This window comes from Balaenoptera physalus (assembly GCF_965194825.1).
Source record: "Balaenoptera physalus genome assembly, chromosome: 10".
NCBI classification, from domain to species: Eukaryota; Metazoa; Chordata; class Mammalia; order Artiodactyla; family Balaenopteridae; genus Balaenoptera; species Balaenoptera physalus.
This window is the reverse complement of record NC_138889.1, coordinates 111638451-111780084: the sequence shown is the minus strand read 5'-3', so window position 1 is coordinate 111780084 and position 141634 is coordinate 111638451. Positions and strand designations below refer to the sequence as shown.

The 141634-nt window shown below is 50.8% G+C and overlaps 4 protein-coding genes and 1 long non-coding RNA gene across 14 annotated transcripts in view; 3 read left to right on the top strand and 2 right to left on the bottom strand.

Annotated features, from left to right (window-relative positions):
• Positions 1 to 20951: 20951 nt before the first annotated feature.
• Positions 20952 to 26677, top strand: LOC309636515 (mas-related G-protein coupled receptor member E-like). Its single transcript, XM_082409693.1, is given in 3 exon segments — positions 20952 to 21878; positions 22248 to 25667; positions 25669 to 26677. Coding segments are annotated over 2 exon segments (948 nt in total). The 5' UTR covers positions 20952 to 21878; positions 22248 to 25418; the 3' UTR covers positions 26368 to 26677.
• A 3565-nt stretch (positions 26678 to 30242) lies between these two features.
• NADSYN1 (NAD synthetase 1) lies at positions 30243 to 67445 on the bottom strand. 8 transcript variants are annotated; one of them, XM_082409668.1, is made up of 21 exons: positions 63748 to 63967; positions 62612 to 62672; positions 60729 to 60845; positions 56546 to 56599; positions 56006 to 56095; positions 46871 to 46922; positions 43850 to 43938; positions 43557 to 43674; positions 42710 to 42841; positions 39671 to 39745; positions 38695 to 38870; positions 38222 to 38270; positions 37654 to 37756; positions 37043 to 37211; positions 36026 to 36161; positions 35232 to 35338; positions 33597 to 33728; positions 33152 to 33221; positions 32476 to 32604; positions 31674 to 31850; positions 30243 to 30478 (listed from the first exon to the last, which is right to left on the bottom strand). In XM_082409668.1, exons 1-21 carry the CDS (start codon positions 63830 to 63832, stop codon positions 30428 to 30430), a joined length of 2172 nt encoding a protein of 723 aa, XP_082265794.1. In that variant the 5' UTR covers positions 63833 to 63967; the 3' UTR covers positions 30243 to 30427. The 8 variants fall into 8 exon arrangements, 6 of the variants coding, with proteins under 6 accessions (XP_082265794.1, XP_082265792.1, XP_082265793.1 ...); XM_082409666.1 differs by having other exon boundaries at positions 38695 to 38819; positions 63748 to 63943; XM_082409667.1 differs by lacking the exon at positions 56006 to 56095 and having other exon boundaries at positions 63748 to 63943.
• A 169-nt stretch (positions 67446 to 67614) lies between these two features.
• Positions 67615 to 86361, top strand: DHCR7 (7-dehydrocholesterol reductase). Of its 3 annotated transcripts, none has more exons than XM_082409678.1 (9): positions 67615 to 67747; positions 72763 to 72892; positions 75270 to 75373; positions 75938 to 76160; positions 77643 to 77733; positions 78494 to 78707; positions 80579 to 80783; positions 81389 to 81520; positions 84289 to 86361. In XM_082409678.1, the coding sequence occupies exons 2-9, from the start codon at positions 72866 to 72868 to the stop codon at positions 84751 to 84753; spliced, it is 1461 nt and encodes a 486-aa protein (XP_082265804.1). In that variant the 5' UTR covers positions 67615 to 67747; positions 72763 to 72865; the 3' UTR covers positions 84754 to 86361. The 3 variants fall into 3 exon arrangements, with proteins under 3 accessions (XP_082265804.1, XP_082265806.1, XP_082265805.1); XM_082409680.1 differs by lacking the exon at positions 67615 to 67747 and adding an exon at positions 67864 to 68015 and having other exon boundaries at positions 72763 to 72878; XM_082409679.1 differs by lacking the exon at positions 67615 to 67747 and adding an exon at positions 67864 to 68015.
• Positions 86362 to 106978: 20617 nt separating this feature from the next.
• On the top strand, positions 106979 to 119855 carry LOC309668087 (uncharacterized protein). The gene is given in 5 exon segments (XM_082477376.1): positions 106979 to 109867; positions 109870 to 109886; positions 112974 to 113102; positions 115724 to 115834; positions 116537 to 119855. Coding segments are annotated over 5 exon segments (546 nt in total). The 5' UTR covers positions 106979 to 109773; the 3' UTR covers positions 116732 to 119855.
• Positions 119856 to 140669: 20814 nt separating this feature from the next.
• Positions 140670 to 141634, bottom strand: part of LOC309668338 — a 14178-nt gene continuing 13213 nt past the window's right edge. Inside the window, exon 3 of the long non-coding RNA XR_014268194.1 lies at positions 140670 to 141634. This exon is cut by the window's right edge and continues 1387 nt beyond it. This is a non-coding gene — a long non-coding RNA (uncharacterized lncRNA).

Below are 141634 nucleotides of genomic sequence, written 5' to 3'. Positions count from 1 at the left end.
CTCTTCCTCCGGGGAGAGGTGGGGCAGCGCCTGAGGCACAGAGAGGGTGAGCGACAGCCTGGGGTCACACAGCAAGTTAGGGGCACCAGGAGTTCAGCCCCATCTTCCTGTATTCTAGTGTCATCCTCCATCTCCTTGGGTATCCAGCTCCCTCCCAGCACCCAGCCCAGCACAGCACAGCCCTGCTCATCCCTGCTTTGCACCCCCCTGCCCCCCTCCCCAACCCAGCACAGGTTTGCTCACCCCTCCCCTGCCTGGCTCTGCCCAACAGAACAGAATGCCTGCAGCATTGCAGGAGCAACAGCTGACAAGCCTTTTTTTGGAAGCTGGGTTGGGAGAGCTGCAGGTCCCCAACGTACAGGTGACTCCTGGGTGGTGGGGGGGGGGCTGGGGAGGAGGGCAGTGGGATGCAGGTGACTCCTGGGGGGCTGGGGAGGAGGGCAGTGGGATTCAGGTGACTCCTGGGGGGCTGGGAGGAGGGCAGTGGGATGCAGGTGACTCCTGGGGGGGCTGGGAGGAGGGCAGTGGGATACAGGTGGCTCCTGGGGGGCTGGGGAAGAGGGCAAAGGGATGCAGGTGACTCCTGGGGGGCTGGGGAGGAGGGCAGTGGGATTCAGGTGACTCCTGGGGGGCTGGGAGGAGGGCAGTGGGATGCAGGTGACTCCTGGGGGGCTGGGGAGGAGGGCAGTGGGATGCAGGTGACTCCTGGGGGGGCTGGGAGGAGGGCAGTGGGATTCAGGTGACTCCTGGGGGGCTGGGAGGAGGGCAGTGGGATGCAGGGTACTCCTGGGGGGACTGGGAGTAGGGCAGTGGGATGCAGGTGGCTCCTGGGGGGCTGGGGAGGAGGGCAGTGGGATGCAGGTGACTCCTGGGGGGGCTGGGAGGAGGGCAGTGGGATTCAGGTGACTCCTGGGGGGGCTGGGAGGAGGGCAGTGGGATACAGGTGGCTCCTGGGGGGCTGGGGAAGAGGGCAAAGGGATGCAGGTGACTCCTGGGGGGCTGGGGAGGAGGGCAGTGGGATGCAGGTGGCTCCTGGGGGGCTGGGAGGAGGGCAGTGGGATGCAGGTGACTCCTGGGGGGGCTGGGAGGAGGGCAGTGGGATACAGGTGGCTCCTCGGGGGCTGGGGAGGAGGGCAGTGGGATGCAGGTGACTCCTGGGGGGGCTGGGAGGAGGGCAGTGGGATGCAGGGGATTCCTGGGGGGGCTGGGAGGAGGGCAGTGGGACAGACACTGGGCTGTGTTGGTAGTGCCATCCCTGGCCCTCAGCTGGTCTCTGCCATCGAGATGCCAGCCTCTCCTTAACATACTCAGCTCTGTGGCTGGCCCTGAGTGCCCCATGAGCTGCAGGATTCAGGGCGTGGGGAGAGAGGGCTCAGAGGGGCGGCCTGGGCAGCTAGAGCGGCCCCTCCTGCCTCTGCCTTGCGCGGTCTTATAAACATGACCCTCGGGCCCCTCCATTGCCCCAGCATATCACGTGGAGGTGGAGGCTGGATACCCTGCAGGTCCATGGCCTGCGTTTTGCTGATACACCCACCACCTGCCAGGCAAGTCCCTCAACCTCTCTGGCTGCAAAGTGGCCTCTCGAGACCCAGGACAGGTTCCAGTCAAGGTGGGGCTCTGCGAGCTGCCCCGCCCTCAGCCTCCAGACCCTGGTCCGTGCTGGGACCCCAGGGGAAGATCTTCTGGTGGATGCTGGTGCAGCGGGGGGCGGGGGGGGGGGTGCTCCAGGCTGGTCTGCAGGATCCCTGGCATCACAGGAGCAGGGGTGGGCAGCCCATGCCCTACCCAGCCCCACGACAACTCGACTCCCAGACAGACACGAGGCAGCACTGTCCCTCCTCAGAGATGCTCGTCCTGTCCATTTTCAGGTGTCACAGTCACAAAGTGGGGTATGGGACCATCACTGACATCACCCTCCCAAGGGAGGGGGTGCAGCCCGAGCAGGTTTGAGGGGCTGGGGTCGGACCACTGCTCCCGGGCTGGACCAGAGCAGAGCAGCCATGTCCGTGTCCAAGCTCACACGAACCATCAGAATCTTGCAGGTTATCCAAGGCTTTCCCTGGGACCCAGATCTTTTTGTGACCCGGTGAAAATTTGATCTGTTCTTCAAGTATCAGTTCCTCCCTCCCTCCCTCCTCTCACATCCCCTCTCCAATCTCTTCTATTCAGTGTTTACCAAGCACCTAGCAGGCCTGGGCCCAATACAGGCAGTACCAAGTGAGAAACACAGCTCCTGACCCCCATGCTCACCCGAGCTTGCCAACAGGTACATATACCTGCAGAGGAGGCTGGTTTCAGGGTACAATTTAGAGACTGCTGAGGTCAAATCAGGGGAACTTGGGGACCTGTCCGATGGAGGAGGCTGAGTGTGCATGGGGCTGGGGAGGGAGCGAGGAGCGTGGAGGTGGGTGTAGGGCAGGCTGCGAGCTGAGACGTGGAGCATGGAGGAGGTGAGGGCTGGCTCTCTTCCTCCTGCTTTCCTCTGTCCTTGGTAGGGAGCTGGGGATGCCTTGAGGAGGAGGTGGAGGAGTGATGGTGATGATGATGGTGGTGGTGATGATGATGGTGATGATGGTGGTGGTGATGATGATGGTGATGGTGATGTTGGTGGTGATGGTGGTAGTGATGATGGTGCTGGTGATGGTGATGGTGATGATGACAATGGTGGTGGTGGTGATGGTGATGTTGGTGGTGATGATGGTGATGGTGATAATGGTGGTGGTGGTGATGGCAGTGATGATGGTGATGATGGTGATGGTGGTGGCGATGATGGTAATGGTGATGATGATGGTGGTGGTGATGATGGTGATGTTGGTGGTGATGATGGTGATGTTGGTGGTGATGATGGTGCTGGTGCTGGTGATGATGATAATGGTGGTGGTGATGGTGATGGTGATGATGGTGATGTTGGTGGTGATGATGGTGATGGTGACGGTGATGACGATAATGGTGGTGATGATGGTGATGGTGATGATGGTGATGGTGGTGATGGTGATGGTGCTGGTGACAGTGATGATGATAATGGTGGTGGTGGTGGTGATGATGGTGATGATGGTGATGGTGGTGGCGATGATGGTGATGGTGGTGGTGATGATGGTGATGGTGATGATGATAATGGTGGTGGTGGTGATGGTGATGGTGATGATGGTGATGTTGGTGGTGATGATGGTGATGGTGGTGGCGATGATGGCGATGGTGATGATGCTAATGGTGGTGATGATGGTGGTGGTGATGATGATGACATAATAAAACAATAGAAACGAGTGCTGTGCCAGGCACCTGACATGAGGGGGCATCTCTGACCCTGGGCTCTCCTGGAGGCCTAGTGGGTCCCCCACTTCCCCTCAGCCTGACAGTGGGGGCCATATGTAACCTCGAAAACCTGCTCTCTCCACTCCACATTTTCTGGCCCGCCCTGGTCCCTGCCCTGCCCTGGGAGCCAATCTCCACTCTGCTGTTTCCCTCTCTAATTTGGCAAATCAGTTTATCCCCCTTTACCCCCAAAGTGTGATGTAAGGGTGGAATTTCAGGCCCTGTGGGGAAGGTGGAGGCAATATTTTGGAGCAGGGAGTTAACCCCATCCTCAGATCCTCTCCAGAAAGGCTGCCCTGTGAGGGGTTGGCCTTCACTCTGCACACAGGTGCTGACAGGTCTCCTACTGAGATGGTAATGAGGAGGACGCCTGCCAGGCCGGCCTTGCTGGCTGCACCGGGGACCTCTCCATCTGTCTGCTCCCGGCTCCCTGGTCTCTCTGTCGAGACGGGGCCTGGCACCCTGCGGGAAGCCGCCAAATGTCCTTCATCAGCGTCACTGCAACCACCTCCTCTCCGCCTGCAGCCCATCCTTCCAGGCCATTAGCCTGGCGCAGGCCACCTGCCGCCCCCTTGCTGGAGGGTGCGCGCGCCTGTCTGCAGGAGGGTGGGCTGGGGGCCGGGGACACCATCTCTCACGGGCCTGCGCCCACCCCGCCCGCAGGCCCTGCGGGGCTGAGACACGAGGGTCCTCATCGCGGCTCCCAGGGCCTGGGCTCCAGCGTCACAGATGTGCCCACACACCTGTCAGAGGAGGCCCGGCTCTGCTGCGGCCCAGCTGGGGGACCGGGGGCAGCCCCCCTCTGCCTGGGCCTCCGTCTCTCCATCAGCAGAATGACGGGGTCCCATCTGGGTGGGGGGAGGGGGGAATCTTACCCTTGCAGGAGGTTCAATGACACACACGTTTTGTTGCACATTATACACAAAAGAATGTTCTTTGCGTCCACAAGGAAACGAGCTCCCTCCCATTTTTCTCAAAACAGGGGGCTCCCTGGGTCTGTCTTTCCCCACATTTCACTAAAAACAGGAACAAAAAGACTCATTCACTTTCCTCTTCAACCTAGGAAACAACAGTGTGATGCAGCGGTGTGGCCTGGTCTCAGGGTGACAGTGGAGAAGGGGACTCCAGGAGGCTGGCCCCTCCCCACCCCTCCCTTGTGGGCCGGGGGCAATGTGGGTGAGGTTTGCCAGTCTCTGACATTTAGGAGAGGCCAGAAATCTGGATTTTGATGAGAAATTTCCCAATTGTTAAGTGCTGGAAACTAATTCAGACTTAACCCTTGTGAATGCCAGCAAAGGTACCTGACCTCAGGCTCTTGGGTCCCCAGTGGCTGACCTCTGGCCCAGGGATGACCTCTGAGGGCCTGCCCTGTGTGGTGTCTGATGAGCTCTCAGGCCAAGCAGGGTCCTGATGCCCACTAGAGGTGCAGGCCCATCTGAGGCTGTAAAGCATCCTTGTCAGCAGCTCCACACTGTGAGTTTGGTCTGTTCTCAAAGCCCCCGCCTTGGCACCTGGGGCTGCTAGAGGGTGATCATGCAGACAGACGGGCCCCCGGAGGCTCTGGCTGGCAAAGGTCAGCCTGCAAGTGGGATGTCAGGGCACTGCACGAGGGCAGAGAGGGAGGGAAGGCAGGCTGAGGGCCTCCCTGGACTTCAGAGCAGTTTTCCTGGAGGTCCAGGAAGCATCCATTCACTCTGCAAACTCTCACCCACTGTGGCCTGCAGGCTGAGGGGGGCACAGAGCTGAGGGCTGCAGACTCCACCCCTGAAGGGACAAAGGCCCTGCTGGGAGGGGTGATGACAGCCCCGGGAGACCCCTTCTCTGGGAGAAGTGTATGCTCACCCACAAGCGTCCCATGGGAGGAAGAAACAGACGCTGCAGCCGTGTTTAGTCTATTGCTTAGTCCAGCTGATTCACCCATAAGTCATAGGCCCGGGTCCTGCCCCTTTTCATTCTTCTGACCATAACCAGCTCCTCTGAACGAGATTCATACATTGAAGCTCTGACCCCCAGTGGGATGGTATTGGGAGGTAGGCCTTTGGGAGGTGATTAGGTCATGGGGGTGGGGCCCTGTGATGGGATTAGTGTCCTTATAAGAAGGGGCAGGGAGAGACATCTCTCTCTGCTGTGTGAGGACAGAGAGAAGGCACCATCTGCAAACCAGGAAGAGGGCTCTCACCCTCGCCCTACCATGTCAGCACCTTGATCTTGGACTTCCAGCCTCCAGACTGTGAAAAATGCATTTCTGTTATATAAGCCGCCCGGTCTGGGGTGTTCTTGTTATGGCCGTCTGAACCTACAGAGACACTAACATCGCTGGAGGCTTGATTTATGCCAAACCTCATGTAACGTGCTCTCTGTGCAGTGAGTCACCTCATTTAATCCTCATGCAGCCCCAGGAGATGGGTATGGGCCCCCAACCCTCGGGGACATACACGTTTTGGAATTCAGAATTATCCTTATTCTTTTCATTCAAAAAAATGCGTACAATGAGAGAGCTGGCAGAGTAGCTGAAATCAGACGAACCCTACTGCTTTCAATAATCAGAAACTCTGGAAAAAACAAAAAGCAACTGTAGGGCTTCCCTGGTGGTGCAGTGGTTAAGAATCCACCTGTCAATGCAGGGGATATGGGTTTGATCCTTGGGCTGGGAAGATCCCACATGCCACAGAGCAACTAAGCCCGTGCACGACAACTACTGAGCCCACGCACCACAACTACTGAGCCCGCGCGCCTAGAGCCCATGCTCTGCAACAAGAGAAGACCCCGCTCGCCGCGACTAGGGAAAAGCCCACGTGCAGCAACGAAGACCCAATGCAGCCAAAAATTAAAATAAATAAAATAAATAAATTTAAAACAAAAAAACCAAAAAAGCAACTGTAGGAAGACACAGGAGAGTAGATAAATGCAGGCAGAAATTGGAGGGACGCAATCTGGATTAGTTTCTTTTCACTGCTCTGACAAATGAGCACGAACTTGGTGGCTTAAAGGAACAGAACTTCTTACAATTTTAAGGCAATTAATTAATTAATAACTTTATTATGAATTATGGAGCCTATAGTTCTGGAGGGTAGAAGTCTAAAATGCTGGGCTGTACTCATCTGTGGGCTCCAGGGGGAATCTCTTCCTGCCTTTTCCAGCTTCTAGGGGCACCTGTGTTCCTTGGCCTGTGGTCCCCTCCTCCATCCTCACAGCCACTGGTGTAGCATCTTCTCTTTCTCTGACTCTGCTTCCCCGTGTCTTCCTTCTGCTTGCTATACCTTCTCTGGTCTTCCTGTCTCCCTTTTATAAGGACCCTTCTAATTACATTGGGCCTACCCGGACAATCCAGGGCAATCTCCTCACCTCAAGATGTTTCATTTAATAACACCTGCAAAGTCCCTTTTGTCATACAAGGAAACACTCACAGGTCGCATGGATTAGGGCATGGATATTTTTAGGGGGCATTTTCAGCATACCACAAGCACAGGTATTTATAGGTGTTGTGTTTTTTTGATGGGCTGATCCTTTTATCATCCAAAAAAATGTCCTGGTTTATCTCTAGTAACAATTTTTTACTTAAAGTCTGTCTTGTCTGGTATTAGTGTAACCACCCCTGCTCTCTTTTGGTTATTGTTTGCATTTTATATCATTTTACATTTAGACTATTTGTGCCTTTGAATCTAAAGTGTGTCTCTTGTAGGCAGCTTATAGTCGTATCATTCAAAAAAAAAAATCTGTCTGGCAACCTACGCTTTCATATGGAGTGTTTTTATTACAAAGGGTGTAGACATCTTTGGGGTCATTTTTCAGCCTACCACATGGTTCTGGGTGGAAGGAGACAAATTGGTGAGCTCCACATCTATCCAGCTTTTCTCCGGTGGTACGTTGGAGATTGGGGGCAAGCAGAAAGTGGTTAGTCTTACTGAGATGGAAGACAGAGCTTGGAATTTGGGGCTGCCAGAAGGACTGGAAATTGAAGGAGAAAATCCCAGAACAGAGAGATACACAGAGAGGAGAGCGCCCCCAAATCTGTGTGCAAATACCCCTCAAATCCTTGGGAGCTCCCACTGGATTAAAAAAAAAATACTACCCAATAATATGCTGTTTACAAGAGACACACTTCAAATATAAAGATGCAGATAGATTGAAAGAAAAGAATGAAAAAATATGACATGTAAGCAATAATCGCAAGATAGCCAGTGCAGCTAGCTATTACCTTCGAATAAAGTAGACCTCAAGGCATGGACAATCACCAGAGACAAAGAGGAAGATTTCATGATTGTATTAGTAATCTATTGCTTCATAACTAAGTACTCTAAAATTTAGTAACTTAAAACAATAAACTTTTATTATCTCATAGCTTCTGTAAGTCAAGAATTGGGGAGTGACCTATCTGGGGTAGTTCTGGCTCAGGGTCTTGCAATCAAGATTTTGATCACAGCTGCGTTCATCTGATGTCTTGACTGGGGCTGGAGGGTCCACCTCCAAGATGGCTCATTCACATTTAGGCTAAATTCAAATGGTGAAGTGGAAAAATTCCCTGAAAAATGAGACTTTCTAAAACTGATGCAAGAAGAAAAAGAGAATCTGGGTAGCCCTGTATTTTTTAAAGAAACTGAAATTGTATTTTACACTCCTTCCACAAAAGATGGTTTATCTGGTGGAAGAGTACTGGTCTTTTCCAAATTCTTACAGAGTAAGAGGGGATAACTGGTACTCCAAACTGACAAGGGCATTATGAGAAAATAAGCTAGAGACCAGCATCTCCCATGAATGTAACTGCAAACACCATTATCAAAAGATTAGCAAATCAAATCCATCAGTGTATAAAAAGGATAATTAATCTACTATGGCCAAGCAAGGTTTACCCAAGGACTACAAAGTCAGCACTGGAAAATGAATCAATGTAATTCACCAAACTAACAGACCAAAGGAGAAAAACCATATGTCATCTTAATAAGTGAAGAAAAAGATTTGATAATGTTCAATACCCATGCATGATTAAAAAAAAACCCCAACTCTCAGAAAACTAGGAATAGATGGAAATTATATCAATATGATAAAGGGCATATACAAAAAGCCTACATGTAACATCATATTTAATGGTGAAATATTGAACACTTTTCCCTGTAAGACTGGGAATAAGGCAGGGATGCCCATTTTTACCATTTCTTTATTTTTTTTTTTAAGATTTATTTTTTTTTATGTGGACCATTTTTAAAGTCTTTATTGAATTTGTTACAATATTGCTCCTGTTTTATGTTTTGGTTTTTTGGCCCCAAGGCATGTGGGATCTTAGCTCCCGACCAGGGATAGAACCTGCATCCCCTGCATTGGAAGGTGAAGTCTTAACCACTGGGCCACCAGGGGAGCCCCCATTTTTACCATTTCTATTCAACATTGTATGGGAGGTCTTAGCCAGTGCAATAAAGGAAGAAAAGGAAATAAAAGGAAGTAGTAAAATGATCTTTATTTGCAAATGACATGTTTGTGTACATAGTACACAAACTAAGTAGACTTCAAAAAGACTATTAGAACTAACTTAGTAAGTTGGCAGGAGAGTTATTCAATCCTATAAAAAGTCAAGATCAAACAACTAGAAAATGAAGTTAAAAGATAATTTTGCATAGCATCAAGAAACCTCAAATACCTAGGGGTAAACTTTCCAAAATATGAACAAGATACCTATGCTGAAAACTACAAAAAATACCTGACAGAAGTCAAAGACTGAAATAAATGGGGGTTAAACATGCTTATTAACGGAAAAACTCCATACTGTTAAGATGTCAGCTCCCCATGAATTTTTTATAGAATAACTGAATAGATTCAACGCAATCCGAGTCAAATTTTAGTAGATTTTTGAAAAAATTGTCAAGCTGATTCTAAAATTTATATAGAAATGCAAATCTTGAAGAAGAAATAAAAAATTGTAGGACTTAGACCACCTGACTTCATGATATACTTTAATGCTGGTAATTAAGACAGTGTGATGCTGGTATAAGGACAGACAAACAGACCAACCAGAAATAGTTGGGTCCAGAAATAGACCCACCACATACAATCAACTGATTTAAAGTACAGGCGTCCAAGTTATTTATGGGAAAAGGGAAGTCTTTTCAACAAATGTTAAGAGAATGACTGGTTAGCTACATGGAAAAAAATTAAAAGAAAACAAAAACCACCTGAAACTTGACCTCTGTTTCACACCATCTACATTTAAAAAATTTATTTATTTATTTATTTATTTATTTGGCTGCATTGAGTCTTTGTTGCTGCACATGGGCTTTCTCTAGTTGCAGTGAGCGGGGGCTACTCTTCGTTGTGGCGTGTGGGCTTCTCATTACAGTGGCTTCTCTTGTGGAGCACGGGCTCTAGGCGCGCAGGCTTCAGTAGTTGCAGCACACGGTCTCAGTAGTTGCAGCACACGGGCTCAGTAGTTGTGGCACACGGGCCCTAGGGTGCTTGGGCTTCTGTAGTTGTGGTGTGTGGGCTCAGTAGTTGTGGCGCATGGGCTTCCATTGCAGTGGCTTCTCTTGTTGCGGAGCACAGGCTCTAGGCGCATGGGCTTCAGTAGTTGTGGCACGTGGGCTCAGTAGTTGTGGTGCATGGGCTTAGCTGCTCCGCAGCATGTGGGATCTTCCCAGACCAGGGCTTGAACCCATGTCCCCTGCACTGGCAGGCAGATTCTTACCCACTGTGGCACCCGGGAAGTCCACACCATCTACATTTTATTTGTGATGAATCACAGGAAAGACAGACCCAGGAGGAAGGTCACATGTGTGTCTCATTCCCCGTGCACACCGGGGGTGTCCTCTGTCCCGTGTTGGTGCACACCTGTTCCCATCCCGGGGTCCAGCTGCCACAGCCTCCTCTGGGGACCCCCGTCTTTCTTTTCTTCTCAGCAAGTGCCCGTGTTTGGGGCCTTTCAGACTGTCCCCAGCTGATGGCAGTCCTTTCCTTACACTACTTTGTAAGGCTCAGCGCAGACACCCCCTCCTCCAGGAAGCCTCCTCTGCTTTCTGAGTGGGGGACATGAGACTCTCCTTCTTCTGTGCTTCCCTAACACTAAGGTGACGTGATGATTTGTCACCCACACTGGGACACATGTGGGTAAAAAGGGGCAGGTAATGATTGTCAAGGGCGAGTCGGGACAGAAGGTGCCTCCCTAAGCCTCTTCACACGCCGTCCTTGGATTGTGTCGATGTGTCTGCCCCTTCTCCAGATGCTGAGCTCCTTGGGGACCGGGGCCACGCCATGGCGTGACCCTCCCTCCCTCCCTCGAGCTACCCCCTGGTGCCTGGCCCCAAGTTGGCTCCGTTGGGGTTTGCTGGCTGAAAGGGGAGAGTGTGGCCGAGAGTAGGTGACAGGCTGTGGTGGCTGGATTCTGCCGTGAGAGCAGGTCCCCTCCCTTCTCCACCCCCCTCTCAGGCGTCGGGTCAGTAGTCAGGCCTCTGCTGGCCTGGAAGGTCCCAGGACCCAGGACCGACCTGGTCTGGATCCATTCGGTGGCGTTCCATTTCGGCCATACCCTTGATTCACTTGACCCCATCGTTCACGCCATCACCCGTTCACCCAACCACCGGTCCATCCATCCCACAAATACCTGTCAGGCCCCTCCGCCCGGGCCTCCGGTTCTCAGCCCAGGGAGACAGCTCTCCCCAGGAGCCCACCTTCCAGTGAGACACACGGACGCTAACAGGGGTGCCAACGTGAGCGCAGGAAATGCAGTGCGCGGTGGGTGGGAGGCCGCTCTGGGCAAGGGGGTCCCCTTGGGTGCTCAGCCAGGGCAGGTGAGCGCCAGAGGAGCGGAGGGCAGGGCGCCCGCTGCCAAGAAGCTCCCGGTGTCACAGAACAGACCGACCCAAGGACGGGTCCTGATGGCCGAGCAGGATGTGCCAGGAGCAGTGACACCGGCTGGCAGCGTAGGGGGTGTGCGGAGGTGAGGGTGGGCTGGGGCCATCTGGAGGACTGCCCAGAGCCGGCGGCGGATACGGGGGAAGCAACGCGGTTGTCCCTGAAGGTCGGGACGGGCCCCAGCACTGTCCACCCTCTGCCAGCCTGGCTGCCTGCCTCCCGCCTCTGCATCCCGGGAAGGAGATGCTGTTCCCTCTCCCTTTGCAGACACAGCTCCCCGCTCTCAGGTGACTCGCTGGAGGTCACCAAGCTGGAGAGGTGCCAGCGGGATGGGAGCCCAGCCCTGCGACAGCCCCGTCCCTCCAGGTGGCCGTCACTTCTCCAGGACTGGGAACACACTGGCTCTTTGGGCCCAGGCTGGTGCCCGTTCGCCCCAGCAGCGGGTTCCGGGGCCAGAGGTCCCGCACTCCCCATCTGTCTAGACTGGGCTGTTTATCACGCGCCCCAGACACTGCCAGCTGACCGTCTGTCCCCAGTGGCAGCACACAGATGGATGGCCCCTCAGGGGGGCCTCACAGCTATTTCCTGGGGCTGGGAGGGCGGGGCTGATGCTGGGGCCCCTCTGAAGCTGCCCCCACCCTCATCCCGTTCCCAGGCGTTCCAGGAAGGAGGCCACGCCCCTCCTTGGGGTCCAGCAGGAAGTGGTCCCACGCATGGATGGCCCCTCCGCACCCTACCCCCCAAAGCCAAGGCTGGGGTCCTCACCCACCTTCCTGAACCTGCCGAGCGGGATGGCCTTTAGGCTGCCAGAGCCCTGGCCTCCCTGGGCTGGAAGCCTCCAGTCCTAAGGGCAGTCTGGGGAGAGCAGGCAGGGCGACCAGGACTGGCCAGAGCCTTGTCCCTCCCAGGGAAGGATGGACAACCTGCAGAGGTGTCTCCGGGTTGGGGGGCTATAGGTAAGTCTTTCTTCTTTCCATTTCTTAATGTTCTCTGAAGTTCCTATAATGAGCAACACACACGTTTTCTAGTGAAAAAAGGACTTTTTAAAACAATTCTCCTGGAGTTATAAAATGCTTTATTGTAACAGGTTTCCTGTAGCATATATAGAATGTTTTCGTTTTGGTAAAAATTGAAATTTCTGTGGATCTCTATTAGAAAAATAAACACAGCTGGAGTGTTCTATGCCCAAAATGTCTCCCTCTAGGTCCAAAGAGTTTTGGTGATTTATCTTTTCAATATTTTCCGTAGGACTTGAAAGTCTTAACAATGACTATGAACTGTCATTAAAAAAAAATCATCAGAGGGCTTCCCTGGTGGTGTAGTGGTTGAGAATCCGCCTGCCAATGCAGGGGACACGGGTTTGAGCCCTGGTCCGGGAAGATCCCACATGCCGTGGAGCAACTAAGCCCATGCGCCACAACTACTGAGCCTGCACTCTAGAGCCCATGAGCCACAACTACTGAGCCCATGTGCCACATCTATTGAAGGCTGCGTGCCTAGAGCCCGTGCTCTGCAGCAAGAGAAGCCACTGCAGTGAGAAGCCCGCGCACCCCAATGAAGAGTAACCCCCGCTCGCCACAGCTAGAGAAACCCCACGGGCAGCAACGAAGACCCAACTCAGCCAAAAATAAAAATAAATAAATTTATTTTAAAAAAAATCAGAAACACATAAAATGATTTGTTTTTTGAAGGCTAAAAGGATCGGCTTCAGTTCCCTCTCTCCCTCCCTCCCTCCCTTCCTTCCTTCCCAAGGGAAGCCCTGGGGTGTGGGAGGAGGGTCGTGCAAACGCTGGCTGGGCAGGGTCTGCAAGGAGTGGGCAGGGATGGGCGGGGGTGATGGGTGAGCAAAGGATTCCTGGAAGGAGGGGAAGTCGGAGATGGACGTTGGGGGCAAGAGCACCCTGCAGGCAGCAGGGGTCCAGGACCCCCGTTCCGGGCGACAGGGCTGGAAGGGGCAGGGGAGGGCCCAGCTGGCGCCCGGCTCTGCAGTGACCCTGCTTTGGCTGGCACACTTTTGGGTGCGTTTGGTGAGGAAGCGACGCCATCTGGTGGCCCCTGGGGAGACTGCTGGGCAGGGGTCACCTGGGCGCTGGGAGCCTGTGGGTGAGGCAGGGGGAGAACTCCGTAGCGGAAGGATCACGGCACGGCCTCAGCGAGGACAGGCCCCGCCCAGCTCACCACGTGGCCAGGTCTGGCCCTTGATGGGATTCTCGCCACCCCAGCTCTGCAGGTTACCCCTCCCAGTGCTGTCCTGCAAAGCTGGCTGAGCCCGGGTCACAAACCTGCAGGCAGCGATGGCCCCCCCGTCCATGCCAACGTGTTCCTGTCCAGGAGTCTGGTATCTGGAGACTTTGGAAAATTCAACATCTTAAAAGAATAAATCAGTCATGCTAAAACCTTCAGCTGATGGACAGCTTGGCAGTAACAGTTAACCCGGCCAGGTCTGTCTGTCCTCTTGGAGCCGGGAGGAAGCACGTGGGGGGGTCTGTGCGGCTGTAAAAGACTGGCTGCTGGCGGCCTCACATAGTAACAGGGTACAGGCTGGACCGCAAGAAGCTACTGGTACGCAGTGGTTTTTTTTTTTTTTTTAAAGATTTATTGATTTATTGATTGATTGATTGCTATGTTGGGTCTTCATTTCTGTGCTAGGGCTTTCTCTAGTTGCGGCAAGCAGGGGCCACTCTTCATCGTGGTGCACGGGCCTCTCACTATCACGGCCTCTCTTGTTGCGGAGCACAGGCTCCAGACGCGCAGGCTCAGTAGTTGTGGCTCACGGGCCTAGTTGCTCCGCGGCATGTGGGATCTTCCCAGACCAGGGCTCGAACCCGTGTCCCCTGCATTGGCAGGCAGATTCTCAACCACTGCGCCACCAGGGAAGCCCCACAGTGGTTTTTGATCTACAGAGGCGGCAATTTCACGTGGTTCGATCTGTTCACCAGCACAGCGCTGGGCACCTGGTGGCCTCAGGAGTGATCAAGAGGCCACTGTCCTCACAACAGACCTCAGCAGAGGCCGCCCAGGCTGGCCTGGCCAATTTCCTAATCACACCCACGGCAGGGGCATGGGGCCTCCAAGATGTTCACCGCAGGCAAAGAGGAGGCACGTGCTTTTCACAGCTCAGCACAACCTCTGCGGCCAGAGCAACCCCACGGGGGAGGCGGAGGGCATGGGAAGGGGCTGCCAGCACTGGGCAGAGAGCGGTGAAGCCCTCGCCCTGGATGTTTGGAGCCCCTTGGAGGGCATCCCAGACAAGGAAGAAAGGGGTGGCCCCAGCTTATCTTCCAGGGGGCTAGTTATTCTGCTTGGGGCTGACCCCTGGTTCTGGGGGGTGTCGGCTGAGAGTGAGGAGACATCCAGGGTTTGGTCCACGTCAGAGCGGACGTGTAGGGCTGTGGGGCGCAGAGCTGTAGGACCAGGAGAAAGAGGATGATCTGACGGCTTGTGATGTTGGCTGTGGCTGTCGCGGTCGGCGGGGTCTCCAGAATTCTCTTATATCCTCTGGAATGTTCCCCCTCGTCAGCTGCTCCTCTGTCTCTGGTATTTTACTCTATATTTCATGTTTAGGAAAAATTCAAGCACCAGTAAGCACGTGGGAGAGGTAGACGGAGAATCGTGTGAACAGGTGTGGGGTGGGGTGAGGGTCCGTGCTGTGTGGGTTCTAAGAAGTCCCACTCGGGGCCGGCTGTCTAGAGAAGGGTGTTAAGGGAAAGGCTTGAGAACCTCTTGGCAGAAAAGCAGCTAGGCAGCAGTTCCTGATTTGGCCTCTAGGTGGCAGTAGACCAACTTTGAGAACAAGAACGAAACTAAGCCCATATTCTGCAAGGGCCCCAGGGCCACACATGTGCCCCAGAAAGAGGTTTTCCACATGGAAGAAAGTTAGTGGAGGAGAGTAAAAGGGCTCACGGGTGCCTAAATGGAAGATAGCATTTCGTCTCCCCTTCTTCCCCACGTCTAGACACCTAGTACAGATGAGCATGCCTGCCGTCTTGAAACCTTGTTCTCTTGTGATTTCCACGAGGCCATCCCGGTTTTCCTGCTGCGGAAGAGGCTACTCTTGATGCTTGTTTCCTTCATAAGAAATAAATAACATACCTAAGTGGGGACCCTTGTCCACCTTGACCCAGAGTACATGATTTTTCCAGAATACCACATGTGGAGGCCTTAGTCAAAGGCATGGTCACTGTGGCCTGTGAATCACTTCTGGTGCCAGGAAGGATGAGACAACAAAAAGGAGAGGGTGGATGGGAAGAGGATATGGGTGGGGAGAGGCCAAGGAGGTGTCCTTCACTGATGCTCTGTCCTGCATTAGAGACTCAGACGTGCCAGGGGTGCTTCAGGTGATTGATGTTGAAGCCATTTGATCCTCCCAGCGGGCCTACAAGTGCCTTCATTTCTCAGATGAGGACGCAGAGTCAGAGGTGTTAGGTGACCTGACCAAGGTGTCAGGTTTGAGGAACTTGGGGGCTGATCAAGAAGAACGATATGGCCATGAGCTGGCAGTGGTGCACAGTGAGCTTTACCAGGGTGCACGCTGCCAGGTTTCACTGGGGAAGTCCCCCACAGCACAAGGCCTTCCCGAAGCTACAGCACAGGGCCACCACCTGGAGGGCGATGAGAGCAGGGTAGCTGCTGGGGTAGAGGGGAATTGCAGAGGGCTTGTGGGTCCAGGTGACATCACTCAGCAGTATGGCAGGAGCCTCTGGGTCAGAGAGCACCACAGGGAGCTGTGGCTTGAGGTGTGTCATAGCTGGATGTCTGTCTTCTCTATGGCTCGAAGATGATGGGTGCAGTTTTGGATATACAGGCAGGTTCTAACTGGCTTAAAATCTGCTTATTTGGGCTCTAAGGGAAGTAAGTCAGAAAGAGAAAGACAAATACCCTATTATACCACTTAATGTGGAATCTACAATATGACACAAATGAACTTATCTATGAAACAGAAACAGAATCACAAACATAGGGAACAGACTGTTGGTTGCCAAGGGGGAGGGGGTTGGAGGAGGGATGGGGTGGGAGGTTGGGGTTAACAGATGTCAGCTTTTATATATAGAATGGATAAACAGCAAGGTCTTACCGTATAGCACAGAGAACTATATTCAATATCCTATGATAAACCAAAATGGAAAAGACTATTAAAATAAAGAATGTATATGTATAACTGAATCACTTTGCTGTACAGCAGAAATTAACACAACGTTGTAAATCAGCTGTACTTCAATTAAAAAAAACCAATTTGTTGTGTAAAACTGAGTTTGGTGCTGGTGGGCTTGTAGCTAATGGGTCCTGGGCTGCAGTGAAGAAGTAAAGAACGTGGGGCTAGTATACAGAGGGCATCTTCGACTCGCTTATGTAACACCAAGCTCATCCAGCTGGTAGAGGGGAGGCTGGGGCTTGAGCCCATGTGCTCAGCAGCCACGTGGTATTGCCTCCCTCTGCCCAACTGGATATGACGTCCTTTTGGCCCAGGCACATGTGTGTCCCTGCTTCTCACATATCAGCCCCCTCACTGCTGATTGGGATTCTAGATTCCAGGTAGGAAATGGGGCTGGGACTTAGGTGGAGGGAGGGTATGTCTGAAGTAACCCTCCCAAGATCTTATCTTTTTTTAAAAAATCTTTATTTATTTATTTATTTATTTATGGCTGCCTTGGGTCTTTGTTGCTGCACGCGGGCTTTCTCTAGTTGCAGTGAGCAGGGGCCACTCTTCGTTGCGGTGCATGGGCTTCTTATTGAGGTGGCTTCTCTTGTTGCAGAGCACGGGCTCTAGGCGTGCGGGCTTCAGTAGTTGTGGCTCACGGGCTCTAGAGCCCAGACTCAGTAGTTGTGGCGCTCAGGCTTAGTTGTTCCACGACATGGATTCCACCATTTTTAACCATCTAAAAGTTTTAAAACTTTGCATATGTAAATGCCTCACTCTTAACAGTCTCTGGTAGGGGATATTAATATTTAGCCATCCATACATTTATTATAAACACTTTTATTCAGTATATCGTATTTACAGTAAATGATGTGAGTTTAAGTTTATATGTTGTATAATTTGGTTTGTTTTAGTTTGTTAAAGATAAGAAAAAACCAATGCTCACAAAAGTGTACAGTATAGTCCTTACACCTCTGAGATTATCAGGGTCAACAGGTAAGAACTAGTTGCATTTATTTTCACATGATTATAAAATCACTGCACTTTCATGGTCTGCAGGAATCACATGAAAAACATGCTCAGCTGAATTTGGAGGGAAACATATCACTGAAGCTGCAAAGCATGGTTATTAGGACCTCTAGCCCTAGATTCAGACCACCTTGGGGAGACCCTGACTCTATACTTGCTTAACTGAGAAACCTTAATCATCCTGTGCCTCTATATTATCACCCCTAAAATAAGGATAAGAGTTCCTTGGAGTTCATTGAACTTCTTGGTTACGTAGGTGTTTTTAATATATTTTAGAAGTTTTCAGTCTTTATTTCTTTGAATATTTTTTTCTGCTCTTTTCTCTCTCTCCTCTCTGGCACTCCCATTATGCATATTTTGATGTGTTTAATGATGTCCCACATTCTTCTGAGACTCTTTGTTTTTGTTCATTCTTTCCCCCTTTTTTCTTTGGATTATATATTTGCTGTCAATCTGTCTTAAAGTTTGCTAAATCCTTCTTGTGACAGTTCGAATCTCTTGTCGGGTCCCTGTAGTGAATTTTTCATTTCAGTTATTGTATTTTCAACTCCAGAATTTCTATTTGGTTCTTTTTAAAAATCATTCTGTCTCTCTCTTTTTCTTTAATTTTATTGAAGTATAGTTGATTTACAATGTTGCGTTAATGTCTACTATATAGCAAAGTGACTCAGTTATACATATATACTGTTTTTCATATTCTTTCCCATTATGGTTTATCACAGGATATTGAATAATAGTTTCCTGTGCTATACAATAAGACCTTGTTGTTTATCCATCCTGTATATAATAGTTTCATTTCTATTCCTTTATTGATTTTTCTCTATTTGATGAGACACTGTCATCACACCTTTCTTTCCTTCTGTAGGTATGGTTTCTATTAGTTCTTTGAATATATTTATAGTGGTTACTTTGAAGGCTTTGCCTGTTAAATTCAACATCTGGGCAATCTGACAGGCAGTTTCTGTTGCCTGCTTTTCTCTTCCCCCAATGTATGGGTTATACTTTCACATTTCTTTTGCATGTCTTGTAATTTTTTTTTTTGTTCAAAACTGGTCATTTTAGATAAATATTGTAGAAATTTGGGTACTGTTTCCCCTCCTATGTAGTTGTGAGAATCTGCTTACTTTGCTTAAAATTTCCTCATTTGTTTGTAAACACTGACGATATCTCTGTTCCCACTCTGCTAACCACACCACTTACTTTAACTGCTTACTTGACTTGTAGAGTTGACATTGATGAATACCAGCTGGAGACAAGTCAGTAAAAGAATTCTGGTGCTCCCCACTTTCTAATGATACAGTAACTCATTAGCTTAAAGATTTAGCTGCAACGTGAAAATTGAGTTAAAATACTCTCTTCGCGTATATTTTTAAAAATCTACAGATATTTCTGAACTTCTAGAATTTGTCTGGTAGCAACAGCAACTAATTATTGAAGAAGGTCTCTTATATGAATGCTTGGCAACAAACAAAAGTGCTGAAATGTTCAAAATGTTGAATAATTTTTAAAATATAGTTTCATGGTTTCTTTTGGAACAACTTTGTTGAGATTTTCACTGATGGATGCAAAAGCAATGGTGGTAAAACAGCTGGTGACTTAGCTCAAATCAAGGCAGTGGTAACAAGTGTAATAGTACTATTGTATTCTTTCCCATCATCATGGCCTCACAGCAATTTTTGAAAAAAAACACCTTCACCCAGGAATGTCCTTGATCCTTGATGAAACAGTAAAAACTCTTAATTTTATGAAATATAGACTCTTGAGTACATGACTTTTTAATATTTTATGTGACTAAATAGGAAACATATAATCTAAATATATAATAAATTTATAAATATATATTATAAATATATGTCACCTTTGCCATATATCAAAGTATGATGGTTTTCTCAGGCTATACCACTGCAATTGTTTGAGCTGAGAACTAAACTAGCTTCTTTATTCTGTTGATCACCATTTTTACTTGAAAGAATGATTGATTGACCAACTGTGGTTATTCAGACTAGAAGATCTGGAAGAAATTTTCTCAAAATGAACAAAGTGAGCTAGTCATTTCAAGGAAAAAACTGGAAGTTTTTATTGCCAATGATACCATTTGGGCTTTCAAGAAAAAATTAGAATCCTGAAAAACATATATCTGTTACATTGAGTGTAATGGCTTCCCAATAATTAAAGAGTTTTCTGATGAGATTCGTGGTGATATTAAAAATGTAATAGATAGATAGATAGATAGACAGGGTATATAATTAAATGTGTCCACATTTGAAAGATCTGCATAACTCAGTGAACCAATATTTTCCAAATGACTAATACTTGATGTTACAAAATCACAAGTGTAAAAGTTTCAATCAAAGTGCAACTTAGATCAATGGATTTTAACATAACACAGTATGAAAAGTTTATTGATATGGTTTCAGATTCCACATTACAGCTAACCTTGAAGAAACTACCACTTGTTAAGTTTTGGCAGAATTTCAAGGAAGCATATTTCGAATTTCACAGAAGGGTCCTGAAATGGCTATCAAACTACTCTTACGTTTTCCTACAGCATATCTATGTGTGGTCATATTTTCTTCATATACTTCAACCAAAATAACATTATGCAAAAGATTGAATGCAGAAGCAGATATGAGACTCCTACTGTCTTCCCATGAAAAGATTTGCATAATGTGTAAAACAATGCCACTCTTCTCACTGAGATTTTTTTATTTAAAAAAAATCTATATTTTTCATTAAAAATATACTACTCATGGTAAAATGACATGGGCTTATTATTTTTATTTTAAAATGACTTTATGAAATAAATTAATTTTTCAGTTTTATTTTAAGATGGTAGACATCAACAGATATAAATGACGTAAACAAATGCTCTTTGAGGTCTTAAGATCAAAATGTTTGAGAATCTCTGTTACAGAGTTTTAAAAGATTTGGAAAGGAAGGGACATGGGTGCCTTTTTCATTTACTGTATCCAGTTGAGGGAGAGGCTTGAGCTGGTTGACACAAGGACCCCAAGCAGTGGAAATGAAACTGTATTTCGGGCAGACACGATCAATGTACTTGCCTATGACCAGGAGGAAACATGCATTCATTTCTCTTTTCTCATTGGGTTTCTCTAATTATTGATCCTGGAAGGCATGAGACTGAAAAGACCACACCAGTTCCCCATCACTGGAAAAGTATCTCATGCAACTGAAAGTAAAACTAAACATAGTGGGGAAAAAAATCCTTCTGGTGGGAATTTGGAAGGTGTGATAAACGATTTCTGGATCTGTTTATCCCTGGGAAGCTTAGGAGCCTGAGCTGGATCATGGTGACTCCACAGCAGAGGGTGTGATTTGAGACTTTCCTTTTTTAAAAAATAAATTTATTTATTTACTAATTATTTATTTATTTTTGGCTGCATTGGGTCTTCGTTGCTGTGCACAGGCTTTCTCTAGTTGCGGCGAGCGGGGGCTACTCTTCGTTGTGGTGCGCAGGCTTCTCATTGCGGTGGCTTCTCTTGTTGCAGAGCGTGGGCTCTAGGCATGAGGGCTCAGTAGTTGTGGCTCGCGGGCTCTAGAGCGCAGGCTCAGTAGTTATGGCACATGGGCTCAGTTGTTCCACGGCATGTGGGATCTTCCCAGACCAGGGCTCGAACCCGTGTCCCCTGCATTGGCAGGCTGATTCTTAACCACTGTGCCACCAGGGAAGTCCCTGATTTGAGACTTTCATCATTTATTTCTGACGTTCTCCAGGGGGCTTGGCCAGAGCTATCCTGTCTCTCCATCCTCACCATTCTGCTGTCTCTCCCCAAGGGCTGGAGGTCATCCTGTCCACAATTAGACGTGGTTTCTGGAAAGAACATGGCTCAGGTCTTGAGGTGGAATATATTCAGCGGTTCCCACCCAACCCCACTGATGCCCCCCTGGAAGCGTTGATCTAGAAGCAGGAGTGACTGGTGTCTAGGACATCTGTGTGGTGGGTGAATGCAGGGGATACATGAGAGGTTGAGACTTTGAAAGAGATTAAAGGACAGAGCATCTGGGAAGGTCAGGATGTGAGCTGAGGAGGAAGATCCCGAACAGGATGGCCCTGGAGGGACATTCTACCAGGCATGACCCTTGCATAATGCTTAGCCACCAAAACATACCAGATAGTTCACAGTCTCAAACATCACCGAGATGATGGATGCCAGGTGTTACGGGTGTGTTCTAGTGCACCGCAAATGTGCAATTGAGGCTTGTTTCAGAGAAAAAGTCACAGGAAGAGAGTGATTCTGAGAACATCGAGGTAGAAGCTGAATGTGAGGATGAGGCAACACAGGAGGAAATGCAGAGGACACACACATGATCTTGAGATATTCTCCTGAGATGACGCTTGGACTCTGATTGGCCAGTGACCCCACACAGGAAATAACAAGGGACCCTGAACCAACTTGATAACACTCAGAGCTCCACTCTCCTCAGGAGCTCCTGAGGGTGGCTCGGTGGTCCAAGGACAGAAAGGATGTCTCCATGATCAGACATCTAGAGAAGGTCCTTCCTACCCTCGCAGACCAATTCCTGGCCTGGACCAGCATCAAAGGTAAGATGGAGTTGTCCGCCTCCTACTCCTTTACTGCATTTCCCCCAGGGCGTTAAGCTTGTGTCTGGTCTGGAGCCCAGAGCATCTGTGGCTTCTCAGGTTCCTCTTGCCTACTGTTTCTACCATGTCTTCCTTGACCCGCCATTGCTTTGTAGTTCAGCCAACCTCTGTCTCCCTGCCCACTGGGCATCAGTCTGATGTCTCGATGGGAAATATCGATGCCTAGGTCATGCCTGTCTGGAAAATTCTCCAGTGGGGTTCCCCCCATTTTAGCCACCTCTTGTTTGCTCTCTTCCCTGCCTACCCTACCCCACCCCAGCATTCTCATCCAATTACTTTATGGAGGGACTTATGCCATTTTTGCATTAGGACTACACGGCGTGGAGAGACAAGTACCTTAAACCAGGAAAGTCTGCAATGGAACAGCTACCGAAGCCAGCAGTCACAGGGCTCCTTATAGAAGCAGCCTAGGACCAAGGGCGAGCCTACCACAGCAAAGATGGCCTTGGTGTCCTGACTATCCTTCAGATCAAAGCAGCTAACCAGCCCCAGGGAGCAGGTTCCTTCTGAAGACAGTGCCCCAGGATATTTTGGTGAGCAAAGTAAACGTTATCCTTGATGACATCAATCTCATAGTGATCTATCCTCCATTTCGTTAGAATATTGTTACTAGTGCATTATGGATCTACAATCTAAAACCCTCTAAAGTACGCTAAATCCTTCATGCTACTAATGTATTTCATTAATTCAAACTTCCAAGGAATTGCTACTGTACTACTGATCCCCCTCTGCTTCTGTTACTTTATTTTATTTTAACCATGCCACACAGTGTGTGGGATCTTAGTTCCCCGACCAGGGATGGAACCCGCACCCCTGCATTGGAAGCACAGAGTCTTAACCACTGGACCACCAGGGAAGTCCCCCCCGCCCCGCTACTTCTGAGTCTTGCTCTTAGCTCCTCAGACAACACTCTCTGTTGTTTTCTTCCTCTGTACCCTCTCCTTTTCTGTGTGCTTCTGATGGTCCTTCTTCATCTACGCATTGGATGTAAATAGATGGTACATCTTCCCCAGCCCGCCCCTTTCCTCCCTGCAATGTCATCCTCTTCAGTGGCTTCAGCTATCACTTACATCAACGATGTTTGCTAAATCCACACCTCCAGACCACAGCTCTCTTCCAAAATCCCGACTGTCTGGACATCTTCACCTGGGTGTTCCACAAACAAGCCCAAATCAACATAAGTTAAAATGAATTACTTATCTTTTCACACTTCCTTCCTTGAAATGTGCTTTAAAAAACTAAAAATAAAATTTTAAAATTTCTTTTATTGAAGTATCATTGATTTACAATGTTGCGTTAGTTTCTGGGGTACAGCAAAGTGATTCAGTTATACATACGTATATATATTCTTTTTCAGATACTTCCCATTATAGGTTATTACAAGATTAATAACCTATAATTATTAATCTTGGATAATTAGTTCCCTGGATATAGTTCCCTATGCTATACAGTAGGTCCTTGTTGTTTATCTATTTTTTATACAGTAGCGTGCATCTACTATATATAGTACAAAGACCAAGTACATCACACAAAGGCACTCGTTAATTAGTGGGAGGGGCAGGAATCCAACCCAAACAGCCTGACCCCAGAGTGCCCCTGATGCCCTCCAGTGATTCCACATTTCATATCTAGGGGACTGGGTTTTGTGCGGCAATGTAATTTGTAGGAATAAGGAAGCGCAGTGGAGAGCACACGTTTGGGGGGTGGTGTTATACGTGGTGTTATTAGTCGGCAGTTTGATGAGCAAGTCAGGGCTGAAGAGAGATGGAGGCTGAAGAGGTGTGTTTGGGAACCGAGTGGTCCACAGAACACCATGTGAATGGGTGAGATCAGATTCAAGGGCGTCGTTTAACTACAACAGAACAGAATGCCGAGAAACGTGACCTGGAAAACGTCAGCATCCAGGGGATGAGAAAAGGAGAAGAGCTGAATTGGTCTGAGTAAAAGATAAGGAGAAGCTGGCAACAAGGGATGAGAAAGGGAAGAAGCGTGAAACCCAAAGGGCAGAAAGGACCTCTCGGAACCTGAGCCCAACCACGGAACGAGCGACCTTATGTAACAGTTTCCTATGGCTGCTGTAGCAAATCACCACAAATTTATGACCTTACAATTATGGAGGTCCAAAACCCAAAATGGGTCTCACTGGGCTAAAATCAAGGTGTGGACAGGGCTATATTCCTTCCCAGGGCTTCAAGGGAGAAGCTGTTCCCTGGTCATTTTTCACCTTCTGGAGGGGTCTGCACCCTTGGCTGGTGGCCTCTACTGTGCTCTTCAAAGCCAACCATCACATCACCCCTCCCCTGCTTCCCGCTTCACATCTCCTTCTCTGACTCTCCTCCTCTGCCTCCTTTTTATAAGGACCCTTGTGATTACATGTGGGGCCCACCTGAATGACCCAGGATAATCTGCCTATTTTAAGTTCAGCTGGTTAGCAGTCTTAATTCCATGTGCCATCTTCATCCCCTCTCTCCTACCTCAGTCGTCATAGACTCTGGGGATTAGGACATGGGTGTCTTTGAGAGGAGCCATCCTTCTGTCCAACAGTCACTGAGACATGAGAACCCACAGTCCTAGGAGCCCACAGAGCACCTTCAGGCGGCTGACCCGCTTTTCGGAGTCATTAGCACCGGATGGTATTGAAGCAGATGGAGTAGATGAGATATCCTAGGGACTCAGGCACAGCTCGCCCTACAGATATCAGTGCATCTGGGCTGCCACCTGGACCTAAGTAAGGAGGTAGACCAGATGCCTACACCCACCTTTACATCATCGACGTCCTCTCCCCTGCATCCCAAACTGCTCTTCAGGTCCTAACCATACTAAGAGGTCTACCCTGAGTGCACAAGCTCCCACAAGACTCTGGACCTTCTTCAAGTGGTTTCTCTGCATTGGGTATCATCTTTCTTGGTAACGTCTACCATGTCTTCAAGGGTCAACTCCCCCCTGAGTACTAGAGCTCCAGTTGCACCGTCCTGTAAGTGGTTGTTCCCCTGGGTTCCTTGGGGGCAGAAACCAGGTCTCCCCAACTTCCCCCACCCTGTGCTCTGCTCAGCGCCTAAGCTGGAGGGGACATCCGGCAAATCAGTTTGTTGAGTACAGAGATGAATGAATGAGCTGTACTGATGCCCAAGGGGCCCAGCTCAAGAGGATGAAGCTGAGCTCTTATCTCATCTTCTAGGGAGAGACAAGAACCACAGTAACGACCTGGACTTGGTTCATTTGTGGCCGGGCTTGGGGGTGGGAAATAGAAGGAAGGGGAAGAGAAAGAGACAAACTGAGGGAAGAAGGGGGGCAAGGAGGGAAGGAGGAGGAGAGAGACGAGAAGAGAGAGACAGGGAGAGTGGGGAGGAGCAAGAGCCCACCTTACTTGCCTGAGGTTCTGTATTTCCGTCTCTGACTCCCCCCACACATCCCAGGAGTGCCGGGAATCATGGATCAGAAGAACCCAGCAGAGTCCTGCTGAGCTCGGATCTCCTCACCATGGACCAGGACCGCAAGACACGCAATCGTTCCAGCATTGACGCCACAGCGCTGGCTCCAAGATCAGAGAACACTGACCACATGATCTTCCGGTCCATCACTGTGGTTGTGGCCCTTTGTGGGTTGGTGGGAAATGGAATAGTAATCTCGTTTGTCCATCTGTCCACCAAGAAAAATGCCTTCTTCATCTACAGTCTCAATCTGGCCGTCGAGGATTTCATGAACCTTTGTTTCCAGACTGTATTCTCTTGTCTGCCAAATCCTGAAGCTTTTCCTTCACTATTCCTTTCATCTGCATGACACCTTTACGGTCCTGAGGTTCTTCTTCTACTTCACTGGCCTGGGCATCATGACCGCCATCAGCTTCCAGCTCTGTCTGTCCTCCTTCTTCCCTACTTGGTATCGGTGTCGTTGCCCCAAGCACCTGTCAGGCAACGTGAGCGCCCTGCTCTGGATTCTGATCTTTTCGGTTAATATACTGAGAGGTCATGCCTGTGGTCAGTTATTCATCCCAAGGACAAAGTTCTGTCCCGCAACGACGACCGCCTCCACCGTGTGGGTCCTCCTCCCATTCTCCATCCTGGGCATGTCCAGCCTGTTGTTGCTCTTCCGAGCCCAGGCGAGCTCCCAGCAACACTGGCCCAGGAAGCTCTACCTGGTCCTTCTGCTGTTGGTCCTGGGCTTCGTTCTCTTCGGGCTGCCCCTCTGCATCGTCAGCTGCCTCGTAGCTGACATGAAACGTCACACTCTCAGCGACGTCTGCATCCACCTGTCCTGCACCAACAGCACTGCTAACCTTGCTATTGACTTCTTCATTGGGGGCCTTCAGAGACAGCGGCTGAAGGAGCCCCTCAAGGTGGTCCTCCAAAGGGCCCTGGGTGAGGAAACAGAGGATGGTGAGGATGGGAAGGCGCCCCTAACTGGCAAGGTGGAGAGGGTGGACCTCTGAAGGATGGGGGGCTCCCAGTGGATCTGTGTCCCTGGGGCATGGTCCCTACCATCTCCTGGTGGTAACCATGCCTCGCTGCCAGTGGGACGGAGCTCCCCAAGTCAGCACCCCCAAATAGTTCCCTTCCCAGCCTCCTCTTTGTGAAAAACGAGAATGAATAGCCAGAAGCAGAATTTTTTGTGTGTATGTATATGAAACCAAATGCACACATTTGAGCCTTTTGAAACCTGTTAAATTAACCTTCAGAAAGTTTGTGAAGCCACACTCACCAACCTCAGAAAGTCGATTTTAACCTCTGACTTACTGTTAAAATTCTGCTCATTTTCAGTTTTGGATAACAAATGCTGCTAAATTCCTTTTGGATGTAGGCTGGTCCTTGGAAATGACGCACCCTTGTCTTCGCCCATTTTTCCAGCATGTTCTAGGGTCTGAATACAGTGTTTTATTTTTTTTCTTCCTTGACTTTTAATGGATTGACCTCGTGGGATGTACTATCATCTCTCTCAAAACTCTCTCCTTTTGTCTTTAGAATTCCAGCGAAATAAAGATTTGTTGACCAATGCTGTCTGGGGGAGGGGTGGGCAACGTCCAGTTGGGTGCGGGTTCGGCTGCGTCAGTAGCTCATGCTGCAGTGACACTCAGGTCTCCGTGTGGTCCCCCAGGCTGCTTTGATTGTTGAGTGAAATGTTTCAGCCAAAGCTTGTACGACCGTCCAACCGAGAGCAAGGTGCTGGTGAGTCTTTGCTCTCAGGAGCAACCCCAGGAGATTCCGAGTTAGCTCTGGGTTTGACATGAGGCTTCACTGCCCTCTCCAGGAGCTGGGGTGGGTGGGCTTGTCTATGTTTGGGTCTCAGAAAAGAGCCAGGACCCCACACGACAAGCTGGAGCTGCAGACAGGAACCCATAGCTCCTCATTAGCCAAGCTCTGGTGACTATCTTTTAACTGGGGGGACACTACCCTATAGCTGGGGGGACACTTCCTATAGCTGGGGGACACTACCTTATAAATGGGGGACCCTACCCTATACCTGGATGACCAGCGGCCAGGGTCCTGGGGTCCCTGAGTGAAGGAGGCCCTTGCAGGACAATGTTCAGGACCCTGCCACTGACCCCACGACTGGCCGTCCTCAGTGTCCCCGCCCCCTCCATCTCCCTTCCCTGGAGCAGAAGCCCCCCACCCCACTCCCAGCACACGTGGTGCAGGAGCCGCGGCCTCAGGAGGGCATGCGTGGCTGGGGAGGGGGGCGGCAGACAGGAGGATGTCTCCTCCCCAGGGTGTCAGCAAGGTGCACGTTCCCCCGGGGGACACCTGTGGGGTGCCGACACCTGCACCGAGGGGCCTGGCCGTCACCCTGGGTGACAGCCATCCCAGAAGGTGACAGCAGTGTGTGAGCTGTCACCCCTCGGCTGCAGAACCCACGGCCACGTCCTCTTGAGCTCATCCGTGTCACCACCCACGAGGGCCAAACGCTGGGATGAGACCCACAGGGTCAGGGAGGGCTGCCCGCACGGGATGCACCCATCCACTCGCCGGCCGTCCCCAAAACTGTCCGTAAGTTAGGGAAATACTCATCAGCGTACCTGGGCCACATCGGCTCGAAGAATAGCTTTTACTGCTGTTTGGTTTTCTTTCCAGATTCTCCCGAAGGTGAAGGACTGAATTCTCCTTGAAGCGTAAACTTTTCCCTTGTTTTAGGAGAAACACCTTCATGGGGGTCTCAGTACGTACGTGTGGGCTGCTGTAACAAAATATTGATGCCACAGACCTGGTGACACATAAACAAAAGGGCACTGCTCACAGCTCTGGAGGCTGGAAGTCAAGGCCAGGTGTGGGCAGGGTCGGGGAAGGGGCCTCTTCTGGGCTGGGTCGGAGACTTCTCGCTGGGTCCTCACGTGGCACAGGGGCCGGGGGCTGCCTGGGGCCTCTATTATATGGACAGCAATCCCATTCATGGGGCTCCACCCTCAGGCCCTCATGACCTCCCAGAGGCCACACCCCCTGACAGCATCGCATGGGGGTGTTAGGATTTCCCATATGAATTCTGGGGGGATGCGAACATTCAGACCGTAGCATTGGGATTGGGCTCCACAAGGCCAAGAGTCTCTTCTGGAAGACAAGTCGGAGATGGTAAGCAGGATGTGGCTTCGCATCGTGGTGTAAAAGGCTGTCTTTACGTCGAGTGACTTTACATCACAGAAAAGTGGCCCTCGGTGGGGTGAGGGAGAAGGGGTTATTCTGTCCCCGAGCCTGCGGGAGGGGCTCTGGATTCTGGGGGTGGGAGATACAAAGATGGCGGCAGCCTTCGGGGAAAGAGGGCAGTGTGCCCTTGTTCCCTTCCCTCTGCCCAAGCCTGGAGTCTTATTAATACGTCCCTGGGTGTTGCTGTCACTGTGGGAAGTTGAGGAACGTTCTGTGCATGTGCTTTGCAGGCCCAGGGCCTGCGGTAGCATTGCCAAGAAACGTGGACTTAGATCCAAGGAGCCATCGTCCAGAGCCTGGGCCCGGGCCAGGGCCTGAGGGTGTGTGCAGTGGCCGTTCCTGTTTGTAGAACTCACCATCTATTTTTCCTAATTCTGATAACACCCCGTGGTCCTCTTTGGAGGACCTCGGGGCAGTAGCTAACTGGTTCAGAAATGGGCATATGACCCAACTGAGCTAACCCAGGGCCTGTACTGAAGAAACGGGGAAGGCACATGTGCTAATCTCCTGCTGGATCTGAACTTGGGAGCTTGCAAGACTGGAGTCACAAGAGGAAGCCAGCACACAGAGACAGGGTCAGGGGAAGAGAGAAACAAGTTCCAATGACATGGCACAAACCCTGGGTCCAGCCAGGCCTGAAGCTGTCACTCCCCCGGACTGCTCAGCACGTCAATCAATAAATTCCTTTCCTTGTTCACCAGGTTCTTTTCTTGGGTAAGGCTTTTGGTAACACACACGCAGAAAGTCCAAGCTGATGCAGTTTGTAAATATTCCTGGGGATCCTTAGGAATTCCTGGTGTTCCAGCAGAATGGGGGCTGAGCTGTGTTGCTCGGGCCCAAGGCTGGACCTTCCACAAGGTCCGCAACCAGAGCCCAGCTCTCTCCTCCCGCCCACACTGGAACTGTCCCACTTAACCTGGGTGCTGACCCAGGACGGTGAGACCGAAATGGGAGGGGGAGGCTGGCAAGGACGGCAGGCAGCTGGCCCCCCAGGGGGGTCTTTCCTTAGGGCAGCACATGGCGGGGGGCAGGAATGGTGACCGCACAGCCTGCCCCGAGAGCATGTGAAGCCTTCCCTGGTGGCACAGGATGGAGGCAAATCTACATCCCTGCAAGTTTAGGTCCTCGGAATGACAATGACGGTGACCAGGAAACAGAAATCAGGGAAATGGGCCAGTTTATAGTGAGAAGAGTCATACACAAGGACAGAGGAAGAAAAGGAGAAAGGGCTGCTTTGCAAAACTACAAAGATTGCAAGGGTGGGTGATGGGTGGGGACAGTCATTCTAGAACCACCCTCCACCCCCCAGGGCCTCCTCCATCCCCGCCTGGAAAATCCTCCTTCAGCTCAGGTGACACTCAGGAGATGCTGCACAAGGGCCAGAGGGGCTGGGGAAAGCGCTCGCTTCAAGAAGAGGGCTTATATATAGTAGTTTGTGTATGTCCATCCCAATACCTGCTGTACAGCACAGGGAACGCTACTCAGACTCTGTAATGCCCTCTATGGGAAAAGAATCTAAAAGAAAGCGGATATATGTATACATATAGCTGATTCACTTTGCCTTACAGCAGAAACTAACACAACATTGTAAATCAACTATACGCCAATAAAAATTAATTTAAAAATTAATTTTTTTAAATTAATTTTTTAATTTAAAAAAGAAAGAAGAAGAGGGTTTAAAATCGCATCCTCTTGTATTTCAGCCTTTTTTAAAGAAACTAGGCTGAAAAGATCCCTCTCCTCGAAACATGTCAGACGGGGCTTGTGGACACGCCAGCCGTTCCCGCTCACAGCCACCAGCAAGGCAGACGTGCAACGCGCATCCTCGCGGGAGGGGAGCCCTCTGTGCAGGACCCGGGCTCAGTCCACGCCGTCCAGGTCCTGACGCTGTCTTCTCTCCAGCTGGAGGACCTAGAAGAGAAGATGCAGCGTCACCACGAGGACCTGAACGGCTAGGCCGTCACAATGCACCGATTCACCCGAAAGAGGGTCACGGTCACGGGACTGAAAAAGCAGGTCCTCCGACAGCATCTTCAGTGATGAGATGTGGGTGGATCCGGAGTCCGGAAGGATGTGCCTTGGCCCGGGCACGGGGGTCACTGCTGGGCTAGAAGACTCCAGGTGAGTTCCATCTTTACCCACATGTGTTTTTCTCCATTTGAGGGTCTCTGCACACCCTCTGAGCCCCAGGCCTGAGGTGAGGGAACCCACTGCTGAGTGTGTACTGGTGGAAGCGAGGCCCCACGGCTGACTAATACTTGGCAGGGGGAGAAGGCTGTGCTGTGCACCACGGGGCGTTCTAGCGGCATCCCTGGACTCTGCCCACTAGATGTGGCAGCAGAGCCCCCACCCCAGGTATGAGAACCAAAAATGTCTCCAGACATCGCCTGACGGCCCCTGCACGAGGGCCACGGCCACGGCCGTGCGGTGTTGCTTGCGTCCCATCTCAGTTTGCCCATCATCTCCTCATGGCTGCTCCCCGCTCCCCACGGCTAGCGCCGGCCGCTGCGCTCATTCTTTTACAAGTTCATCACTAAAGGGATATTGCCTGTAAGCTTAAATTACACATAATGGCTCATCTCTGGGAACCCTGCCTCCCAGGTCATGAACATTAAGCTAAAACACCTTTGTTTAGCTCACAGGAAACATCCTGACCAGGCCCACCTATGATTGGCTGCAGGGAGGAAGAAAAAAACACATCCCCTCTGGAGCCAGGACATGTTTGACTAGTCCCTCCCCTTTTAGTATAAAAGAAGCCTGAATTCTCAGGCAAGATGGTTCTACTATTAGGTAATTAGGGGAAAAGAGGAAAAACAGATGGTTTAGAAGATGTGAAGCCAGTTGGATAGCCTAGTAGTGTAGAAATCACGGTGACTGGTACCACACCTGACACAGTGTCGTAGCCCCTAATTTTAGCATCCTCAGCACAGCCAAAAATAGCTCATGCTCTGGTTGACTTGAAACCTACTTGAAACCTTTGCAGAAAGAAGGACGCTAAAAAATGCCACCGTACATATTAAAAAGCTTCTCAGTCCTCAATGGAAATGAGCTGATATTCCCTCAACAGACATTTAACAGGGAGAAAAACCATTTTTGCCTGATTTACCTGAGTTTCTATGCAGCGGAACTGCCAAGGCCAGCGGGTGTTGTACAGAAACGGCCGCAGATCGAACCTGTTGTCGTCTGGGCTGTAGCTCTCGGCGTGATACGCGGGGGTCAGTGTGGTCATTTTGTGTCTATTCATGGAATACTTCGAGAAAAACCGCTTCACTTTGTCGGCCACCTGGGAGGCGAGGGATGCACAGGGCCTGATGCTGGCAAAGCCGGAAGGACCCCAGGCTGGTGTTCCCGGCAGCACCGCCCCGGGCTGTGCCAGCTGACAGCACCCGCCCCCTGCAACGCGGCTGCCTTTGAACCCCCCGAAGGCAGGAGTGGACCGGTGCCACTGCTCGGGCTGGGGAAGCGGGATGAGCTTTGAAGACGCGGGCTCCTGACTCCAGCACCGCGGAAGCTGCATCAGGAGACCTGGTCAGGGGTCCCGGGAAGATGTATCTCATGAGGCTTCCAGGCCGTTCTGCAGGGACCACTCCGTCTGTGGGCTTCAGCCCTAAGGAGCCTGACAACTCGCAGAAAAGCAGCGCTATTCCAACCTCAGAGTCTGCCCTCTGCCCCCCAAAGAGGAGGAGGAGCTAGCTGGTTAGGATGGGGTCCAGCCCCACTCAGACGGACTCAGCCAGGGCAGAAGGAAGGCCCGGGCTGCTGAGAGCCGGAAACTGGGCCGTAGCTCCTTAGACAGAGCGAGTGTTCTCATTTTAAGGTCACACCGCGGCCACCTGCTCCTGTGGGTCAAATCCACCCACCAGATGACCTTACCTGCCGACCCCCTGAGGACACTGCACATGGCTTACCTGTCTGGGGGTGCAGACGTCCTTCCACATGTAGAGGAGTTTGCAGAACATGCTGTAGGGCCCCATCTTGGCGATCTTCCGGAGCCTCCCGTAGACCGACAGCTCCGCGTAGGTCACTCCCATGTCTTCCTGGGGACAAAAGAGATGCGTCTCACGAGTGACAGCAAGTCAGCGCTGGGGGACAGGTTAAAACTTCTGCTGGAGAAGTTTTTTTTTGTTTGTTTTTTTTTTAAACTGTCAATTTACTTTTCTACTCAATTCAGTATCAGTGATATACAAAAGATATAAACAGATTACCATATTTATAGGAAGACACACAGAACAATTACCAAGGAATAAACCCAGCAAAGTAACAAATTGTTGCTTATCCACGTCCACTCAACTATACAAGTTTTTTAAAATTCTAGCACAGTGTCCCAGTTCTCTAGGAAAAAAGTTACATGGAGATGGAACCGAGGCCCCCGCCCCACTCGCCTCATCACCTCCCTCCCGGCCCCAACCTCGAGGGACCTGAGTTGAACACTGGAGGCCAGCAGTGGATGACACTGAGCCCGGGGCTCCCAGGCCGGGAACCCAGCGATGGAGCATGGCTTGTTGGGGCAGAAAGGAGGCCAGGAAGGAACCCAGAAGCAGGGAGGTGGGGAAAGAAGCACAGTGACAAAGCCACCGCCGTTACCTCGTCAGTCTGGGACACCCGTCCATGGGCCAAGGGCTCCAGCTCGGCAGTGGCCGGCGCTACCAGGATGCTGTGGCCAAGACACACAGAGGTCAGTGACAACACCTGCGTGTTAACAGATGCCATGAAAGCACCAGGCGCTGCTCAGCCCGAAGATGGAGGGATACACAGACCTCCCGGCCTTAAGACAGCGGGAGAAAGGTGGTGAGGGGCAGAGGGAAGCAGCGGCTGCCTGACCTGACCAGAGCCAGGGCAGCACCGACGGGAAGGAAGGGGGGGGCCTGGTCCCGGGACTCCAAGCGCCCCTGTAGGGCAGAACTCTTTCCATCAGGAGATGGGAGCTATGGAAGGTGGCTGAGGGGGGCGAGGGTGGCCCGGGGCTGTGCTGAGATGCATACACGGTGGCTCAGGGGCCACAGCTGGGGCCTCGTGGGCGCACACGCACCTCTGCAGGGCGGGAAGCTTGAAGCGCTCCATGCAGAGCTGGACGAAGGCTCTCAGGTCCGTCTTGCTGATCCCGCCTATGGGGTTGACGTCTGCGCTGGAGCAGTCGTACTTGGTCAGGTAGCCGAGGAGGCTGCAGCAGGAGAAAGAACACGCAGTGTCCACGCAGCAGACCCGAGGGGCTGCAGATTCCACGAAGCTGGGGGCCTGGCCATCCAGCCCCTGGGCATCCGAAGACTCGCTTCTTCCAGGGCCCTGGGGCCAGAGCTTGGCAGATTCAAGGGTCTTGGAGAAGCCTGATGTGCTGGGGCAGATTGGGGAAGGGGCAGAGGCTACGGACAGCCGAGGAGGAGTATCCAGCAAGCCAGACGAGGCGTCTGGGCCGAGAAGCAGCTTGGGGACTGAGCAGCCACCTGGAAGCGGCCCGTCTGGGAGGGGAGGGCTGGGGCCAGCGGAGCGGGGAGCTGAGGGGCGGAGGTCCTTGAGAGGGAGGGGCAGGACCTCAGTGCACACGGACGCCGAGCCGACAGAAGCAGGGCCACCTCCCCACTGCTAGACACCTCCTGTGGTGGGCAGAGTGGCCCCCAGAGTGCCCACATCCTAATACCCGGAACCTGTATACATACACATACAGGGAGAAAGGAACTCCGCAGATGAGACGAGGCTGAGGACCCTGGGATGGGTGATTCCCTTGGATTATGGGGTGGGCCCTAAATGCAATCACAAGGGTCCTTAAACGTGGAAGAGAGAAGTGGTGGGAGGGGGGCGTCAGTCAGTGGGAGCTGTGGCCACAGGAAAGGCACAGAGAATCTGCACCATTGGCTCTGCAGACAGAGGAAGGGGCCACACGCCAAAGGACGCAGGCGCCCCTAGGAGCTGGAAAAGGTGAGAAACAGCTTCTCTCTTGGAGCCTCCAGAAGGAACCGGCCCTGTGCCACCTTGACTTTGGCCCAGTGAGATCCGTGTTGAACCCCTATCCTACCGAACTGTAAGATAATTCATTTGCGTCTTGAAGCCACCGACTTTGTGCCCACTTGTCACCTCAACCCCATGACACTCACCCCTTCGATGCGTCCGTCCCTCTCCAGCCCACCACCACCGCTACCATATTCTCGCTGGACCACTGGATGACCACAGCTCTCCACCCGCATCCCAAGCTCCCCCCCTCCAAGGCCATTGCTGACCTGTGCTGTGGGTACTGTTTGGCCTTTGTCCCACCTGCACTCACACGGCTGACCTCTCCCCACTTTTCAAGAGAAAGACCAACCACTCAGTCCTCCAGGCTCCCACGAGGGTGCAAAGCCGGGGTGTAAGACCCCCTGGGTCCCAGACAGGGGGGATTAAAACCTGTGCTGCCCTGAGCGGGGCTCCTTCAAGCAACCCCGAGGTGGGTGTAACATCACTCCCTGTCCCGTTAAACGGATGGCTGACGGTAGGAACAGGGTCCGGTCTGTGGGCAAGGGCCGGGATTTACAGGCCAGAAGAGATGACCGTTTTCACCTGACCCCTGTGCCTCTTCCCCCCTCGGCTGCTCTCAAAGGTGCATCAGGAGCTAAGGCAAAGCGCGGGAGACACAGACCTGGCCGGAGTGGCCGTGGGTCAACCAGGGGACTCATCCAGAGCAAGGGCCACACACCTCTCATCCACGTTGGCAGATCCAAGCACGAGAAGCCTGCCGGGGGCGCCCCGGGACCAGAGGCTCAGCTGAGCGAAGAGGTAGGCAATGACCATCCTCACGCGCGCCTGGACCGCAGGAGGGGAACGTCATCTGCGCGGGGCGGGGGTGGGGGACGTGCACGCGAACACTGCCTCCCTGCCGCCCGGGGCAGGGGCTCTCCCAGCAGCCTCAGGAGGACGGGAAAGTTTAAGTGATGCCGGAGCTTCCAGCGTCCAGAGGGTCCGGGAGCCCGTGGTCCCCGCACCCGCGCCGTGGGCTCCTGCGCTCCGCCACACAGATGGAATGACCAAAGCCCGAGGCCGCGGTGAGACAGGGCTGCAAAGCCAGCGGGGGAGGCCGCGGTCCCTCCTGTCACTCCCTGCACTGCTGGGCAAGGCCACCCGCACCCGCAGAAAGGGGACAGAGAGACAGGACAGACCCAGGCAGCTGTAGCCCAGGCCCCCTCTTTCCCTCCACGGACCACGCAGGGTCCAGCTCCCCTGCAGCCGCCTGGAAGGTGGGGCTGCGTCTGAGCCGTCCCCCAAAGACGCAGAAAACGTACGCACTTGCACACACACCCCCACGTTCACAGACCCTCACGCTGATGCGCACACTCTCACGCACACGCACGCACACACACGCAGACCCCCATCCTCGTCACGAGGCCGCACACTCAGGGTCTCTCAGGCAGGCTGCCGACCCCGGTGCCGGCTGTCCCCCGGGGTTCCCTGCGGCCCCCGAGTGGGGACAACGGCCCCATCTGGGAGGCACACCTGTACGTTCTGCAGGGCCAGGCTCTCCCGGCTGCTTCCTCCGTGAGCTGCAAACACAGGGCTTTTACCCGTCACCAGGCTGAAGATGCCCATGACGGCCTTCACGGCTGGGTCGATGTTGAGACCGATGTGGCGGCTGGGAAGAGAAAGGGAAGGTGTGCAGACAGTAAAACAGAAACACAGAACACAGAATTTACCATTTTCAAGTGCCCCATTCAGCAGCAGTGAGTACACCGACGACGTCACCTCTAGTTCCAGAACTTTCCATCAGCCCAGAAGGAAACCCTGTGCCCACGAGCGGTCTTTCCCCACCCCCTCCTCTTCCAGCCCCCGAGGACAACTGACCCACTCTCTGTCTCTGTGGATCCGCCTATTCTGGACATTTCAAAGAAATGGAATCACACAGTATCTGTCCTTTTGTGACTGGCTTCTTTCACTCAGGATGTTTTCCAGGTTCATCCACGTTGTAGCCTGTGTCAGCGCGTCATTCCTTTCTAAGGCTGAATACCATCCCCTTGTATGAACAGACCACCTTTTGGCTACCTATTCAACCGTCGATGGACATTTGAGTCGTTCTGGCTGTTGTGAATACGCTGTCACGGACACAGATGTGTAAATATTTGTTCACGTCCCTGCTTTCACTTCCTTTGGGCATCTCCCTGGGAGAACTGCTGGGCGGGGACAGCTTTTAGCTGAGCTCCGCATACAGAATGGGCAGCCTCTTGTTTTTCCCTTGGAGGCAGAATAAATGGAACATTCTGGATGGAGCCGAGTCTCCCTGTGTGGAAAGGTGCCCTCTCTCCACCTTCCTCAGGCACAGAGGCCGCCAGGTGGAAGGGGGCAGAGGGCGGGTCACGCTCCCGCGAGGGGCGAGGGCTGCCTGTGCTCCCAGCTGGAGGGGGGTGAGGAGGGGACCTGCTTGCCTCCGGGGTGCTCAATGACCCACAAACGTGGCCCTGGGTGCAGCTTCCCGCCGTCACCGCCACCTGGCCGTGCCCGACAACCCTGACCAGCTACCTTCCGATCTGCTGGGCGAGATCTCCGGCTCTGCTGCAAGTCTCCCGGGAGGAGTTCTCGCTGGCCATGTAGCAGGTGGTCAGGACGCGGCCGCAGAGCTCCCGGGGGTCCTGGGGGGTGTAGCTGGTCTGGTTCACAATGGTCCGGACGTCGGCCAGCACTTCCTGATCTGAAAACCACCGGACAGAAGCGCACGTGCCGTGTGCCAGGTGCCTGCACCATTTAATCCCTTCTCCACCGCCCCGTAACCTCGCCAGATCAGCCCCGCGATGCCCGTTTCTCGGCTGCGGACACTGAGGGAATGGCCGATGTCACCGCACAGAGTGACAGGATGTGAACCTTGGTTTGCCCGACCCCACGGCCCCTGTTCTTTCCTTGGGGCCACACTGCCGACACACGGCAGCGACAGGCACCTGTGGCTTGAAGGACACAGCCACGTGGGCCCTGGAAGGGACTTTAACGGCCTTGCTGTCCCCAGGCCCTGGGACTTGGGTGCGACGCTGTGACATCTGAATACGACCTCCACCACGATGCCCAGGACCTGGGTTTTCCCTCTGCTTCTCCCGCAGGCTGACCCCCCGGAACCTGCTCGGGCCCCAGACGTCACCTACTTCCGTGCTTCACAGCCTCGCAGACCTGGTGGCACATGGAGTAGACGAGACAGGCGGTGGCCCCGCTGTCCACCCCGCCACTCAGGGGCAGGAAGAACCCCGCCTGGAACGGGCCGACCAGACGGGGGTGTGAGCAGCGCCTCTGGGACGCAATGCGCCCCCAGATGAGCCCGGCTCCCCCTGCAAAAATGAGCGCCCACAAAATACTCTCCCTGGGGGAGGGGAAAAGATGCCCTGCACGTTCCAGGACGGACTTTCTAGAAGGCAAAGGGGCCTCCACTGTGGAGGGCCTAAGGCTGGGTCTCCACGGTGAACTACAGACACGCACGATCACGAAACTGGCAGCGGGCGGGGAGTCTCGTAAGTCAGTGTCATCAGACGGGACCCCAAAGACGGAGCCAAAGCTCAGTGGGACCTTTGGGCTCTGGCTAGTGTAGCCGAGGCTCCCGACTGAAGCAGAGCCAAGGAACGCTTGCATTAAAAAAAAAGTCACCAGCCAGCCGCAGGATCAAACGCAAACCAACCGGTAGAAGGAGCAGAGGGGGGTGGTGAGACACTGACGCCTTACCTGTTGGCTACGTCTTAAAAAATCCCAGAGCCAGCATGCAGGTCCGAGGCTGGGGAATGATGGGAAGCATTAGGACGGGGAGCTGCTGACCTGGTCCACAGCTCACCTGGGGGCAGGTGCCAAGGTGGGCGCAGCGCCCGTGAGAGCCGCCAGCACGACGCCCGGGTCTCTGTTTTAAGCACTTCGTGTGAATGATCTCATTTGAAATCTCAAAACAGCCCCAGGGGGCAGGTGCTATCATTGGCCCCGTTGTGAAATGGCACAGGAAGGCAAGAACAGCATCTCTGTGCCCAAGGGCCCAGGGCAAGGAGCGGCAGGGCTGGGCATGGGCCAGGGGGTCCGGCTGCAGCGTCAAGTGCAGGCTCTGGAGACCAGGACACGCTGGCCCCGCAGCGCCACCTGGCGGTGCAGCGGGGGATGGGGGGGTGCCCGGGGGACAACAGGACCCCCCTCCAGCATCCCAAGGGCCCCACCTGATCTCCTCGGCGGGACTGTGGTATTTCCACTCAACGGGCTCAGAGAGAGGCTCCAGCAGGTCCTCGTGGCAGGACAGGGCGAAGTCCACCTTCACACGGGGGTAGGGGCTCACCTTGCTGGCCTGGGAAGGACACCCCCTCAGCGCTGGTACCCATACAGGCCCCTGGGATGACTGCAGCCAGTGGGGGGGAACACAGCTCAGAACCCCACTGGGGACCCTTCACGGCCACCAGGACGGCCAGAACAGAGGTGGATGTAGCAAACGCTGGCAGGGATGTGGGGAACCCAGAGCCCTTGCACAGCGCTGGGGGGACGTGAGATGCAGCAGTGGCTGAGGACAGCCTGGCAGGGCCTCCTACAGTTAAACAGGGAGCCACCACAGGACCCTGCAGTCCCCAGGTACATAACAAAGGACACGCAGACACGTCCACACAGACACCCGGGCATATGTCCACAGCAGCACGATTCATCACAGACAGAGCGGAAATGGTCCAGACGTGCATTGACAGATGAATGGACAAACAGCACGTTGTCTATCCATCAGTGGAATGTTATTCAGCCATAAAAAGCAATAAAGCACTAACACACGCTACAGCATGGATGAACCACAAACATTATTCTCAGCGAAAAAAGTCAGACGCAAAAGGCCACATGTGATATGATTCCATTTCTATGAAACATCCAGAATTGGCAAATCCATAGAGACAATGCAGACTGATGGTTGCCGGGGGCCCTGGGGGAGGTGAATGGGGAGTAGCAGCTCATGGGTCCGGGTTTCTTTTGGGCGATAAGAATGTTTTGACACTGATTGTGGTGACGCTGCTTGACTCCACGAATAAACTAAAAACCACTGAAACATGTGCCGAAATCAGTGAATTGTGTGGTAAGGGAATGACATCTCAATAAAGCTGTTATTAAAAAAAATTCTGGGTCTTTGATGCGCATCCCATGTGTGTGTCTATGAGCACTTACCGCCAGGTTTCGAGATGAAATCTCTGCCCTGTAGCTTCTGACGTCCTCCAAATCCAACGTGGCAGTGAGGACTTCCTGGAGAAGGGAGTTTCAAAGAGAAATCGTGATTTCTTGTTTTGTTTTTTTCACTCACACGTCTAATTTGTTTTCATAGGTGTGCCAAATGGCACCCGATGAGTTATGCCTTCTAAGGCAGGGACTGGGGGTCCAGGGAGAGGGGACAGCCAGTGGTGCTGCAGACCCAAAGCCCTTTCCTCTTGTCGTTGCCACAAGAACTTCCATTGAATTGCCGGTGATTCGTTAATCACAGCACAGGACACAATCCTGTCAATAAATGTCTGCTGGGGCTTCTGAGAAAGCTTCTTAAAAAGACACATGAGGAGCAACGGCTCCTTTTCTGCCTTTGAATGGGGCTGCATGAAGATGGCATGGCTGGAGCTCCTGCAGCCATCCTGTGACCAAGAGGCAACTGAAAATGAAACCCACACAGCAGAAGGCCCAGATGGAGAGTGACAGAGGGGTGGAGCTAGAGCCCCGGCAGTCATCACGTCGGGTCCTGGCCTGGACATGCTTCCTGTGTTCTAGGAGGTGATGCTTCATTGCCTTTGAACCCAGATGAGATGGGGGTTCTGCCACTTGCAACAAATTACAGAAAAGGGAAAAGTTTTAACTCATAGACGTTATTCCTTCCCTTATGGAGAAAAAAAACACTCATCAAATTATATTATGAGGACATTGTCTCATACACAAAGGTGCAGGACAGCAAGAACTGCTTCTGGGCACCACTGGGGGACACAGGGTGGCTGGGCCCCCGCTCCTGCCGCTGGGCTGGGGACAGCTACCTGTGTCAACAGTGGGCCTAACCCAAGCTGGAAACGCCCGTGAAGAGACAGAGAAAAAGGAGCTGCCGCGTCCTTCGGTTCTCCTGTCATTTCCCAAGTGATGGGTCACTGAAGCCGCCAGGCTGCCTTGACAAAGCCACAGAAAGTGAGAAGACGCCAGAGGAGTGAACCCTTCCTGAGAAGGAGGCTCCAGTCCACTTTCCCCAGAACTAGGTTAGCTTTGAACAAAGGCTCGATCGAGGCTGTGAGAAGCATGTGCCCTCGAGAAGGTCAGCTGACCACGGAGGAGATGGCAGAACAGAAGGGCACTGCCCTGGCCCCAGGGCAGTGATGGCACCTCCATCCCGAACACTCAGGCAAAATCAGAGAATTCTGGCTCAAAAGCCCCCTCCAGGGGGTGGGAGACAATGGTCCCCAGGTTTTTGTATGGTGAAGAATCACTGTGTGCTTGCTGAAATGGGGGTTCCTGGGGGGGCCTGGACGGGGTCCAGAACGTGCAGTGACCTGCACGTCTGCTCATCCTGGAGCAGGTGACTCCCCAACACCCCTGCCAGTCAATCCTGCCACCAGGTGCCTGTGGCTCTGACGTTTGGCTGAGTGTTTTGGCCAAACCGACCTGCACTGAAGCATGTTTGGAGCAGATGAACACCTAGCCGTCTGCATGGACTTCATCTTCCCCTCCAAAGCCCTTCCGTCTTTAACATGGTTAATACTGAACAATAGGATGCCTTTGGGGACGCAGCCACTTGGAAAGCAAGGTCTGGGGGACCACGATCAGGAGAACTTTTGCAGGGAGACGGAGCGTTCCCGCTGCCGGCGCCCAGACTGCCAAACCTCGGGCTTCCCTCCGGGCGAGAAAACACCGTGGGATTCTTTTCAAAGTTCCATTCCTCGGTCCATTTTGAAACCGAAGTTTGGTTTCATAACCAATTCCTTGCCAACAGCCCCAAGGAGACTGCGGAAGGCATGAAACATCACCTCGTCTGCGGGGATGCCAAGGAGGTGAAGCAACAGAAGTTACAACAGAGGGTCCTGTAGACTTTCTTATTCTGTGACACCGCTTGCCTTGCTCCGGCAGAGCAATCCCCGGAGACTTTTTTTTTTTGCTACCACCTGCCTCTGTGAATGAGCATTTCCAACACTTGTTTCCAAAAAAACCCAAGTTGGATCCAAAGACAAGATGCGCGATGCCATATGAAGCCTGTACTGACCGTCTGAGGCCAGTAAAAGTGACCCTTCTCAGCAGCACTGAAAGTTACGTTGTGTTGTGTCTGCAGAATTGGAATCTATTCCCATTTTTCTGGCAGTGACAGCCATTTTCCTTCTTGGGTGCTTAAAAAAAAAAAAAAAAACCGACAGGGAGAGCCACACAATTCTCTACAAGCACCTTTTCATCTCGTCTTACTCTCTCTGTAAAGGAAACTAATGTCCAATCACATGGGAAAGCTCTGCACCCACGTTAGTATGTGTTTTCAGAAGCAGAGGGTGTGCAGTTTTCATATTTGTGGCTCCAGTGAGGTTACAACCCCGTTGGGGGGACGTGCCCCCCGTGCCCCCAGCTGGTCATCAGCCCAGTGAGACCGGGGTGCCCCCCAGAACGAGGAGGGTGGGGGGTCTCCAATGCTGCTTCCAGAACCCGCGGGGCAGGGCCCACAGGGAACGTGTGCTGCCTTGACCTCTGGGGAAAACCCCCTAATGGCCCACCTGCAAGCCCCCTCCTGGCTCCGCCCCCACGGACGGGCTCCGCTCTCATCACGGGGACCAGGCGTGGTGTCTGCTCATTCCCGAGGACTGGCTCCAGTTCCCCGCCAGCCCCGGCTATGGGATTCTTCAAACAAGCCCATCACGTCCTCCCGGGAACCAGGGGTCACCCCTTGTCACTACAAAGCCCGCCCCTCCTGCAGCTCCTGGCCTCTCCCTCGGCTCCAAGTGCAGCCTCGGGGGGGACCCTGCAGGGCACGTGGGGCTGATAAACTGCCAGGGATCCCATCCGTCCAGCGTGCTGTGCGGGCGGTCCCCGTAACCTCGGGGTGAGAACCCCTCCCCCACCAAGGAGGTGAAGAGGGAGCAATCAAAACCAGCAGGACCCACCACGGGGGCCATGTCAGACCCCCACCCCCCCCGTCATGGGGGAGAACAGAGAACACAGCCCCTGAACCAGAGACCCTCCCGCCATCGCACGCGGGCTGGTTCGTACCACGTCGTCCAGAGAGAACTGGGATCCCTGGGCAAAGATGCTGCCGTTCATGGCTATCAGGGCACAGCCGTCGTAGTACAGCCGGTCCCCGTCACAGCCCTTCTGATTGGCCAGCAAGTATATCCCGCCGTTCTGGAAAATGCAGGGGACAGCAATGGTCAACTGTGGTCCGTCACCTTCACCCTATTCTGGCCCAAACGCATGAAGCTTCAGACCCCCCCCGCGACTGTGTCGTAATTAGCCCCCCACCCCAGCAAGAAATGTGCGCCTCCAGGGAATGCCCGCAGCTATGATGCTCTCGGCCTTCCAACTACCCTTCAAGGAAGGCGCTGTCACCTCCACCAGACAGGAGGAGAGATGCAGCTTCAGAGAAGACAAACCCCCCAGGTCACGAAGCCGAGATTCCGTCCCAGGAAAGAGCAAACACGGCCCCTGGTGTCACGCTACCAGCAAGAGGGGCAAACTCGTGGGCGTTCCCCATGCCTTGCTGTGGTGCCAACGGGCATCCTGGTTCCCGGTCACCATGTCACTTGTCCTGAGACCAGTATGACGGTCAAGAGCCCAGGAACCGGATGGCTGGCGTGTGAGCCCAGGGGCCGCCTGACCGCCACGTACCGAGTGTCCTGCTCCAAAGAGCAGAGGTGTCAACAGCACCTGGTCCGTAGGGCGGTTTTGAGGGTTAAGTGAGGTCAGGCAAGTGGGGCCCGGGAAGCGGAGTCACGCACACCAACGGCTGCGGCTGTAACCAGAGGCACTGAGCGCCCTCACGCTCAGGCCCCGCCCAGCGCTGGGCGCCGGGGTCGCAAGTGTGAGACAGACACGCTCCAGCATCCCCGCCGCCACCTACCTTGGTGGTGGCCATGGTCACCAGGTCCACCCTGGCGTGGGCTTTGCGCAGCACGTGGTGGCTGCCTGAGGCGTTGGTGAAGATCTCCACGCCGTCCAGGCCCATGTCCACGTGTGGGCTGTGGGCAGAGGAGGGCAAAGGAAAGAGACCGGTGTCCCCAACCCACCCTCCCAGCCCCGCAGCTCCCAGGGCGTCTCCCCGGCCCCAGGCCGTGACGCCAGGAAGGCTGCAAACCCCCCCGTCCTCCGGGGCCCAGCGAGGATGGGATGGACGGCGCGGAGGGCAAGGCTGACCTGCGGGGTGTCCAGAGCTCCTCGCAGACCTCACTCCCGATGCAGGTGTCCCGGGTGGAGAGGACAGCGTCCCCAAAGGGCACGGTCTCCTGGGTCGGGAGACCAGAGCGCTTGAGACCCCTTGGCCATCCCATCTGGGCCATGTACTGAACCAGGACGCCAGATGTCACGCATGAGACTTGCATGAAGGCCACGGTTTTGTTTCAAGTGCTAATGAATCCTTCCTCGACCCGGAGCATTCCCAGCCCAGGGGCCAGCAGACATCTCCTCCGCTGACCCAAGGGCCTCAGTCACACCTGGGAGCCGAGCTCTGAGCTGCCACGAGCTTGACTGTGGCTGCAACTAATTGTGACTCGGTCCCTGAAGTTTCCACGGGCCCAGATGGCCAGCAGCGTCAGCGTCCGCTGGATGCTCTTTTGACGTCATCCATGCTCCCGGGGGTCCCATCCCCAGGTCAGAAACGAACGGACTGAGCTCTTACAAAGTTCACGCCAGCCAACGGGTCACCCAGCTCCTGAACGGCAGGGCTGGGGCGGGACGCAGGTCCCTGTGTCTCTAGGAGCTACGTTCGTGACCCCTGAGGGGTGGGAGCTTCCAGGGCAGGGACGGAGCTGCCCCCGAGGCTGCCACACAGGTCTGAGCAGTCACTGACGTGAGCAAGTGCTGACAGGGTCACCCGGGCGTGGGGCCCACCTTGGCCTCCTCTCTCGGGGACCAAGTTTCAGCTGCGCTGCCATTTCACTCAGCCAAGAAATCATCCCCGCGGGCCTGGACCACATCCCAGCACTCTTGGTTGCGTCCCCTGACGTGTGTGTTAGTGAGTTCAACTCCCTTTATGACCAAGGGCAAGAACCGAGGGGCAGGCCTGGCGTTTTCTGTTCTGATGCTTCCTGCCACGGACACAGCCCTCACCCAGGAGCCCGAGCTGGCCGTCCCGGGACCACTGCACACCCTGCAATGGGTGCCTCGCATTCCTTACCACAGGGGTAGGGCTGGAATCCTGACCCCATCTTCCTGTGACAAGACCAGGGCTCGGGGCAACGGGGTGATAAACAAAGCATGCAGGGGGGGGGGGTCTCAGAGACGGGTCCCTGACCTGAATTACCCAGGTTACAGCAGTTACGGGGCTGGCTTTGCCCTCTTTCTTGAAAACTCCCCTGAACTTTGATCCACTCGCACCCAGGGCCAATTTCTGCAACTTGCTCTCAACCAGTGACAACAAGCCCCATCCTTCCACCTGCAGGCGGCCCCCAGATTGGTCTAGGGGGGGTCACTTGGTATGTTTTTTAGGATATCAAAGGGTCCTAGAAGAATGCAATGGAGGATTTCTCGCAGCAGAGGGATTGCTGCTGAAATGTTTGTTTCACTCACACACACACACACACACACACACACACACACACACACACTGTGTTCTGGATCACGATGAACTTTAATTGTTCCCATTGCTGCAATTCACGGTCAGAAAAGTTTCCAGGTCACATGGGAGGCGACCAGACCTGGCTGAGAGCCCCTGTCCCCAACCTCAGCTGTGCCCACCCCTGACTGCCTGCGGGGGGCACCAACCCAAGCTGGCCCCTCGGACATCCTCTCTTAGGGATCAGAACCGGTGCCAGTGACTTAATCTGGCTCCCGAACAGAGCTGATCTTGGCCCAAGGGCCAGGGAAGTGAGAGGCAGGCGGAGACCCCTGGCATAAAGAGGAAATGGGTCTGGGGGCTGGTGGGATCGGGGAGAAGGGGACTCCTGCCCCACCCCCTCCCCAGATCCATCCCCGAGGTCCAGATGTGTCCCTGCCAACCTGCTCCACTGGGGAGGTTCAGTGTGTCCCCGTGAGCCACCTTGAGTGCAACAGTGAGGGGTGCAGAGAATCGGGTGTCATGGGCTAAACTGTGTCCCCCAAATTCATATGCGGAAGCCCTAAGCCCCAGCACCTCAGATGTGGCTGTGTTTGGGGACTGGGGTCTTTAAAGAGGTGATGAAGGTAAAATGAGGTCACTAGGGTGGGGCCCTAATCCCATAGGACTGGGGTCCTTATAAGAAGAGGAGGTCAGGACACAGACACACACAGAGGGACGACCCTGTGAGGACACAGGGAGAAGACGGCCGTCTACACGCCGAGGAGAGAGGCCTCGGGAGGAACCGGCCCTGCCCACACCTGGGTCTGGGATTCCAGCCTCCAGGACTGGAGACAGTGAATGTCTGTTGTTTAAGCCACCCAGGCTGTGGTGCTTGGTTATGGTGGCCTGAACAAACTGATACACTTGGCAACCAGAATGGAAACTCAAGCAGGAGCCAGAGAAATCAGGCCCCCCCCGAAACACCCCCTCTGTGCCCCTGGCTCTCAACGCCCCGCAGGAAGTGGACAGCACCGGGTCCCAGCTGTCCCACCTCAGCAGCTTCCAGGACGAAGGGGATGGGCGAGGCCCCCGGATAAGGCTGCAAAGTCAAAGCTCTTCAGGCCTGGCCAGCCAGGTGCAAAAGACAAGACAAGCCAAGACAAGACAGATTTCTGATGCTGAGTTTTCACAGAATGAACAGGCGGCCAAGGAAAGGCCTTCATGAGTTTTATAACTAGAAACCCTCCACACTCGGCTTCTTGGGCAGTCCCTAAGCCCGAGCCCCAGCCCAGCAGGGAACAGCCGGCCGGCCGAGGTGGGGCAGGAGCTCCCTCCCCCAGGCTCCCCTGAGCCCTCTACCCCGCTGTGTGAGCCAGAGGAGAAGGCAGGAAAAGGACAGGCATCACACAGGGGAAAGGAGACGCCCCCCCCATGCTCCCGGGACCCTCCCCACCCCCCCCATGCTCCCGGGACCCTCCCCCCCCCATGCTCCCGGGCCCCTCCCCACCCCCCCCATGCTCCCGGGACCCTCCCCACTTGTTACAGACATCACCCCTTTGTCTGTGCTCCTTACACGGGCCATGGTGATGCCTGTTACTTTGACCCGAAGGGTCCTGCCCCCACGGCCCACCCCAGAGTGACGTCTGACCGAGAACGGGTTTTCTTCTCCGAGACTCACTCACCTGCTTTGTCAGGTCCTGTATCATCCGGGGGAGAAAATATTCCTCTGTTTGCCTGGAAAGGAAACCACCACAGATGTGAGGAGGACCATCTCGGGAAATATGCAGAACGGCACCCAAACGTAAAGCGAAACTCAAAAATGAGAGCTTGGAACTGATGAGCTGGCAAAGGGACTGTCAATTTAAGGTAAAAAGGAAAGTATACGGCGACTCGATGAGGCTCCCAGGCCGCATGACCGCGAGATGCTTGGTGCTCTCCTAACATTGGCCTGGCTTCCCCACACTTTTGTAACTGACCAGGACACCATGGGGGCCTTCCTGGGACAGGCCTTCCCCCACAGCCTCTGCCTTAGCTCCTCTCTGAAGTACCCAGATAACAGTATTTGATGCACATTTCCTGAGTTGTTTTACAGATGTGAACATCCCCCTACCACCAGCACCAAATGGAAGAACTCCTCGATGACCATGAACACATAGACCCAGGCCTCCTGGAGCCTAAGGACTGATCATATTAACCCCTGTGACACCACCCTGCTGCCTCACCGTCAGCCAGTCAGAGAATTGTGCACAAGCTGATCACGTACCCTGCAAGATCCTCCTCTCCTGGCCTTTAAAAATGCTTCACCAAAACCCTTCGGGGAGTTTGAGGCTTCTCAGGGCCTGGGCCACCTCGTCTCCTTGCATGGCCCTGCAAAAAACCTTTCTCTGCTCCCGACTCTGACATTTCAGTTTGTTTGGCCTCACTGTGCATCGGGCACACGAACTTGCGTTAACACTTTCATGCACGGCATCTGAGAGGCACGTCACGGGGATTATCTGAAAAGAAGTCATATTTCCCCACGGAGAAATCCAGGTGGAATTCCTGATCAAAGTTCCTGAATCAAAATGATCACACTGCATGAACCCAACATACGGTGACAAACCGATATCATCACTGAAGTAATAAAATAACGTTCCAAATTGTATGAGCTGGACAGAGAGTTTAATACACAACTTTAGTACAAGCCATCCCACGGTCTACACTAAAAGGTAGAATTTGAACAACAGACGGTTTCCAAATCTGACCTCAAATAGGCTGTTACCAGATGCACCATTAAGACATGTAATTAACTAGATTTCTTTTTGCTTTCTTAGAATTCACAAGAACCTTCTGGGAGATTTTAGCGGCTTTTCCTTAAGTAAATTTTAAAAGCAGAGAAATTGAGAGGACAACGCTGTTTCTCCCTCACTAGTGAAGGGAACAGAGACTGTAGACGTCCTCTGACCCCCGAGCTGCCTTAGCATCCCATAATGAGCGCTCAGTTCACCGTCGGTAGGCTTGTTGATGGCGATGCTGCTGCATCACAATTTGTTTTACAGGGAAGAGATGCCCCAGGGTTTCTCCCTTCACCGTCGCCTCTCCCCTCAATTTGCACGAAGATCCATTCAGAACCAGACGCAGGCAAGCCCACCAGGGAACGATGCAGGTTCACCTTTGCTCCTCCCCACCCCCTGCTCCAAAGCCAACCTACACCTGGCGGATGGCTCTTGAGGTTTGCACGGTTCATTAAAGAGCCAAAGTATCAACAATAAACCCTCCGGATCGGCAGTGAGTCATTCCAAGCTGGCTTCACGCTGGCCCGACCCATCTTTCCAGCTGCCTCCACACCTGAACTCCTCCTGCTCTGCATAGCTCCTCTGATGGGATGTTCTTCTTCCTCAGCAAACATCCCCTGGAGAAACCCTAGCAGCATATTTCTGCCGAGAAACCACTTCTGGCCATGCTAATTTCAAGTCTTTTCTGGCCTCCTGGGAGCTACAAGAGCCCCCTCGACACCCCCACCCCCCGACACCCGCGTCTTGCTGGGCTCAGATTTGGGGCATCCACCTAAGAATCTAATGAAAATGAACCTAGATTCTTAAGTTCTCTGCAGTCAAGAACTGGGCCTTTTTTCCGTTTTCCTACAAAAGCCTGAAATAGCATCTTGAAGATGTGATGGACTCATTACTAAAGCAGGGACACAGTGACATAACCATTTTATTGTCACCATTTTGGCACAACTCCCGAAGGGTAAAAACTCTGTTTTGTATTTTAACTGTACCAAAATGAAAGCTTCTGGTTCCGGCTCAATATCCACTGCCACCCTTTCTACAGGCATCATTAAATGAGTGATGGTCTGAAAGGATTCAACATTTCAACATTAGAAATGGAGAAAAAGAAAAGTGAACTAGAGATCTATACTGGGATAGAATTAGAGACAACAGAAGTCAATGCAAGATCACAAAGGTAATCAGACAGTAGAAGATAAAAACCGAGCTCAAAACTAAGAAAATAATTTGACAAATTAAAACATTTGAAGATATGAAAACATATTAGGTGCATCAAAGAACAGAACAGATAGGGAACCCTTGGGTACTGTTGGTGGGAATGTAAATTGGTGCAGCCACTGTGGAAAACAGTATGGATGTTCCTCAAAAAACTAAAAATAGAGCTACCGTATGATCCAGCAATCCCAATCTCGGGCATATATCTGAAGAAAACAAAGACATAATTTGAAAAGTTAAATGCACCCCAATGTTCATAGCAGCACATTTACAATAGCCAAGATATGGAAGCAACCTGTGTCCATTAATAGATGAATGGATAAAGAAGATGTGATACATATACACAATGGAATACTACTCAGCCATAAAAAGGAATGAAATTTTACCATTTGCAACATTATGGATGGACTTGGAGGGCATTATGCTTAGTGAAATAAGTCACATAGAGAAAGATAAACACTGTATGATATCACTTATATGTGGAATCTAAAAAATAAAACTAGTGAATATAACAAAAAAGAAACAGACTCACAGATATAGAGAACAAACTAGTGGTTACCAGTGGAAGAGGGAAGCTTGTTTCAGAAGCTGATCACAAGGAATCTCTCCTTGGATGAAAATCAGAGGCCCCATGACCTGCAACCAGGGATTATACATACTAAAAAAGTCATCATTTAAAGGACTCTCTCTCCAACTTAGGTGAAAGGACCCTTATCAGGTATTCATAAGTAGCTCAAGCACAGTGAAACAAGGGAACTGACTCTTGAGTTCATATTTCCCACTTACGAGGGGTCTCTGCATCAGACTGGTCTACAGAAAGGACTGCCGACCCAAACAACACCCACCCCAGGATGAGAAGAAGACAGCAGTGGTAGACAGCTGACCCAAGAATCTGGACCAGACCCATTCTACTAATTCAATTTACTGTTTACCAAATATTTGTCTCCCCTATCAACATTAAAGTTATTGTTTTACTTGTAACCATACCTTTGCCCCCAAAGTTCGGATGGAAAGAAAATTCTCTAGTGAAGTTGTCACAGAGTATAAGTACTCGTGACATGTACCACTGCTTGCTTTAAGTCTACTGCTAAAAGCACATGTAAAGTGTTTCTGTGACAATTCAGTATAATTGATAAAATGTATAGCCTATAAAAGGTTTCCTTGCTAGCATACTTCTGTGCTTGTTCACTGAGTCTGATTAGTTTCCCCAACGTGGATAACTAGGCATATATATTTGTTTATATCTATATCAAGCTGGCCTAGCACCGAGTGATATGATGGACCCATGGCAGGCAGCAACCACCCTGGCATCGAGGGACAAATATTTTGATCATAAATGCTTTCTATCAAAAGATCTGCAATCAAAAGAGGAAAATGGGGGCTTCCCTGGTGGCGCAGTGGTTGAGAATCTGCCTGCCAACGCAGGGGACATGGGTTCGAGTCCTGGTCTGGGAAGATCCCACATGCCACGGAGCGACTAGGCCCGTGACCCACAGTTGCTGAGCCTGCGCGTCTGGAGCCTGTGCTCCGCAACAAGAGAGGCCGCGACAGTGAGAGGCCTGTGCACTGCGATGAAGAGTGGCCCCCGCTTGCCGCAACTAGAGAAAGCCCTCGCACAGAAACGAAGACCCAACACAGCCAAAAATAAATAAATAAATAAAATTTAAAAAAAAAATTTAAAAAGAGGAAAATGATGGAGGAAATTTTCACATGTTGAGGTATGGGGAAGTCATTCTGGCTTATACATGATTTAACTTAAACTTTATACTAACCAGAATGACCTGTTTTGTGGCCTATCAAACATGCATTGTACATCTGCTTTAACCACTGAGGAAAAGAGTAGATTCAAAAATCAAAATAGAGTAACTGTGGTTCAGGCATCCAAAATAGAGCTGGATGGCCATTGTGGGTGTGGTTTCAGACATGCTCCAGTATTACTGAGAACTTGAATTTTCTGAACTGTATCAGACTCAAGGACACCACCAGCTGTCCTCAAAACAGTATCTGCTAGCTGCCAATTGCAAACTTGTGTCCTCAAGGTCTCCTCTTGTAACTATGAAATCTTTTACTTTAGGAATAGCAGCAAATGAGACAGCTCAAGCCATAGCCTCCCAGCAGAGGGCTCTAGATTCTTTAGCCAGAAGGCTACTAGACAATAAAATTGCTTTAGATTATATTTTAACAGAAAAAGGGGGCATGTATGTAGTGGCCAATAGTTCCTGTTATGTATGTATTAATATCACATCAGAAGTTAAAACCTATTTAGATAAAATCAGACAAAAGGCAGCTTGGCTCCAACGAATGTCATCCCCAAAACCTGGATTTGATCTCTTAAGAAATATATTCTCATGGATCCCAGCAAGAATAAGGTCTATGTTTGAGGGACTGGTTAAACTAGGTATTATCGTTTTGTGTTTGCTATGATTTATAACCCTTTTTGTCATAACTCTCTACTTGCTGTTTGTCTTGTATCCTTAAGCCCAAAGTCTTGGCCTCATCTTGGGATTTGTGAGTATTTGCAATCAAATTCGAAACAGTTTCATTCCTCAAAACTTTGTTAGGCCTACATCCCTCTTCAGTAGGAAGCAGCCAGAGCGGTCATGGCCCCCTTTCCTCAAGATTGAGGAATGATTAAAAGGCAGAGGGACTGAAACCATACCCCCTAGAGTTAACAGAGTTAACAGAAACTGATGGCTAAAAGGAATTCTTGAGCTTGTCTTGCAGAGCAGCAGATTGGGGAACAGCTTGTTAAAACCCCTTTGCTTGTAAACCGCCTTTACTGATGTAGCTCACTTTAGTTATTTTTTTCTTTCTTTTTTTCCTCTCTTTAATTGAATACGTTCCCAGCTTCACGTAGCCCAGTTGTTTTACAAGAACGTGGAGGTTGGCTCATTGGTTACCAGGGAAACCAGCAAAGGGGCATGTCCCTTACTGCCCCTTTGATAAACTGTCATAGTGGAGATAGTTCTGATCTAAAGATTAGAACAGTCGTCACTAGCTGGGGCCGGGGGGCAAGTATGTAGGCATTTACTGATTAGGCTCTATGACTAAGAGGGAAGGTGAGTCAGGTGAGTGGGGTGTAGGTGAGGCGGGGACTGGTCCAGCAGGGATGTACAGAGAGCCAAGAGAGCAGCCATCTTGGGTGGCCTGACTGCACAGCTGCAAACCTCAGCATCTCAGCATTTGGTTTGCTGCATGTTGGACAAATGGATGTGTCCACAGTAACAGACTTGTGACTGGCATCTGAAGTAGGGTGGGGGGCAGTTCAGTGGGGCTGAGCCCTGAACCTGTGGGGTCAGACACTACCTCCAGGTAGACAGTATCAGCACTGCGTTCATTGCCTGGTGGTGGTAGAATTGTAGAAAGCTACTGGATGCTGAGTTCCAGCAAATGAGTGACTGACAGGGGAAGACAGTCATCCAGGAGGCTGAGCAAACCCAGGAGGGGAGAGAAGTCCCAGAGACCTGTGACAGGGAGGGGCTGCCGGCTGTGCAGCCAGCCTGGGGGAAAATGAGCAGACTGGGGCAGGAAGTGCCTGTCTGTCTGTGGGAGGAGTGTTGGGCGAGAACAGAGATTGAAAGCAAAGGAACTTGACACTGGTCGACTCCAAGCAGGAGAAATGAGCGAAGAAACACGGATTCAGAACACAATCTGCAGCTCAGTTGTGAACGTAGATATCGGCCGATCGTGAAACACTGAGCTGTGACTGGTTAGAGAGAAACAGCAAGCCCAAAATGGAGTCATCTGCCCCAAGACAGGAAACCAAGACTTAACTGCAGTTTCAACCTTTAAGAACAGTCAGTCTGACAGGTCCTGATCACACTGGGGAGGCAGGCTCTGCACGATGAAGACCCTGCTGTTACTATTCACAAGAGCCAAGACATGGAAACAACCTAAATGTCCATCGACAGATGAATGGATAAAGAAGATGTAGTATATATATATGCAATGGAGTATTACTCAGCCCTAAAAAAGAACGAAATAATGCCATTTGCAACAACATGGATGGACCTAGAGATGATCATACTAAGTGAAGTAAGTCAGACAGAGAGAGACAAATACCATATGATATCACTTATATGTGGAATCTAAAATATGACACAAATGAACTTATCTACGAAAGAGAAACAGACTCACAGACATACAGAACAGACTTGTGGTTGCCAAGGGGGAGGAGGGGTGGGGGAGGGAAGGATTGGGATTTGGGATTAGCAAATTAGACTATTACATACAGAATGGATAAACAACAAGGTCCTACTATATAGCACAGGGAACTATATTCAATATCCTGTGATAAACCATAATGGAAAAGAGTATTTTAAAAATGTATATATATATACATATAACTGAATCACTTTGCTGTACAGCAGATATTAACACAACATTGTAAATCAACTATACATCAATTAAAAAAAAAAAAAAGACCCTGCTGTTCCCTCCGTATCAAAGAGGAGGGCCTGGCCTGAAACTATCCTAACCTTTCTCTCGCTAATACCTTCTTGTCCTGTCCTTCTGCCTATAAATACCTTCCATTGTGTACAGCCCCTTCTATTTACTAGTGGGAGGCTGCCCAGTACCTGAATCATTGAATAAAGCCAATTAGATCATCAAATCACTCAGATGAATATTTGTTTTTTTAAACAAACTTAACCAGAAAACTGTGAAGTGCCCATGTTAGGAAGAGGAGGTCAGAGAGACTAACGGTGAGGGCTGAACTGTGTGCCAAATCCTGTCCTTCCAGAGCAGGAGGCCACGAAATGGCAACGTCTGCACATGAGTTAGAAATATCAAGGCGGAACCCAGAGGCTACAGGAGAAAGGAGAAAAATGGAAAATGGAAATGGACAGCTATGGGGAGCAGGGCTCGGAGACAGGGCAGATTGGGGGGGGTTTGCGTATTTCTTTTTTGTTATCAATCTTATAGACTTATTTATGAATTACAAACCCATATTATTATATAAAACAGCAAACTATTTGTACTATGTATAAAGAACAAACCACTGGACGAATCTCAAAAGCATCATGTTAAGCTAAAGAAATCGGTTACAAAGGAATGTACATGGTGTGACTCCATTTGTATGAAATCTAAGAAAGGAGAAGACTAACCTTGGGGGCATCAGCTGGAAAGGGGCAGGGGTGCCACGGACATGGCTCTATCTTCTTTAGGGTGTGATTGCACGAATGCACACAATTGTCAAAAAAGAAAGCTCCTAAAATCTGCATATTTTATTGCATGTTATTTATACCTCACTAAAAAAGTGTAAAAGTGAACACTATTTGATACAACATTCCCAATTGTAAAGAGAAATTTTGTCATATTACTACTTGATACTACATGACTTTTATAATATTTAAAGCATTCAGAGCACAGAAAAAAAATTTTTTTAATTTTAACTAACATAATACTGGCATATAAATTTAGATAAGAGAGGGAAATCCTGAATAGATACTAGCAAATGGAAACAAAGTTTAACATACCACATCCATTTGGAGCTTATAAAGACATGCAAAGACTTACCATGTTCATCTCAACATATGCTAAGAAGAAATCTGATAAATTCAACAACCATTCTCAATTAATTTTAAATCCCCAAAGTAAAAGTAACTAAGGATGGATATAAATCTGAAACCAAATCAGAAACAGGAAGAGCTTTCCAAGTCAAGTTGGGAAAAAGACAAAAATGCCTGTTATCAAAGACATTTGTTCTAGAAATGATCTAGAATATTGTTCTAGAAACGCTGGCCAAGAAAAGTAGTTTTGAAAATGAACTGAGGGATGTAAATATTAGAAAGAAGTAAAATTAGTTTTCTATTATATAATTTCTACTTGAAAAAAAAAAAACAAACTAAGAAAATCAATAGAATAACTACTAGACCCAATAAGAGAATGTAGTAAGGTGGCCAATTACAAAAGCAACACACAAGATCTCAAGTTTTCCTACATAAAAATATTAACCACTTGGGCTTCCCTGGTGGCACAGTGGTTGAGAGTCTGCCTGCCAATGCAGGGGACACGGGTTCGAGCCCTGGTCTGGGAGGATCCCACATGCCGCGGAGCAACTGGGCCCATGAGCCACAACTACTGAGCCTGCCCGTCTGGAGCCTGTGCTCCGCTACAAGAGAGGCCGCGATAGTGAGAGGCCTGCGCGCCGTAATGAAGAGTGGCCCCCGCTTGCCGCAACTAGAGAAAGCCCTCGCACAGAAACGAAGACCCAACACAGCCAAAAATAAATAAATAAATAAATAAATAAATAAATAAATAAATACATTTATTAAAAAAAAAAATTAACCACTTAAAAATATCACGTTAAAGATTCCATTTGTAATAGCAGCAACAAAAAATAGACAGGAATAACTATAAGAAGAACATAGGGCAGGGGTTCTCAACTGGGCATGATTCTGTCCCCAGGGGACACTTGGCAATGTCTGGAGACATTTTAAATTGTCACAAATGGACGTGTCCCTCAGGTGGAGGCCAGGGATGCAGCTATACACCTTTCCGTGCACAGGACAGACCCCCCACGACAAGAATGAGCCAGCCCAAAGCAACGGGGCTGGAGCTGGGAAACCCTGATATACAGGATCAGACGTATAATGATGGATGACGGGTGACTGACGATTGAGAGTTTCATGTGGTCTGTGATAAGTGGGTTATAAATTAATCAGCAGTGTCAAAGCAGCCATATCTAAGTGACAGGTACTGTGGGGCAGGGACTTCGCCCGGAATTCGTGTCTCTCTCCCCCACGACCTGCACAAGCTACGCACAGGAAGATGCTTCATAAGCATCCAAGAAGCGGTCACAAACCAGCTCCTGCGCGTCGGGCAGTGACTCACCGACTCCTGGACCACGGGGTAAACCAGCGCAGCTCTCGGTAGTTGCCTTCATTGGCCAAGGCCATTTTGGGTCTGATGAGAAGGATCTTCCTACAGGCAGGGGGACAAGGCCACTCCCGAGATGAACACGCCCCATGACAAGGAGCAGCCGCCGGTCCGTCCGCCCCGACAGTCGATGGGGACAGGGCAGCTAAGACCCGGCAGGGGGGCACTTGCAGCTGATGTCCAGGGTCTGCGAGGGGACATGACAAGGCCTCTCCCCCTGGACTGACCTCCCAGCAATGGGGCCATGTGTCCCCAAACCCCACCCTGTGGTCTCTCTCTTTCTAATACCTGAAGGTGTCAGTGGTGGCAGAGACCAGGAGCAGTGCCACTTGAGTCACCTGCCTGGTACACCAGCCCCCACTAAGGTAGTTCCAGAAGAAGCCTCCCTGCACACGGCCCCCGGGGACCATGCCCCAGGGCACTGGCACGAGTGCCCGCAGGCCCCTAGAGCTCAGGGGAGACAGGCAGGTCACTCTGCTCCCGGCGGTCACCTACCTGTTGAGAAATATCACCCTGCAGTTGTAGCGGACGTTTCGGTGCATTATGGGCCTGCGGAGAGAGGGGACGCACACACTTGTTGGCAAAGAGCAGAGTTATGCGTCTGTTTCGACAAGAAGCTTCTCCGTCCTTTATGAGAATCAGAAGGTTCCCCTGCGGCTTTCTCAAACCAAAGTTAACAACAAACCCAAGTGTTTCTGCCACAGCGTAGGCTCTAAATGGGAGAGAGTCTTCTAAATAGAGCACCAAGTCCCTCCCTACTCAGGGCTCTTCCTCTCCTCCTGGAAGGTTCTCGGGCCTTCCAGTGGCTCCCTCCCTCCCTTTCTCACATCCCTGCTGTCACATCACCTCTTCATCCCCTGCTGGCCTCAGGCATTAGCCCCCGTGCCTCCCCAATTCTCCCTCCCAGCACCTCTCCTGACCCGAACACCCCTTCCCCAGAATGCAGGCTGCAGGGCAGGGGCAACGGGTCTGAGGGGCTGGGGCTGGGGTGGGGGGTGGTAGGCGCTGAGCAGATCTGCTCACCCCTCTGTCTGGACCCTTTTCAGGATAGACATTGTGTTTTACATCTCCTCCTGGACCACCTGGTAGCTTCCTCCTCTGCAGGGGAGGGGACCAAAGCTCCAGAGGCTGGGGTGCTCTGCTGGCCACTGGCTGGGGCAGAGCTGGGCCAAGACGGGGCAGAGCTGGGGCAGAGCTAGGCGGAACTGAGCAGAAATGGGGCAGAGCTGGGGCAGAGCTAGGCGGAGCTGGGCAGAAATGGGGCAGAGCTGGAGCAGAGATGGGGCAGAGCTGGGGCAGAGCTTGGGGCAGAGCTGGGCAGAGCTGGGGCAGAGCTGGGAAGAGTTGGGCAGAGCTGGAGCAGAGATGGGGCAGAGCTGGGGCAGAGCTAGGCGGAACTGAGCAGAAATGGGGCAGAGCTGGGGCAGAGCTAGGTGGAGCTGGGCAGAAATGGGGCAGAGATGGGGCAGAGCTGGGGCAGAGCTAGGCGGAACTGAGCAGAAATGGGGCAGAGCTGGAGCAGAGATGGGGCAGAGCTGGGCAGAGCTGGGGCAGAGCTGGGAAGAGTTGGACAGAGCTGGGGCACAGCTGGGCAGAGCTGGGCAGAGATGGCAGAGAAGGCAGAGCTGGGCAGAGCCCAGGTGTTGGAGCCCAGCTCAGGGTGAGAGCGCAGGAGCTCAGGGCAGAAGCCATCAGGCACCAGGGGAGGATGGCCTTAAGGGGTACCTAAGATGACAGATTGTCAGATAAAACTAATAAGACAAATAAATAAATGCCCTGGGACATGAGTAAACAAAGCAGTGATGCAAGAGGAAATAAAACCAACCATTAATAGTGTGGGCTATCAAGTCAGGTGGCCAGGTTCCAATCCCGCTTTGCACTGGCTAAATCCCGCTACCCTGGGCTCCTCCTCCCAGAGGGACTGAAGGACAGGATGTAGGCAGGGGTGTCCCCAGTTGTGGCCACGGCACACGGATGCCACCAGCAAGAACTCCCACCGCTGTGGTTTCTAATCCTCCCCGGGCCAAACCAAAACCTGCCTGTGTTCACATTTATACAAAAATGTGTTCAAGGCAGGAGGTAAACTTATATTTTAAACAAAACAGAGACCCTCAGTGAATATCCGATTTCCAATTGGAGTAAGCCTCTTGAACAAAAACAAAAACAAACAAAAAGCACTACAAGGAAAATTGAAGGCTCAAAACATAAAGTTAAATAGCAAACAACATACAAGTAAAAGTATTTTTATCATATGTGGGAATGGGTTGATATTTTTCACATATGAAGAACTCTTAAAATAAATTAGACACAGACACTTCAATTGTAGGCTAAAGAACAAGTGTCACAAATGGCCAAAAAACAAAGAGAGTTCAACTTCTTTAGTCATGAAAACAAATAAATAAGATCTTTTTTTAAAAAAAAATTATTGCACATTTTAAGATTCTATTTTGTTTCTTTAAGTTTTCTTTATTTTGAGCTAGCCCTTTGTGATCAGCGCTAAGGATAACACGCCTTCAAAAATAGGGCAGGAAGGAGGCTCAGCACCTTTTTCCTGGAAGATAATTTGTAAAGACAATTTCAGACGGAGAATATCAATGACATCATGGTATGACGGTTGTTTTCTTCAGTGGTGCTTACAGATCCAGATAAATGCTGGATTTCCAAAGAAAAATATCTTTAAATATGATTATTAACACTTTGAGGGCAAAAAGCAGAAAAATTATAATCGGGTTACAAGTTCAAGGCCAGCAGAGGAAAGTGGAACAAAGAAAACACACAAAAGACAACAGGAAAAACAAAAAAGAAAAAAACATGATGACTAGGACATTTAATAAAGTGGCCAGAATCAGTCCATGTGGTGGGCTGCGTAAAGGCCCCCAATGATGTCCCCATCCCGATTCCTAGGACGTGTGAGCATGTCACCTCATGTGGCAAAGGGTACCTTGCCGATATAACAAAGTTACAGACCCTGAGATGGGAGATTATCCTGGACTCTCTGGGGCCCTCATCATAACCACAAGGGTCCTTCTGTGAGGGAGGAGGGACAGTTGGAGGGCACGTGGCAGTGGAAGCAGGGGTTGCAGTGATATGATCGCTGGCTTTGAAGAGGGAGGGAGGGGGAGGGGCCACGAGCCAAGGGATGCGGGCGGGCCTTCCAAGCTGGACTCTTCCAAGGAAACCAATTCTCCCCCAACAGCCTCCAGAAGCCCAGCCCTGCTGACCTGTTTCAGACTTCTGACCTCCACACCCACAAGACAACAGATTTGTGTGGTTCTGTGTGTCGCATCTGTGGTACTCTGTCACACAGCAGCAAAAGAGGAAACAAACATGGTCCATGTATCAAGAATGATAGTAAATGCGAACAAACTGGGTTAAAAATCTCATCTGTTCACTGCTTAAAAGAGACCCTACTACACAGATGTCACAGCGGGTTGAAAAGGAAGTGCAGAACACGTGCAGGGCCGAGGAAAAGAAAGCAAATTCGGCTACTTTCACACCACATAACACAGAATGAAGGATGCAAACAGAAACAAAATAAAGGCCCACCAGTGGGCTCTGGTTACACAAAGCACATCACAGACACACTCAAGAATAGTCCTAGGCCAGAGCCCTACCCACGTGACCTGCACCTGTGGAAACTATACCCTATGGACCTACAGGCAGACCTCGTTTTATTGCACTTTGCTTTACTGTGCTTTGCAGGTATTGCATTTTTTTTTTTTTAATTGAAGGTCTGTGGCAACCCTGCATTGAGCAAGTGTATTGGCGCCATTTTTCCAACAGCTTTTCCTCACTTCCAGTCTCTGTGTCACATTTTGGTAATTCTCGCAATATTTCAAACTCTCCACCAGGAAAAAGATTACAACTCCCTGAAGGTTCAGATGATGGTTAGCATTTTTTATCAATAAAGTATTTTTTAAGTAACATAAGTACGTATATGTTTAGACATAATATTGCACACTTAATAGACTACAGTATAATGTAAATGTAACTTTTATATACAGTGGGAAACCAAAAACTTTGTGACTCACTTTATTGCTATATTTGGCTTTACTGCAGTGGTCTGGAACCAAACGTGCAAGGTCTCCAAGGTCTGCCTGTAGACGACGTGGGCCTACAGCTATGGAACCTACACCATATACATCTATACTTATGGAACCTGCATCTATGGAACCTACACCATACAGACCTACACCTATGGAACCTACACCTATGGACCTATACCACATGGACCTATACCATATGGAGGAACCTACACCTATGGAACCTACAGCTATGAAAGCTACATTTATATACCTACACCTTCTGGAACCATATGGTCAGCATGTCGATATGGAGTGATGGGGAACCACCCCAAGACTTACCGTTAAGTAAAGAAAGAGCTATACATGTGAAAGGGAGACCCTGTGCTCTCAGCTGTGCAAAGTATGTTCCCACATGCACAGTAGCATCTGGAAGAACATACAAAAAAAATCTCCCAAGAGCTGCCTCCGCTGGGGGAGTTAGGTACCTGCAGGGCTAGGGAGGGAACAAACCCCACTTCTCTACAAGAGGCCTTCCGTATCTTTGAAATGTGCAGATTCCACCTCCCTGACGTTAGGATGGCTCCAGACATACGACGCCCTTGAACTTGCCTCTTTCCAAGCTTGCCTTTCCCCATGCTCACGCCGGCACTTACATTCCCACATCACAGATGATATCCTGAGTGACTGGAGACTCCAGAAGGGCAGCCAGGACCTGGAGCGAATGCAGGAGGGTGTCCGACTCGTAATAATGATCCCAACATCCGTAGCCACTGCAGGGAGGGAGCAGAGCAGTGAGCCCCTGAGACACACCGGGTGGGCCCGGGGGCAGGGGTGGGGCAGGGGCCTAGGGGCCTAGCGAGTCAGAACGTGCAGGGGTGCAGCCCAGGCCTTGGTATCTTTATAAAGCCTCCCAGGAGATTCTATTGTGCAGCCAGACTTAGAATCACTGCTACAAAAAAAACCCAAAAAACGATGCTTTTTATTGGAAATTCATGGACTGGGCCCCACCCACTTCTCACAGTTGTCAGTTACAATGAGAAATTCTCTCTCATGTCACAAAGTGTCTGCTCTTGGATTTTTTTTTTTAACCTTCAATGTAGCCCCAATCCCACTAATCTACAAGAAAAGGATGCGAAAGAAACAAAGCTGGACCCAGAGAAAAACATTCCTCAGGCAAAGGGACCATGAATAATCATTCGAATGCCACTCACACAGCTACTCCTGAGTTTCTTGCTATAGATACTGAAGCTTGTAGTGGGCTGAATAGTGTCCCCCAAAAAGATGTGTCCACGTCCTAACCTCCAGAACCTGTGGATGTGACCTCATTTGGAAAAAGTGTCTTTAGAGATGTAAGTGAAGGATCTGGAGATGAGATGACCCTGGCACTAAATCCAGTGACAAGTGTCCTTACATGAGACAGAAGGAAGAAAAGCCATGGAGAAGAGATGGGGCTGGGGCTGGAGGGGTGCGGCCACAAGACAAAGAACTGGGAACCAGAAGCCTGAAGAGGCAGGAAGGACCATCCCCTGGAGCCTTGGAGGAAGCAGGGCCCTTCTGACACCTTGATTTTGGACTTCGGGCCTCCTGAACTGTGAGAGAGTAAATTCCTGCCGTTTTAAACCATCCAGTTTGTGAAACTTTGTTACAGCAGCCCCAGAAAAAACTAATACAATGCTCAATGAGGTCCTAACAGGGGAAGTGGGTTGAGAGTAATTTCTCAGTCTGGGAGTCCCAGTAACGAAATGTACAGAATTTGTAAAGTACTATTTTATTTTCTTTTATTTATTTTACTATTTTATTTTATCTTATTTCACTTCATTTTATCTTATTTCCACACCGCATGGCTTGTGGGATTTTAGTTCCCCAACCAGGGATGGAACCCCTGACCCTCGGCAGTGACCGCGTGAAGTACTAACCGCTGGACCGCCAGGGAATTCTCTGTAAACCACTTTTAAATCTTCACAAGGTCCTTCCCACTACGCATGGCCCGGAAGTGACGTTGCAAACGCCGAGCAAACTTTGCACACATGAACACAAACCCCCAAACTGGCCTTTGCCATCTTTAATGCCTTGAAAAGCATTCCTCTCGGCCTCTGGTTCTGATAAGGGGGAGAGCCTGATTCTTAGATGAAAACGGGGTCCAGACCTGGGATGTCCTTTCCTCTCCAAGGACAGACTCCTGCCTCAGGGGTTGTCACTTCCTTACCTCCCAGGCCACATGTGATACCAAACACCAATGCAATGCCAGACGTCCAGCCAGCTTTGACATCAGCCCCGGACTGGGAAATGTCAGCCTCTCTACGAGCTCCTGTGTTACCCGACATAGGAATCTGGGATCACCCAGCCTTGCTGGGCCCGCTCTTGTTCAAGGGTGCCAAGCAAGCACACTCACGGGCTTCTGATGGTCTCCTAAATGGGCCTGCATGTCCGCAGTTCTCAATGCCCGCCGCCTCCTTCCTTGCCCTTTCGGCTGAGGGGAGCTGATATAGACGCCTCTACCTGCCCACCCTGGGGTGTCTGTGTGTTCTGCTCTCACCATATTTCCAGTTCTGGTCCAAGCCTGTATCTTGCTCCTTTGTGTTTGGCAATTTCAATACCTACATGTACAGAGAGAGAGAAAGAGGGGCAATTTCAGCACCTACAACTGGTCCAAAGGCAGATCCAACCCTCTGCTGCCATAGGTGTCGTAAAAAACCAAAGGGCATCTCCCAGACCCTGCTGACACCTGCAGGAAATGAGACACAGGCAGGGCCTGCAGGGCTGACCCTCAGCACCAAGGAGGAGGAGGGCAGGGGCGGGGGCGGGTCACACACTGGTAGTTTATTAACCAGCAGATGCAGAAGACCCTGTGTAGGGAGAAGGCAGGACCCAGAGGCACCAGCAGCAGGAACCAACCGCCTCTGGGTTTGAACAGCAGGCCGGGGAGGAAAGGCTGGCCAAGTGGAGACTCAGCTCTGGCCACCGAGACTGCCTCTCTTCACTCCAGCTAGATTTGCTCTGAGCTCTGATGAGATGAAAGCAGGTTGAGATTGAAAAAAAACAAAAAGGATGAAGGTCCGAGGCACATGGCTGATAAGATGCCCTCACCTGAATCATTCTGTTTTTACTGCGGTTGGCAACCCTGCTGCAGTAACTAGCTGAGGGCAGTCAGTCTGAGGTGGCCGAGCCTGTAGGGTTGCCCAGGGCAGCCCCACTTCAGGTGTAGATGTCAACAGTGCAAACTTGCGCTTTCAAAGGTGAGCTGGTGCAAGTGACAACTGTATGGGGACCCCCGTCACACACACACAACGACCACACCTAGTCTCTAAGCTGGGGGGCTCACCCCTATTCCACTTCCCTCTTTGGGTCGGTTTCAGCTCTAGAAATGTCACAGGCGACCCCAAAGATATTTGAGGACAGGTTCACCCCAGCCCTCCCATCTCCACCTCCACGGCCAGACTTTTCTTACCACGTGTACATACCACGTGTCCCCAGGCAGTGTAACCCACTCCGCACCCCCATTCATGAGGAGGACACAGGCGGGCACAGGCGTGGTCATAAGATAGCTTATCTTATCTGTCCCCATGCCAACGGCTGCGAGTTTCTCCAGAGCAAGGCTGCGTGTGCGTCACAGCAAGCCTGGCGGCCAGAAAGGATCTTCGCCCCTCTGCCCCACGCCGCCCCTAGACTCACTCTTTAAAATCCTTTGCAAATTGCCCTCGAAGTCCAGGGCCCACTGGTTGAGCGCGCAGGTGGCCACGGTCACCTTCCGGCCCATCCTGGCTGCAGTCGCCTGGGCAAAAGGCCGGCCGGACAGTGGGTCTCTCTGTCCTAGGGAGACAGGCGGCGGCGTCTTGTGTCCTTCCGGGTTGCCCCGTCCCGCCAGGCCCTGCAGGGAGAGGACCGCAGAGCCCCAGCGTCAGGCCCCGCCCAGATCTCCCCGCCCTCGCCCCGCCCACTCCCCGCCCACGCCCTCGCCCCGCCCAGCCCGCGGAGCTCCCCGCCGCGCCTGCGCAAGAGGGAGGCCCGCGGAGCCGCGAGTGCTTGGCAAAGGGGCAAGTGCGCTACCCCAGCCCGCGCCGCCTCGACTCTGACCGGGCAGGTGGGACGGTCGCCAAGTCCTGGAGCGCAGGTGGAGAGGGGCCGGCCCGCCCGCGTGCCCGCATCCCTCTATTTAATTCCATACCTCCCCGCAAACTGCATCTTAATACGCTTGTGCAACTTTATTTTCCCCCGTGATATTAATTACGTTCTTTTGGTTATTTCTGCGTTTGTCACTGCATTGTAGGAATAAAGCCCACTTTATCCGTTCATAACGGGCGGGCATTTAAGTTAGCAGCGTTGTGCCAGCACACACGCGCACTGCTATTTTCATTCCTGTAATGCATCCCCTGTGAGGGCAACTAGTTTCTCTCTGCCTACCGTTGCCAGTTTCCGCCGGAGCGGCACTTAACCTGTGCCTCGCCAGGCGTAGGATATGCATATGTGCAACTTTACTAAATGTTACCCAATTTCCTCTCTGAAGCATTTGAACCTATTCACTACCAGCAGTTTTTCAGGTTTTGTTTTCACATTTCACCCTTTAGTCCCCTTAGGGTAGGAATTCATTTTTTTCCCCTTGTGAATAAGTAGCTGGCTGACCATCGTTGATGGAATAGGCCATCCTTTTCTACTGGTTTGCAATGCTGCCTCTGCCATACATACTGTACACGTTTTCACATTTCAGACAAACTTGTATCCTGTTTATAAAGTAATGCTTGTTCATGAGCTTCAATTTGGAAATGTCAGAAAACCACAAAAATGTTTATATGTTCATTCATTTAATCCTCACTTTGACCCTTTGGGGCAGTTTTCATTGCTAGAAATACCTCAGTTCTTTCCAGTACGCTCAAATATCTCCTGCCAACCATGGCTAATTCTAGGCCTTGGCCAGGGAAGGAGCAAATCCTCCAATGTCTGGTTGGAGCAGAAAATAAGGATGTTCTCCAAAAATGATGGGAACATGTTATTTGAAAAGAAAGAATCAGTTTGGAAGGGTTCCCACTGGCCAAGTATGGGACAGTATGGGAACTTCAAAAAAAAGTAAATGACAGTACAGGATCGTAACTCAATGACCAAAAAATCTATTAGTCCATACTGACAAAAAATTAAGTAAGAGAGGGAAATTCTTTACAGAAAAATGCCAACTAATAAATATTGAAAGGATGAGGAAGTTAGAAGATCACCCTTTTTGCATCAAGACGTTTGGTTCAGGCAAGAGCCATCATTAAATGCTAGATAATTGGACCGAGGGTTATTTGCGAGCAGTGTATTTACAGTCTCAAAGTATCACGCCACAGCTTACTCGTTAATCATGAAAGGAAAAATGGAGACTTTTGGCAGATACCACCTGAACCAGACGATCAAACTTACCATCAACAAAGGGACAAAGTGACATCGTGTTGCCTCCTGCTATGACACATGAAGATGAGACATCTGGGTAGTATATCATCCTGCCCCACAATGTGTAACCTAAAAGCAAGGACAAGGAAAACAGCCAAACCAAATCAAGAGACTTGCTGTGAAAAGCCAGCCTTGACTCTTCAAAATTGTCAAGGACGGAAAAGAAACAATAAAACAAAATAGAAAGCACTGCTGGGGCAGTGGTCTAGATTAAGGGAGACTGACGAGCTAAATGCACAGTGTGGTTCCCCGACTGGATCCTGGGTTTTTTTAAATGAGCAATAAACATGATTGGGACAATTGGAGGAAGCTGAATATGGATAATATATTAGACAATAGCATTGAAGGGATGTTAAATTTCCAGCGTGTGGTCATTCTATTTTGGTAAAGTAGAAGAATGTCCTTGTTTTTAGGAGATGGATACTGAAATATTCAGGAGGGAGGTATCATCTGTAGCTAATTAGTGGTTCGGGGGTGGGGGGGAAAGGAGGGGATACACACACCTACAGAGCTAGAGAGAGAGAGAAATTAAATGTGGCAAACTGTTGACGGCTGCTGAATCTAGGTATGTGGGTGTTCACTTTACTATTTATTCAACTGGTTTGCATGTTGGACATTTTCAAAATAAAAAACTACAGGGGAAAAAAATGTCTCCGTGAGGGACACAGAGACGGCCATCCAGATTCCTCTGCCAGTAAGCCGACGCCCCAGATGTTGGAAGTTGGGGTGAGCAGCAGACACCTTCAGCTGCCCTCCCCTCCAGGGGCTGCCTGGGTTGCACAGCTGCCCAACCCAAGGTCATGCCCTTGCAAGGGCAGGGGTATATGAAGGAGGCTTGGCCATTCCTGCTGTCCACAGAAATAATCAATAAACCAAACTATAAGAGGAATAGAAGAGTTTTATTTGAGGCAAACTGAGGATTAGAGCCCAGGAGACGCTGATTCAAGAAGCGATTAAAACGACAAAATGGGAGAGGCTTCTAAAGGCGAAACCCCCCCAAAATGAGAAAAGTTGTTTGTCAAGAATCGAAATTGCAGTTGGCAAGAAGTAAGAGTGCTTGTTAAGCAAGGATTGGTTGGGGTCCAACATGGTTGCATAGTTACAAGAGGAGACCTTGAGCCTTTCAAGGTTACGGCTGGCAGCCAGCAGCTATTGTTCTGAGAACAGCTGGTGGTGTCCTTGTGGCTGGCACAGTTCAGAAAATTCAGGTTCTCAGTGATGTAGGAACATGCCAGAAACCATGTCCCAATGGCCACCAAGATCCATTTCAAATGCCTGAACCACAGTCACTCCCTTTTGAGTTTTTAAACGCATTCTCTTCTTTAATGGTTAAAGCAGATGTACACCGCACGTTTAATAGGCCACAAGCAGGCTGTTTTGGTGAGCCTGAAGTTCAGGTTGAGCCACGTACAAGCCGGAATGACTCCCGCACACCTCGACCTGTGAACATTTCTCTTATCACTGCCCAGGGGACAACTGTGAGGGTCTCTCTTATTAGGGGGCTTCCCCACGTGGTTGACCTAAGCTGCGGGCTCGCATCCCCACTCAACTTCTCTCTCCGCCCAGCTCTGCACACTGTGAGCCCCCCCTAAACTCCACCTCCCGCTCCCTTCCCGGGGAAGGCCTGTGATGGCCTCCTAGCCGCGGGCTCTCCCTGACACCCCTGAATAAAACTGCTACCCACACACCCTGCTTTGAGCTTCCCCACACCACTTTCCACCATCTGACACCCTATATGCCTACCTGATTGTTTATTGATTACGCACCACCACTACCGCGCGTGCGCCCCAAGAGCAGGGATTCTGGTCTGTTTTGTGGGTTGCTGTGGACCCGGCAATCTGTACACCAGAGGCTCAGCGTGGGCTGCGCGCCTTTGAAGCCCCATTGGCAGAAGAGGAAACTGAGGCTGGGGAGCTAGGCCGCTTGCCCACGACCACCGGTGGGGACGAACCCCCTCCCCCAGCCCCCCAGCCTGGGCGGGGCTCCCCGGCCCTTAGGGAGGCTGTGCGCAGGGCGGACCCTCAGCCGTCAATCTCGCGCCCCGCGGCTGCCGAGTGGAGCGCGCGGTGGCCCGGAGTCAGCTCAGGGGGTGGGGCGCGGCGCCGCGGCCAATCGCGGGGCGCGAGGGCGCCGGGCCTCACAGGGCCCGTCTCCGATTGGTCATCTGCCATTACGCCACATCCTGGGGCGACCGGCTTGGAGCGCACGGGTAGTAGCGGGTGCGGAGCCGTGCGCGGAGACTGGCGCTCAGGTAAGCGGGCCAGCTGCGCAAGTGTGAGACGCGCGCAGGGGAGCGGGGGGCGAGCAGATCCGTGGGCGTGCGCAGGTCAGGGCTGGGATGGGTGCGTGCAGGAGCGTGGAGGGGGGCTAGTGCTCTGGCGAGGAGGAGATGCGTGCTCAGGTGGGCAGAGGCCGGAGATCTAGGGGCGCAGGTTGGCCACCCGAAGACGGCCTTTCGGAGATGCTCCGTCCCCCGGTGGTCGGGAGATCCCGGGGGAGCCGGGGCGGGGCGGAGCCAGGTGGGTGCTTCCTGGGCCGGGTGGGCCGGTTCCTTCCTCGGGTGCCCCGCGTGAGCGGATGCAGTTTTGTGTTGAGGAAACGCGGATAATTTGTCTTTGCTCACCGAGAAGGTGGGAGCAGGTAGCAGGAGACTCTGAATTGCTTTCCTAGGAATAGATTAATGGGGTGGGGGGAGGGGGGGTCGATGCACGGCGGGCAGGGCAGGGAGTGCTCACAAAAGACCAAACGCGCCCTCTTTTCTTTTCCAGCCTTCCCGACTAACTTAAATAATGATGTATTGCCTCTTTGCTGGACATTTTATAATTTTATGAAAAAAGGTTTTTAAGGGTAGGAATTGCTCTGGTGAGATTCCCGACAAAAGGTAAAGAAAGGAGACAGGAAAGTTGGAAATGAGGAATCGTGTTTATCAAAAGTGGTGTGTGAGACCTCTCATTTACTGGGTGTTTCCTGAGTGTCCGGCACTGGGCTGAGTGCTTTGACCTTAATTCTCAGAACAACCTGTGTACTTGACATCGCCCCCATCTTACAGATGAGGAGACTGAGGCTCCCGAGAGGTGAAGTGACATGTAGAGTCATGTACTTAGCGGCAGAGCCGGGGTTCAAACCCAGAGATACTGGCGACATGACTTTGGTTTTGGGGGAAGAGCCCTATCGGCAATGCTTGCATTTAGTTGGGGGGTGGGGGTGGGGATGAGAAGCTGAGAAGCTTGGGGTTTGCAGAGGCCAGGTGGTGGTTGAGCAGCCCCAGGCACCCTGAAGGTCCCGAGGAAGGCGGCGGGATCAGGCCTGAGGAGGATGGAGTTACCCCACATGCAGGACACTCGCCACTCAAAAACCAGGACGGTTTGCCAGGCAGAAACCCAGAAACAACCATGCACAATTAATTCTTGGAAAACTTCCCACAAAATCCTTTTATGTAACTGCTGCTAAAAATAAAAAGTGGCAGATTTATGCAGCAGATCTACCTATTTATGTAGCAGATCTACCTAGTAGAAAGCTGCTTTCTAAGATCAGAGAAAGTCAAGAAGCGAACTTAGAAAAGAATTTAGAGGTAAACAAATCTTGGGGGAAAAAAAGGAGGGAGAGTGGGTGTGTATCGTGTGACAAGTAGCTCGTGAGACAATCCGGAGAATATGCAGCAAAATTTAGTGACTCCAGGGGCTGGATTGAGGGGATTTGTTGTCTGACTTTCAAACTTATGTTGCAGTGATGGTGTTACAGTGAGCGTATATTTTGCAACTTTCAAAAAACAGAAACCCTGTATCTGCAGTCAAAGCTGCAGTTTACCCTTTCGAATTAGAGGTCGGTGTTTCTGAAATTTCCTTCCAGGGCTCACACGTATTTCTGGAGGCCTCAGAAGTGCCCCAGGAGCGGGTTGCCGTGCCCCAGCCAGGACCTCAACCCTCCCCAGGGAAGCCAGGCCAGAGCTGTCCAGTGCCAAGCACTGGAAAGAGCCAAGAGCAGCCTCTGCATTTGGCAGTTGAGGCTTGTGAATTGCATGTGCCAGTTGAGGGAGTGACCGCACCATCGGCAGAGGGCCGGGGGATACAAAAAAGCTTCAGGTAAACCCAAGAATGACCCCCGAAATCACTCCCCTATGCCTTGAGAGCAGATGACCTCTCTGACCCCGGAGAGAGCCACAGATGTTCCCAGAATTGTGGATCTAAGGACTCCAAGAGCTGTTACAACAACTCATTTCATCGTTGTTAAATTATTTTATTATACAAGTGTCCGCTAGAAAAACTAGGAAAAGGGTGGAGAAAAAGCCCACGTGGATATCCCACACTACTGAGGGTTTTGGTATACGGCTTTTTGAATAGCTTTTTAGTGATAGACCGTCTTGCAGCTTGCCCTTGTGCTGTAACATACCAGGGAACTTTTTTCCATGTTAAGCTCATTCTTTTTAACAGTTGCTGAGTATTCCACTGTACCGGTGTGTCAGTGTTTCTCGCACCTGTGGGTTTACACAGCCATCTCTATGTGTCCCAGGATAAAGTCGTACAAGTAAATGCTGGGTCAACCTGAAGGTCTACCTGGCCTCTGAAACTGTTCTCCCACCAGGAGAGCAGCTGCCCAACTCTCACTGGTTCTGAATTGTATCATTCCTTTTAGTCCAAGTTGGGGCATGTCTGTATTTTTCAGTGTCTACCACTCCTTGGACTAACAGATTTCCAAAACAGAACCCCTGCTGTTCCGATAGCATTCCAACTAAATGTTTCTGTATGTATGTTAGGATAGTACCCAGCACAGCACTCAGAAAGATTGGCTATTGTCATCACTACTCTGAATTTTACTCTACAGCCTCCCAAGTGTGTCACAGAGGGTGGCGTGCCCACAGACCCAGCTCCGTTCCTGTAGGTCTGTGCTAGCAACTTGCTCCACTTTCCTCGCCTCAACCCCCTCATCTGTAAAATGGGCCTAATGACGGCAACTCTCCAGGATTGGGGTGGGAATTCTATGAGCTAATGGGTGCTTGGAGCTTGGTAGGTGCTCCATAAATAGTCGCCACCTGTGATAGGTTGTATCATCCAATATCTCACGTCCTTTGAATACCATGCTGCCTCCCCATCAGGAGTCAGAGCCTGCTTCCCCTCCCCTTGAAAGCTGGTGGGCTTGTGACTCAGCATAGCCAGATGAATGTGCTGGGCTGACACGGGGCAGAAAAGGCAGCTTGGGCACCTCTTCCCACTGCCTTGAGTCCGCCATGCTGGGAGGAAGCCCAAGCTAGCCCACACCAAGTGAGCACGTGATGAACCGCTGCTCCGGGACACCCCAGGCCATAGCTACTTAGCCAGCCTCCCCAGATGCCCAACCCACAGGAACAATGAAAGAGGATGAAAGACTTTGTTTTGTTTTGGCCGCACCCCTCAGCTTGTGGGATCTTAGTTCCCCGACTGGGGATTGAACCTGTGCCCTTAGCAGTGAAAACATGGAGTCCTAACCGCTGGACCGCCAGGGAAGTCCCGAAAGATTGTTGTTTTAAACCACTACGTTGAGGAGTGATGGCTTGTGCAGTGGGTAACAGAACCATCTGGGGTTGGGCCTTGCAGGCGCATCCCCTTTAGACCTCTGCCAGGCCAAACTTCACCCCGATGCCCTGCGTGAGCCCCGCTGAGCCTTCCTGAGGCCTGGGTGGTGCTGGTGGCGGTGTCGGCAGTAGCCGACTCTCTGGGGCGGACTCTGATGGGGCTTGGGTGGGGCCCTGAGCTCTTGGCCCCGTGACTTCATTTACCTGACAGCGTAAGTTACTTTGCGGATGAGGAAACCAAGCCTAGCGGAGAACTTGCAGCCTTGAGGGTGACATCTGGGCCTCCTGGGGGTTCGCCATGCCATCCCATCCCTGCCATGGTCCTGGGTCTCTGATGCGTCTCCAAATAGCAAACCCTCAAGATGCCGAAAGAACTGCCACGGGGCTTAAGCCTTCTGTTGTGTGGGCCCCGAGCTGTCGCTGGTGATGTTCTCAGCTATAGAACATTGGAGGCACTCACCCGGACTGCTTTGCTGTGAGGAGCCCACAGACGTCTCCCCCGCCGGGGCCATGTAGCGGCCAGACTGGCCCTTGAGGTTCTTATTATGATTGCAGGACGCCTTCGGCAAAAACCATCATGGAACGTTGAGGAACGAGATTTATTGCTCACAGGTCCTGTGGGTACATGCAGCCAGATTGTGCGTAGAAAGAGGGTGCGGGTGTGGGGCTGGGCTCTGCCTTTATGAGGGCGTGAGGGCGGGGTGTCTAGGGTTTCACAGGGTCACTCTTTATTGGTGAATTTAACGCATAGGAACAGGAATTAGGGTGTGGGAAGGGAGCAGGGCGGTTACTCAAGCTGTCAGTCGCTAGGTTACCCCGGACTTCCTGAATGAGGGCCCTTCGTGGGTTGGGGGGCGCCTTGGTCCTTATCTGGTGGTTCTGCTGGTGGCTGTGTGTTTATTCAAGATGGATGGCTTTTGAAATGGGCGCTTACTGTCAGGCACTTACACTGCATCATCCCAAACCCTCAGGAGAAACGTCCCTTTGTCTTTGGCCTGTGGAACTCAAAATCTGGTCCACGGAGCTGACCAGGGTGCCAGAAAGCCCCCAGGCATTTCCCTGGCTCCTTCCTGGGTGTGGACACGAAACCTCCTTAATCCAGCTTTAACAACAAGCGCAGAACCTCGTGTGTGTTTGTGTGTGTGTGGGGACTTTGATGCCCCAAGACACTCAGGAAGGTCACGGGTCCAGTAAGTCTGCTGAGAACCAGCCTCCGAGCCCAGATTACTGTCAGTGATGTCCTGTATTCTTGGGATCTCACTGGCTCCTAGAACAACGTGCGGTGGGATTGTGCAAGCTCTAGCGGGGCTTGATCCGGGTCGATGGCACAAATGGCTTGTAGAAACAGTTCAGAGGCACGTGCGCTGCCTGGTGTGAGTCTGCAAAGAAGGCAGCTTTGGCTTATTGCTGTTCACCAGCTGTGTGTCTGCCGTGTTAAGGCTCATCTGCAAGACAACTCCTCCATGAAGCCCTCCATCCAGCTCTGCCCGTTGTTAATCGGTGCTTACTCTTTGGCAGACAGTGTGGGTGCTAGGCAGAGAAGCTGCGTGATAAGATTGCCTTATCCTGGGGGAGCCCCACTCATGGGGCCTCTTGTGCTTTTGAACCCCTGGGCGCTGAGCTTGTGCCTTTCACTTGGTTCCAACGGTGGGCCTCGAGAAAATATCATTTGGGTCCTTATCTCCCTGTGTCTCCCTGTCTCTTCGTGTCCCCTGCAGGACTTTGTTCAGCGGGTTGAAAAGGATCAAGCAGGCCTTGTGGAGCGTGGGAATCTAGCGACTTGAAAGGGGGCAGTTCAAGAAGGAAAATCTGCATTCTGCCATGAAACCGCTTGGTAAGAGGCTGGAGGTAAGCCCATCTCAGCACTGCTGCCCCTGGGCAAAGGCAGTGACTTTTCAGCTTTGGAAAAGTAAAGGCAGCTGGTCCATCAGCTCTCGGTATCAATTCTTGTCTGATTCTTAGCAAAAAAATAAATTACATCCAGAATACCACCCTGTGCCCTATTTTCAGCCATCTGCTGCCAAGGATGTTACTTACACCTTTATTAAAAATTTAGTGCTTATGACAGAGAGGTGAATGAACGCTATTATAAGCTCAGAATAATTATTTGGGCTTGTTTTAATCCCTAGAAGATATGCTTCTTCCTTTTGGCTTTCCACATTTAGTTCTCAGCCTATACATTTCTGGCCCTTTTGCAATTTTCCAGCATGTTAGATCAGAGTAGCTGCTATGTACCAGGCTCGGTATTCTGTGTTTTGGGACTGTAAAGATGGGTGGTCCCCGCCCATAAAGAACTCTTCAACCTGCCTTGTACATCATAGATGCTCCATAAACTAACCTGTGTAAATTAAATTAAGTGATGTGGCTGCAGTTTTCATTATTGGAAAATTGTAAATGAATATACAGTTGTATTAAAGTAATTAATTCATGTTCGCATTTAGAATAAAATCAGTGTTAAGAGGCTTATATATAAAACGAACAGTTCCGTAACTCATAGTCTCACTTCCCAGAAGCAAATACTTTTCATTCTCTTAGCTACTTTTGTGTTGTTTTTACCTGCTTCTATCTAAACGATTTCCTTTCAGCACTCCCAACTTTACACGTTTCCTTCTGTACATCTAGTAGTCAGTCAATAATCAGAGTTTACATGGTTCTGGCAAAGTTATTATTACTTACTGTTAAGCCAAGTAATGTACTATCATTACGGTTTGGGTTTTTTTCCCCCTTTTGTATGGCTTTTTAATCTTTCTGGAGTTAATGGTTGCCTCACTTTTTCCATATACTCAGGTTTCTATGTATCTATCACTGATTTTTTTCCTGCATGTTTTAACTGAGCCACCATACATATCAATAATTTTTCTACACACTGTAGCGCAACAAAATGTGTCATTTCCATTCCTCCCTCACCCCTGTAGCCGTCCATCTTGTGCCAGTGTGGACTGGTTACTGTCTGGTCCACTGCACAGCTGTTATCTTGGGACTTCCTCTTGTCCTTTCACTGGGCATTTCTTTAGCAGCTTTCTTGGATCCTGTGTCTTCTCTGAATAATAGTTAACCTGGGAATAGAATTGTAGGTTGAAAAAAGTTTCCGTCAGAATTTTAAGATTTCCACCCCTGTTTTCTAGAATCCAGCTTGCTGCTAGCATGATTCTTAATCCTGGATTTTTTCTGAAAACTTTTAAGATCATCTTTTTTTTAATGCCTGATATTTTGAACCTTGACAATTGTGAACTTGTTCTAGACGTGGGGATGTCACTGCTTCCCCCATATTATGACCACTGGTTGGCTTGTATGTTGGTACAAGATGAGTGGCTATGGGTGGGAGAGAGGAATGGAAATGATAAATTGTGTTGGAGTGTGTGGAAAAATTATTAATATGTATGATAGCTCTGTTAGAGCATTCAGAAAAAAAAATTAGTGATAGATGCATAGAAACCTTAGCAAATGGAAAAAGTGAGGCAACCATTAACTCCAGGAAAAATAAAAAGTCATATACTGAGGAGGGGACATTTTATATGAGACCTGAATGAGGAGACCTGTAAAGTGTGTTCTAAGCTGAGAAGTAGCAGGTGTCATGAACAAGATAGACCACATTTAAGGATCGGTAGGGAAATCTAGAAAAATGGTACAGATGAACCAGTTTGCAAAGCAGAAATAGGGACACAGATGTAGAGAACAAACGTACAGACACCAAGGGGGGAAAGTGGCGGGGGAGGTGGGGGTAGTGGTGGTGGTGTGATGAACTGGGAGATTGGGATTGACATGTATACACTAATATGTATAAAGTAGATAACTAATAAGAACCTGCTTATAAAAATTAAATAAATAAAATTAAAAAAAAAAAAGGATCTGTAGAGACCTCCTTGGGCCTGGAGCAGAGGGCATGAAGGGAGAGTGGGGAGGAGGGGAGGCAGGAGCACATTGTGGGAGGGTTCTGAGCCACAGGTGTCCGGGTTCACGTAGTAAGAAGGATGTTCTGCTGTCGTTGGAAAATGAATTGAGACAAGCAAGAGCAGAAGTAGGGCCATGTGGGAGGTTATTGCGGGTTCCAGGAGTGAGTCTAAGATGCACTGATCTCTTCCCTGCCTGGAATCTCCCATCCAGGACAAAGATAAAGAGTAGGTGAATGAAGGAGACCAGCCCTGTGGGGCCTGTGAACAGTGGCAGGGAGGTGCAGTGTCCGTTTGTCACGGGACGATCTGAACGGGGTGTCACCTTCCCTCAGGGCCCAATGGCTGCAAAACCGCAGTCCAACGATCCCCAAACCAAGAGTCCTGGCAACATCACCTTCGGCAAGGCTGCGACCCAGGGGCAGTGGGGCCGTGCCTGGTAAGGCTCTCACCCATCTTCCCAGCTAGAAAGTAAAGTGGGATCTCAGTGAGAGGTTGCCAGCCTTTGGGATTTCGTGAACCTATTAAAAAAATTCTTTTTATCAGCAAGACCGTCATTAGTAGCAGTTTCCCCTTTTAGAGAGTGAGGAATTACAAGAAGAAGAAACTAAAAACTGATTCCAAGGACAGCTGGTGCCCTCGTACCGCCCTCACTGTGTAGCACATGGGGGTCATGGTTGTCGAGCCATAGGGTGCTGGGGACTTGGTGAATGTCCCCCGTGGCCCGGAATGGGAAGCCTCTGGCCAGCTGGGTTGTGAAAGCCCTTCTGCCTTTCGTGTCCTGGGCCCTGGGCTCTCTGGGGGTGCCCACGGGTCTGTCGGCCTTCAGACTGCTTGCAGTGGAGCATGCAGGTGGGGTGCCCTCCCCAGGCAGTGGGGGCCTTTGCACTGCCTTCTCTCGGGAAGTGCTGGTGGGTTTGCACGTGGAGCAGAGCATCCCGTGCGTCGGGTCAGAGGGTCAGGAGGGCGCCACGTGACCTCCTGCCGTCCGTCTGCCCCCCAGGGAGGTGGACTGGTTTTCCTTGGCCAGCGTCATCTTCCTGCTGCTGTTTGCACCCTTCATCGTGTACTATTTCATCATGGCCTGCGACCAGTACAGCTGCTCCCTGACGGCCCCCTTGGCGGACATCGCCACCGGGCGGGCTCGACTCTCGGACATCTGGGCCAGGACGCCACCTGTGACGACGAAAGCGGCCCAGATCTACGCGGCGTGGGTCACGTTCCAGGTCAGCCCTCCCGGCCGCCGGCCGCCGTGGGCGGGGCTCTGCCTGTGCAAGAGCATCCCCTCCCGCCGGGATAGTCCTGGCCCCTGGTCAGGGGTGGGGTCCTGGCTCACACCGGCATCCTCGTGCCCGGGACCCAGCAGGGGATCACCTGCAGCCTGACGGACTTAGCTTTGTCTTCGGATCAGGGGCGCCTGGTGGCATTTCAGTGTCCGACTCGCTTTCCGCCGAGCCTCCTCGAGGTTCAGGGGTGTGCCCGGCCCTGCAGGGACCTGCTGAGCAGGAAGCAAGACCCCGTGGGAACGCGTGAGGGCGTGGCCCACCAGGGAAGCCCCGTGCACCATGGGAAGCTTATCCTAGGGTTGCCTGTGGGAAGGGGCACCCAGCCCCAGAGGGCCGCTCTCGGTCTCAGCAAAGCCAAGGCTGTGTCCCCAGCAGGTGGTTGCACAGACCTGTCCAAGGACAGCCTTGGCTGTGCTGTGACCCCACTGGCCTCCCAGCCAGAAGGAGTTCATCAGAAGGCTGTCTGCACCATGAACTTGGTGAACAGGTGGTGTTTATTATCTGAACCCAGGAGGTTTCCAGGGAAACGGTGCTGTGAGATGCCCCCCCTCCCCGCCCCGGGGTTTCCTGTCCTGAAGGAAGGCTTTGACCACTCCTAGCTGTTTCTCCCCACATTCCCAGCTTTTGGGCTTCAGATTCCCTCTCATTTCAGGTCTCTTGGTCCCTTTGGGTAAAAAGTGATTCAGAGCAGCGAGAGTCACAGTAGCCTAAAGGCAGAAACAACCCACATGTCCATCGACAGATATGGACACACACAATGTGATCCTTCCACATGGTGGAATGGTGTTCTGCCATAAAAAGGAATGAAGGTCTGACACAGGCTACAGCGTGGATGGACCTTCAGAACATGAGGCTCAGTGAAAGAAATTAGCTACAAAGGGACAAATCCTGTCTGATTCTGTTAATATGAAAAGTCCAGGATAGGCAAATCCATAGAGACAGAAAGTGGGTTAGTGGTTGTCAGGGGCTGGTGGGCAGGGGCCGAAGGGAGTGACTGCTTGTGGGTGTGGGGTTCCCTTTTGGGGGGGTGAAACTGTTCTATAATTAGACATTGGGGAGGGTTGCACGAGCTTGGGAGTGCACTGAACACTTCCGGTGAACACTTTCAAAGGGGGAGTCGTACGGAATGCGAACTAGTGGGTTCTCCCGAGGGGAGTGGCCGAGTCCCGGGGGGAGACGGCTTGAGTGCTCTGAGTACTGATGGGTTTCCTGTTCAGGGCCCCCTTCAAAGCCCGCAGTCAGCCTGCAACCAGAGCTCCCGGAGCTATAAACTCTTCTGCAAGAAATAACTGGCTCTGTGTAGGCTTTCTCCCATTCGGTGCCTTCCCATTTATCATCTCGGTTAATAAAGCAAGGCTGTGTCGAAGCACAGCAAGGCCCTCCAGCTCACAGGGAATTTAGCTGAAAATCTCTGTGTCTCAGGTGCTTCTGTACATGCTGCTTCCTGACTTCTGCCACAAGTTTCTGCCGGGCTACGTGGGGGGCGTTCAGGAGGGCGCCATGACTCCCGCAGGTAAGCTGGGCTCCGCCCCCGCTGCCCGCCACCTGTGCCAGCTCCGCCCTGTCCCTTCATCTCACGGGGCCTCCCCCCACCCCTGCCCCCGTGCAGCTTCCATCCCAAAGGCTGCCCCCTGACAAAGTAAAAACTTTGCTTGGGAATTTCCACACCCCTGGACCGCCCCAGATTCGAGGTGGGAAGTCACCTTCTCAGTCAGGGAACGGAATACCCCCTGCCCCACACTGGCTGTGTAGCTGGGCTCACGGAGCGTCTCCCCGGTGGCAAGCCCCCCAGGGGCAGTTGGTGGGGCGGGGCTTTTGTTAAGGGGCCCTTGGGGCTGCCCGGCCCATTCATTCCCCACAGTCACTGAGACCCCACCCCAGCACACAGAGAGCACCCGGTCCCTCAGGGAGGCCGCTGGGCCCCCCGCCAGGTACCCTAGGGAACCCTCGTCCGCTTCTGCTGTGGCTCAGCCCCAGCCTCCGGCACACTGCAGGCTGGTGACTCAGCCTCTGGCTGGTTCCGGACATTCTGCACCCTCTCACCCTTCCAGGAACTCAGCGAGCAGGAGTGGTTAGTCCCCGGCTCACGGCGTGAGATGTGCTGCTGGCGTTTGGACCCTAGGGGCCCCGAATTGCAGCAGTAGCTGACCGGCTGTCAAGCCTGGGGTCTGGGGACCCCGGCAGCTGAGGCCCAGAAAGGCGGTAGGGCCGGAGCCAGGAGCTGCTACAGCTGGGGAAACAAACGCCTCCACTCTTCCCTCTTCCCTCTGCAGGAATCGTCAACAAGTATGAGATCAACGGCCTGCAAGCCTGGCTCATCACGCATCTCCTCTGGTTTGTGAATTGCTACCTCCTCGCCTGCTTCTCTCCCACCGTCATCTTTGACAACTGGATCCCGCTGCTCTGGTGTGCCAACATTCTGGGCTACGCCGTCTCCACCTTCGCCATGATCAAGGGCTACTTCTTCCCCACCGATGCCCGAGACTGGTACGTCCTCAGCGGCCGGTCGAGCCCAAGATGGAGAGGAGGTGCCTTTTCCTGTTACCTTGGGCTGGGAGGTTGCAGAGCCCTGAGGATGGAGAATCCCTGAAGGAGGAGCTTAAGGGAACTTGATGGGCTCTGGGGAGCGTCCTTTCCAAGTGTCTGGGTGGCTTCTCCCGCCTTAGGGAGGATGCACTTGAAGACGGCCGAGTCCATCTTTGGTGGCCGAGCTATGTCGTGTAGGGCTGTCAGGGAGCAGGAGGGTGGAAAAGGCAGCTTCTGGTCGGGGGCGAAGGCAGTCCATCACCTCTTTTTCTGGAACGTCAGTGTGGCCTGAAACAGTCTTAGTGAGGAGTCCTGTTTTCTCAGCGGCTTTAATGTAACAACTTCCCAGGGAGAGCCCTACTGATTGGTGTCCATTCTCATGGAGCCTTGGGTTGGATAGTTATCAACCATGCATCCATCTCTCCTTCATCTGTCCATATATCCAGTTCTTCGTGCATTCATCCACCCACCCATCCACCCATCTGTCCATCCATCCACCCATCCAACTCATCCATCCATCCACCTACCCATCTACCTACCCATGCACCCATCCATCCACCCATCCAACTCATCCATCCATCCACCTACCCATCTACCTACCCGTGCACCCACCCACCCATCCATCCATTCATCCATCCATCTCCCCATCCAAGCACCCACCCATCTATCCATCCCCCATCCCTTCCTCCACCCCTCCCTCCCTGCCTCTCTCCCTTCCTGTCTCCCTGTATCCATCCATTCACCCATGCATCCATTCATCCAGCCCCTTCATCCATCCATCCATTTATCCATCCATCCACTTATCCCCCCATCCCTCCCTCCCCACCTCCTTCCATCCGTCCATTCATCAAGAGATGTTTGTTGGGTTCCTCCTGTAGACAGGTGTAGGCAGTGGGGCTTTAGGTGTAAACAAGATTCTTATTCTCGGGGTGCTTACATTTTAGTTTGGGGGTCCAAATGGAAATAAAATATGTTTCCTTTAACTGTTACACCTAAACTCCTAGGAAATGTGTTTGGTTGTGGTACTTTGAGCTTGTGTGATTTTTTTTATCAAATAATGAGGTTGGTCTTCTATGACTCATGGAAATCATTTTCTCTGCTTTATAATCACATCCCCTATTGTAGACTTTGTATATTTGGCTTCTTTCTACTTCTCCTAACTGAGGGAAATGGACACGAGAATCTGTTTCTCTGACTAGCACAGAAATCCCTGTGTATGTACAGCAAGTTATACTTAATGAAGGTCTCCACATGGGTTATCGTGGCTGATTCTCTTGATTCTCTGATCACTCCTGGAGAGGGCTATGGGTCAGGTAACCAGGGTAACGAAACATTAAACTTGCCCAGCAAGGGATGGGTGTGGGCCCTGGAGCCAGACACCCGGCTCTAAGCAGCGTGCTTTTTTTCGCATCTGCCTCGGCATCATTTATGACTCCACTTGCCCACGGGGGACCCGAATGCCCTGTGAGTCCTTCAGAATAAAATCTCTGTCCGGTCGAGCCAGTTGGGCAGCTCACCTGTGCTGTGCCTCCAGGGAGCCTGGAGTGGGGAGGGAGGGCCCTGGGTGCTGCTGGCCCAAGGGAGCCTTAAGCACAGGTACAATCTCCCCACCTTCCCTGGGACAGACGAGCAGCTCAAGGGCCAGAGGTGAACGTGGCGTGAAGTGCCGAGTCTGCGGGGAGAGAGGGTGGCCGACGTGACCTCTGCTTGCTGCCTCCCTGCGGTTCACAGCAGGTCTCCCCCCAGCTCATCTCTCTTGGGCCTGCGGTACCCAGGCTGGGCTTGTGAGATGCGCTCGTTAACGACACGCATCTGTTCTTTGTATTTTAAAGCAAATTCACAGGCAGTTTCTTTTACAACTACATGATGGGCGTTGAGTTTAACCCCCGAATTGGGAAGTGGTTTGACTTCAAGCTCTTCTTCAATGGACGCCCCGGCATCGTCGCCTGGACCCTCATCAACTTGTCCTTTGCAGCCAAGCAGCAGGAGCTTTACGGCCACGTGACCAACTCCATGGTCTTGGTCAACGTCCTGCAGGTAGCCTCTCTGTGGCCCAGGGGGCTGGGAGCTCTGACACCCGGTGGGCGCTGGGGAAGCCTGAAAGCCGGATAGTTTTCAAAAGACCATAATCTGCCGCCTTTACAAGGGGGTCGGCCCCCTTCCCACGTGTCTCTGAGGAGGCGGCTAGTGAACGGGAGGCGAAGGAGTCGTGTCCTCACCTGCCGGGTGCTGCGCTGGCCCTGGGGACTCGTGTGGCCCACGTGAACATCTGTTCGCGGTTCGGGTGTGTCAGTGGTCCCGGCCACACGGCTCTGATGTCTCTTGGAAGGACCCTGTCCTGAGCCCGTCCACCCTGAGCCATCTCTCTGCTCCCGGCTCCACAGCCCTGGGAATCAGCGTCCGGGGCGTTGCCGGGCGCCCCTCTCTGGGCAATGTGTCATCTCAGACTGCAGACTTGGAGGACAAGGACTCCCGCCCCACCATGTCCCAGGCACGGCGGGAAGTACAGGAGCAGCCCTGTGGTGCACGTCACCAGAGGAGCTCAGGGACACCCAGTGACCCCCCCTCCCCTACTGCAGTGTGGTGTCCTGAGGGCCCCCATCAGTGTCTGTGGTCCATACACGGCCGCTCCTGTGTTGCAGGCCATCTATGTGCTGGACTTCTTCTGGAACGAAACCTGGTACCTGAAAACCATTGACATCTGCCACGACCACTTTGGGTGGTACCTGGGCTGGGGGGACTGCGTCTGGCTGCCGTACCTCTACACATTGCAGGTGAGGAGCAGGGGCAGGGAGGCCCCCGTGACGCATGCCCAGCGCAGCAGCACGCTGAGCTGTAAGGTCCCCGGGCACCCCCAGCGCTGCCCTCGGAGCAGACACAGCGGAGCACGTGCCGAGCCCTGTCCTCACCCAAGTGTCTGTTTTTTTGGGGGGATGGGGTGGCGCCAGAACCTGGAGAAGGGAGGCTGCTCCCCTGTTTCAGGAAGAAGGCTTAGTGCATGAGTCAGCACAGGCCACTGTAACAAATACCACGGACCAGGCGGCTTAAACAACAGGGTTCATTGTCTCCCCGTCTGGAGGCTGGAATCCCAGATCCAGGTGTGGGCAGGGCTGGTCTTCCTGAGGCCTCTCTCCTCGGCGTGTAGACGGTCATCTTCTCCCTGTGTCCTCACAGGGTCGTCCCTCTGTGTGTGTCTGTGTCCTGACCTCCTCTTCTCATAAGGACACCAGTCCTATGGGATTAGGGCCACCCCAGTAACCTCATTTTACCTTCATCACCTCTTGAAAGAAAGACACGCAACTCCAAATACAGTCACTTTCTGGGGTGCTGGGGATCAGGACTCCAACATGTGAATCTGAGGGACACAACTCAGCCCATAAGAGTGAGAGAAGAAGATGATACAGAGTAAACTTTGGGTCAGAAGAAATGATTTGGGGGATCTGGGTGGATGGAGGTGGGTATTTGTATCATGTGTGTTCAAATCTTAATGCTGAAAGGATGAGAGGCCTTCTTTCCTACCGTCATTTGCATTTAAGCTTTGAGTATCTACATGCAAGAGTGGAGGAGATGCAGGGGGCCCTGCGCTCTCGGAGCTCACAGCTGGGGAGGGAAAGTCCCTGACACAGGCAGTCCAGTGCGGGGAGGGGGAGCTTGACAGGAGGTGGGGTGCTGACCCCTGAGAGAGAGAGGGCCAAGGAGGAGCCCCAAGCCCGCAGGTGGGGGTCAACAAGAGCATCTGGGAGCAACCACAGCCAGGCTGAGAGCAGAATGATGAGTCAGGGTAAGAACATTCCAGAAAGGCGGAGCGGGGAATATATCGGGGGGGTGCAGAGGGGGACATTTAAGGCACGAGACAGTTCAGCGTGGCTGGGACGCAGGACATGGGGGTGGCAGGAAGCCTTGCCCAATTGGAGCCTGGAGGATCCGAGGCCAGCACCGGGTGGGAGGCCTACAAAAGGGGAGCGTTCCAGGCGAGAAGAGGACGCTGGGGGCTGGGGGGCACAGGCTCCGGGAAGAGTTCCCACGAGTAATGAATCAGCCCGGGTCCCCAGGAGAGCCTCAGCACGCGCTGCAGAGTCAAGGGTAGAAACCTCGACTGCAGAGCCCGAGGGACCGGGGTTTGCACCTCTGTAGGGCTGCCAGCCGGGGGAGGGGGCCTTGAGCTCGTCCCTGAGCATCTCTGAAAAAGCAGGGCGGACGTCACCTCTGTCAGGGCCGGGCATCTTCATTCCTGCACCCGCCGTGTTCTGAGGCTGTCGGTGAATAAGGGAGAGGCCTCATTGTCAAGCCCCCCACACCCCTCGCAGCTCAGAGAACAGCCCTGCTTTCCTCTGCATGGCAGGCGGGCTCCTGGATAGGGTGACTGCTTGGAAGGCCTGGCCAGATGCCCACCCGCTCGTTTTGTAAGCAGGTGTGACGAGGTGTGGCAGTGGGGGAAAGAGCAGGTTCTCGGGCACTTGAGTGGTTAGCGGTGGCCTGCCTTAAACAGGTTGTGCAGGAGTGGAGAGGACCGGTGCTGACAGACCTCGTAGGCTGGCCAGGACGTGCACGGGCAGGTGGTGGGTGGTTACAGCCAGTCCTGCAGGCGATGATAAGGGGCCCCCATTACCTGGCTGACTTCCCTATACAGCATCCTGAAGCAGGAGCGCTGGGAAAGCAGGAAGGTCACAGCAGAGTGAGCGGGGTTGAGGGGAGAGAGCCCTGGGCCGGGCGCCAGGAGTTCCGGACTCCGCTCCCCACGCTGGGTCCTCTGGGCTCATTTCTCTGCTTGGCTGCTTGCAGGCTCACTGGTTCCCTGATTCTGTGAACACCATTTTCCAGGCACACAAAACAATAGCAATAGATCGCACACACACACACACGTATGTGTGTTTATTTGATTACGTGACTGTGGTCCATTCGAGTCCAAAATCTTCAGGGCAGCCAGTAGGCTGGAGGTCCAGGGAAGAGTTGGTATTGCAGCTGGGTCTGAAGGCCGTCTGCTGGTGGAATTCACTCTTATTCCAGGGGTTCATTTATTCTTAGGGCCTTCCACCGATTAGGTGAGGGCCACCTACATTGCGGAGGGTGGTCTGCTTCATTCAGTCTAATTGGAAACGTTAATCCCATCTAAAAAATACCTTTGTAACAACTAACGTTTGACCAAGTGTCTGGGTCCCATGGCCTAACCAATGTGACACATAAAATTAACCATCACGATATTATATTCAAATAATACTTTTAATATTGTTATATAATATGTATACTATATATGATATACGTGTGTATGTGTGTATGTACGTATGTACATGTAGATAGATAGATAGGAAGGTAGCTAGGTGGGTAGGTAGGTGGATATGCACATTTGCATATCTACTTGTCTGATCCCACAGCAACCCTGCGAGGCAGGTGCTTCTATTTACAGGAGAGGAAACCAAGGCAGGGCACGGGGGCAGCCGGTCGGGGGCAGCCGGTCAGGCGCACAGCAGGGGTTTGAACCCAGGCCGTGCTCCCGAGCCCGCGGCCCCGCTCAGCCCGCTGACCTCTCCCGCTCGCCCTGCAGGGTCTGTACCTGGTGTACCACCCCGTGCAGCTGCCCACCCGCTACTCCCTGGGCGTCCTGCTGCTGGGCCTGCTGGGCTACTACATCTTCCGGATGGCCAACCATCAGAAGGACCTTTTCCGCCGCACGGACGGGCGCTGCCTGATCTGGGGCAGAAAGCCCAAGGTCATCGAGTGTTCCTTCACGTCGGCCGATAAGCAGAAGCACCACAGCAAGCTGCTGGTGTCTGGCTTCTGGGGCGTGGCCCGCCACTTCAACTACACCGGCGACCTGATGGGCAGCCTGGCGTACTGCCTGGCCTGCGGCGGCGGCCACCTCCTGCCCTACTTCTACATCATCTACATGGCCGTCCTGCTGACCCACCGCTGCCTGCGGGACGAGCACCGCTGCGCTAGCAAGTACGGCCGGGACTGGGAGCGCTACACAGCTGCCGTGCCTTACCGCCTGCTGCCCGGAATCTTCTAAAGGGCCGGCCCGTGGGGAGCCCCCAGCCGGGCAGTGAGGACGCCGGAGTCAGGGCCGCCGGGCCAGCAGCATCTCGGCTCCACACCCCAGGAGCTTCCGCGTCCCCATCTGTAAAAGGCAAACAGCCCGGCACGTGTCCTGAGCGGAATTCCGGGGGCTTACGCCGACGGCCTTCTCGCCAGCAGAGGTGACTGGCTTTCTCTGTGCCGTGTCCCCAGGGTGGGAGGATGACCTGGTCTGCTCGCAGATGACGCTGTTTCTTCTCTGGGGTCTGAGCCGCCCCGCTGCCCAGACAGCAGGAGTTCGACACTGAACGGGATGTCTTCCAGCCCCCGTGGTCAGTCCTGCCCTTACTCTTGCTAAATAAAGTAGAAGTGGACACGTAAGCTGTGCCAGTTACCAGCTGACTGCCTTTCAGCTCCCGGTGCACCCTGCATCACCTGCTCTGCGGTAGTGAGCTGTGCCCTTCAGACTTTTCCCCTCTGCACGTGCACCTCGTTACATTTGTCTGTAGAGGGCGCTGAGGGCCGCTGCAGGAGTAGGGGCATCTTCTGGTTCTGGTTGTTTTACAGACTTGGCCCAGGCAACCCAGAGAACTTGGCCACACCGTCCGGGGGCCTCACCCTAAGCCTTCCCCAAGGAGACCTGAACCCCAGCCTCAGGGAGGGGACACCCTTCACGTGTTTTCTTACCTTGGGCACGCTCCTTGACCCGCAGGTATTCTGGATTTTTTTTGGTTTTTTTTTTTCAATTTACTTATTTATCTTTGGCTGTGTTGGGTCTTCATTGCTGCGTGAGGGCTTTCTCTAGTTGTGGTGAGCCGGGGCTACTCTTTGTTGTGGTGCGCGGGCTTCTCATTGCGGTGGCTTCTCTTGCTGTGGAGCACGGGTTCTAGGTGCACAGGCTTCAGTAGTTGTGGCACGCGGGCTTCAGTAGCAGTGGCTCGCGGGCTCTAGAGCGCAGGCTCAGTAGTTGTGGCGCACGGGCTTAGTTGCTCTGTGACATGTGAGATCTTCCCGGACCAGGGCTCAAACCCGTGTCCCCTGCGTTGGCAGGTGGATTCTTAACGACTGCACCACCAGGGAAGTCCCCGCAGGTATTCTTGACAGCTCTCTTTAGACGTTACTGCCCTAGTCGAGTTAATAATTCTTTATTCAGGTGTATCTGGGAGGTATCGCAGGTTTGGTTCCAGACCACCCCAATAAAGCGATTATCACGATAAAGCGAATCACACGAGTTTTTTGGCTTCCCAGTGCGTATAAAAGTTTGGTTTACATGATTCTGTACTCTAATAAGTATGAAATAGCATTGTCTTAAAAGACAGTGTATACACCTTGATTAAAAAAGGCTTTATTGCTAAAAAATGCCAAAACGACGACCATGGTAACATCACAGGTCCCTGATCACAGATCACCGTTAACAAATAGAATGAAAAGTTTGAAGTACTGCCAGAAATGCCAAGATGTGACACAGAGACACAAAGTGAGCAAATGCTGTTGGAAAAATGGCACCGGTGGGCTTGCTGGACTCAGGGTCACCAGAAACCTTCAGTTTGTAAAAAGCGTGATTATCTGCGAAGCACAATAAAGTAGATGTTCCCGTTTTAAACCTTCCCTGTTCAGACTTCTTTGTGGTTTGTCTCCCGATGGGGCCTGGCCATAGACAAGGGCTCAGTTTGTGGTGTGTAGAAGGGATGACCAGGGAACTTTGGATCAGACGCTTGGGTCCTGCCTCAAAGCTTTGGGTACCGATCACGGGATTCAGGGGAGGGGTCCACACTTTCCCCACCGTTGGCCCTCTGTTGGGGCCACACTTGTGCTGGGTGTGAGAATCCATTCTGTTTGCCAAAGGGAGAAATCCCAGTTTGGCCGCCTGCCCCCAACAAGAGAACGGAGAAGCCACAGAGATGGCAGTGCTAGGCTTGCTTCACACCTGGAGGAACCGAGGACTGGGATATGCTGGGAGCCCCGCTCCCTGGGCAGGGAGGGCAGGTGCAGGGCAACACCTCCCCTGCTCAATCTAGAACTGGTTGAGCAAAGACAGGCGACCTCCTGAACAGCCAGGAGGGGATCGGAGCTTGGGGCCCACCTGGGCCGACTTAGAGCCATGATTTTCCAATGCTGGTGCCCCACCCCTGCCCATGGAGCTCATGGGTCAAAGGGGGTCCCAGGTGTTTGTACTGTCACCAGCCACACGTGGCTTGAGTACCAGGCCAGAGCAGAGAACTCCCACCGGGATGGCGCTGAGTACGGTGGGCCCTGCCGTTTCCTCCCAGTCACTGTGTGAGTTCATTTTAAGGAGGCTGGAGGGTGGGTGGTGGCTGTGAGCTCAGACCCTGGCTTCCCTATTCAGTAGCTGTGTGACCACGGCCAGGCAACTTCCCTCTCTGTGCCTCATTGTCCTTGTTTGAAAAATAAGGGTGATTATTGTTTTCTTGCCTTGTGTGAGGTTTCTCAGCCAGATTTCCTGGGAGAGCTCTAGGTTTGAACCTTGGATCTGCCTCTCAGTTTGCCAAGTTTCGTTCGTGTGTTAGCGTCTTGGAGCTGGGCTGTGCTTTGACCTGTTTTGTTCCACGTGCTCAGCTAACACAGTGAGGCAGGGCGCCCCGTGCAATAGGGTAGGTTTATCTGCCCTCCCTCACCTCCTCTGCACGTGGATGAAACTCAGTGCCCCCTCTCCGGGCAAGCACTGGGGAGCCCGGAGCTCCACCTTTGTGCGTGGTGAGGCTGGCGTAGGTGGTGGGGGGAAAGGATGGTCCAGGGCAGATGCGCTGCCCACGGCGATGGGCTTGGCTTCACTGCTATCTTCAGGGAGAGCTATCCCAGGAGGGACAGAGGCCTGGGGGTGTTCCTCCAGTTCTTGGCGCTCTCCTGTCTGGATGTGGGTGTTGTTTTGATCATGAGAAGGCAGGCCAGGCAGTGACCCAACCAGGTTCTCTGGGTGAGAGGCTGAGTTGAAGAGAATGTGCAAAATCAAGATGTAAGTCCACACCGCACGCTTCTTTTCTAGAAAGGGCAGGTCGCTCTCACCCTGCAAAACCACTCTGCCCCTCACCAGACTCAGATCTCCACATCTATTGGGAAAGATGTCGAAAGCACGCCCTGGAGTGTCACGTGGGGAGACCACAGTGATTGGGAGGCAGGGACGCGATGGCTTCAGCTTCCAGAAATGCAGTGCCCCACGTGTGACTGTCCACCAGTGACCCCCACACAGAGCTGCTCATGCCGCCCAGTTCCTTGTCCCGGGAATACAGGCAGCGCTTGGAGACTTGTGCAGGGCCAGCTCACTCACCTGGACAAACAGGGATGTGAAGAGAGCTCTCGGTGAGAGGCAGGTAACCAGGGAGCCTCACCTGCCTCGGGGCCTTAAATACCTCCATAAGCACTGGCAACTACAGAGGTCCCCCTCCGATGCCTCTTTGGCCTGAGTCCCATCCACGTGTCCAGATGCTTCCTCCCTATCTCACTTGTGTGCGTTAGGCTTAGGGTTAGGGTTACGTGGGTTTAGGGTTAGGGTTAGGGTTAGGGTTACGTGGGTTAGGGTTAGGGTTAGGTCGGTTAGGGTTGGGTGGGTTAGGGTTAGGGTTAGGGTTAGGGTTAGGTCGGTTAGGGTTGGGTGGGTTAGGGTTAGGGTTAGGGTTGGGGGTTTAGGGTTATGGTTAGGGTGTTAAAGGCTTCTCACACTTCACGGATCAGCAACTCCCACGTCTCCCCCAGAATTTGCTCTCAGATGATGGCAAGTCCAGACCCGAACATGGAATTACCCTTCTCTCACCCAACCCGCCTGTACTCCTGCAGGCTGTCCTGCAGAAGGCATCCGGCACCTGACCACGCCCTCCCATCTCTGTGCTGACCCTGTCCCAGCCCCGCCCTCTGCCGACAGCAAGAGGAGCCCCAGCACTGGTTTCCCGGCCTCTGGCCTCTCGGCCCCAACCTGTTCTTCGCACAACAGTCAGACTTGTCCTGTTAAGGTGTGAGAGTCAGAGCATGTCACCGCTCTGCTCGGAACTTCTCAAGGTCTCCTGTCACTCACAATGAAAACCAACGTCATTTCCAGAACCTAAGGTTTGCCTCGCTCTTTCTCCCACATTTGCCCGGCAACAGCCATGCCGGCCGCCTAGCTGGCCCTCCAAGGCCCCAGGACTCTTCTACCCCAGGGCTTTTGCACAGGCTGTTTCCTCTGCCTGGAACACTCTTCCCCTTGGCATCCGTCTGGTTCCCTCAACGACCTTCTAGACGTGGCTTAAATATCACCTTCACAGGGAAGCCTTCCTCACACACTCATCCCAGGACTTGGCTTTGCTTTCCTTCATAGAACCTACTCTCCAGTTATAGAATATAAATTACCAATTTATCTTGCTTATCTGTCTCCCCCACAAGAATACAAGATCAGTGAGGGTAAATTTCTGATTATTTTGTTCCCGGATGTATCCCCAGGCCCAGAACACCGTCTGCCCTGTGTCAGCAGCTGACTCTTCCAGCTCCTACTCTGCACCCACCACCGCTGTGAGAACCTTACATATACTCTCTGACCCTCACAATAGCCCAGCTACTAAATACGATCGTCATCACCCCCATTTTATAGGTGGTGAAACCGAGGCACAGATGGACAGTGGGACCTGCCCAAGGTTACATGCTGATACGTTGCAGAGCTGGAACTCAAACTCCATCTGGCGCCAGAGTCTGTGCTCTTCACCACCTCCCCTAGAGCTTCATCTCCTCTTGCTGTACTTGTTAAATAACTAGAAAGGCTGTGTCCTGAAGCAGGGCTGGGCCAGATGCAAAGCTTTCCACCAGTGCTTTCCGGACTTTGGGTTGCAACCCACTCATGGGTCATAAAATCATCCCTAGAAGAGCAGGGTTATGTGTATTATCTGTCACCATGTTATAAGTGACCCCTAAATTGAATGGCTTAAACCAACAATAAACATTATCTCACGCAATTTCTGAGGTTTAGGAATCCAGAGGCGGCTTAGCAGGTGGTCCTGGCTCAGTGTCTCTCATGGTGTTGCAGGCAAGGTGTTGGCTAAGGCTGCATCGTCCGAAGGCTCGACTGAGGCTGGAGGCCTTTCTCCCAAGGCAGCTCCTCGTGTATTTGGCAATTGGTGCTGGCTGTTGGCTGGAGGTCTCAGCTCCTCAGCAGTTGGGCCTCTCCACAGGCTGCTTGAATATCCACACAACACGGCGGCCCCCATGGTGGGTGATCCCAGACACACACTGTCCTTTATGCCTAACCTCGGAAGTCCTGCTCCCCCACTTCTGAGGTATCCCATTGGTTACGCAAGTCGGCACCTTTCAACACGGGAGGGGGCTACACAGGGGCTACCAACAGCCAGGGGTGCATCTTACAGGCTGCCTGCCATAGGTTACTTGACAATAAAGAAACTTGCAGAAGTCCCTGGAGAGGAGTGCCTCACTGCTGGTGGCACGTCCGATGGGTGGCAGAGTTCCACTAAGAGGCAAGAGCGTGGACCTTGTCACCTTCCACCGGCTGCACCTTCCCACTGAGGTCCAGGGCTCCTCGTGGTTTGTAGCTCCCGCCTGGCTCTGCCTTCTGGCGTAGCACCTAGGTTGTTCTCAACACCCGTTGCTTGATGAACTTGATGTAAAGACAAGGACAAGAATATGGCAGGTTCAGCTAAGAACATGGGAGGCTGGGGACTTGGCTGGTGGTCTAGTGGTAAAGAATCTACCTTGCAATGCAGGGGACACAGGTTCCATCCCTGGTCAGGGAACTATGATCCCACATGCCGCGGGGCAACTAAGCCTGTGTGCCGCAACTACTGAGCTTGTGTGCCTCAACTAGAGCCCGTGTGCCGCAAACCACAGAGCCTACGTGCTCTGGAACCCGCGCGCCACAATCTCTGAGATTGTCCTCAATTCTTTTCATTCTTTTTTCTTTATTCTGCTCTGCAGTAGTTATTTCCACTATTTTATCTTCCAGTTCACTTATCCGTTTTTTCTGCCTCAGTTATTCTGCTATTGATTCCTTCTAGAGAATTTTTATTTTCATTTATTGTGTTGTTCATCATTGTTTGTTTGCTCTTTAGTTCTTCTAGGTCCTTGTTAAATGTCCCTTGTATTTTCTCCATTCTATTTCCAAGATTTTCGATCATCTTTACTATCATTACTCTGAATTCTTTTTCAGGTAGACTGCCTATTTCCTATTCATTTGTTTGGTCTGGTGGGTTTTTACCTTGCTCTTTCATCTGCTGTGTGTTTCTCTGTCTTCTCATTTTGCTTAACTTACTGTGTTTGGGGTCTCCTTTTTGCAGGCTGCAGGTTCATAGTTCCCGTTGTTTTCAGTGTCTGCTCCCAGTGAGTAAGGTTGGTTCAGTGGGTTGTATAGGCTTCCTGGTGGAGGGGACTGGTGCCTGTGGTCTGGTGGATGAGGCTGGCTCTTGTCTTTCTGGTGGGCAGGACTGCGTCCAGTGATGTGTTTTGAGGTGTCTGTGACTTTTTATTATTTTAGGCAGCCTCTCTGCTAATGGGTGGGGTTGTGTTCCTGTCTTGCTAGTTGTTTTGCATAGGGTGTCCAGCACTGGAGCTTGCTGGTCGTTGAGTGGAGCTGGGTTTTAGCGTTGAGATGGAGATCTTTGGGAGAGCTTTCACTGTTTGATATTATGTGGATCTGGGAGGTCTCTGGTGGACCAGTGTCCTGAACTCGGCTCTCCCACCTCAGAGGCTCAGGCCTGACACCCAGCTAGAGCACCAAGACCCTGTCAGCCACACGGCTCAGAAGAAAAGGGAGAAAAAGAAAGAAAGAAAGAAAGAAAAATAAATAAATGAATAAAATAAAGTTATTAAAATAGAAAAAAATTATTAAAAATAAAAAATAAAAATGTAATAAAAAAAAGAAACAGAGAAAGAAAGAAGAGAGCAACCAAACCAAAAACCAAATCCTCCAATGATAACAAGAGCTAAAAACTATGCTAAAAAACTGCAAAAAACAAAAAACAAAAGATGAACAGTCAGAACCCTAGGACCAATGGTAAAAGCAAAGCTATACAGGCAAAATCACACAAAGAAGCATACACATACACACTCACAAGAGGACAAAAAGGAAAAAGAAGAAAAAATATTTATAAGATAAAAAAAGGAACCAAATCAATAAATCTACCAATGATAATAAACTCTAAATACTAAACTAAGATAAACATAAAACCAGAAACAAATTAGATGCAGAAAGCAAACCCCAGGTCTACAGTTGCTCTCAAAGTCCACCGCCTCAATTTTGGGATGATTTGTTGTCTATTCAGGTATTCCACAGATGCAGGGTACATCAAGTTGATTGTGGAGATTGAATCTGCTGCTCCTGAGGCTGCTGGGAGAGATTTCCCTTTCTCTTTTCTGTTCGCACAGTTCCTGGGGTTCAGCTTTGTATCGGCCCCGCCTCTGCATGTAGGTCACCTGAGGGCGTCTTTTGGGAAGCCTGAGGTCTTCTGCCAGCATTCAGTAGGTGTTCTGTAGGAGTTGTTCCACATGTAGATGTAGTTTTGATGTATTTGTGGGGAGGAAGGTGATCTCCACATCTTACTCCTCCACCATTTGAAGGTGCCAACAGGCCATTTTCAATAAAATTTTTTTAAATTAAGAATTAATAAATGCAAACTTTTGGGTCAGATGAATACCCAAATGGAGAAAAATGAATCTTGACTCCAGCTCACATCATACAAAAAAAAAAACCCAAAAAACTGAGATGTAAAAGGTAAACCAATAAAATCTTCTTTAAAAATAAAAGAGAATCATCTTGGTTAGGCAAAGATTTCTTAAAAAGGACAGTGAAACAATAAGGTCCTACTGTATAGCATAAGGAACTATATTCAATATCCTGTGATAAACCATAATGGAAAAGAATATAAAAGGGAATGCATATATATGTATAACTGAATCACTTTGCTGTACAGCAGAAATTATACAACACTGTAAATCAACTATACTTCAATAAAATAAATTAAAAAAATATAGAAATAGGAAAAAAAAAAGGACAGTAAAGCACTAACCACAAAAAAGGAAAAGAAACTGGATTTCAATGACATTAAGAGCTTCTTTTAATATTACTCAGCCATAAAAAGAAACGAAATTGAGTTATTTGTAGCGAGGTGGATGGACCTAGAGTCTGTCATACAGAGTGAAGTAAGTCAGAAAGAGAAAAAGAAATACCGTATGCTAACACATATATATGGAATCTAAGAAGAAGAAAAAAAAAAGGTCATGAAGAACCTAGGGGCAAGACGGGAATAAAGACACAGACCTACTAGAGAATGGACTTGAGGATATGGGGAGGGGGAAGGGTAAGCTGTGACAAAGTGAGAGAGTGGCATGGGCGTATAAACACTACCAAATGTAAAATAGATAGCTAGTGGGAAGCAGCCGCATAGCACAGGGAGATCAGCTCGGTGCTTTGTGACCACCTAGAGGGGTGGGATAGGGAGGGTGGGAGGGAGGGAGACGCAAGAGGGAAGAGATATGGGAACATATGTATATGTATAACTGATTCACTTTGTTATAAAGCAGAAACTAACACACCATTGTAAAGCAATTATACTCCAATAAAGATGTTAAAAAAAAAAAAAGAGCTTCTTTTCACCAAAATGGAACATTCAGAGAGTGAAAAGGCAATTCACAAGGAGGGAAAAGGTATTTGCAACGGTGCTTCTCCCACTGGAGGACCCGTGGGCAGAATATATAAGGGGCTCCTACAAATCACTAAGACGGCGATTGGCAAGCTGATTTTTATCAAGGAGGAAGAGACCTGAACAAAATGACCAATAACTATATGAAAATGTACTCAGCATCCTTAGTCGTCAGGAAAATGCAGATGCAACCACCTCCCCCTGGATGGCAAAGATGAAAGGGCCCAGAAGCCCACCTGTTGGTGAGTGTGGAGCCCCTGGCACTTCCACCCTTGGGATGGGGGTGCAGCTTAGAACGGCCCCTTGGGGAAAAGAGTCTGGTAGCATCTCTTAAAGCCGAGCATCTGCGTCCCCTGGGAGCAGCTCCCCTTGGCCGGGTTGGACTGCCAGGGACACAGCGTCTGTGCTTATGAGAGTGTTCACAGCGGCATTGCTCATAAACAGTGAAAGAACCCGAAAGTCAGTCCACAGTAGAGTGGGTGACCAAGGTACAGCACACGGCAAACCCCCGCCGCGGGGGCTACAGCGCACGGGAGACTCCCGTGCACGCCGGGGAGCGGAGGAAGCCAGACCCGGGAGCAAACACTCTCGGAATTCCAAGGTCAGGCCAGCTGCACGATTGCACCAGGAGCCAGAGGACGGTTACCTCTAGGAGTGGGTGACCGATGTGGAGGGGGCAGGGCAGCCGTCCCAGGAGCCAGAAACACCTGCATCTCCATCCCGTTACACAGCGGCAGCGAATGTCAAAGTCCTCCCGGTGTGCCCGTAAGGGCACGAACTTCATTATCTGTACAAAGTCACAAAGCCCAGGCGCTAAATTGTGACCACCATTCAGCACGCACGTACACGTGAAGTCCATCCCCTGCAGCCACTCGCTCCCCCCTCACCCGACCCTACCAGGTGGGCCTGTGCGTCCAGGCGGCCGTTCGGAGGCGTTCATGGAGATGGCGTTAGAATCTGGGTTCTGGACCCAGGGAAGCAAGGCTGTTACAGTTTAACTACCCCATCGGGGCCCCTGGGTTGGCATTATGACTGGCAGAGGCAATGCCGTGGTGCTCCGAGTGGGCGGGATCCAGGAGTACCCGTCACCTCTTGTTAGCATGGCATGTGGGATCTCAGTTCCCCGACCAGGGATCGAACCCACGCCCCCTGCATTGGGAGCGCGGAATCTTAACCACTGGACCGCCAGGGAAGTCCCTTTGTTTTTTTTCATCGTTTCAATGAAGGTGCTACATGTTCTGCCCACAGAGGAGAACTCCATCGCTTCTGTCCCTGCCTTGTCCAGGCCAGGACATGTGGGCTCTCCTCCAGCCTGGACCTTCCCTGCCCAGGGCTGAGGGCAGCTCTGCCCAACGGTCAACTCTCCTCCAGTGCCCGAGGCTCCCCATCCAAGGGGAAGGCCTCGGGGTTCTGGCTGGGGCCTGGGTCTCAGCAGCAGGACTGATTCCTGGAGGACCCCATGCGCCAAAACAAGTGTAAGAGTGGATATAGCAAAAGTAGAAAGGAGGTAATAAAAACTAGAGGACATGCTGGGCCCTGGCAGGCTGACCCTGATGTCAGGGGCAGGGCACTGAGGTCACGGCTGTGTCACAGCACAGTGCGGTTGTTCTGCATCATGATGGCCGCAGGCCACCAAGACAAGGTCATCCCACACCCAGCAGTCTTGGTAAAGCAGGCAGAGAGGTCTGTCCTTTCCTTGAGAGGCTCATGTGTTTAAAAACGTCGCGTTCCTGAGGTTTCAGTTGTCCGGGTAGCTCAGTTGTACAGAACTGCCTTTCCCCAGTGGACGGAGCTGGGGAAGTCATTAGTGGGTTGCCTTGGCCCTGATGTTCATTCAGCTCTTTGTTTCAGTAGCTCTGGTTTGGCCTAGGTGCGTTCACTGTTTATTTTTTTAATTTATTTATTTAGTTTATTTTTTTATTTATTTTTGGCTGTGTTGGGTCTCTGTTGCCGCGTGCGGGCTTTTCTCTAGTTGTGGCGAGCGAGGGCTACTCTTCGTTGCGGTGCGCGGGCTTCTCATTGCAGTAGCTTCTCTTGTTGCGGAGCACGGGCTCTAAGCGCGCGGGCTTCAGTAGTTGTGGCTCGTGGGCTCTAGATTGCAGGCTCAGTAGTTGTGGCTCACGGGCTTAGCTGCTCTGTGGCATGTGGGATCTTCCCGGACCAGGGATCTGAACCCGTGTCCCCTGCACTGGCAGGCGGATTCTTAAGCACTGCGCCACCAGGGAAGTCCTACTTTCACTGTTTAATTAGAGGCTTTTGAAATCTTTTTTTTTTTTTGGCCACGCCGCGCCGCTTGCGGGATCTTAGTTCCATGACCAGGGATTGAACCCGTGCCCCCTGCAGTGGAAGTACAGAGTCCTAACCCCTGGACCGCCAGGGAAGTCCCTGAAATCTTTTTTTAATAGGAAGAGGGATGTCGCTGAGCAAGACCGACGGTTGCTGAATAAATGCAAACCCCCTTGAGAATCAGGCTTGCAGGTGCCACATCTCTTCCTCGGGGACCTTAGAGGTGAGAGGGGGGTGGCTGCTTTCCAGGTAGCAAAGTGTGCTTCGGGAATTTCAAATTTCTTATGTGTAAAAATGAATGGTTTCATGTTTTCTCTTGATGCTTCTTTTTATCTTCTTCCTCCAGCTATTAAAAAAGACTTTTTTCTAGGTAGGGATTGAACCAAATTACTTCTAAAAGTGTCGGGAATTCCCTAATTTCTGTGGGTCTGGGCACATGGGCAGGCTCCTGGGCCCCAGATTCAGGGGCTCCTGGCAGAATACATGGCAGAGTGGCCTGGGTTTCCGTTCATATGTCTAATCACAGCCCGGTACATCCACATTTAAATTAAGATTCTGTTAAGGAGAAGGGTCCACCTTGGGCTGCTCGTGGCCACTGGTAAATGAAATATGTTGGAGTTTTCTTCCAAATATGTATTAGAAATTCACAAGCATTTGCATTTCTCACCAGTGACACAAGCCAGGGTAATACAAGTGAGGAAATCCCTAAAAGATTTCTAAAGCCTTGAGGGAGCAGAGCCTTGATTTAACAACAGGCATGTAACCGGACCCAGGTTTTGCCAAAATGCCCTTTCTTCTCCCCTCCTGTGGGCCCTGGCCAGGCTGGAATTGACACATCATTTTTTTTTTTTCATATTTAATTTAATTAATTAATTTATTTATTTTTGGCTGTGTTGGGTCTTCGTTTCTGTGCGAGGGCTTTCTCTAGTTGCGGCAAGCGGGGGCCACTCTTCATCGCGGTGCGCGGGCCTCTCACTATCGCGGCCTCTCTTGTTGCGGAGCACAGGCTCCAGACGCGCAGGCTCAGTAGTTGTGGCTCACGGGCCTAGTTGCTCTGTGGCATGCGGGATCCTCCCAGACCAGGGCTCGAGCCCGTGTCCCCTGCATTGGCAGGCAGACTCTCAACCACTGCACTACCAGGGGATGCCTGCAGGGGATGATGTGTAGGGGAGCCCCGACAAATCATTTTTGATATGCTCCACAGAAGACAAAATTTGGCTTCCAGCATTATCAGGAGAAACAGGTGAATGTGGAGATGGCGCCTATATAAATTTCAGTCCAGCAAAGAGGAAGTGTCTGTGCTGAAAGGGTGAAACTTTGGTCTAGATGGTGGGCTCGGTGGTAGAAGCCAAAAAAAAGTGAGAAGCTGTTTTGGGTGGAAAATGCTGGTAACTGGTATGACTGTTGTCCAGACTGAAAGTACTGGAGCTCTCCAAGTTTGAAAACACCAAGAATCTTTTCTGGCCAGAAATAATGTCTGGCACACAGTAGGTCTGCAACAATTTTTGGAATGAATTGATGAAAAATCAAATTCACAGAGGAAGCTTCTTTCCAGGCTAAGAATAGCCCATTTTACAGGTGTCTCTGTGAACCCACTCACCCAGGAGTGGGCAAACATTTTCCGGAAAATGCCAAGTAGGAAATACTTTAGGCTTTGTGGGCCAGACAGCCTCTGCCACAACGATTCAACTCTGCTGCCGTAGTGAGAAGGCACACAGACAATATGTAGACAAATGGGCTTGGCTGTGTTCCAATAAAACTTTATTTACAAAAACAAACGGGGGGCCGGATGTGGCCCATGGGTCATGTGTGCAGTCCCCTGCTCTAGATGGACTCATCGGTTCTACAGGACAGACATGGCACCTTTGTATCCTCTCAGGACCCAGAACTGGATATTTTAGTTAAGTACAATGTATTAAAACTGCCTCTCCCAAAGAGAACCCTCCTACGCTGTTGGTGGGAATGTAAATTGGTGCAGCCACTATGGAAAACAGTATGGAAGTTCCTCAAAAAACTAAAAATAGAGTTGCCATATGATCCAGCAATCCGACTCCTGGGCATATATCTGGAGAAAACCATAATTCAAAAAGATACATGCACCCCAGTGTTCACAGCAGCACTATTCACAATAGCCAAGACGTGGAAACAACCTAAATGTCTATCAACAGATGAATGGATAAAAAAGATGTTGTACATATATACAATAGAATATTACTCAGCCAATAAAAAAGAATGAAATAATGCCATTTGCAGCTACATGGATGGAACTAGAGATTATCATACTAAGTGAAGTAAGTCAGACAGAGAAAGACAAATATCATATGATATCACTTATATGTGGAATCTAAAATATGACACAAATGAACTTATTTACGAAACAGAAACAGACTCACAGACATAGAGAACAGACTTGTGGTTGTCAAGGGGGGAAGGAGGGTGCAGGAGGGATGGATTGGGAGCTTGGGATTAGCAGATGCAAACTAGTATATATAGAATGGATAAATAATGAGATCCTACTGTATAGGGAACTATGTTCAATATCCTGGGATGAACCATCATGGAAAAGCATGTGAAAAAGCATGTATATATAAGTATAACTGAATCACTTTGCTGTACAGCAGAAATTAACACAACACTGTAAATCAACTACATATCAATTTAAAAAAAGGAGAAAAAGAAAAAAAAAACCTGCCTCTGCCTCTTCCTTCCACTATTGTACATAAAAAATTTTTTTCATGTTGTCAAATTACTGTGTATTGTGTTAGGGGTAAGTTGAAAGGCTGAAAACCTTTCTTTACTCCATGTTTCCTTCCTGCACATGGATGTGGGAGCCGGGCCCATGAGCATTGTGGTCTAGTGAATGGCCACCAGGGGACACCCCGGGCACACAGGAAACTGAGCTGCTTTGCAGGAAGAAACAGAAAGCGGAATCTAGTCTTGAAGGGGTGTACCATCCCAGGTCGCGTTGTGTGCGCTCTTGGGGTGCAGGGCCTGGAATCTGGGATGGAAAACGCTGAGCCAGAAGCTTTCTTCAATTGCCACACTCTGTGGAAGGTTTGCTGACATGTATTACTCGTGCAAATAAATACTTGATTCTAAATATGAACGTGTGATGTCCTTTGCACTAGACCAAGAAGCGTGACATCCTAGGAGAGCAAGCCGATACCCCTTCCGGCCACATTATTTAAATAACTGACCTTAACATTTGTTTAGTGGAGAGGTCAAGTGCTATGCGGGGCACCTGGCGGGGCTGAGCCTCACCTGGATCTCCCCCAGGTTCAGCTCCGTCTCCGACCTGCACCTCATCACGTCCTCCAGAGAAAGGGGGCACGCTCCCCCTCATGCCACGGGTTGCCAGCCTCCTGCTGGCATTCAAACACATCCCTCGCCTCAGGTGAGCACGTATCCACACAGTGGAATAGGGAATACTCTACAGTGGTGAAAAATGAACCACAGTCATATCACCAACGTGGGGAGATCTCCAAAGACTGAACAAAACAAGCAAGTCCCTGAGGAAACGTCCAGGGTGATCATTCCCTGCATAAGAAGTTCAAAAGCAGGCAAAACCAAACAATACCTTCTTCAGGGACAGGTCCAGGTGTGGCAAAATTGAGAAAGGAGGCAAGAGAATTATTAACTCAAACTTCAGGGTGATGGTTGCCTCTAGGAGGGAGGCCGGAGTGCAGGGCTACGCAGAGGTTTGGATGATATAGATGCCTCGCGCTGGGTGGTGAGCTATTAACTTATTTATTAAAATAAGTAGTCGTCGCCAAGACGTGCATATACGTTACATGGATCTTGTATAATACATCATCATAAACTAGTACAAAAAAGAAAAATAATACTCACCCTTCCCTGTTTGTATCTCAGGGCACAGCTCCCTGGGGGAAGGGAATAGTGTAGAGCTGGGGACCCTCAATTTCTGACCATTAGGGGTTACATTGTGCTCTCCTAGAAGCTGTAGGGGATGCACTGCTAATTCTCGTCTCAGCCTGAAGAACTGCACCTCGTGTGAAGACCTGGCTTTGTGGTCGAATGGGAGATGTGACAGGTGGCAGCCTCAATGCCAGGGATGCTGGGTCCAGGAACACAGTGGCTGACCCGGATGCCCCTGTGGGTCGCCACGGCTCCCAGGTCCCCAGTCCAGTGGGAACTAGAGTTTCCGCACAGTGGGGGTAACTGCCTTTGGCTGCCTCTGAGCAGCCCCTTGGCTCCCAAGCCCCAGAGCCCTGCCTTTCAACTCCTCCCCCAGCACAGGCTCTTAGCATCAGTAAATGCCACCAGCCTGCACATGCTGGGCTTTTCTGGGCTGCAGAAAACGTTGTCTTTTAAATCCCAGACGTGGAGGGACCAGTTGTCCCAGTCTGCCCAGGACTGGGGTGTTTCCAGGGACATGGTTCTTTCAACGTTAAAGCTGGGAAAATCTGGACAAACCAAGACGAGCTGGTGATTCCGCCCAGACTTTGTGACTCAGATATAAGGCTTGTTTTTTGTTTTTTGTTTCATCTTTATCGGAGTATAACTGCTTTACAATGTTGTGTTAGTTTCTGCTGTATCACAAAGTGAATCAGCTATATGTATACATATCTCCCCATATCGTCTCCTTCTTGTGCCTCCCTCCCACCCTCCCTATCCCACCCCCCTAGATGAAACTTCAAAGCTTTCGCACAGCCAAGGAAACCATAAACAAGATGAAAAGACAACCCTCAGAATGGGAGAAAATATTTGCAAATGAAGCAACTGACAAAGGATTAATCTCCAAAATATACGAGCACCTCATGCAGCTCAATATCAAAAAAACAACCCAATCCAAAAATGGGCAGAAGACCTAAATAGACATTTCTCCAAAGAAGATAGACAGATTGCCGACAAACACATGAAAGGATGCTCAACATCACTAATCATTAGAGAAATGCAAATCAAAACTACAATGAGGTGTCACCCCACACGGATCAGTAAGGCTTGATTTTGTTCCAATTGATTTCACGCCGTGAAAGCACTCCAGACCTCCTGCCTGCCTTTCGTAAACGCTGGATTTATTTTGAAGGGGGGCAGGAAGGAAGGTTTGACTTCGTCCTCCACCGCCCCCAAACAACTCCTTCTACACCTTCGGCTCAGTCATGGCACTGGGGGGGACGGCAAGTGTTTTGGTGGGTGACTGTGAGCTGGTCTAGAATCTTGCTGAGGGCAGATTAAACTAGTCAAATAAGGATTCAGGGCAGTTATTGCTCTTCCAAAAGCTGGGAGTGGGAAAGAAAATGCTTTTTAACCTGGGGAAGCAAGCATCATACCAGATTTCTGTCGTCAAAGATGGTTGTGTTGTCTGATCTTGAAGCCATGGAGATCAGAGTCACTGGGAGGGCTTCTTAAACAAGAGCGTGTCTGATAGTGTCAATCTGGGGTAAGGACATAGGACTGCATTTCTAACTAGTGAAGTTAATTCTGCTGGTCTGGGGGGCCACATTTTGAGAACTATTGTCATAGTGTTAAGGGCATTAAGTATGGACTAGGGGTTGTCAAATTTTTTCTATAAGGGGTCACATAGTAAATAATTCATTCAGGCTTTGTGACCACCTGGTCTCAACTACTCAGCTCGGCCATGGTAGCCCCATTCCCCCCCACAAGCAGCCATAGGCAATATGTAAAAAATAAATGGACGTGTCTGTGTCCCAATAAAACTTTATTTACAAAAGCAGTCAGTGGGCCAGTTTCAGCTCATGGGCTGTAGTTTGCCAACCCCTGGTTTGTGACTTTTGATAAAATATTGAGCTTCTCTGTGTTCTCTATCCCTGTGTATTGGTGAGCAGATGACTTTGACCCCACTGACAGCAGGTTGCGAGGGTCACAGGAAGGGCCATTTATTAAAAATACAGGGCTTCCCTGGTGGTGCAGTGGTTGAGAATCTGCCTGCCAATGCAGGGGACACGGGTTCGAGCCCTGGTCTGGGAAGATCCCACATGCTGCGGAGCAACTAGGCCCGTGAGCCACAATTGCTGAGCCTGCGCGTCTGGAGCCTGTGCTCCGCAACAAGAGAGGCCGTGATAAGGAGAGGCCCGCGCACCGTGATGAAGAGTGGCCCCCGCTTGCCACAACTAGAGAAAGCCCTCGCACAGAAACAAAGACCAAACACAGCCAAAAATAAAATATAAATAAAAAAAAAAAAAGAAAGTCTTCTTCTATGGAATGAGAAGCAGGACTTTTTAAAAAAAAAAAATACAAAGGCAGAGTAGCAGAGTGTATCAGTCAGCCTTTGCTGCGTAACAACCATGCTAAGACTTAGTGGCTTGCAACAACCACCATCTTATTTTTAGTCATCAGTCTACGGGTCGGCTGGGTGACTATTCTGGTCTGAGCTGGTTTGGTCTCTGATGGGCTTTCTCGTGTATCTGGGGCCACCTAGCAGACCCTCTGGTGCTGGCTGATTGAGGATGGCCTCCTTCACGTGTCTAGCAGGTGGTTGGCTATTGGTGGGGTGCCTGGGGTTCTCTTCCCCGTGACCTCTCCTCCTCCAAGAGGCTAGCTTGGGCTCTTTTACCCAGTAGTCTTAGTGGGGCAAGAGAGGGGGTCACAGTTCCTCTGGATGGATGACTACTAACATGATGTCATCTCCATCAATGTCACTGGTCACAGAGTCACAAGTCCCTCCCAGATTTGAGAGTGGGACAATAGGCCCCCTCCCTTAGTAATAGGGGAAGCTGCTTCCCCTGACAGCTCAGACTGAGAGCTGCGTAGGGAGTCAAGCTCCCTGAGACTGAGTTTCCTCTCCAGCTCTCACCAGCTGGAGCTCTTACTTTATTCCCCTGTGCCTGTCTCCTCATCAGGACATCGAGGCTGGTGCTCCCCAGCCCCACACCATTGCTGGGAGGCTTAAATGAGTTAACTCAGAACCGTGTCTAGCACGAGAAAGTCCTCTCCACGTGGTGGCTGTCATTAATGTCTAAGTGAAGCCCCACACTTGTGACAGCAGTGTGGACACAAGGAACGGAAGACCCAAGGCCATAGGGAGTGTCCTTTCATCCTTCAAGGACTGCCCCACCCACCCAGGACTCCAGGCTTTTGCTTCTCTACTCCCCTGTCTGGAATCTGTGCAAGTTTTCCAAGGCCAACTCGTAACGTTGCCTCCTGATTACAGCCCTTACCACACTGGATTAAAGTGACTTTAAAAAACAAATGTGTTTCTCCTATAAGCTGGGAACTCCTTGAGGGCAGAACCAGTGTCTTGCTCAGAGCCTGCAGTAGTGTCTTTGAGATCATCCAATCACAACCCCTTTAAATCTTGTGGGGTATGTTTCTCCCCATTTTCTATTAAAAACATTGAAAGCCAGCCAGGGTCATTTCCCACTAAAGGAAGGACCTGTGACAGGAAGTGTGTAAACCCTGCCTGTCCTGCTCCCCTTCAGCTGAATGCGGTCTCTTTACGGGGACACCGCCGCCTGGAGTTTGGGTAATTTTCTTAAGAAAAACAAACAGTAGCCACGTTCTGTGGATCCTCTGTGTTTCCTGTGAGAAGAACAAATCCCGTTCTGAGGCATCAGGGATGGTCCAGCTCAATATGGGGGGCGGGGGCGGCTGGGAGGAAGGAGTCTCTTTCTCCACTTTAGACCCAGGAACTAGCTAAAGCAACGCACGAGTCAGTATTCCATACACGTTTGTGGGATTAAATGGTTTTATTATAGAAGAGAACCAAGACTGTAGAAATTTTGCAGAGGCAACAGAAAGATACATCATTTCTCCTCCTGCAAGGACCATTTTGAGATGGATTTCTTTATTTTGTTTTATTTATTCTTAATTGAAGTATAGTTGATATACAATATTGTGTCAGTTTCAGGTCTACAGCAAAGCAATTCAGATACATATATATATATATATATATATATATAAAATTTTCCATTATAGGTTATTACAAGGTGTTGAATATAGTTCCCTATGCTATACAGTAAATGCTTGTTGCTTATCTATTTTAGTAGTTCGTATCTGTTAATCCCATACTACTAACTTATCCCTACCCCCGTCCCTTTCCCATTTGGTAACCATAAGTTTGTTTTCTATGTCTGTGAGTCTGTTTCTATTTTGTATATTGATTCATTTGTATTATTTTAAAATTCCACATGTAAGTGATATCATATAATATTTGTCTTTCTCTGTCTTACTTCACTTAGCATGATAATCTCTAGGTCCATCCATGTTGCTGCAAATGGCAATACTTCCTTCTTTTTTATGGCTGAGTAATATTCCATTGTATATATGTACCACATCTTCTTTATCCATTCATCTGTCGATGGACACTTGGGTTGCTTCCATGTCTTGGCTATTGTAAATGTGCTGCTAGGAACATGGGGGTGCACATATCTTTTCAAATTTGAGTTTTCCGGATATATGCCCAGGAGTGGGATTGCTGGGTCACATGGCAACTCTATTTTTAGTTTTTTAAGGAACCGCCATACTGTTTTTCATAGTGGCTGCACCAATTTCCGTTCCCACCAACAGTGGAAGAGGATTCCCTTTTGGAGATGGATTTCTTTTTAACAAATGGACTAGGTGGAGATATGGTTGTCTGAACTTTGAGAGGTGTAAGAGATGAAAGGCTAGAAATGATTATATATATGTCTATCTATCATCTCTCTAATCCATCTATCCATCCATCCTGGGGCTCACAAAACTCTTTACAAATACTTTAGCCCACAGACTTATCTTCCAATTCTATGCCACTCCAACATCCCCTTCACACACACACACACACACACACACACACACACACACACACACACACACACACACTCATTCATCCCAACCTCTCCCATTTGGGAAATTCAAATTTCTCAAACTATCATAAGGATAAACCCTTGATGTTATAATCATCCGCTCCTTAGGTGTCACAGCATTTATGGTTTATAAACAGGAGGCTTTACACTAATGCTCTCCACCATAGCTGCACCACTCACACAGACACAGGACCCGTCAGGCACACAAAGGTCACAGGTGGGAAGAACCTCCTCTCTTCCATCCTCGGTAGATGGGAGTGGGCATGATGCACCTGACAGGGAAAAGAACAGGACAACGTCCTGAGAATAACCTACACAACTTGGTCATTCTGATTTTTGCATTGCTCCTTGTGATGGAGTTGGTTTGGAAGAAATTACTTTGCATAAAAGGGAGTAAAACAATCACTCAGATCTGTTGTGATCTGGGTAATCTGGGACCTGGGAAACCTGGTTCTAACTGCTTCAGAGCTTGGAACTGTCTTCCCACCAGCTTTGATAGGTCTCCGTCATGAAGGTCCTTCCCTCCACCAGGGGTTTTCAGCCACAGCTATTTTGTCCACCTCCCTCTCCCCAGGAACATCTGGTGGTGTCTGGAGACATTTTTGGCTGTCACAGTGGGAGGTGCTACTGGCCTCTAGTGGGTAGAAGCCAGGATGTTGCTAAACACCCTACGATGCACAGAATGGCCCTCGTAGCAAAGAATTATCCAGACCAAAATGCCAATCATGCCACAGCTGAGAACCCTCGTTCTACACACTCACCCGTTCAGAGCTGACGCGCCCACCTAACTTGCCTTGGATGAGAAGAGTATCCGGCACGCTCCCTCTGCGTGACAACGTTATCCTGTGATGTTTTCACACTACAGTTCCAGCTCAATGTTCCAGGCAGGGCAGGTGGTCCCAGACAGCCCAGTTCAGTTCTGGTGCAGACCTACAGGGCTCTGGCTTCAAGGACCTCAAGATGGGGAGGAGATGCAGGTAGGGAATTTCACAGGAGAGGAATAGAGGACCAAAGGTAGGGATGTGATTTGTGTACTCAGGGGACATGAATACTTTCGGCAAGATTGACTGGCCATCCTTGAGAATTGTACTTAATCAAAAACTTTGAACAATGTAAAAAAATAACGGTGGAAAATCCTACATCTGACAAGGGTCTAGTGTCTGGAATGTATAAAGAACTCTCATAACTCAAAAATAAAGGCAAACAAGACATGGGAGCAACCTAGGTGTCCATTGACAGATGAATGAATAAAGAAGATGGAATGGAATACATACACAATGGAATATTACTCAGCCATAAAAATGAATGAAATAATGCCCTTTGCAGCAACTGGAGATGATCATACTAAGTGAAGTAAGTCAGAAAGAGAAAGATAAATATCATATGATATCACTTATATGTGGAATCTAAAATATGACACAAATGAGCCTATCTAGGAAACAGAAGCAGACTCACAGACATAGAGAACAGACTTGTGGTTGCCAAGGGGGAGGAGGGGTGGGGGAGGGAAGGGCTGGGAGTTTGGGGTTAGCAGATGCAAGGTATTTCATTCAGAATGGATAAACAACAAGGTCCTACTGTGTAGCACAGGGAACCATGTTCCATATCCTGTGATAGACCCGAATGGAAAAGAATATGAAAAAGTATATATATATATATCTATATACCTATCTCTCTCTCTCTCTCTCTATATATATATGTATATTATATATATAACTGAGTCACTTTGCTGTACAGCAGAAATTAACACGACACTGTAAATCAACAGTACTTCAATAAAATTAATAAAAAATAAAGGCAAACAAAGCAATTTGTTTGGGCAGACTATTTGAGGAGAGATTTATCCAAAGAAGGTATGTGAATGGAAGATATACAAATATGCACATGAAAAGATGCTCAATATACTTAACCATCAGGGAAATACAAATTACAACCACAATAAAATGTCGCTTCACACCCACTAGGATGACTATAAAGAAAGACAGACAGTGACCGGTGTGTGGTCAGGGGTGTGCAGAAACTGGAGCCCTCGTACGACGCTAATAGAAATGAAAACGGTGCAGTCCCTTAAGAATTTTAATCATAGAGCCACCATATGCCCCAGCAATTACCCAAGAGAAATCAAAATATATGTCCACATAAAAACCTGTACATGAGTGTTCATAGCAGCGCTGTTGACAAGTGTCGTGATCACCTCTGGGGCCAGAGTCCTTGGAGCCCGCTTCATCCAAACCCCAAAAAGGGAGATTTGATGGAAAGAGAGAAGCAAAGGCTCTAAGAGGCTGATGGATGAACTTGGAGAAGCCTAACTGGGTCAGGAAGATGCCATCTCTGCCAATCACATGCCAGTGGCTTCATCAGAAGCAACGACACAGACGGACACCACCTGGGCTACAGGTGGGCTCCACCTTTTACATCTCTGGACCTTCTTGTCTCCAGTTCTCACTGGTGCTAGCTATGTGCTTTTAGTACATTTCCTGAAGTCTGGGAGCAATTCAATCTTCCCCTTCCTTTTGCATGTCCGTCCTGTGGGTAAGCTGAACATTTCCCTTCCAATTTCCATCACACCCTTCCTTAGACTTCTGTTTCTGTGTGTTGATATGACTATTTAGACTTACAAGGGAGTCCCAGCTCCATAAGGATTTGGAGCAAAGCAGGAAAACACCCCTTCGTGGAATGTTGCATTCTGGGCCCAGCAGCCCTGCCCTCCTTTCCAGCGACCAGCAAGCTCAGGGAGTCAGCCAGTTGGAGGCAAATCCCCTCCACTCAAGACACCCAGATGAAAATGTTCAGGCTTGGAAAGAGCTGTGCAATTACTAGTGGCCTAATTTTCCTCCTTTTGCTAAGTAAATGGAAATGGAAGGCAGCATCAGATGATTTTTTAAAACACCAAGGAAAGGGGCTTCCCTGGCGGCACAGTGGTTAAGAATCCGCCTGCCAACGCAAGGGGCACAGGTTCGAGCCCTGGTCCAGGAAAATCCCACATGCCGCGGAGCAACTAAGCCCGTGCGCCACAGCTCCTGAAGCCCACGTGCCTAGAGCCCATGCTCTGCAACAAGAGAAGCCACCGCAATGAGAAGCCCGCACTCCACAACGAAGAGTAGCCCCCGCTTGCCGCAACTACAGAAAGCCCGCGTGCAGCAACGAAGACCCAACGCAGCCAAAAATAAATAAATAAAATAAATAAATTTATTAAAGAAAAAAGAAGCTACATGAATATACTCAACCAGCAGCCAGACAAACAGGACACCCACAAAAATGCCCAAAGTTCTCCGTAAAGGACAGACCAGAATTCCAAAGCAAATCAACAAACAGTAGCTGGGCATCCGGTGGAGCGACAGGTGCTTGGGGGCAGACGTGAACTCTGCCTGGAGGAGCTCGTGGCCCGTCAGGGAGACCAGGGCAGGTGGAGGTGGTGGACGGGGTGGAAAGGGCCTCGATGTGGCGGCAGCAAATCAGCTGATGTTTCTGGACGGCAATTTGCAAAGTGTTTATGGAGCCTTTCAAAATTCTTGGTCTTCCAACTGGTCATTCTAAGGACGTACAGGATCAAGAGTTGGTCCAGGGTTCAGGACAAAGCAAGAGGAATAAGGAGGCTCATCACAAGGTTATTTATAAAAACCAGAAAGATTGGGTCTAAACCTTCCACGATAGGGGTCAGTTAAAGGGATGAGCAGATAATAGCTGTAGATATAGATAATATTTTAAATATATGTAATATATTTTTTAATTTTTATTTTATATTGGAGTATAAACAATGTGTTAGTTTCAGGTGTACAGCAAAGTGATTCAGTTATATATATACATGTATCTATTCTTTTTAAAATTTATTTCCCATTTAGGTTATTACAGAATATTGAGCAGAGTTCCCTGTGCTATATAGTAAGTCCTTGTTGGTTATCTATCTTAAATATACTAGTGTGTATATGTCAATTCCAAACTCCCTTTTTATCCCTCCCCCCACTCCTCCTTTGGTAACCATAAGTTTGTTTTCTAAGTCTGTGAGTCTATTTCTGTTTTGTAAATAAGTTCATTTGTATCTTTTTTTTAGATTCCATATATGAGTTATCATATGATATTTGTCTTTCTGTCTGACTTCACTTAGTATGATACTCTCCAGGTCCGTCCATGTTGCTGCAAATGGCATTATTTCATTCTTTTTTATGGCTGAGTAATATTTCATTATATATATATATATATATATATATATATATATATATATATATATATATATCTCACATCTTCTTTATCCATTCATCTGTTGATGGACATTTAAGTTGCTTCCACGTCTTGGCTATTGTAAACAGCGCTGCAGAACATTTGGGTGCATAAATATATATGATATTTTATATGCAATGCATACATACAATAAACGTATAGCTAGACCACATACCACTGCCCCCGGGAATCGTACCGCACATGGCTGTTCACAAGGCACCAGACAGAAAATGACCCCAGTGACCCCTATGCTATATGTAGGAGCCGAAAGGGTAGATGCCCACTGTTAACAAAGGCTGTCTATGATTAGTAGGATTTGGGGAGAGTTTTATTTCCCCCCATAGTTTTCTCTAGTGAACATGTTGTCTTTATCTGGAAAAGAATTAAAATCACTTTCAAAATGAAAAATAACATTTGTTACAGTAAAGGTTTAGATAAAATGCAATATTCAAAAGGGAAAACGGATTCATTTATTTTGAGGGTAATTAATTTTTTTAAATCATGTATACAAATAAAGTTGAAACAAATATCAAAATAGAACAGGGCAGCGGTAGGTGGTAGGACTCTGGGAGATTGGGATTTCCTTCTTTATACTTTCTCATGTTTTCCAAACTTGTAAAAACGTGGAAGAAGTTGCCTAGAAGCCAAGTGGAGGGGGGGATTGATTTTGACCCTGGGCCGGGAGGCGGGAGAGGTCTCCCTGGAGAGGCAGTATGGGTGCTGGGCTTGGGGGCCCTGGCCGTGACACCAGCAGGCAGACCACCAGGACCACCGTGCCTACCAGGGTCCCCCTGCCCAAAGCCCCTGGCTGGGCGAATGGAGAAGGGGCTGCTTCAGGGGACCCCAGTGAAGCAAGTCATGGGCCACACCAGATAGGAGAAAAAGCCTTAGCCCAGTGCAGCCACATGCAGGTGGTCATCTGAGAGGCTGGCCGCTCCAGCAAACTGCCCAGAGCGTCCAGATGGTGGCTCGCCCCCCAGGCATGCCCAGCTCTGGGTGCGCGGAGCCAAGATCATACCTGGCACCTCACCTACCCCGCAGGTGAGAGCCTTGCAAATGGCACAAGTAACCGCATCTTCTGTCTCTCCCTGCAGCCACATCTAGGTCACGTGCAGCACAATGAATGTGCCCCTCATCTGCGACTGCGGCTCGGGCGTCAGCAAGGTGGGCTGTGCGGGGACGGAAGCTCCCCTGGCTATGTTCCCAACCATCCTCAGAAACTTCGTCATGATGTGAGTGCCGGGGGCCCTCCCTGGGGGCCGCAGCTCCTCCCCCCACAGGCTGGCCACGTCAAGTCCGTAGAGCAGGGTGGCTGTGGTGAACGTGCATCAGAATCATGGGGCGCTTGGCTTGGCAAAATGCAGGGGGCCAGGCCCACCCAGAGTTTCTGCTTCAGCGGGTCTAGGGGAGAGGGTCAGGGTTTGTACTTCCCACCACTTCTCGGGGGATGCAGAGACTGCTGGCCCGGGGCCACACTTTGAGAACCACAGACTTAGAAAGAACAGGCCAATTACATACGATAGAAAAGCAGACAGTTGTCAAAAATAAATCATGCCCATCTATTTACTGTTTGATTTTCCCACTTCTGAGAGTGGAAGGAGTTCTCCACCTTTAGGATAAACATCAGTCCACTAGTACTAGGTGACAACTGACACTCAGCCTCCATGACAGGAGGACAATAGGGATGGGTGGGGACTGAGGCCAATGCTCTGCCTGAAAGGCCATCTTTGCTGCCTAGTGACATGCAAGAAAGTAGGCCCAGTGTTGCCAGATCTTCCTGCTCTTCAAGAGAATTTAGAAATTCAGGGTTTTTTATTGTGATAAAATATATATAACATGAAAGTTACCATTTGAACTTTTTTTAAGCATACAATTCAATGGCATTAAGTACATTCACCTTGTTGTGCAACCGTCACCCCCATCCACCTCCAGAAAGTTTTCTTCTTCCCAAATGGACACTCTGTCCCCATGAAACACTCACTCCCCATCTCCCTTCCCCAGCCCTGGTCCCACCACCTACTTTCTGTCTCTATGGATTGAACTCCTCTAAGGACCTCACCTAAGTGGGACCACACAGCACGTGCTCAGATTTCTCTGTCACGTAACATGGTTAACAAAAGTATATACATACATACGTTTGGCCCGAAGGTTAAACAAGATGGTGAATGTATGATTAACACGGTTTCTGGCCATCCGCAGTGTTTCAGGGCCACACTCTCTGAGGGTCTGGGGAGGATCCTCCCTGGCCTCTTCCAGCTTCTGGTGGCTGCAGACATTCGTGGGCCTGGTCTGTCTCCATCATCACGGGGCTTCTCTCTCCTCTATTCCCTTCTCTGTCCCAAATCTCCCCTCCCTTCTCTCTCATAAGGACACTTGTCATTGGATCTCAGGCCCACCCTAAATCCAGCATGATCTCATCTCCAGATCCCTAAATGAATCACATCTGCAAAGACCCTATTTCCAAATAAGGTCACACCAACATAGGTTCTGGGGGCGGCCCGTGGACCTATCTTGGGGGCCACCAGTCAACACACTGCAGCTGGTTTCTACCTCTGCTCTGCTCTGCGGTGCCCATGCCGGGGCTGGGGCTTCTCTAGCTACTGCTCCCTGAGAGGTTCTGCAAATAGAAGGCGGTGGGAGGGGGCAGTCTTCCCGTCCTCCTGCCCCGTTCAGCCTCCCGCCAGCAACAGCAGTTTCCTGCATCCTCCGGCTCCATCCACACAGCGCCCAGTGGCCGTGAAAGAACAGCAGGGCAGAGCCCCTCCCAGCCCTGTGGGGCCTCCTCTGAGCCCTTGTTCTGCAAACCACTGCCCGGTTCTTCCTGTAGCGAAACAGTGTCGGGTGGATCTACTCTCTGCCCTGTTTCTGCTTTCGAACCCCCAATGCTGTGTGACCACCTCCCTCTATTCAATCCCTCTGTTTGAAATCCTTGGTGTGGCATCTCTTGCCCCGACACGTATAATAATTTGTCCTGCAAGGTCAAAACTTAACGTTGCATTCTTTTCCATTATGGTTTAGAATATTAAAAAAGAATGTAAAAAAAAAAAAAACCAACCTAAATACTATAAAAAGTAAAAAAAAAAAAAACAAAAAACCCCCAAATAACAACTTAACGTTGCCCCACGGAAAATATTCCACAGCCCCAGGGGAGGAAAAAATACTTATCTCTACAAAGAGGCGCAATAGGAAACGGAGTGTATATAAAGTAGGTTACATACCTGGGGAAGCATAAGATCACAGCAAAAAGAACCCCAAATTCCTCACTGAAATAGCAACGTGTGACCAAGATGAATAATCAGGCAGCAAACCATCTATCGGGACCGCAGCTGACGGGGCTGTCTGTCTTCGTTTTCCGTGAGGCATCTCGCCTGCATCCTCCCGGGCTTCGGGCAGGTCCCTGGGTGGCAGGAAGGAAGTGTCTGTCTCCAAGAGGGGTCGGCACGTAACAGGATGCTCTGCGTGGACTCATTTCCACCCAAGTGCCGTGACTCCTCCTGGGCACTTTAGTGTAGCAGCAGGTTGGCAGTGAGACCCCTCGTGGGGGACCTGCAGCCACGGAGAGGCAGGGCAAGGCTCAGCTGGGAGTCACCCAGCCCACTGTAACCAGAGCGGTCGGCAGACCTGAGCGCCATCCATATCGGACCAGGGTGACGTTGCTCCTTCTTCACCCCTGCGGGCGCGGCGCTCCAGGGCACCCACCCAGCCCTCGGTCCCGTACCCAGCCTCAGGCCTGCACGACAGCCCGTGTCTCCCCTCGCCTTGTCTCCCTAAGCGTGCTCCCTAATAAAATCCTCGTACCTTGCATCTCCTCTTGGTGTCTGGTTCTTGGTGGACCCAGATTAACACACAGCCGACTCTCAGATCGTTTCCGAATGATAGAACGAATGGTATAATCTGCATGAAAGTAGATAGATTTATCTTCCTAAAAAATAACAGAAATTAACTGAAATCGCACGCTTTCCCCCACTCACTTTCCAAAGCAAGCGTAGAAGCCAGTGTGTCCCTCACACCCATGGTTCTTTCCTCCCCCGCCTCTCTCTTTGTGGCCTTAGTGTCCTCACCTACAAAGTGGGCAAGAGCGTGTCCCAGCAGGGGTTCCTCGGGTGCACTTCCTCCTTGTAGGTCATTTGCTGAAACCCCTTAGTGGCATTTTGACACAGTGCATGGGTCTGAGAAGGCCATCGATGGTGGTGCTGCGACCCAGAGCCGTCCCCAGCGGCACATCGGGGTTCCCCGCCGTTCACTGTGCGCTGACACACGAGAGCCCAGTGAGGTGAGTTGCTCCTGAGGGCAGATCTGGCCTGGCCTATGTCTTTCAGAAGCTGTTGGTGGGAATGGAGGAAGAAGACTGGTTCATCGGAAATGAAGTTCAGAAAAATCGAGGGAAACTCAACCTGAAATATCCCATCTCTCGGGCAGCCATCACCAACTGGGACAACATGGAAAAGGTAGGCTGCAGCTTCTGTTGGGTGGGACCCACTCACAGGGCCCCCATCGATGCCGAATGGCAGCCCTGCTGCCTGGCACCTAGGAAGGGATGTACCGCCAGCATCCAGGGCTCTCCTGGCATCTCTTGGCTCTGGGTCCCTGGAGACACTACACAACGATACTAACCTCATAGATTCTAGAGTCAGAGACCTGGGCCTGAATTTTGCCTCCACCATTTATGATCTGCATCATTTTGGACCAGTAACTTGGCTCTCTGGTCCTCAGTTTCCTAATCTGTGAGAAAGTGGTATAACTTTTCCTATCACATAGTGCTGTTGTGAGGATTAAAGCTGACGATGGATAAAAAAATCCTAAATCCACTCCACACCTATTAGGATGGCTATTATTTAGAAAACCAACCAACAAACAGTGCCCACTCCCCACCCCAAGAAAATAGCAAATGTTGGTGAGAAGGAGGAATTAGAAAATTGGGACTCTGAACCACTGTTGGCGGGAATGCAAAATGGTGCAGCCACTCTGGAGAACAGTATGGTGGTTCCTCAAAAATTAAGCTAGAATCACTGTCTGGTCCAGCAATTCTCCTTCTGAGCGAATCCCCAAAGAACTGGAAGCAAGGACAGGAAGAGACATTTGTACACTCATGTTCATAGCAGCATGATTCACAACAGCTGAAAGGTAGAAATGACCCAAGTGTCCTTCAGCAAATGATTGGATGGGCAGAATGTGGTCCATCCATAAAATGGAATATTATTCAGTCTTAAAAGGGAAGGACGTTCTGACACAGGCTACAATGTGGATGAACCCTGAGGACATGATACTCAGTGAAACAGGGCAGTCACAAAAGGACAGACAATGTATCATTCCACTTCCATGAGGACCTAGGGTCATCAAATTCTTAGAGACAGGAAGTAGGCTAGTGGGGGCCAGGAGCTGGGAGGGGGTTGGAGAATTAGTGTTTAATGGGGACAGAGTGTCAGTTTGGGAAGATGGGAAGTCTCTGGAGATGGATGGTGGTGATGGTTGAACAACAATGTGAATATACTTAATGCCACTGAACTGTACACTTAAGAAAAGCTTACAGTGGTAAATTTAATGTTCTGTGTATTTTACCACAATAAAAAAAATTCCTTACTCAAGCATAATAAGGATGTAACATACGGCTAATTTGAACCAGTGTCTCTCAGTAAATGAGGGCTCTGATCAGGGTCTCCCTGTATAGTTGAACAGGTGCATGTTGCCTTGGAAGATGCATTACTTATCTAAGGTTTATAGCAGATTCACCCCAAAACTTAGAGGCAGGAAACAATGATGGTCACCTGTTACCTCCCGGGTCAGGAATTTGGGGGCAGCTTAGCTGGGTGGTTCTGGCTTGATTCTCATGGAGTTGCAAGCAGATGTTGGTTGGGGCTGCATCATCTGAAGGCTCGATCGGGGCTGGAGGACCCATTTCCAAGATGGTGCTTTCCGTGGCCGGCAAGGAGGTCCCTCTTCAAGTGGCCTCTCTGTGGGGCCTCTCCGATGTCCTCAGGGCACGGTGGCTGGCTTCCCCCAGAGTGGGCAATCGTGGAGGCCTAGGTGGAGTCTGCAGAGCGCTGATGTGCTGTTTTGCCGAAAGTTTTACTTTTGTTTTAGGTTCGAAGGGTTCGTTAGCAAAAAGACACCACTTGTCACACAAATAGACAATTTCAACTTAACTTTAATAGAAAATCATTAGAAAGGAAGAAATAGAAATGAAAAGGGATAGAAAAGTAAAAGCAGATACATCACCAAATTGGGCCGACACCTACATCCAGACTCAAACAGCACTGGAAAGTCCTGAAAACAGCAATCTGGAGTCCCAGTTGGGAAAGGTCCCAGGCAGTGCGTCCACCCCATGGATGAGACTTCAGATTGCAGTTTAGGGGAGTGCCGCTTATAATACCAGGCCACTAACTGATATCATCAATTTGCATGCAAATATGCAGCTCTCGGTTTCTTCAGCAGTGCTGTTTATCTCATTTTGTGTATCATGAGAATTTCTAGACCCCCAGGAAATGACCAGGTCCATGAGGCTCAAGAAATTCCACAATCCACTCCCTTCTTATTCTTTTTTTAAAAAATTTTTAAAAATTAATTTTATTTATTTATTTTTGGCTGCGTTGGGTCTTCATTGCTGCGTGCAGGCTTTCTCTAGTTGTGGCAAGTGGGGGCTACCCTTCGTTGTGGTGCACGGGCTTCTCATTGCAGTGGTTTCTCTTGTTGCGGAGCACGGGCTCTAGGCGCGTGGGCTTCAGTAGTTGCAGCACGTGGGCTCAGTAGTTGTGGCTCGCGGGCTCTAGAGCGCAGGCTCCGTAGTTGTGGCGCACGGTCTTAGCTGCTCTGCGGCATGTGGGATCTTCCCAGAGCAGGGCTCGAACCCGTGTCCCCTGCCTTGGCAGGTGGATTCTTAACCACTGCGCCACCAGGGAAGCCCCTCCCGTCTTTATCTCAAGTGCCGCCAGACTTGCTGGCGGCAGCTCACAAGCAGGCATGTAGTGCAGGCAAGGTCACGAATCGGTTAGAGGCCTAATATCGCCTCTGAAGCCTGAACAAGACTACTTCCATTTCAGTCCTCCTAACATGTGCCCCCCTGTCTCCTCAGATCTGGCGCTACTCCCTCCACCAGGTGCTGCACGTCGCCCCAGCGCAACATCCTCTGATGCTGACAGAGCCGCCCTTGAACCCAATGTCCAACAAAGAGAAAGTGTCGCAGGTAAGAGGCCAGGTGGTGGGCAAGGGGCTCAGGGAGCAGGCTGCATGGAGGGCAGCTCGGGCCGCCCCCCAGCCTCAGGCTCCCTGCAGAGAGACTGAGATACCAGCTGAGACCCGTCCTCTTTGACATTAGCGGCAAGAGTGACGGCTGCCTCTGGAGAACTCGCCAAGCAGTCTGGCACGGGCGGGGTGTTTAATCTGAATTATTTCATCTAGACCTATGGCTACTCTATGGGCAGGGCGATTATTAGCCCCTTTGCACAGATGAGGAAACTGGGGCTTCCGGGAGTGGAAGTAACTTGGCTGAGGTCACCTAGCGAGTGGCCTGTGGACCCGCCCAGACCCCTGGGGTCTGAGTGCACAGCCCCATTCTCAACACTGATGCCTGGTGTGTCCTGCCTGCAGGTCTAACCCTGACTTAAAAGCTCCCAGACCTCCTCCATCTCTGGGCCTCACACGGGGCCTGACACCCCCGCACCCCAAGGAGTTGGTGGTGTGTGCTGGTCGGATTGCCCCAGATTGAACTGGATTGAACTGGGTGGTGGAGCCCGTCAAGGCTGGTGGGGAAAGGGGGGTGCACCCCCAGGACAGATGGCAGAGTACTCCTCAGGCTGGAGTGGGGTCCAGGTGAGGTGGGGACCACAGGGGCTGCCTTATTGAGGACTTAGGTGAGCCAGTTAAGCAAGCAACCTTGTCCCACCAGCTGGCCCCGACTCCCTGGAGCCCAGCGGTGCCTCCTGCCGTGAGTGGTGACCCAGCGGGCATGCCCAGGGGCCCACGCACCACCTGCACACAGACGAGGCTCGTGCCGTGGCCCAGAAACAGAACACCATCCATCGCAGCTCAGGATGTGTTACCTCACGCCGCCTCGTGTAACACAGCACTCGGGAGCCAGTGACTCTCCCCTGCATGTGGACACGTCGGTCACAGACGTGGGCCCCGCCGGGCGCCATGTGGACCTGGCACAGGCCTGCAGCCTTGCCACATCAGATACCAGCTCCGAGGATGCCAGTTGCCCACTGGGGCCCCTGTGAGCTGGAGAGAGAAGACAGAGACAGAACTGTCCCTCACCCGAGGGAATGTGCCACTCCAGACTGTCTTATTTGGGGTCCCCCAGAGAAACAGCACCCATAGGAGATGCACATATAGGAGGAGATTTATTATAAGGAATTGGCTCATGTGATCATGGAGGCCAGCAAATCCCAGGGTCTGTAGTCGGCAGGGTGGACCCCAGGGGAGCGGATGGTATACGTTCCAGTCCAAAAGCAGGGAAAACCGATGTCCCAATTCAAAGGCCACCAGACAGGAGGATATTCCCTCTTATTCAGGGGAAGGTCATGCCTTTTGTTCTAGCCAGAACTTCAACTGATTAGATGAGGCCCACCCACTTTGGCGAGGGCAACCTGCTTTACTCAGTCTATGGGCCGAAATGCCAATCTCACAGACAGACCCAGACTCATGTTTGACCCAATGTCTGGCCCTTCCGTGGCCCAGGCAAGTAGACACATTAAGACACCCTCACACAAACTGCGCTTCTGGCCACACAGCCTGTCTCGGGCATTTCCTCACCATTCCCGGGCCCGCCGCCTGCCTTTCTGTCCTGACTGTCTCCAAATTTACCCCCTAATTGCATCAGGATCCCATCAGGAAACCAAAGCACACTCACGTCAGGTAATGTTGGTGAGGGTTTATTAAAGAGATTGCATACCAAGGTGAGCATGAGTCTTAGAAAAGCAGCACGAGAGGGTTGCAGAGCCCCCGGGTGGTAACAGGGAGCCATCCCCTCGCCTCCACTCCCGGGGCTGAAGGAGCTGCAGGTGGGTACCAGCATCGAGAAGGCTCAGCCGGCAAGGAGAGGGGCCCTCAGGTCTCCAGCACCCTTTCCCGCATCCCTCGGCTCTCCTGGACCCCCACGGGCAGATCCCAGTGGGTCACCTGGGGGGGAGTCTGTGACTACAGCCTGGGACAGAGAGAGATGCCGAAGGGCGGAAGCTCCTGCAGGTTTCTGTGGCAGCAGGCGATGGGGGCCCGCACCGGGGCACAAGGAATGCCACCTCACTGTGGACAAATGGGCTTCTCCGCATCTGTGGGCGCCACCACGAGCTCCTCATCATGCAGGGCCCTCCCAGCAGCGTCCCTTCCCTGCCTAAGTCCCTGTGTCCAGCAGCCAGTGTCCAGGGCTCCTCCCGGAGACTGGGACAGGCTGAGAAGTGCAGGGTTGATTTTTCTCCTGGAATAAATCTGTATCTGAAGAGGATTTCTGGGGGCCGTGTCCCAGAAGAGAAGCCAACAGGGGGAGCAGCCCAGCGTACAAGGAAGGGCCCAGCCTGGCCTTAGGACCTCTGGCTCCACCAACGTGTGACCTCAGGTGGCTGACTGGTCCTCTCAGTGTCCTGGCTTCCTCCTCAGAAGGATGATAACGGTACCGGCCCTGGGGTCGCTATTGAAATGAAATGCGTTAACGCTGTAAAGCGCTTGTCCCAGTGCTTAGCGCCCGTCGAGCACTCAGTAAATGCTGCTTCTTGGCCCCTGGCCTCAGTTTTCTCATCTATAAAGTGGGAGTTTGACCGCAGGAGCCCTGAAGACCCTTCCAAGCTCTGTGACCTCTGGCCTCATGCCAGGCCAGGGGGAGCGGAGGTTGGTTTATGTCTTTGTGTTTTTAGGGGGAGCGGTCTCTAGTTGGAGCATAAAAGATGCCCTCCCTCCTCCATCAGGATCCAAATTCCAGGATCCACCAGGTTCCAATGTGGGGGGCACCCAAGAACAGCACAGACTTACAGGCTAGTCTTTGTATGGACATGTGTTTTCACTTCTCTTGGGTAAGTCCTCAATCCCCCCAGACCCTGCTCTGTAATCACGCACTTAGTGGGCAACACGCTTGGTGAGTAATGAGCTCAGTGGCGTATCCTGGCCGTGTGTAATACTGTGTTTTAGTAGAGACGTGGATGGACCTAGAGACTGTCATACAGAGTGAAGTAAGTCAGAACGAGAAAAACAAATATCGTATATTAACACGTATTTGTGGAATCTAGAAAAATGGCACAGATGAACCTGCTTGCAAGGCAGAAATAGAGACACAGATGTAGAGAACAAACGTGTAGACACCAAGGGGGGAAAGGGGGGTGGTGGTATGAATTGGGAGATTGGGACTGACATATATACACTAACTAATATGTATAAAATAGATAACTAATGAGAACCTGATGTGTAGCACAGGGAACTCCACTTCACTGTACAGTAGAAACCAACACAACATTATAAAAAACTATACCCCAATCAAAAAACAAAGTGCAGTCTTGACCCGGTTAAGAGGTCTTTGCTAGAGGCCGGTTAATTTCCCTCTTAGGCAGCTGGTTAAGTCTGCACCTCAACCTCTCCCCTTACGGTCCTGTCACACACCCCAGGGCCACGATACACCTGCCCTAATCACTTCAGAACCGGGTACCAGACCATTAGGGACTGCCCAGATGCACAGGGGCCATGAAATTATTCAGACGAGCCAATCCCAGGAACCCGTGCAACCTAGCAGAGCAGCCCGCTGGCCACCCGTGAGCTGCCCCCGGCAGCTCCAGCTCACCGTAACCCCGTCCTTGGGTGCAGCGCCCCCGTGGCCCAGCCTGGCAGCTGTCCCTGCTTTGGAGCTGTACGTAACAGAATCCGCCTTCCATCTGTCTGAGTGACACCGTGTTGGGTCCTGCCATCAAAAGAACCTGTAGGGCTTCCCTGGTGGCGCAGTGGTTGAGAATCTGCGTGCCAATGCAGGGGACACAGGTTCGAGCCCTGGTCTGGGAAGATCCCACATGCCGCGGAGCGGCTGGGCCCGTGAGCCACAACTACTGAGCCTGTGCGTCTGGAGCCTGTGCTCCGCAACAAGAGAGGCCGCGATAGTGAGAGGCCCGCACACCGCGATGAAGAGTGGCCCCCGCTTGCCACAACTGGAGAAAGCCCTCGCACAGAAACGAAGACCCAACACAGCCATAAATAAATAAATAAAATAAATAAAAATTAAAAAAAAAAAAAAAGAACCTGTAGTCCTATGGACCCGTGTCACCATCTTGCAGGAGAATCGTTCGTTCACCTAGCCAAGTTCACAGAGGCAGTGCCCTGCCGTGTTCAGCAGCCGTGTTCACAACCCACTTTTGCCACCTGCCCCCTCACATTCTTGCCCACTGGTCTCTCCTGTGGACAAGCGGGGGCTCCAATATCACATACCCCCTGGGGGGTCACCACGGGCTGTAAACGCAAGGCTGTGCCTGCCCTGTTCACTCCTTCCACCCTGTATACAGTCAGCACCCAGGAGAGACTTCTTGAACAAGCCACGTCTGGACTAAGTGTCTGGCATGCAGTTAACGCACAGTAACTGTTAACTTTCATTGTTCCATTTTAATAAAACAAATGAATCCTCCCAAGTGTCAGAATTTCTGTAACATCTGCCCGCCCTCAGAGAGCAGAAAGAAGGATGTATTCAGTGGAGGGACCGGTCACGGCTTCACAGAGGCACTGGGAATTCAGCTGCATCCCCACTGTGAAAAAACGGTGGTTCATAAGATGACGTGATGCCCTGTGATCAGTCCTGAGACGGTCCATAAGGTGCTGTCCCGTTAGGTACCTGGGAAGAATGCGAGCCCATTTTACAGACTGGGAAACAGTGTTGCAGAGCTCGTCAGGGCAGGACTGGGATGAAGAGTGGCATTCCTGACCCTGTTGTCTGGATCCCTCAGGGGCAGCCAAGTGCTTCGGGCCAATCGGACTCATGTGCTCATGGAATTAAGGGACACCCGCCCCCTGAGTGCTCCACGCTTTCCCGCAGATCCTGTTTGAGACCTTCAGCGTGCCGGCCCTGTATTTAGCCATATTCCCTACATGGCGCACGGGTAGGTGGCTTCATCCTGTGCTCACTTTCCACCTTCAAGGACATGTGGGTCACCAGTGAGGAGTGTAAGGACATCGGTCCCTCCTTCGTCAGAAGGATAACCCTCTGATTTGTGACCGTCTGGACCATCGCCTGTCTCATCAGCACCAGCTCCAGGCTGAGCTTGGCTCAATTGATCAGAGCTCAGAACCAACTCAAGCATGAAGGTGGCCCTGCCTCCCCCAGACTTCGATAAAAAGGGTCAATAAAGGACAGACAGCTTCTTTGAGCAAGGCTTGCAGCATCTTGGGAAATGCTTGCAAGGCACTCACTATATCAAAGCAGAGTCACGAGGGGAGGGAATCTCTGGCGACCCCTGTGTATTATCTCGGCGTGGCTACTCTGTGCTGCAGTAACAAACATTCCCCAAGTCTCAGTGCCGTAAAACAAAAGTATATTTCTCACCCGTGCTCCACGTCCATTGAAGGTCACAGGGGCTCTGTCCTGCTTTACCCTCACCCCAGAATCTGGCTGACAGAGCTGACACCATGTAGAACATTGTCATGCATTGTGGGTGCACAGAAGGGTGCCCTGGAGGGCCTTTCACTGGCAGCAAAGGGACACATGGCACATCTGCTCAGTTAATTGTCCAGAACAAGTCACGTGGCCCCAAACCACCACGGGGGCTGGGAAGTACCACCCTGCCACGGACCTGGCCTCCAACATGGGAAGAACAGCACAGATACTCTGGTTCATGAGAGCATAGTGAGGGCACATTCATGCGGGGGGCATTACGTCCTTCACGGATTTATTCCTCATCACGTTGCCGTGAGATTGGCTTATTCAGGCCGACTTCGTGATGCAGGAGCTGAAGCTGAGAGACATTTATGAACTTGAGCGAGGTCATTTCGACAGGGACGGGGAGTTTAAATCTGTAGAGAACTCCTAGTAGGGACACCAGAGGGTGAGAGCAGAGAAATAAGGGGAGAAAGTCAGCACGAGCATCTGAGAAGGAGTTCCCAACCTGGAGGCCCAAGTTCACCTTGTGAAAGACCGTGGAGGGCCGAACAGAGCAATGGGGCATCCCCTTGGCAGACGCTGCCTGGGGAAATCCCACAGTGTCGAAAGTAAGAGCAAATTCTAGAGGCAGTAGGAGAAAACAACAAAAAACAGGTAAACTATAAAGTAAGGTTACCAGAAAAATCCAGGCTGCCCAAGGAAATTGAATTTCAGAAATGCAACAAATAACTTTATAGTATAAGCACGTCCCAAAGATGGCATGTGTTCTTATTTGCTAAATCTTTCAACCTTACTCTAAAATAAAGAGGCTTTGATCTGCATCAGAATTCTTACCTGCAAAGCTGCTGCTACAAGATAAGAGGAAAAGCATAGCCAGGAGAGGAAGGGCGCTCTTGAACTGGAAATTCCGTACCTCCCCCGACTGGGGCTGGAATGTTGGGGAAAAAATCATTTGGCCACCGGCAAAGACTCAGAAAACGTACCACCCACCTGCCCTCTCTCTGAAAAAAAATCAAAGATTATCTATGAGATGAATAAAGAAACAAGCTAAGAAAGAAACAGTGGGGATTAAGGAAGACCAAAGTGGGAGTTACATCTCAATAGTTGTTTATACAGAATTTTTAAAAAGCAAAAGCAATGTGGAACCAAAAAATCTCAGAGGATCTCGGAATGGGGGGTGGAGTGGGGTTAGAGGCGAGAATGAGGAAGAAAATGAATCTGTGGATGATACGGACATAATTGAACTCCGGATATTGGTGGGAAAGAATAAGCTTTGATGTACATGTTTGTGATGTAAGGGTAACAGGCCACTGCGCCATCCAGACCCAGCCTGAACCTCTGAGATTCTATTTACTGTCTTCAGCATGAAATAATGGCCATGCAGCCTGCCCTAAGCCCTGCACCTGCCCAGGTAATTCAGGCGCTGGAAAGGCACCGTTCTAGCAGCCTCTGCTGCATGTTAAAATCATCTCCCTATTGGTGGAATGCCATTGCTTATGGCAAACAGTGGTTTGTTTGTTTCAGTTATCAGATGTTCCTGGTTTTTTTCTGACCTGAAAACAAGTATCATTCTTTCCATAAATTTGGAAATAGGAGCGAAAGTTGCTTGCCGTTACCTTTCCATTAGCTATTCACCCGGCGCAGTGCAGCCGATAGGGCATTCCCGTGCCCTGATCTGTAGGCTGAAGACCACACAGACATCCCCCCTCTTGAGGACAGATTTCACTTTGAATGATGGTAGTTGAATGAATAAATCAGGATACCTTTATGGTAGTAAACTTTTAAGTAATGCTTTTAATTACGTATAAGTGGACGATGGAATCTAAACGAATCTAAAGCAGAAGAGCCTGCGTGCGCCCTTTATAATATTCTGAATTTTGTACTATCTGCGTTCAACTTTAAACAATTGTTTCAACTAACCTAAGGGTAACTCAGGGGAAAGTAGCAATAAATGGGACTCATGTAACATGAAATTACAAAGGAAAGTGAAAATAAGGTGATGGATAAGCCAGGAAAATGAGAAGAAAAGAAGAAAGCAGATGTCAAAGAAACCAAATTCCAGCAAAATCATTAGAAGAATCAGAGAGATATTTGATTGATAAAGGTGAGGAGCAGCCAGCCAGAATATGTCATGAATCTTCTCACCTTTTTAGGTGCATTTAGCTCCCAAGTACATCAAGCCAAGGGTATAGTGCCTAGAAAGTGCCGAGAACTCCGTCAGCATTACCGTGCCCCAATCAAACCCTTCATTTCTTTTTTTTTTTTTTCTTTTTTCTTTTTTTTTAGTTTTGGAGTTTTCCATACTCTAGTCCTTTTTTTTTTTAAATTAATTTATTTATTTATTTATTTTTGGCTGTGTTGGGTCTTTGTTTCTGTGTGAGGGCTTTTTCTAGTTGTGGCAAGCGGGGGCCACTCTTCATTGTGGTGCGCAGGCCTCTCACTGTCGCGGCCTCTCCCGTTGCTGAGCACAGGCTCCAGATGCGCAGGCTCAGTAGTTGTGGCTCACGGGCCCAGTTGCTCCGTGGCATGTGGGATCCTCCCAGACCAGGGCTCGAACCCGTGTCCCCTGCATTGGCAGGCAGATTCTCAACCACTGCGCCACCAGGGAAGCCCCAAACCCTTCATTTCTGTCCAATAAGTAATGGCACCACTCAGAATCTTTAAAGTAATTCTTGTCTCTTCTCTTTCACGGCCCACATAAAATATGGCAAATCTTAATGATTGTACCTCCAAACTCTATACAGAATCCACTCATTTCTCACCGTGCTGCTGTCCCTGAGGCTTCGTCACTGTCCCCTCTCTTCTGCAATTCCCAGCAGCCTCCTGCCTGAAGTTCCTGCTTCTGCCCAACAGCCAGAGTGATCTTTGAAACACAGATGAAGTCACAGCATCCCTCTGCGTAGACCCCTCCGTGCAAGCCCAATGAGCCAACCCCTCACACCCAGCTGGGTGGTTATAATCAGGAAAACAGACAACAAATGTTGTCGAGGATGCGGAAAATTGGAACCTTGTGCATTGCTGGTGGGAACGTACAATGGTACAGCTACTATGGAAAACAGTTTAGAGGTTCCTCCAAAATCTTAATGTAGAATTACCGTGTGATCCAGCAATTCCACTTCTGAATATATACCCCAAAGAATTGAAAGTAGAGACCTAAACCATATGTGTACAGCAATATTCGTAGCAACATTATTCCCAACAGCCAAAAGGTGGAAACACTCCCCGTGTGCATTGCTAAATGCGTAGTTACACAAAATGGGGTCCATCCATAAATGGATATTGTTCAGCCATAAAAAGGAAGGAAATCCTGACAAATGCTGCAACATGGATAAACCTTGAGGACGTGACACTGAGTGAAAAAAACAGTCACAAAAAGGACAAATGCTGTCTGATCCCACTCGTAGGAGGTCCCTAGCGGAGTCATATTCAGAGAGACAGACAGTAGGATGGTGGGGGCCAGGGGCTGGGGGAGCGGATGGGGAGATTTGTTTAATGGGGAACTGAATTTCAGTTTTGCAAGATGAGAAAAAAAGCTCTGGAGATGGACGGTGGTGATGGTTGTACAACACTGTGCCAATGTTGTACAACCTAATGCCACTGAGCTATCCACTTAAAAATGGTTAAAATGGTCAATTTTACGTTATGTATATCTTACCATAGTAAAAACTTTGAAAACTCCCAATGGGCTCTCGTCCCAGAAGGAAATGTACAGGCTTTACCTGAGTCTCTGCCTGTGTGACCCGCCCTGCTGCCAACTCTGCGACGTCACCCCCCCATGCTTCCCGTCACTCACCCACTCTGGTCACACCTGTCTGGGGGCTGCTCTGCTCAGACCCACTCCCACCACAGGGCCTCTGCTGCCCGGACACAGTGGCCCCAGAGAGCTCCTTGCATGACTCACTCCCTCACTGTGTTCAGGTCTTCGGGGAAACTCTCTTTAGCAGACAGCCTTCCCGGACCTACAGTCCGGCCCACACCACTCTGTCTGTGTCCTGCTCTGTGTGCTTCTCACGGCTCTGATCTCTCTGCAGGGTTTTCCTTTGCTTCTGTGAATCGTCTGCCCTCCAGCTGGGATGCCAGGCCCTCTAAAGCAGGGGCTGTGTCTGTTTGCTCACAGCTGAATCCCGACACGTTGGTCCACCACAGTTGTTCAACACGTATCTGTTGAACAAATGAGTGAGTGAATGAATGAATGAAAGAAATGAACAAAAAATAAAGAAAACTTATAGAAAGTGGGCAAACTACAGAGATTGGCGATGCCCAGCAGAGAACAATCCAAGTAGATGATAAAATTATGAATCAGTGCTCCAACTCACTGATGGATTTCTTTGGATTTGGTAGAATTAGAAATTCTACAAGCTAAGAAAAACAAAGATGGGAGTGAGATACTGCTTGACACCTGCTAAGTAGCCAGGTACGACGTAGTTACCCCACGTGCATAGGAAGCTCGTGGGGACGGGCGCCCTGGAGCCCAGGCACAACCATAATCTTCGTGTAACCTTCACCCCCACCCCACCTGTGAGGGGACATTCCTGCGACACTGTGTTGTACGTGACAATGGAGCCTTGAGCTCTGTAGGTGGACATGGGGACAGACCAGGGGAATCAATACATAACGCTTGGTCCATACAAATCCTCTAATTCCATGTGATGGTTAAAAGCAATGAATTATACATAGGAGATTTTAAGATGCTCTATCTTAAAAATCTGTGTTGAATTTTTTTAAGTAAAAATGGAAATCTACAGCTCAGGAGATTTACTTTCTATTTGTATAAAGTTACATATGCACATAGTTTAAAGAGTCAAACTATTCTAGGAGACTTTCTGCAAAGGGCCAAATAGTAAATATTTTCACTACACAGTGTCTGTTGCAACTACTCAACTTTGCCTTTATAGAGCGACAGCTGCCATTGACAATGTAAATCAATCCATTTATGTTACTTATGATGCTGGATATATATTTTTTTATACTGCTTTTTTGGATGTTTTTCTTTTCTTTTTACATGCCTTCTACTGAACTGACTTAATTTTCTTCATTCCCCAACTGATTTGGGAGTATGTATGTTATTTCTTTTCTTTTGCGGTCACCATAAAATCTTTACAGGCTTGCTAAACTTAAAGTTGGAGATGAATTAATTACTACCGCTACCTATGGAGAGATTGCAGAACACCTGTGTTCCAGTCTCTCCTCCTATATTTTATTTCTGTCTTGGGTTTTAATTTGATTTTGTTCCTTTAGAAGTCCTTTTAGCGAGGGTATGCTGGTGATAAACTCATGCTTATCTGAGAATGTCTACGTTTTGCTCACACTTTGAAAAAATCTTTGAGATATAATCCACACAGCATAAAAATTCATCCACTTACAGTAGGTAATTCAATGTTTTTAGTAAATTTACAGAATCGTGCAACCATCACTGCAATCTAAGTTTAGAGCATTTTCAACCCTAAAGGAAACCCTGTATCCCTTAGCAGTCCTTCCCCTTCCTCCCCTCCCCCAGCCCCTGGCAGCCACTCATCTACTTTCTGTCCCTGTGGATTTCCTTAGTCAGGACATTTCATAAAAATGGAAACACACAATACATGGTCTTTTGTATGTGGCTTCTTTCACATGCTGTGTTTTCAGGGTACGTCCGCGTTGGAGTGTGTGTCAGTAATTCATGCCTTTTTATTGCTGAATGACATCCCATTGTATGGCTGGACAACCTTTTGTTTATTCACTCATCTTTGATGCTCACCGCTTCCAGGTAGACCCATAAGCACCACCCACACACCCCTCTCCCTCCCTGCTGCCTAGATTGGAGCCGACCTTCAGCTGACCTTGGGAGCTCTGGGTTGAAGATAGAGCCTGGGTTCTGGAATCCCTTCTCAGAGAAGAGGCACTGAGACTGTTAGATGCTCAATAAACAGACTTGTGTTGGGTTAAGCTGCTGAGACTGAGGGTTACCTGTTAAAGCCGCTGGTGTTTTAACTGATGTATATGTGGAGCGTGCAAGTTTGGGGAGAAGGAATAAACTGGGGTTTCATCCTTTGAGACCTGAAGCTAGCCAGACCTCGATTTTTCAGTTTAATAAGATAATAAATCACACACTCCTTTTTTGTTATAAATGTTTTAATTGAGTTTTTCTTTATCACTTGGGAGCCAAAATACCTATACATGATGCAATCTACAATAACCAGTTAGAAAATAAAATCAGGAAAAGGCAACAAATGCTATAAAATACCGAGAGAAGAAAAGTAAACTAATAAGAAATGTACAAGACTTACATTAAGAAAACCATAAACCTCTATTGACTTGCTAAAGAAGACTCAGATAAAGGGAGAAAATAACATGCTCAAGGATGAGAAATAATAAATAAAATGTCAGTTCTCCCCCATTCACCTAGAAATTCAGTGCAACCCTAATCAAATCCCAGTGAGATCTGAGTGGAATTTGACAAGATGATTCAAGGTTCATTTGGAAGAGAATATACACAAAATACCAAGAACTGCCCCCAACGAGCCCTTGGGATGTCCAGAGCAGCCCCCTTTCACAGCAGCCAGCAGCACACACAGGCCGCGGGCCCAGCTGCACCTGAGTCTCAGGTGCCCCTCAGAGAGCCACTTCCCAGCGTCCTAGGACGTGGTCCTGGCAGGTCGAGGGCTCCAGGATCCGGGGCACAGCATGTCAGGACAAGAGTGATACCTTTATGGTCCAACGCTCTTTCTCCCTTCTGGATCTTCCTTTGGTGTTGGTTTGGATGAGGTTTATACCCACCCTCTCATGCAGGTGCGGGCATGTGCCCAAAGCCTGGCTGACCAGTCCCAGTGGAATGTCACCCAAGCCAGGCCAGGGAGGCTCAACTCCAGGATGCTGGCTGTTGGGTAGCAGTTCCTGTGAGGGAGCTCCCCTGTTAGACCGAAGCCTGGAGCTGCTGGCAACTATCAAGCTTCCACCGTGGGGAGCCTGCATGAGAACTAAGCCGTTGCAGGAGAACCCAGGAGTGGGGAGGGGAGAAAGAGGGGGAGGGAGAGAGACAGAGAAAGAGAAAGAAAGGGAAAAGGAGAAAGAGATTCTGATTCCTCTCAGCACGGCTTTAACCAACCAAGCCTGAATTCGATCATGGACTCATTGTTTGCGAAGCCAGTAAATTCCACTTTTCTTTAATCTAGTTTGTACTTAAAGATGATTCTTTAAAGCCGAAGAGGTCTGGGGCCCAATCTCAGGGCTTCTGGATAAATATATAAAAATAAATAAAAACCTTTTTCTTGTCAGTGTCTTTGGGACAGAATTTTGCATTGGGATTTAGACTTGGATAATCTTTTCCAAATACCCGGCTTTAGAACAGGTCTCCTCCTGGGGATGTATTAGCCACTCATTCCCTCATTTTCTCACTCACCAAAAAGCCCCTTTCTACCAGGGGTTGGGGTGGAGAGGGCTGAAGTCAGAAGGTCCCCTGCCATGCAGCTGGCAGGTTTTGTAAGGCTTTATTTTCCTAAGGAAGAGCCCCGCGCATCTGCCCGGAGCTGGTGGCCCTTGCTGTCTTGACATCATCACCGCCAGCACCGTGAACCCGGGCTGGCTCCCCGGCGATGAAGCCACCCGGCAGCAGAAGTCCTCCAGCGGCTCTCTATCCAGTCCCCACGTCTCAGCCACCAGAACAAGCCGCAGGCTGTGACTAAAGGAGCGGCCTCCCTTCCCTGGGTCTCTTTCTTGCCTGTGTTCACCCCATCATCCAGCAAGCAGCTTGTAGTGGGTGCCGTGCTGAACGCTCAGGATAGAGATGAAAAGCATTGACCCTGCTCCCCAAACTCTCCAAATATCTAAGAGAGGCTTCCATTGGAAGGGATGCTGGTGAGAGGCTCAGAGAGAAGATTCCCACCTTGTGTTCCACGTGGCAGAAGAGAAATCCACGCTGCAGATGCATACAGAAGGGGTGTCTCACTGGAGGGGTGAAAAACCCATTCAGTGGAGTGGGAGCCAAGGCGAATTTAAAATAGAAATAGATCCTTCTGGAATTCCAGGAGAAGCAGGATCACCGGGCATCAAGAAGGGCGAGGCCCACACATGTTCAGGAGCCAGGATGGCAGAGGGTCTCCTGAACCTTCTCTCTGGTCTCCCCCCGACTAAGGCTTGTTGTTCAGAAAGGGGGCATGTGTCAGGTGCCTCGGCAGCCAGTGGTCAGCCTTCCCCGGGGCAGATGTCCACCCAGCCAGGTGGCAGGAGGGGCCGACGCCCGGGGCTGCGGACACGGGCTTGTCTCTGTCCAGTGCAGACCACCCCGCCCCTCCCCCCGGCACCACCATCCGTCTCTGACTCTGCCCTTCGCCGGTCAGGAGTCTTAGTGTGGTCAAGGTCCCCAGCCATTCTTCCCTTCCTGTTACAACCTCAAAGCCCCTCACCAAGCCTGCACGGAGGCTGTTTTCTAAGTGGCCACACCAGGACAGAAAGTACACACAGGATTAAAGGGAGGTGTGGACAGAGCTCTGAACAGCCCGGGGCGGCTCCGGAAGCCCTCCCCTGGGAATCCCCAGCTCCACCTGCCCAGAGAGGCTGTTGAGTCCTTCCCACTCCGGGGCTCTGAAGAGCTCTTCCCAGCATAACTCCAGATGGCACTCCTGGAACCTTCTAGGCGGTCCAGCAGGGCAGTGGGAGATTCTACCCCAGAGGAGTGTCCAGACAATGGCTCCTCTGAATGTAACAGGATGGCGTTAGGGGCCTCGGGCCTGAACTGGGGGTGACTGAGAAGGAAAGAGCTGTGTTCTCCGAGCTCGGAGGACCCCAGGCTGCTGGGCCACCACAGGGAGGGGGTGCTCCGGGACAGACTGATACCACCCGCCACCCCACCCCCGACCACCGCCAAGCATGGGCAGCTGGGAAGCAGGTGGGGTCGTCCATCCAGGAGCTCCGTGTGCATCAGGAGAAGCCATGTCCCCTCTCAGCACCATGGACAGGGGGCACCTCCCCTCCCTGAGGCCAGGGACCCTGGCACCCCAAACTCCCGCGTGCCCCGAAAGGGCAGAGGGGCAGTTCTTTCTCCACTTGGGTATTGCTCTGCCCCCGCCCGCTGCTGTGCTCGGGGCTGTCGGGTACAGCCTGCCGCGGTACCCCAAGTGGGCAGATGGGGCAGCATGCCTGAACCCGGGGGCCCGAGGGGGCTCAGAGGATGGATGAGATGGATGCTGAGGCTTCCTGAGGACACTGAAGCAGGGGCGGGGGGGGGACTCACAGCCTGGGAATGAGGGGTGACGGAATGTGGAGTCTCACTAGGGCCTCCTTTCCCAGGGGAGATGCCTGGATGGGAGCCTGGGGGTGGGGGTGGGGGTGGGGGAAGAATCCATGGAATTCACACTTGCCCACAGCCAGGCCAGCCACAGCAGCCGCCCAGACCAGGGAAGAGACGGCTCCCTCACCCTGGACAGTCAGCTGAGGAGCCATCTCTTCTGCCTCCCTCCTCCCCACCCACACTGAGCACCCAGTGCAGCAAAGAGGGTGGGGGCACAAGAGAATCGGACTCTTTAACTCTCCTCACTCAGCTGCTCCCCTGGCAGAAGTCGGGGCTGAGGCGGCCGGAGGGGGACATAGAGGGAGAAAGACTTTGAATCAAATATTACATCCATCTGTCCATCCCTCCACCCACCCCTCCCTCCACCCACCTATTCATCCACCTACCCACCCATCCATCCATCCATCCACATATCCATCCATCCATCCATCCATCCATCCATCCATCCATCCATCCACCTACCCATTCATCCATCTCTCCATCCATCCATCCACCAATCCATCCATCCATCCATCCATCCATCCATCCATCCATCCATCCATCCATCCATCCACATATCCATCCATCCATCCATCCACATATCCATCCATCCATCCATCCATCCATCCATCCATCCATCCATCCATCCACATATCCATCCATCCATCCATCCATCCATCCATCCATCCATCCATCCATCCACCCATCCATCCATCCCTCCACCTACCCATTCATCCATCTCTCCATCCATCCATCCACATAACCATCCATCATCCATTCCTCACTTGGCCAGAGCAGAAGTCAGGGCTAGGGCAGTGGGGGAGAAAGCCCTTGAGTCACATATGACATTAACATTTAAAAACAAACAGGACCAAGTTGTAGAACAAATAATGAGACTGCCTTAGTCCTAATAAAAGCATAACTTCCTTGATGCCAGTCCTGACCTAAGGACCTTCCATGTGTTGCCTCCCCCAGTCTGTGCTGTAATCATGGAAGAAGGAGCTTAGGTGCTATGATTATCCCTATTTTAGAGAACACGAAGGGAAGCACCCAAGGTCACACAGCTGAGGCTCAATGCCAGGCAGTTGACCAGCGTGGGTCTGCCTTTCTGTAGTAACCAGAAGTATCCAAAGGGTGTCAGAATTGGGGTGATCTAGCACTCAGGTAACCTGCTGATGAAGAGGAGAGAGCAGGGGTAAGACGGGGTCCGACAGCACAGTCAGAAGTAATTACTGGGAAAACAATCTGTATTTATATCCCAATGAATACAGAGTCCTCAGTAATGGGTTTCATATACATGTACCTAGAAATCCAGCTTGCCTGTGTAGTGTAATTACCAGCATTCACCAAGTGATTTACATTAACTACCCGAGAGTGAGTTTCTCTTATTAAATACACAACAATTAGTGATCCTAATAGCCCATTACGACTTAATTGGATGCTGAAAATCACTTTGTTAAAAGCCAATTGAGAGGGACTTCCCTGGCGGTCCAGGGGTTAGACTTCGCCTTCCAATACAGTGGGTGCAGGTTCGATCCCTCGTCAGGGAGCTAAGATCCCACATACCTCGTGTCCAAAAAACGAAAACAGAAGCAATACTGTAACAAATTCAATAAAGACTTTAAAAATGGTCCACGTCAAAAAAAAAATCTTAAAAAAAAAAAAAGCCAATTGAGAGATAGGGGTAAATAACTGTAAACTCAGCCCCCAGATGACTTTCCTGCTCCTGGAGAGTTAGTCTCCACCCTTGGCTGGATATCCAATCCCAGACCAAGGTATCACGTGCCATGGGCAGCTCAGACCCCATGGACAATCACACCCCAGGATGTCAGCTTGACTTCAGCGCTCAGATTAGGGAACTCCTTATGCTCCAGTCTGGGCAACAGCAGTGAGGGAGGATGGTAGGAAGGTTCAACTGGGGCCATCCTGTCACTCCCAGGGCTTCCTAACCAGTTGTAACTTCAATGGCAGCATCTTCTTCAGCTCACGCAGGATGACGCTGCCGCTCTGGATGCCCAGCCTGTATCCATGCACTTAGTGCTGGATGCTCAGGAATATAGACGCCATATTATTTATTCTCTATTTTCATCCTTCCATCCATCCAGCCCTCCATCCCTCCAGCCCTCCATCCAACCATCCACTCCTTCAATGATCCATCCACCCACCCACCCACCCACCCATCCATCCATTCCTCACTCATTCATTAAGTACTGAGATCAAACCTCATAAATGTACAAGTTTGCAGTAAAACACCTGTATTTGAAGTCTGGTTCAAACAAGCTGTATGACCTTACGCAAGTTACCTAACTTTCTATCTAGCACAGTTTCTTCATCTGTAAAGTGGAGAAAATAAAATTGCGGTAGATTCAAAGAGTCGACCCATACAAGGGGCTTAGAAAAGTGCCTTGTGGGTAATAAGTGCTCAATAAATGTTGTCTTGTTTCATTATCATCATTATTAAATATGCACCAAGAGTTACTGTAAGCCAGATGCTGTGGTTTTAACGAGAGGTCCAGAAAAAGTTCTGGAGTTCAAAGAAGTTATTGGGGAAGGTTTCATGGAGCTGGTAGCATGCTTAGGAATTTTATAATACTCAAGTTTGTTCCGATTTCAGAAGAAAAGGAGCTTAACTTTGGAACCTGGTCATTAAACGTTCCCAGAGGAACCTTTCTGCTACTTTAAAATATGGACAATACTGTGATTTCATTCTTATGTTTTATTTCTGTTCAAGTCATTGCTAAAACTTGGTAATTTTTAAAGCAAATCATGACACTGTGTTAAACTAAAAAAATTCTCGATAAGAAGACTGGTTGAACATACTGTTATTCTTAAATACCAACATTTTAGTGAACAAAGCAACTCCCCGTTTCTGTATCTCCATAAAGAGTCAGACCCAGATGATCTTCAAGACATCTTCCAACTCTGGCCAAAGTCAGTGTCATGTAAGGCTTTCCAGCACCAAAGCTCACTGATTTATAGAAGGTGCTGGAATCTGTGACTGTGTGTCCCTCGAGAAAAGGGCATAACTTAAGAGGAAAATGGATAATTAAAAAATAAAAACTAAGCCAAGTAGTAGTTGAACTGAGTTGGCAAGTATTATTGAAGCCTTCGAGTTTGCTGTCTGCCTGCCCCTGGGTTGGACTGGCCATCAGGCTCAGCAGTCGGGAGATGGGAACAGGAGGGGAGCGAAGTGCTGGTCTACTCGGAGAAGGACGCGGGCATGGGGCGCAGCAGGTCATCACGGTCAGGGTGACCTTGCAACCTCAGGGTCGTGGTGCCATTTTGCTGCACTCTAGGTGGGCTGGAAGCCTGAACTTCAAGGAAAAAGTCTACACACTGCAGAGGAGAGACCATTGGCTTCTCCTCCTTTCATATAACCTTATCCTTTCTGAAGGAGGATGGAATGATGGGGAAAGAGAAACTTGGCAGTCCTGGCTCAGCTGTGTGACCTGTGACCTCAGGCAGGTCACATGACCCCTCTGAGCCTCCCTCTCCTCGACATCATCTTTTCTGACTGTCTGCTCTGTCTCTGTCTCTGTCTATATGTCTACCTTATCTCTGTCTCTATGAGCAGAGCTGTTATAAGAATGAATATGAAATGGCATGTACAGATGGTAAAGCTCTCTGCAAGCACAAGAGATGGGCATAAACCAGTGATTCTCAAACTGAAAGTATATCAGAATCATCTGGAGGTCTTTCTGATGATGGCCGTTCTGGCAGGGATGCGGTGGTATCTCATTGTGGTTTTGATTTGCATCTCTCTGATGATTAGTGATGTTGAGCATCTTTTCATGTGCCTGTTGGCCATCTGTATGTCTTCTTTGGGGAAATGTCTATTCAGGTCTTCTGCCTGTTTTTTAATCGTTTTTTTTTTTTTTTTTTGTATTGAGTTGTATGAGCTGTTTGTATATTTTGGATATTAACCCCTTATCGGTCATATCATTTGCAAACATTTTCTCCCATTCAGTAGGCTGCCTTTTCATTTGTTGAAAGCTTTTAACCTTAATTAGGTCCCATTTATTTATTCTTGCTTTTATTTCTTTTGCTTTAGGAGGTGGATCCAAAAAAATATTGCTGCGATTTATGTCAGAGTGTTCTGCATATGTTCTCTTCTAGGGGCTTTATGGTTTCAGATCTTACATTTAGGTCTTTAATCCATTTTGAGTTTATTTTTTTATATCAAAAAGACCACAAATAACAAATGTTGGTGAGGATGTGGAGGAAAGGGAACTCTAGTACCCTGCTGGTGGGAATGTAAATTGGTGCAAAGATCCAGCAATTCCACTCCTGGGTATTTATCCGAAGAAAATGAAAACACTAATTTGAAGAGATACATGCACCCCAATATTCAGAGCAGAATTATTTACAATTGCCAAGATATGGAAGCAACCTAAGTAACCATCAAGAGATGAATGAATAAAGAAGATATGGTATATATACATAATGGAATATTACTCAGCCATAAGAAAGAATGAAATTCTGCCATTTGCAACAATGTGGATGGACCTAGAGAGTATTATGCTTAGTGAAATAAGCCAGACAGGGAAAGACAAATACTGTATGTTATCACATATATGTGGAATCTAAAAAATAAAGCAAATGAATGTACATAACAAAACAGAAACAGACTCACAGATATAGAGAACAAACTAGTGGTGACCAGTGGGGAGAGGGAAGGGGGGAGGGGCAAGATAGGGGTACGGTATTAAGAGATACAAACTATGTATAGAATAGATAAGCAACAAGGATATTCTGTACAGCACATGGAAACAGCCATTATTTTGTAATAAATTTAAATGGAGTATAATCTATAAAAATATTGAATCACTATGTTGTACACCTGAAACTAATGTAATATTATAAACCAACTGTACTTCAATACATTAAAAAAGAGTCACCTGGAGAGCTTCTTAAAACACAGATTACTCCCCCTCCGCCACCCAGCATTTCTGAATCTGCAAGAATTCCACTTCTAACTAAAGTTCCCAAGGCGACGGCTGGCGCTGCTGGTCTGGAGAGCATACTTTGAGAATCACTGGCATGAATATTTCTTGTCAATCTCTGAGTTGGCTGTTATAGGTTATACTCCAAGAGGCAAACACCTCCTGTTCGTCTCCACCACAAAGTAGGAAATATTTTGTAAAGATTTGGAGATTTTTTAAAGTGCGTTTGTGATTCATCATTATGCTATGAAAAAAGAAGACTTGTTATATTTATCTAACAGCTGAACTTAAAAAATTGACTCAGAGTACTTTTAAGGTGCTCAAAGACAGAGTAAAAAGTTCTAGAACTGCAGTCTAAAGCATGGCCCTGCCCCAAACTTGCCCAGATCAGAGGCCCTCTCAGTAGCTTGTCCCATCCCTGTTGGGACCCCAGCAGAGAATCCTTGTCCCCGGCCAGCTGCAAGCCTTAGCAAGAACCCCTTTGCCAAAGCCCTCTCTCTGAGCCCAAATTGTTATCACTGACACACTGTCCTCTCTCTCCCCTCCCACCTCCCTCCTCCTGGGTAAACTTAGAGAAAAGCTCACATCTGCTGCCATCGACATTGTATGCCGCCCTCTTCAGGAAAGCTGTGAGCAGGAGGCTGGGCGTCTAGGAGGGGGCACTCTGTGGAAAGATGCATAAACAACCCGTTTCTCCAAAAACAAACACAAAATGATAACCCTGACTCCACTCTCTTTAAAGCACGACCAAATTCAGAAATTCGGACCCAATGATCATACTCTTACTCTACCGCCTGCTTCCCCTAAGGAAAGATTTCACTCTGATTCTGAACCTGGAAGAACTATTGGAACTATTGCATCTTAAAGTTGTTCACTTGGGGTTCATCTGCTACAGTAGATGGTAGGGAGCTGATATTGTCTGGGAAATAGAGAGAGAGAGAGAGAGAGATAGAGAGAGAGAGAGAGGTATGTGGTGGGGGGGGGAGCAAGAAAGGACATCAGGACCACCCTCCATTCTAACCTTCCCTAGTGTCTTCCTGGTCTGCATTTCCCACAATCCCTTGCAGTGAGTGGTCCAGCTGTGATCTGGGCGTTACCCATGGATAAACTTCCATCCAACTGAAAGTGCATGTAAGGCAAAGGCTCCACCGCCACTGCTTGATGTTCCTGCAGGTGAGAGCACAGGTGTGTGGAAACTTATGATTCTGCTGCCCTGTACCATCCCCTGATGAATTCCTTTCTACTTAAACTAGCTGGAGGGGATCCTGTTCTTTGCAAGAGTCCCCATACATACAACACGGGTGTGCATTTTCTGGGGAGAAGGTCCATCATTTTCCTCAGCTTCTCAATGGGGCTATGACCCAAGGGAGGCTGGGAACATCCCCCATTTGTGATCCACAGGATATTCTGCTGGGTCACAGCAGGTGTCCCAGAACATGGGCAGGGAATCAGATCTCTCTGAACTTTTGGTTTAAGGGAATGCTTCTAAAAAGCGCTACTAATTTGTATGCTGCCCACCTGGAGTTTCAGATCCTGGGTCTAATTAATACATTGCTCACCCGCAGCCATTTTCACTTTCAATTCAACAAATTCAATGACTTGTTTAATAAACATTCACTAAGACTTCACCAGACCCTTTGCTAGGAGCTGGGGAAATAGAGACATTTGCCATAATTCATGGGGGACCTCTGCCACTGTATAAGGAAGAGAAAGCCCAAAAAACAAACCCTTGCAATGTGGGGCCATTATGGCCACAAGACACACGCACCAGAGGACGAGAGATCGCAGAGGAAGAGGGCAACAGACACCCAAGTTTGTGAGCGCCTATCGTGGCCGACTGCAAAACTGGCCACAAATTCTCCCCCTCCCATCAGGGGGCGGAGTCTGTCTCTATCCCTTAATAGGTTGGTCATGTTGGGCCAATGAGACAATGGCGGGCAACGGCAAAGATGAGGCAAGCAGGGGCTTGAAAAGCACGCGTGCCTTGGGCTCACCCTTGGAAACGCTGCTCCCGCCGCCTTGTAAGTGGCGGACCCACCTGGGATGCTGGGAGACACAAGGCCCATTGACCCCGTTACCGCCAGCTGACTATCAGCCAATCAGCAGCCAACCGCCAAACTGTCTTCTCTTCAAAATGTGTACAAATGAGCGCTTCTCTTCATCACGTGGGTGTTTGCTTTACAGTAAAATGTTTGAAATTGTTTACCAACTAAATTCCCTAGCTCCTCCTCAAAAGAAGAGTCGGGGGGGGGAATGGACGTTCCGGAAAGCTGCACCCCATCATCCTGTGAGTTCCGACCCCCCGGCCCCTGCCGGCCCACCCAGATCAAGCGCCCTCCCATCTGAGGGCAGCAAAGGCAGCGTGTCTGAATGGCCTGACTGGCACATTGCAACTGACGTCAAACTTACACTGATGGGATGATTTTCAAACCCAAAGCAGGCAGAGCTGTTTGTATTGGTGCCGGTGTTGGAGGGGGGTTGGGACGGGCCATTCGGGATCACAGGGGTGTTTCGGTTGAGAGTTTAGGGGAACAAGTGGATGGCCTGCAATATCAGGGTCACCGTATTTCTCCTCACTTCTCTCCTTGTCTCAGAACTGGCCCAGCATTTCCCTCCCCCAACCCTCTTTTTTTTTTAACTTTAAGTATCTTGCGGTTTTATTTGACTTCAGACTTAGAGACGGGTTTTTTTGGATTTGACACCAGAAGCAAGGGCAACAAAAGCAAAAATAAACAAGTGAGACTGTGTCAAACTAAAAAGCTTCTGCACAGCAAAGGAAACCATCAATGAAATGAAAAGGCAACATACCAAATGGGAGAAAGTATCTGCAAACAGTATATCTGATAAGGGCTTAATATCCAAAAAACATAAACACGACTCAACAGCAAAATACAGACAATCTTATTTAAAAAACAGGCAGAGGATTTGAATATTTTTCCAAAGACAGAGGCCACTCAGAGGCGGTGTGTGCAGTACTCTTGTGAGCGCCAGCTGGTGCCCAGCAAAATCTTCCTTTGGGAAGGAGCTGATTGGGCCCAGAATGAGGGCACGGCCCTCTCCCTGAGAGACAGATTCACAATCGAGGCAGATTCACAATTGAGGCAGATTTTATCAAGAGAATTCACTGCAGCCCGCCAGCTTGTTGCCTTCGCCGACACCTTCCACAGCTTTCTGCAAGACGGAAATGCCTCCATCCCTGGCACAGGGCAGGGGGCCTGCTGTGCCAGAGGGTGGCAGGGATGCAGGGTTCTAAGTTCTGAGATTCCACCTCCTCCCCGTGGGACCAAGACCAGGACGTAAACCAGTTCCCAGCGGCAAAACGAGGCGAGGAGGCTGGCCATCCAGGGTCCCTGTGAAGAGCCCCCCGCCAGTGACTCCACCACTGTCCCCCGCCGCCCCTGCCGGGCGCGCACCCACCTCTCTCCCGGGCCTGTCTTTCAACTCGCGAGGCCGACTTGCTCCCTGCGGGCTCGCTGCGGCCTCCCCTGCACAGATGTTCGTCGCTGGCTGAGTTTCCGCCCAGCTCAGCGAGGTCCCCGGCCCAGCAGCTCCAGCAGCACCCTCGGGCTTGTGGAAGTGCGGATTCTCCGCCCGCCCCGGCCCCGGACTCCTGCGCAGGGCCTGGGCCAGCACCTAGCGGCACCTGGGTCTCTGCCCAAGTCGGGGCCCGGCTAGCACCTGGTCCCTGTGGTTCGGAGCCGACCGGCGGGGGTCGCCCTGAGGCCAGGTTGCGGGTCTGGCCGTCCCACTGCGCTTGGCGAAGCCGCGGAAGGTCGGTGGGCGTGCAGGGCCATCTTCTACCAGCCTGGGCTCACGAGGCCGGCCCTGACCCAGGAGCAGGAGGGCTCATGTGAGTGCGTGTGTCCATGTGTCTGTGCGTTCAAGGAGGGAGTGGGCTCCACAAGCTCATCCCTGGCACACATCCCGAGCTCAGCGCTGGGGCTGGGGGTGGGGAGATGGCTCTCTGGTCTCACCCACCCCGACGAGAGCCGGTCACCCTGGGGAGGTCCTGTGGGGACTCGGTGTCCCCAGCACACGGGGGGCGGTGGCCGCCCCAGCACAGCGGGGATGAGGGCTGGCCGGGCAGGGTGTCGGGAGCCTGCGGCCTCGGTGAGCGCCAGTCCTGGTCACCGTTGGTGGGGTGTGGTCACCTTTCATCGGCAAACTTTTTGAGGCCCATCAGGCACCTGGCACGTGCTCGGCCAGAGCTGGAGAGAGACGCTGCCGCCTGTGGGCTGGGGCCCCGTGGGGAGTGAGGGAAGCAGGGGCGGAGCTGGATGGAGCGCCCTCCTGCCCCTGAGGCCCAGATCCCACCCGACGCTGCCTGGCGTGGTGACAGCGCCCCGTCCGCAGTCTCTGGTCCTCCCGGCCCCCGTTCCCTTTGCTTGCCCGGAGTTCTACACCCAACGCTTTCATCAAGGTCTGGGCGCTCGAATCACTTCCAGGCCCCTTCTGATTCCTGTGAGGTCCCCGATCCACACAGCGAGCGCATCTGGCCAGGTTTCTATTTCAGAGCAACTTTCCCAGCAGCGGCCTTTTGGAGGATGGATTGGGGCCGAGGCCAAGGGCCGCTGTGAGCCAGCGGGGGTGCCTGTCCTGGGGCCCGAGAATACAGGAAGCCCACGAGGCAGCAAGCTCAGCCGGCGCTGCGCCCAGGATGCTCCTGTAGCTTGGAATCTTTCCCTAAAACACGGAGGCGCTGCTTGTTTCACTGAACGTGTGACCTGATGCATTCTCTGGCAGGAAACTCCAAGACAGACAGGGACCCTCGGGAGGGATCAGGACCCCACAGCAAGGGGTCTTCCTGCTTTGCCCGGCCCTGCTGGTACCCGGCCGTGTGACAGGTCCCACCACTGCCCCCAGGAAAGCTGCCCCGGCCTTGGCGGGCCAGTTGACGAGGGTGGAGGGCAAGGAGCCCAGGCACCGTGGGCGGGAGGTCTCGCCCTTGCCCAGGAAGGCGACGTGGGAACCGTTTCAAGCTGTCCAAGTGCCGAGGCCTGGACCACACCGGTGCCTGTGTTACCAACCTGGGTTCTTGGCCTCCTTAATCAATAGAAATTTATCAGAGGCCAGATGAGAAATTCAGGCAAGGCTGTACTGGGGCTCCCGCTGCAGCGGGGGGGAGTGAGAACAAGTAAGAGGTTCCCTTGCTCACTTCCCGAGGGGGGGCGAGCTGGTTCCTTCTATGGCGTGAGGGTAGGGGTGTGTCCAGGGGTCGGGCTGGAGGGGTGGCTTAGGTGGTCTGCCCACCCCTTTGGTGGTGTTCTGTGCAGCGGGCATGCGCAGGACCCTGCTTTTGCTCCCGGCTCTTCAGAAGTGGCAGTTGGGGTTTTGGTCTTTTTGTATCTTCTTGTCCATAATTTGCCCCAACTGCACAAGCACACAGTTATTTTTAGTCCCTTATAGATTCTGTGTATTTTGTTGCTCAAGGAGATGTTTGTCCAGGTGCCAGCGCTGCAGCACAGCAGCAAAGGGTCCCAGGTCCCAGGTCCCAGCCTGTCTCACCTGGAGTGCAGATCTCACCGAGCCGTCAGATACATTCCACGTAGAGCCTCAGCTGGAGGCCGAGGAGGCAGGAAATCCTCAGTGGGGAAGCCGAGACATCGAAACCAGCCATCCTGCGTTTGAACTGTGGCTTCACACGCTGGCAGCCAGGTGACAGGCATCCCAGCCCCCTGGGGCTCAGTTCTCCCACCTGCAGATTGGGGACAACGTCAGCCCCCGGGGTACTCACGATCCAGCCTGTGAGATGCCCAGCAGGGCATGGGGTCTGGGGGACCCGCATGTGTGCCATCCCTCTGTCTTCCCTGTGGGGCAGCAGTGGTCCCGGGTCCCATGAGTGACCACAGACACACAGGCCAGCCCCTGCAAAGACTCCGGTGCGGGCCATGTGTGATGACAGTCGAAAAACTTAACTTTTTACCGACTGTACCTGTTGTGTGAATATCAGAGGGCCAGAGCTGGTGAGGAGACGTACCTTCCTGCTTTGTGTTGGAGCCGAGACCACCAATGACACTCCCAGGGCAGCCAGCAGGGGCACAGGGAGTGGAGGAGACAGAACACAGAGGGACTTGCTGTCACCAACACCAACATCGCCGTCACCATCTCAAAGCAAACGGTGCTCTGCTCCCCCTGGGCAATCGGCTGGGTCTGGCCTCATGGCAGTGGCCCCCTTGGTCCCCTTCTGCGTGGATTCCCAGCTGGTACAGACCCAAGCCCCATTCAGCTGGGGCGGGTCAAGGGCAC

Excerpts from the sequence above, each read along its gene's own strand:
- NADSYN1 (XM_082409668.1), bottom strand. The coding sequence starts at position 63,832 with ATGGGCCGGAAGGTGACCGTGGCCACCTGCGCGCTCAACCAGTGGGCC. Across the intron at positions 42,842-43,556 it reads TGACCATGGCCACCACCAAG|AACGGCGGGATATACTTGCT; the intron begins GTAGGTGGCGGC and ends TGCATTTTCCAG. Across the intron at positions 33,729-35,231 it reads TCTGCCAACGTGGATGAGAG|CCTCCTCGGCTACCTGACCA; the intron begins GTGTGTGGCCCT and ends CTCCTGCTGCAG.
- DHCR7 (XM_082409678.1), top strand. The coding sequence starts at position 72,866 with ATGAAACCGCTTGGTAAGAGGCTGGAG. Across the intron at positions 76,161-77,642 it reads CGGCGTGGGTCACGTTCCAG|GTGCTTCTGTACATGCTGCT; the intron begins GTCAGCCCTCCC and ends TCTGTGTCTCAG. Across the intron at positions 81,521-84,288 it reads CGTACCTCTACACATTGCAG|GGTCTGTACCTGGTGTACCA; the intron begins GTGAGGAGCAGG and ends CTCGCCCTGCAG.